At 40.1% G+C, this 120,253-nt stretch overlaps 4 protein-coding genes across 4 annotated transcripts; 2 read left to right on the forward strand and 2 right to left on the reverse strand.

The window, feature by feature from the left end:
• Window positions 1–54,933: 54,933 nt before the first annotated feature.
• On the reverse strand, window positions 54,934–81,909 carry LOC139445736 (universal stress protein in QAH/OAS sulfhydrylase 3'region-like). The gene is made up of 4 exons (XM_071226941.1): window positions 81,579–81,909; window positions 70,688–70,768; window positions 57,792–57,901; window positions 54,934–56,223 (listed from the first exon to the last, which is right to left on the reverse strand). The coding sequence occupies exons 1-4, from the start codon at window positions 81,733–81,735 to the stop codon at window positions 55,993–55,995; spliced, it is 579 nt and encodes a 192-aa protein (XP_071083042.1). The 5' UTR covers window positions 81,736–81,909; the 3' UTR covers window positions 54,934–55,992.
• An 11,276-nt stretch (window positions 81,910–93,185) lies between these two features.
• LOC139445737 (universal stress protein Slr1101-like) lies at window positions 93,186–97,756 on the reverse strand. The gene is made up of 4 exons (XM_071226942.1): window positions 97,648–97,756; window positions 96,617–96,697; window positions 95,163–95,269; window positions 93,186–94,116 (listed from the first exon to the last, which is right to left on the reverse strand). Exons 1-4 carry the CDS (start codon window positions 97,715–97,717, stop codon window positions 93,919–93,921), a joined length of 456 nt encoding a protein of 151 aa, XP_071083043.1. The 5' UTR covers window positions 97,718–97,756; the 3' UTR covers window positions 93,186–93,918.
• A 4,627-nt stretch (window positions 97,757–102,383) lies between these two features.
• LOC139445977 (toll-like receptor 4) lies at window positions 102,384–104,871 on the forward strand. The gene has a single exon (XM_071227229.1). It carries the CDS (start codon window positions 102,384–102,386, stop codon window positions 104,865–104,867), a length of 2,484 nt encoding a protein of 827 aa, XP_071083330.1. The 3' UTR covers window positions 104,868–104,871.
• Window positions 104,872–113,902: 9,031 nt separating this feature from the next.
• LOC139445779 (toll-like receptor 4) lies at window positions 113,903–117,685 on the forward strand. The gene is made up of 2 exons (XM_071226994.1): window positions 113,903–113,935; window positions 115,112–117,685. The coding sequence occupies exon 2, from the start codon at window positions 115,198–115,200 to the stop codon at window positions 117,679–117,681; it is 2,484 nt and encodes an 827-aa protein (XP_071083095.1). The 5' UTR covers window positions 113,903–113,935; window positions 115,112–115,197; the 3' UTR covers window positions 117,682–117,685.
• Window positions 117,686–120,253: the final 2,568 nt, after the last annotated feature.

Genomic DNA, 120,253 nt, shown 5'->3' on the forward strand with positions numbered 1-120,253 from the left:
AAACACACACACTAACACTAACACACAGACTAACACACACACACACACACACACTAACACTAACACTAACACTAACACACACTAACACTAACACACACACTAACACACACACACACTGTTCCGAATATCAAAGACATGTCAACAATCAAAACGGCGTTATGGTATCGATATTCTGTGAAACAACTACACTTGTTGAGCGTTAATCAACTTGAAACTGGCCACGCCGCGAGACGGCTGGGAAATTGCACCTAACGGTAAACGTGAAGTGTTTTTCTTTTGTAAGTAATGACATTTATTTGGCGCCAATCGACCATCAGTACAATGTGTCTTATATAACCGCTATATTTCTGGGGAGTGGCAGATTGTCTTGGCACTAAATTGGATCCACAGGAGTGCGGGACAGTTCACGGGTACCAGATGGATCCGCGAATCGAAAATCAAATGACGTTATGCCCCAGTGATTCATTGGCGACGCGTGTTATGACAAGAAGCATATGCATTTCCACTTGAGGCGTGATTTAACTTACACAATTACACGATACACAGTTGTATTGGCATTTGTATGGAAATTTTGGGGCTGTCCCCAATGAGCCATAACGAGTTGTTGATGATGTGTAGTGTAACTCTTACTAGATGTTTATTACGAAATGAATTAAAATATAATCTAACTCTTCAAGAGAAAACAGAAGTGAATTTTATTGTGTTGATCACTATCGCGCCATATTCACAATCTATTACAACGGCATATTAGTGAAATCATGCTTCCTGCACTGTAGCGAATAACAGTAAGAGTAATGGCGAAACCGCATTATCGGTGGTTCGAGGAGGGAGCTAACTCCGTTTGTGTAATCGAAAGTTCGAGGTGGGCCCACATTCGAAACTAAACGCACATGTTGTTGAGAACCTGCATTACAGGCTGCTATTTTGTCTATTTAAAATAAGTATTATGACTTATGATTGGATTAGAATGTACAAATGCGATGACAATACAGCAGAACTCATGATCACTTCCACGAACATCGCCAAACTAGGTTGTGGAGTCATTAGTATTCATGGAACAAGTTCTCGGAAGGGTTTGAGGCTTGTATCATGTCTGAGATCAATTCAAGTGTAGACATATTTTCAGGCTTATATCGCCACCAAAACTTATGATTAGATTGATGTTTTATACTGGAAATAGTAGAATGAGTGGTATTGCCTCTGTAAATTTAATTTGAAGTAGATCTAATTTTCTTGCTTTGTAACTATTTTTTCAAAACTAGTGTGGTCAGCTATGATGACGTTATTCAAACTTCAAAGACTTTGTGTGCCTTTCGTGGAATTAACGTCACACTAAATAATTTATAAAGATATTTCCCATCAATATTACAAAATGAGTGAGTGAGTGAGTGAGTATGGTTTTACGTGGCTTTTGGCAATATTCCAGCAAAATCACGGCTGGGGACACCAGAAATGGGCTTCACACATTGTACCCATGTCGGGAATCGAACCCGGGTTTTCGGCGTGACGAGCGAACGCTTTAACCACTAGGCTACCACATATTCATGCAAAGTAATGACAAATGTGAGCCCACTAGCCTAAATGATTAAGTCATCCCAATGAAGCCCAGCGATTTACAAATGTGGGCCCACCTGTTTCGATCACTATAAGATGGGAACAATGTGAGCCCACATTTTAGAAAATGGTTATAAGTAAGCCAAGCTAATGAAACTTAGCGATTTATAAATGAGGTCCCTCTTGTTTCAATCACAATGACGGAAGAACGTCTACCCACTTGTTTCGATCACCATATATGACGGGAACAATTTTGGTCCCACGTGTGAGAAATGATTATCAATCTTTAAGAAGAATTTCGAGATTAATATTGTGGTCCCTCCTGTTGCAATCAATATGATGGAAGAACGTCTGGCCACATTTAGAAATTGATTATCAGAACTAACGAAACAATCTTATAAAGCTAGGCGATATACAAATGTGGGCCCACTTGTTTCGATCACCAGAGATGACGGGAAAATGTCAGCCCACATTTTAGAAAATGGTTATCAGCACTAAAACAATCTTAGATTATGTATGGATTGAAACATAAATATATAATGCATTCAAACATTTAATTACGTTTTACCTTAGGGATAGGCTGTGCATTTAATAGCTGGACCAACAACGTACAGCGTGGGTGGCGTCATTTCTCGCAAATACGAAAAAACGGAGATAGCTCCCGTTTGAAATTAGAGTGTCCTCCCTTTCCCAATATGAACCACTAATAACGCAGTTTTGCCAAAGTAATAGTATCTAACTGTTAAACCTATAACAATAATGGACAATTATTTTGTAAGTAATTTAAAGGAAAACGTGCGCATTAACATATTTCCCTCAATTTCAAACGTGCAGTGACATTAAATTTTAGTAATATCCTTAACGATTTGACGTTTACGATTGTTGGCGTCATCGCTTCATGACGGCCATAGGTATAAAAATGTTTTTAGAACACCCCCAAAGGAATTGCCAAATCATTAGACAATCACATCAGGCATCATTAAGGGTAGTATGAGATAGTAATGTGCATGTTAACCTTCCAAAGCCTTACAGGTTTTGTGGGTTGTATAATCCCCAGGGAGCTGAGAATGAAATTCGAGTGTACGCTGATCCGTTAACCGTGGTGATAATAATTTGTAGCGCCGCTGAGCTGCTATTCAGGCGCTTTATAAATTACATTATATTCATACTGGAACGTTATGTGTCATTCGCGTGGCAAGAAATGACAAGCAACGACTTCACAGGTATCTTCAAAAACGAAAAAGTGCATATTTACAGTGATGATACCAGGTGTTTAATAAAAAAAGGACTTCCTACTGAAGTCCAGGAAAAACCTTGAAAGAGAGACTGAATGTTGATCAACGCCGAAGTCAGCAGTAGTCCAGCTACATCACAGCTGCCTGGAAAGGCCCGAGTGTGTGTCAGGCAAACCAATGATTGACAGCATGAACAACCATCAAGGCCGTCTGGCAAAGGTCACACTATCTGCGAGTGATCACGATCACACATTGAAACTTGTATTATTAAGGGGATGATGACAGGGAACTCAGCCAAGACAAAGATCGTGGCCACCCGATCCTAATTAAGTCAGCTCTAGACAAGCATCTGTACTGGGGATCTATTCGGACCCTAATTCCGAGACGGCTTCTGTCATGTAAGTCGATGTTTCCCTTGTTGCCTCGTGCGACAAGTTTTAAGTTGACGCATGATTGTAGTTGATGACATGTACTTCATTTGTCTTGTCTTTTTTCTTTCTTTTTTTTTTAACGCCGTCCTCATCAGAATTCCAGCTATATGATCGAGCCATGACTACCAAACCCTATGATTGATATTGTGAGCACACGATGACCCACTATCAATCAAGTCACCGAGCCTGTCCACCCGATCTATTGCGGCCAGCATAGGTTGCTGGGGACTTATCCTAAACCCGGAATCCCCACAGGGAGAAGTTGTATGAAGAAGAACAGATCAAATATGCTCCTTTCAGTATGTCATATTTCGTTTACCTTCCCCAGAACGCTTTTCCATTTTGTGTTGTTTTTATTTTATCTGATTGCCAAACCATATGGAAGTCTATCTCATACATATTGACATTTAGAATAGCCTGGAATTATTCAACCAACAATATTCACACAACGTAAGACTGAATTTCTAACAGTTACTGTAGTCCCCTCATGTACATATGTATCTGCTGTGCAAAATGACTTAAATTTTCACTAAGGCAATTTGTAAAATGAATATTGAACCGCCCTCGCAAAATATTATAATTGTGACATCATAGTTGAGTCGATTTTAATTTAATTTGTTCATCATATAATGTAAACAATTCTATATTTGAGGTTTTCGGTGAAGAAAAGGTCCCCATTACCTCAGGAATATCCAACGACTAAAACTGATTGGATGCATTTTACTGGCTGACTGCGTGTCAAAACGTCCCGATGGCGTGATGGTTTCTCATGGTTTCAATCACTGGTTTGTTTGATTCAGATAAGACTATCAACAGACCATACTCACTCCCTCGCCCGATCTACCCCCAACTTTGCTTTGTAGTGAGTGAGTGTGTTAAGTGCCACTTTCAACAAGAGTCCAGTCACATCAACTTGATTTCGGAGGAAGGCCTGAAGTGATGCAGGTCTTACGACTTTAGTGAAACCACGAGAACGGGCATGATGGCGATAAACACAGGAACATAATCAGGAATAATCTGGGATTCGAACCAACAACCATAGGTTTCCAAGGGACACATCACTTCACAGCAAATTGTTCAGAAATATATTCAGACGGATGTTAAACAAATGCTTTTGTACACTTCCGAAACAGCCCCTGAGATACTCTGGATCAAATACTTCGATGAAAGTGAAATCCATCTGTTGATCTGAGTTGGCTTCACATCTCAATTCCTCAACTACGTGCCAATACCACAACTTAAATTCAGTTCATCGACATAGTTTCTATAGATCTTGATTGTTATCGTTCACCCCAAACACAACGTTATCTAAGCAGATTCTGGATCAATATCTGATGGTCTATGATACAGAAGGTAAATGTCCTCCAAAGAAGGTTCTGTTGAGTAGCTATAGTGATCCCGGTGGGGCATGTGTCCTGACGCTGGAGATCAATGTGTGAAAAGGGAGGGAGAAGGAGGAGGGCCAGCGTAGGGGCTTTCAGATGGACCCTGTTGGAAAACACTCTCTTGAAGATAAACATGGCCTCGTGTTAGTTGATAAAGCTTGCACAGACAGGATAAATGATTTTTAGGATTGGACTCCAAGTGATTACATGGATGTTGTTCCAGAGCAATGAGTGACCCCTCGGCCATTTCCCATCTTTGTATTGTACCACTCCTAGATAACATGAACGATATCCGCCATTAACATACCGCCACTTCTTGGTACTCTTTAACGCTATGTCGCCTCATTTGGAGACGATTCAGTAGGAATGGTGATGAGGATTGTCAGTGAACAAAAACGTCTGTTTATTGACAAATCAGTTGTTTTCAAACACAGTTGTTAGTTTTATGGATGTCTGGTTCTTGCTTGTTTGGTCAATTTGTCATTTTAGCAGTCTAATACAGATATCGATGACATTTCGTCTGGATGTCATTTCACATAGAATTTATAACAAAACGCTGACATATTTAGGAAATATTTCTCTTTTATTCTAAGGGAATAGATTTTACCTCTGTAGTTTGTAACATGGAAACAATATTAAAGTTTCCTTTTCCACTTAGTACACTACAAACAGATAAAGGATCCGAACGTATGGTGCTTAAGCACGAGTCGACTTTAAGATTTCGATTCGCCAGGAGAAAGAAACACTGTTCATGAACATATTGAAACCATAACCAATACTCTGGTAACAATCAAGAATATGATTCTGTATCTAAGGAATGTATAACAGTAGAAGCTGTGATGATCAATGCTGTAACAAGATTGAAAATTCGTTTATTACTGATGCACCCAACCTTAACGATGCCGCATTGTTTACACTTAATGCAAGACTGAGAGCATGCATACTCTCTCGATTTCAAGTATCTGATCTGAGCCCTGCCAAACGTCGCGTTCAAGATTATTGTCCATACCTAGTGAGATTAAACTGTAAAATCGATGGAATGTGGTGTTGTTTGCTTGAAGAAAAAGTTCTTAGATCCCTGAACCCTTTACTGTGTATGATCATGAATACTGTACTGTGCATATTTCAAAATCATACATAAAAGATATCAGTAAAAATGTATTTCGTCTCAAGTAATGATAAATCTTTCGTCTGCTGCTTTGCATGGTTTAGTTGAATTGTAATTGTCTAATTTCAACAGAAGGCGTCCACCTGTAATACTGAGCTGTTTTTCAAGTGTCATGTGACTATGATATAACCAGTAATTGAGAGATATTAGAATAATCTGGGAACATTGTTGGCCAAGACCAGAGATTGTGTAAACGTTATAATGATCCAGACGCACAAGATATGTATTACAAGATATTTTGACATTGTCAGTGCTATTGATTCTCAGTTTGGGATATATTTTTAGACAGGTATAAGATTATAAGACCATAAGATTATTATTATTATTATTATTATTATTATTATTATCGTCCTGTTTGATGTGGTGAACGGATCATGGGACCTTATTAAAACTGTCCTCATCACCAAAAGCGTAACTGACAATGAACAAATGGACATTCGGGGTCTTGTCTCAGTATACAAACATAACAATAATCGTAAACGTACTATTGACGGTCTCGTCTGCAGGACAATGGTAACCAAAGCTTTTATTATTGAAAGGAGAGTGTTGCAAACGTCATCGCAACTCAGAAGAAATTTACCTGAGGCTTCAATAACTCCACGTCCTTGACCTTTGTTTCTGAGACTGTGCCGGGGGCTCTGATAGGATTTGGCGTCTCACAATGGCACTGATATTTCAATACGCACGGGTAGCCAATATTAGAGAAGTATATGAATGCGGTTTGTAAAGGTCTTTGATGGTCGGCAAATGACAAAATAACAGCCGTCCGAAAGCATTTGATTTTTATAAAAGCAGTACCGATAAAAAGTACACTGATTGTACTCTACCAACGATATTTGTCTAATTCAATCCTTGTACTCCTTTTACTGGTCAATATAAGAGACCGACCGCTTTATATCTGGGGTGGAGGGAGGGGCTACATTGTCTAAGAACATATTCTGGAAAAAAATCATTCAGCTTCAGACTGTTGAAACAATAAAAAAATGCCTGGCACAAAAAATACATTAAGAGGTGTTTTATTTTTATTTATTTTTAATATTTAGATTCACAGTTTGAATTAACAGAATATCTGGCTTTGTAGCTGCATCTGGACACATATCTAATCCCAATACAAACCCCATACATCCCTCTTGTCATGATCATACAGTCTTGTGGAGAACTATTTGTCACAGATCAGCCAGTTTCATGGGCCTCTTTTATTTCTTGTTCAGGTGGGTAAATCATAGGAAGGGAGTTGGCTATTCGATGGTTGTTGAACGATAACTAATTATCGATATACCTGGAGCTTAAGTAAACGTCTTGGCCCCACTTAATATGGGACTTATAAACGGAAAGTAAATATTACTATTTAGGTTGTAAACCAGGGTTACCGATCAATTTCATGACAATTCTTTCAACGGACACCCTTGCAGTCAATTCTCACGTTGTCTCTCCGAATTCAAGTAAGGATGGTGGACATAGAATACTTTCATTTCTATGATCAAGGATGAACAGGATGAAGCATAAACTGACTTGTGAGAAAATCAATTTCAGTTCATATTACGAGGCAGAGGATGTTGATTATCAATACTTTTAAATTAAGGTAAAGACGCGTACAATCTCACAGAAAATCTCAACCTGTGCGTTGGATTGCTTCAAATCCATGAAGCATTGATTTCATGCATTTTATATGCTTTGTTGGCCGCATGGAGAAGCTCATTTTATGTTTAATCATCGACCTAATTAACGGTGGACGGTTACATGTAATTAAACACCTTAAACCTATAGTGCCTTACTTTCTGCAGCTGCAGTCAACACACTGACTATTTTGAGGATAACTTATGACCTATTAGGAATGACGGATTATATGCTTTGAGTGAATAAATTATCTTCAGAGTTTGATGACTTTCCAAGACGATATTTGTATTGTGGTGTATCGCAATGCACCGAATGTTCGGTAAATCGTTATCTCCTTACTCCTTTTATTGTAAAATAATATACTCAACAACGAAAGTTCCTGTTGCACCAATATTTTAGTGTATTTTTCAAACAAGTAAAGTTCGGGTTTCAATATTGTAGTAGATGTATGAAATCAAGTCACAAAAACGCAACTGCTACAGAAAAGCATGCATTCCATGCAAAAGTTGACTTTTATGCAAGCTCTATGCATTTCACTACCCAAGAATGGGAATAAAAACATGTTCGTTAACGGGATTCCATATGCATTGTTTAGCATCGTGCTGATGCAAACAAAATTCAGCTTTACGAAATGCCACGCCTGTCCGAAATTGAGCGTCTGCGAGCCATTGGTATGTTTGAAGCAGGATCGAGTCAACATGATGTTGCAAGACAATTTAACGTCCACAGAAACATCATTTGGTGCTTATGGCAACTTTGGCAATAGACGAATGCAGTCAGAGACCATCCTCGGAGTGGCCAGACGAACCTTTTTAACAGGAAACCACCCACAAGCACGTCTACAGTGGTGCGGACAGCGTCTACCTGGACGGCCATGCACTGGGGACAAGTTCTATTCACTGACGAGTCTCGTTTTCACCTCAGCTACAGCGATGGACGGATTCGAGTGTACCGACGTCGAGGTGAACGTTACGTCAATCATTGAGTCATGGAAGAAGATCGGTTCGGAGGCGGCAGCGTTATGGTATGGGGTTGGAGTACAGCAAGACAGAGGACCCGTTTGATAGTGGTAGAGGGAAATCTCGATGGAAAGCGCTACCGCAACGAGATCATCGGCCCTGTTGTTCTACCGTTTTTTTCAGGACTCTTTTCAACAAAACAACGTGAATGTCATCCCCTGACCGGCTCGCCTCCCTGATCTCTCACCAATTGAAAACATTTTGGATGAGATGGATCTGCGCCTTCGACGTCAACCCTGTGTTTCACAGACACTCCAAAAACATCGAAACATGCTCCAGCAGATATGGACAGATATCCCACAGGACTTTGTGCGACGCCTGGCCTATTTCATGAGACGAAGATGTGTTGCTTGCATCGCAACCAGAGGTGGACACAAACGCTATTGATTTGGTTTTTTTAATGAAATCACGCATTTTCCAAAGTCAGTATGGCAAATTAAACCATTTGAACACTTACAGGAGTCGTTTATCTGTTGCAAACCGAAATTGTTTCAGATTTGGTAAAAAACATAATTTTGCATTAAATCTTATTCAATGTCACAGGAACTTTTCTTGTCCAGTGTATATTATAATAATAATGTATTTTCAAGACTCGATTTACAGGTTGATGTCTTATGGCAGGACTACTGCTGTGCTGCGTTAAGCAACAAATGAACATTTGCTTGTTATGTGCTTACCCTTTTCGAGAACACCTGGTGTCATCACTGATTTGCAGTGATCCATTCGTGCAGTTTGCCTTTTGCACCAAATGGAATCTGTTTTGACAGATAATCAAAACTGAGTATTCTCTGACTTTGACTTTTATGTTTAATACCTTTTCATTTGACTCATGATAGGACGAGCCCATACATTTGGATCATTTGTTACAGCTGCAGATCATATCCAATACTTATCATTGAATCTTTGTTGACGTCACAGCTAGCGTGTGGTGACAAACTGTTCTGTTTAAATGCATTGTACTACTTTTTGTTATTTTGAACAGAAGTAAGAAGTAATTCAGCACTAAATACACGTAGCCGTGATTCAGTTATACATTACACGTGAAAGAATAAGGAAATGACATCATGTATACTGATTCCCTTTGTGTGATATTCTAACCATTTCCTAAAATCATAATAAAACTTTACAAAATGACAGAGTCCATTGTACGTTTCAGACTAAATCATAAGCATGTATTTATGATGATGCCAGTCTGTCGCGAATAGGTGAACGTATTCTGCCCACCGGCGGCAACCATCACACATTGAAGGAGTCAATTGTTCACATTACACGGGAACATATGATACAAGTCAAAATACGGAAATGCATTGGACATCATATTTGTCACCGATACATCAAATTTGTCCTGTACATGTCTGTCTGCCATAAAACCTCTTGAAAGCGTTGCGCAAGTCTTGAATGTTGTCACCCTGATCAAGCAACTTTTCAGTAAGGGCTATACCTTGGAGCAGATGAGCAAAACCTTTAAAATTGTAATAATCTTATGACAACTATAAACTACTCATTCAATGCTTTCATGTTTTGGACTTTTAACGAGAAGGCTACTTTCCGATGTTTTCTAGAAACTTTGTTTTACATGGCCAAGTGTTATTCCAGAATGTAAATTTAAGGGGGAGACAAAGAGCCGAGCTGAGATCCACTAAATTTGGTTCAACAGATTCTAAGTAATTCTAAAGTTAAGCAGCTATCACGATTCCTAGACTAAAGTTATTACCGTGCACACATAGATCCAGCTTTCTAACGATTTATGGTTCGATCTTGAAAATAAAACTTTATATATCACGAGAAACATTTACATTTCAAACGAAGATAGGTGACTAATGGTCATAAATGGTTTAATCGGATTCGATCCTCTTCGTTGAAACAAGCAGGTCACTTTTCACCATCTTTGGTCCAGTGCTTTTGTTGTAAACACCGATGGCCGACTCCCTCCCAGGAAAAAAACAGGCCGTTCAGTATTTCAGCTAAGGTGCTTTAATAAAATATAAAATGAGGGGAACATAAAATAAACAGTATTTTGCAGAACACGCACACTTTACTTTACTGTCGCAGTTGTTTAATTTAGTTGAATTTACGTTTTGCCTGTGACGTAGGATAAAATCAAGCGCGATTAGTTTTTGTTTATATAGAAAGATAATCAAAGTATTTTTTGCAGCGATGATTGTCACTCCAAGTCATTCGACAATCTCACAAACCAATAAATCCCATCTTTTTAATCACTGAGAAGACATTAACTATCTACGGACTGTTTTAACACTGGCGTCATTTGATCTTTCCGTGGCATAATATGTGTAATGTGTCTGGCAACACACCCGCTGAATAATAACCTTAACCCAAGTTTCGTAAAGACGTGGTGAGGTGAAATGATGTTTAACGTACCATCTTTCAATGTCTCTGTATATGACGCAGCCAGTGGATCTCGAAAACAACCTAGCATATGACAATGTATTTCTCTTTGAGCCACCTCAAAGTATTACCAATAAGCAAAGTAGATGTGTTTTCACATTGGATATTACACAAGGAATACGGATCAATATTACTACTATTTAGAGACATCCTTACTGAACTCGTTGTCTTCAAGAAATGTGTACTATTGTTTTGCCAATGACATCGGATGGTGGAAATAGAATATCTACTGTCAAATTCATCAAATCCTTCAAAACATGAGGGATGACATTGTGAGGCAGAGAATAGTGATAATCAATGTTTTTGATTAAAGTAAAGTTTGTCTTACATCTCACGTTTAAACGGAGCCAATTGGATGGTTTCGTTCCGCAGCTAAAGAATTGATTTCATAACATAGAAAACATGTAGATTCTATGTATGTAGAAATATAGCTATGAAATATTTGTTATCAACATAACTATGGAATATATGTTATCAAAATAACAAGCCAGTTTAGCTTCAATAGCATGTGTACACAAACAGCGAATGTCTTTGATTGGCAATTTAAACTTGGAGGGCATTTCCAAATTTGATATTCGATGTCATATTCCGAATATCAGAAACGCTCATGAAAAAACTTCTCTGGGAAATCCGGGCAAGAATGTAGGTCCCCAACACCTTTGCTTCTTTGAGGGTATTTTGGTGGTGAATATAACTCTCTGTTCATGCAGCTGAGATTTGATAAAATATTAAACATAATTACAGAAACAGATTGCACGCAGTATCAGCAGCATAGATTAACTCGTGTCATATCCCTGCTTAAACATGTGTTTATTAGGAGAGTGAACAGGTTATTTTGGTCCGTTTGTTTGTTTGTTGTTTAATGCCACACTCACCAATATTCCAGCTATGTGACGGCGGTTTGTAAATAATCGAGTCTGGTCAGACAGTGCTTGATATCATGAGCATCGATCTACGCAAACAGGATACGATGACATGCATTAACCAAGTCAGCGAATCTGACCATTTTCGATCCCCTTAGTCGCCTCTTACGACAAGCATGGGTTGCTGAAGACACATTTTAACCCGGATGTTCACAGGGCTATGTCGGTATGCAATCGCGTTAATTTAGGCATTGAATGTGCGGATTAAAAGTCACGCAACCTTTCCAATAAAGTCTGCTCACCTGACACTATATTCCAAATCTCGGGATGACATTTACTAAAGTAAAACCTCAAAAGCAACAGTTCTAAAAAACTTTGAAGTGTCAAAGCCTCCTCATGTATCATCAGATCAAACAACTCTTGTCCATGAAACTCGTTTTAAGATCTGCCATGAAAAAAAGAATTTAACATGTGGACATCTGGCGTTGTTGTGGAAGGAATGGTGCTTGACATGACACGAAAACTGACAATTAGAAATTAAAGCCATCATTTATATCACGCAATCTTTGAAAGTGGCTTCGTTTCATCGTGATGCTTGAAAATCAGAAGGGAACATGAAACTGACCACCCAATAGACGTTTCAATTACATGTTATAAATCAAAGTGATATTTCAAATTCCACTCCCGCATGTCATGTCATGAGTTCAAAGGATCAGTTTATATAAAGAATATTTTTTCAAGGCGTTAAAGTCATGCGAAACTGACAAACAAGTAACATCAGTAAAATCAAATGACGCCATGCCCCAGTGATTCATTGGCGACGCGTGTTATGACAAGAAGCATTTCCGCTTGAGGCGTGATTAAACTTACATGATTACACGATGATGAGCTATAACGAGCTGTTGAGGATGTGTAGTGTAACTCTTACTAGATGTTTATTACGAAAAGAATTATAATTGACGAAACCACATTATCAGTATCTAACTGTTCAAGAGAAAAAAATTAGTGAATTTTATTGTGTTCATCACTATCGCGCCATATTCACAATCTATTATAACGGCATATGAGTGAAATCACGCTTCCTGCACTGTAGCGAATAATAGTAAAAGTAATGGCGAAACCGCATTATCGGTGGTTCGAGGAGGGAGCTAACTCCGTTTGTGTAATCGAAAGTTCGAGGTGGGCCCACTTTCTAAACTAAACGCACTTGTTGTTGAGAACCTGCATTACAGGCTGCTATTTTGTCTATTTAAAATAAGTATTATGACTTATAATTGGATTAGAATGTACAAATGCAATGACAATATACAGCAGAACTCACTTCTACGAACATCGCCAAACTAGGTTGTGGGGTCATTATTATTCCTTTTATGGAACAATTTCTCCGAAAGGTTTGAGGCTTGTATCATGTCCGAGATCAATTCAAGTGTAGACATATTTTCAGGCTTATATCGCCACCAAACATATGTGTAGATTGATGTTTTATACTGGAAAAAGTAGAATGAGTGGTATTGCCTCTGTAAATTTAATTTGAAGTAAATCTAAGTTTCTTGCTTTGAAACAATTTTTGTAAAACTAGTGTGGTCAGCTATGATGACGTTATTCAAACTTCAAAGACTTTGTGTGCCCTCGTGGAATTAACGTAACACTAAATAATTTATAAAGATATTTCCCATTAATATTACAAAATGAGTGAGTGGGTGAGTATGGTTTTACGTTGCTTTTGGCAATATTCCAGCAATATCACGCCGGGGACACCAGAAATGGGTTTCACACATTGTACCCATGTCGGGAATCGAACCCGGGTCTTTGGCGTGATGAGCGAACGCTTTAACCACTTGGCTACCCAACCGCCCCTTTTTACAAAATGAGAATAATATGCAATGTCACATACCCACGCAAAGTAATGACAATTGTGAGCCAACCAGCCTTTCGATCACTATAAGACGGGAACAATGTGGGCCAACATTTTAGAAAATGGTTATAAGTAAGCCAAGCTAATAAAGCTTTGCGTTTTATAAATGTGGTCCCTCGTGTTACAATCAAAATAACAGAAGAACGTCTACCCACTAGGCGATATACAAATGTGGGCCGACTTGTTTCGATCACCATATATGACGGGAACAATGTGGGCCCACACGTGAGAAAATGATTATCAATATTTAGGTAGAATTTCGCGATAAATAAATGTGGTCCCTCCTGTTGCAATCAATATGACGGAAGAACGTCTGCCCACATATAGGAATTGATTGTCAGAACTAACGAAATAACCTAACGAAGCTAGGTGATATGCAAATGTGGGCCCACTTGTTTCGATCACCAGAGATGACGGGGAAAATGTGGAGATAGCTCAAGTTTGAAATTAAAGCGATCTCCCTTTCCCAATATGAACCACTGATATTGCAGTTTCGCCAAAGTAATAGTATCTAACTGTTAAACCTATAACAATAATGGACAATTATTTTGAAAATAATTTAAAGGAAAACGTGCGCATTAACATATTTCCCTCAATTTCAAACGCACAGTGACATTAAATTTTAGTAATATCCTTAACGATTTGACGTTTACGATTGTTGGCGTCATCGCTTCATGACGGCCATAGGTATAAAAATATTCTTAGAACACCCCCATAGGAATTTCCCAGTGATTAGACAATCGCATCAGGCATCATTAAGGGTAGTATGAGATGGTAATGTGCATGTTAACCTTCCAGCGCCTCATAGGTTTTGTGGGTTGTATAATCCCCAGGGAGCTGAGAATGAAATTCGAGTGTACGCTGATCCGTTAACCGTGGTGATAATAATTTGTAGCGCCGCTGAACTGCTATTCAGGCGCTTTATAAATTACATAATATTCATACTGGAACGTTATGTGTCATTCGCGTGACAAGAAACAAACTATTGACAAGCGACGAATTCACAGGTATCTTCAAAAAGGAAACAGTGTATACTTACAGTGATGATACCAGGTATTTGATAAAAGAAATGACTTCCTTCTGAAGTCCAGGAAAAAACTGTGAAAGAGAGCATGAATGTTGTTGCCACATGAGAGTTTACAGTTGACACATGCAAGGGAGACTGAATGTTGATCAACGTCGAAGTCAGCAGTAGTTGAGCTACAACACAGCAGCCTGGAAATACCCGAGTGTGTGTCAGGCAAAACAGTGATTGACAGCATGAACAACCAACAACGTCGTCGGTCACACTATCTGCAAGTGATCACGATCGCACATTGAAACCGGTATTATTAACACGAACTCAGACAAGACTTTTCCATTTTGTGGTGTGTCTTTTTTATTTTATCTGTGACGCTGTATGCAAAAAAACGATTATTTATTCCTCTGATCGCCAAACCATATGGAAGTCTATCTCATGCACATTGACATTTAGAATAGCCTAGAACTATTCAACCGACAATATTCACACATTACTGTAATATTCAATTTCTAACAGTTACTGTAGTCGCCTCATGTATATATGTATCTCCTGCAGAATTCTGTGCAAAATGACTCAAATTTTCACTAAGGCAATTTGTAAAAATATATATATATTTGTCCATCATTTTCGTGACATCATAGTTGAGTTGATTTAGTTTAATTTGTTCATCGTATAATGTAATAATTTCTTTATTTGGGGTTTTCAGTGAAGAAAAGGTCCCCATTATCTTAAACTAAACGACTAAAACTGATTGGTTGCATTGTACTGGCTGACTGCGTGTCAAAACGTCCGATGGCGTGATTGTATCTCATGGTTTCAATCACTGGTTTGTTTAATTCAGATAAGACTATCAATAGGCCATACTCACTCCCTTTTATTACTCCATCTTCGCCTAACTTTGCTTTATAGTGAGTGAGTGTGTTTAGTGACACTTTCAACAAGAGTCCAGTCACATCACGGCGTTTCAACTTGATTTCGGAGGAAGGCCTAAAGTGATGCAGGTCTTACGATTGGGTGAAACCGCGAGCACGGGCATGATGGCGATAAACACAGGAACATAATCAGGACTAATCTGGGATTCGAACCAACAGCCATAGGTTTCAAAGAGACACAACAATGCAATAATATGAAGAAATATATTCAGACGGAATGTTAAACATATGCTTTTGTACACTTCCAAGACAACCTCTTAGATTCGCTGGATCAAATACTTCGATGATAGAGCAGTTCATCTGTTGGTCTGAGTTTGCTTCACATCTCAATTCCTCAACTACGTGCCAATACCACAACTTAAATTCAGTTCATCGACATATTTTCTATAGGTCTTGATTGTTATTATTCACCCCAAACACAATGTTATCTAAGCAGATTCTGGATCAATATCTGATGGTCTATGATGCGGAAGGTAAATGTCCTCCAAAGAAGGTTCTGTTGAGTGGGCCGCCTCCGTGGTCTTGTGGTAGAGCGTCCGCCCGGAGAGTGGAAGGTCCGGGGTTCGATAAAAGATGGTACTTGTTGTTACCCTGTCTGGCGCTCGGCATTAAGGGGCTAAAACAAGGACTGGTCGGCTCGGAGTCAGTATACTCTGTCTGAGTGGGGTATTCATGTTACACTGCGGCATGGTATCTCAGTGAGCTAGCACTATAAATCGGCATCAGTCCGGACTAGTACAAGCAACCACACACACACACACACACACACACACACACACACACACACACACACACACACACACACACACACACACACACACACACGTGCATGTACGTCGCTATATAAGTGCAATACGCGACGTTAAACCCAATTTCACCACACCTCATCTCTGTTGAGTGGCTAGAGTGATCTCGATGGGGCATGTGTCCTGACGCTGGGGATCAATGCGTGAAGGAGGAGGGAGAAGGAGTAGGGCCAGAGTAGGGGCTTTCAGATGGATCCTGTTGGAAAACACTCGCTTGACGATAAACATGGCCCAGTGTTAGTTGATAAAGCTTGCACAGACAGGATAAATGATTTTTAGGATTGGGCTCCAAGTGATTACATGGATGTTGTTCCAGGGCAATGATTGACCCCTCAGCCATTTCCCATCTTTGTATTGTACCACTCCTAGATAACATGAACGATGTCCGCCATGAACATACCGCCACTTCTTGGTACTCTTTAACGCTATGTCGCCTCATTTGGAGACGACTCAGCAGGAATAGTGATGAGGATTGTCAGTGATGGAAACGTCTGTTTATTGACAAATCATTTATTTTCAAACACAGTTGTTTGTTTTATGGATGTCTGGTTCATGCTTGTTTGGTCAATTTGTCATTTAAGCAGTCTAATACAGATATCGATGTCATTTAGTCTAGATGTTGTCATTTTACATAGGATTTATAACCAAACGCTGACATATTTTGGAAATGTTTCTCTTTTTCTTAGGGAATAGATTTTACGAGTGGACTCATTAATCAGTGTTGAAATGGAAACTTTGAGATTTCTATTCGCCAACATATTCTAACAGGTACTAAACTCTGGTAAACAATTAAGAATATGATATGATATCTAAGTAACGTTTTACAGTAGAAGCTGTGATGATCAATGCCGCGAAAAAAAATTAAATTCCGTATATTACTTATAATCCCAACCTTTATCTCACAGTCGATTTCAAGTATCTGATCTGAGCCCTGCCAAACTTCGCGTTCAAGATCATTGATAATTGATGGTGTGTGGTGTTGTTTGCTTGAAAGAAAGTTCTGAGATCCCTGAACTCTTTAGTGTGCATGATCATGAATACTATACTGTGCATATTTCAAAATCATACATCAAAGATATCAGTAAAAATGTATTTGTTCCTTGGTTATGAAACCTTATAAACCTTTTGTCTGCTGCTTTGCATGGTTTAGTTGAATTTTTCAATTGTATTTACTTGTCAAATTTCAACAGAAGGCGTTCACCTGTAATAATGAGCTGTTTTTCAAGTGTCATGTGACTATGATATAACCAGTAATTGGGAGATATTAGAATATTCTGGGAACATTGTGGGTCAAGATCAGAGATTGTGCAAACGTTATAAAGATCCAGACGCACTAGCATGTATTACAAGATATTTTGACATTGTCAGTGCTATTGATTCTCAGTTTGGGATATATTTTTCGATAAGAATAAGGACCATAAGATTATAATATTATTATTATTATCGTCCTGTTTGATGTGGTGAACGGATCATAGGATCTTATTAAAACTGTCCTCATCACCAAAAGCGTAACTGACAATGAACAAATGGACATTTTTTGTCCTGTCTCAGTATACAAACATAACAATAATCATAAACGAACTATTGACGGTCTCGTCTGCAGGACAATGGTAACCAAAGCTTTTATTATTGAAAGCAGAGTGTTGCAAATGCCATCGCAACTCAGAAGAAGTTTACCTGAGGCTTCAATAACTCCACGTCCTTGACCTGTGTTTCTGAGACTGTGCCGAGGGCTCTGATAGGATTTGGCGTCTCACAATGGCACTGATATTTCAATACGAGCGGGTAGCCAATATTAGAGAAGTATATGAATGCGGTTTGTAAAGGTCTTTGATGGTCGGCAAATGACCAAATAACAGTCGTCCGAAAGCATTTGATTTCTATAAAAGCAGTACCCATAAACAGTACACTGATTGTACTCTACCAAAGATATTTGTCTAATTCAATCCTTGTACTCCTTGTGCTGGTCAGTATTAGAGACCGACTGCTTTATATCTGGGGTGGAGGGAGGGGCTACATTGTCTCAGAACATATTCTGCTTCAGACTGTTGAAACAATAAAATAAAATGTCTGGCACAAAAAATACATTGCAAGGTGTTTCATTTTTATTTTTTTCAATGTTTAGATTCACAGTTTGAATTCACATAATATCTGGCTTTGCAGCTGCATCTGGACACATATCTAACCCCAATACAAGCCCCATACATCCCTCTTATCATGATCATACAGTCTTGTGGAGAACTATTTGTCACAGATCAGCCAGTTTCTTGGGTCTCTTTTATTTCTTGTTCAGGTGGGTAAATCATAGGAAGGGAATTGGCTATTTGATGGTTGTTGAACGATAACTAATTATCGATATACCTGGGGCTTAAGTAAACGTCTTGGCCCCACTTAATATGGGACTTAATAACGGAAAGTGAATATGAGTATTTAGGTTTTAAACCAGGGTTACCGATCAATTTCATGACAATTCTTTCAACGGACACCCTTGCAGTCAATTCTCACGTTGTCTCTCCGAATTCAATTTAGGATGGTGGACATAGAATAGTTTCATTTCTATGATCAGGGATGAACAGGATGAAGCATAAACTGACTTGTGAGAAAATCAATCTCAGTTCATATAACGAGGCAGAGGATGTTGATTATCAATACTTTTAAATTAAGGTAAAGACGAGTACAATCTCACAGAAATTTTAACCAGTGCGTTGGATTGCTTCAAATCCATGAAGCATTGATTTCATGCATTTTATATGCTATGTTGGCCGCATGGAGAAGCTCATTTTATGTTTAATCATCGACCTAATTAACTGACACATGACGGTTACTTGTAATTAAACACCTTAAACCTATAGTGCCTTACTTTCTGCAGCTGCAGTCAACACACTGACTATTTTGAGGATAACTTACGACCTATTAGGAATGACGGATTATATGCCCTGAGTGAATAAATTATCTTCCGAGTTTGATGACTTTCCAAGACGTTATTTGTATTGTGGTGTATCGCAATGCACCTAATGTTCGGTGAATCGTTATCTCCCTACTCCCTTTATTGTAAAATAATATACTCAACAACAAAAGTTCCTGTTGCACCAATATTTAAGTGTATTTTTCAAACAAGTAAAGTTTGGTTTTCAATATTGTAGTACATGTATGGAATCAAGTAACAAAAACGCAACTGCTACAGAAAAGCATGCATTCCATGCAAAAGTTGACTTTAATGCAAGCCCCATGCATTTCACTATCCAAGAATGGGTATAAAAACATGTGCGTTTACGGGATTCCATATGCATTGTTTAGCATCGTGCTGACAAAAACTCCGAAAAACAACAAAATTACGCAATTATTCAACATTACGAAATGCCACGCCTGTCCGAAATTGAGCGTCTGCGAGCCATTGGTATGCTTGAAGCAGGATCGAGTCAACGTGATATTGCAAGACAATTTAACGTTCACACCATTTGGTGTTGATGGCGACGTTGGCAACAGACGAATGCAGTCAGAGACCATCCTCGGAATGGCAGGCCACGCGTAACCTATAATCGACAAGACAACTGGATTCGAACAACACACCTACGAAATCGATTCCAGCCAGCAACAGTGACTGCAAGAAGCAACCCTGGCCTTCCAAACCGTACGTCGTCGCCTCAGATGTGCAGGGATTGTCGCCAGAAGACCCACCAGACGTCCAATTTTGACAGGAAACCACCGTCAAGCACGTATACAGTGGTGCAGACAGCATCTACGTTGGACGGCCATGCACTGGGGACAAGTTCTATTCACTGACGAGTCTCGTTTTCACCTCAGCCACAGCGATGGACGGATTCGAGTGTACCGACATCGAGGTGAACGTAACGTCAATCATTGTGTCATGGAAGAAGATCGGTTCGGGGGCGGCAGCGTTATGCTATGGGGTGGGATTACAGCAAGACAGAGGACCCGTTTGATAGTGGTAGAGGGAAATCTCAATAGACACCGCTGCCGAGACGAGATCATCGGCCCTGTTGTTCTACCGTTTTTGCGTCGTCATGGCACAGGCATTACCTTTCAACATGACAACGCCCGGCCTCATATTGCTCTACTTGTTCAGGATTCTCTTCAACAAAGCAACGTGAATGTCATCCCCTGGCCGGCTCGTTCCCCTGATCTTTCACCAATCGATCACATGGGGGATGAGATGGATCGGCGCCTTCGACGTCAACCACGTGTTCCACAGACACTCCAGGAACATCGAAACATGCTCCAGCAGATATGGACAGATATACCCACAGGACGTTGTGCGACGCCTGCCCCATTCCATGAGTCGAAGATGTGTTGCTTGCATCGCAACCAGTGGTGGAGACACACGCTTTTGATTTGTAAATTGACATTTTGGCATGTTCATGTTTTTTTATGAAATCACGCATTTTCTGAAGTCAATATGGCAAATTAAACCATTTGAACAATTACAGGAGTCTTTTTTCAGATTTGGTAAAAAACATAATTTTGCATTAAAACTTATTCAATGTCACAGGAACCTTTGTTGTTCAGTATATAATATAATAATAATGGATTGTCAAGAATCGATTGTTTATAGGTCGATGTCTTATGGCAGGAGTACTGCTGTGCTGCGTTAAGCAACGTGTGAACATTTGCTTGTTTTATGCAAACTGTGTAGGTGGCGGGCGCTACCGATAGAGCAGGACATGATTACCCTTTTCGAGAACACCTGGTGTCATCACTGATTCGGGTAATTTTCAAATCCACCAAATGGAATCTGTTTCGACAGATAATCGAGTATTCTCTGACTTCAACTTTTATGTTTAATACCTTTTTCATTTGACTCATGATAGGAAGACCCCATACATTTGAATTATTTGTTACAGCTGCAGATCATATCCCAGACTTATCATTGATATCTTTGTTGACATATGATCATGAATAAAGCTTGCAACAGAGGAATGCTTGAGTAACAATGTGTCAGTGTTCCAAATGAGTTATGAAATTCTATTAAAATATTTATTTTCAATAAAACATCACAGCTAGTGTGTGGTGACGAACTGTTCTGTTTAAATGCATTGTACTACTTTTTGTAATTTTGAACAGAAGTAAGAAGTAATTCAGCACTAAATACACGTAGCCGTGATTCAGTTATACATTACACAAGAAAGAATAAGGAAATGACATCATGTATACTGATTCCCTTTGTGTCATATTCTTTACACCCATGAGAGAGGGAAATTATCTGCTAGGACAGTGAAAAGAGGTGGTGACGTCAATTCCAAATCGAAGCTTTGCTGGCAAATGGGTCTAGGGTATTCGTCATGATAGAATGGATCCACTGCCGGGCAAAAGAAAGTATTTAATTGAAAATTGGATTCGAGAACAAATAACAAACGTTATCGAAAACATTTCTGGGCAGAAAACAGTCGCCGAAACACTGCAAATTAAAGGCTAAAATACAACTATGATAACCGAATCAAATACATCAAATTCTGTTTGCTTCATTTTAGCCATCATCAAACATGAGTGTGTATCTTTTTTGCCCAGTAGTGTAATAGCCTGGATAACCGAGGATGTGTGACGGTTGGTATTAACTCTTGAACAAATAAAACTACATGACAAACGAGCCACTTCAATAAAAGCGGCAAGACCCTTTCAAACCACACACGGCAAGCCTTCAGGCTCCAATAACGCCATCATGACCTAGACCTTTCACGAGTTTCCCAAGAGCCGTCAAGGTTTTGATGTCAGTCTCAGACAATGGCGCAGCCATGTCAACACCCCCAGCAGGCTGGTAATATCAAGATAATGAGAAATATCAGAATGATGGGCAGGTGAAGTCCATCACGGTTCCTTTAGCACTCCATGACAGCATGCTGACCGCATTTCTTGTTTATGAGATACGTTTGAAGTAAGCGCTGCTTTGGCTGATCGTTTCCTGTATAACGGAAGAGGTATGATAAGCCAGAGTCCATTGTACGTTTCGTACTAGATATTAAGCATGTATTTTATGATGAGGATGTCAGTCGTTCGCGAAAAGGTGAACGTATCCTGCCCACCGGCGGCAACCATCACACACTGAAGGAGTCAATTGTTTACCCGACACGGGAATATATGATACAAGTCAAAATACGGAAATGCATATTGCACATCGTATTTGTCACCGATACGTTAGATTTGTCCTCTACATAAACCATAAACCATAAATCTTTTGAAAGCGTTACGCAAGTCTTGAATGTTGTAACCCTGATCAAGCAACATTTCAGTAAGAGCTATCCCTTTGAGCCGATGAGCAAAATCTTCAACTTGCAATAACCATATGACAATTATATACTACTCATGCAATGATTTTAATGAGATGGCTACTTTCAAATGTTTTCAAGAAACTTTGTTTTTTATGAGAGTGAATTAAAATAAAACTTCCCATCGGCAATATTTCAGCCACATCGTGACGAGAATAAATATATTTATATGGAATTTTAACCTGTCAGTGAAGGATATACAGTAGAATAACTAGAGTATCACAGTTCGATTTTTTTTAAAAGTGAGAACATTTAAAAGAATACATTTTCAACAATACAATATAAAGAAATAAGCTACAGAATCACCAGCTACCAAAGTTAGGCCACCTTACTATGTTTTAGATGAATATGACCAAGTGATGGTTCAAAATGTTAAGCCGAGATTCACTCAATTTGCTTCTACAGATTCTTAGTATACCCAAAGGGCAGATGAGCAAAACCTTTGAAATTGCAATAATCACATGACAACTACACGCTGCTCATTCAATGCTTTCGTGATTTGGACTTTTAACGAGATGGCTTCTTTCAGATGTTTTCCAGAAACTTTGTTTTATATGAATATGACCAAGTCTTTTTTCCAAAATGTTTCTTTTTGGGGGAGACAAAGAAAGAGATACGCTCAGATTAGTAAAATTTAGTTCAACAGATTCCAAGTAAACCCAAAGTTAAACAGCTATCCCGATTCCTAGACTATTTTTATAGCTATTACCGTGCACACGAAAATCCAGCTTTCTGAACATTTATGGTTCATTCTTGAGAATAAAATATTACAGCTTTATATATCCAACGAAGATGGATGACTAATGGTATAATCGGATTCGATCCTTCTAGTTGAAACAAGCAGGTCACTTTTCACCATCTTTTGTCCATCGTTTTGTTGTAAAAACCATACAGAATTTAAGCTAAGCTGAACTAAAAACAGGCGCCCAAACGTCTATTAGAGAAAAAAAGGTATGTGAATTGTATTTAATTTCGGCTTTAAAATGTTATGTATCCATTTAACGGAATATTGCTTTATTAAAGTATATAATGAGGAGAACGAAAAAAGTAGTATTGTGCACGACAAGCATACTTAACCTTACTGTCGCAGTTTTGCCTGTGACGTAGGATAAAACTAAACGCGATTACTTTTTTTCATACACAAAAAAATTACCAAAATATTTTTTGCAATGATGATTGTCGATCCAAGTCATTCGACTATCTCACAAACCAATAAATCCCATCTTTTTAATCACTGAGAAGTCATGAACTATCTACGGACTGTTTTAACACTGCCGTCCTTTGATCTTTCCAAGGCATAATATGTGTAATGTGTTTGGCAACACACCCTCTGAATAATAACCTTAACCAAAGTTTCGTAAAGACGTGGTGAGGTGAAATGGGGTTTAACGTACCATCTTTCAACGTCTCTGGATATGACGCAGCCAGTGGATCTCGATAACAACCTAGCATATGACAATGTATTACTCTTTGATCCATTTCAAAGTATTATCAATAAGCAAAGTAGATGTGTTTTCACATTGGGTATTACACAAGGAATACGGATCAATACTACTACTATTTAGACACATCCTTACTTAACTCGCTGTCTTCAAGAAATGTGTACTATTGTTTTGCCAATGACATCGGATGGTGGAAATAGAATATCTACTGTCAAATTCATCAAATCCTTCAAAACATGAGGGCTGACAGTGTGAGGCAGAGAATAGTGATAATCAATGTTTTTGATTAAAGTAAAGTTTGTATTACTTCGCACATTGAAACGGAGCCAATTTGATGGTTTCGTTCCGCAGCTAAAGAATTGATTTCATAATATAGAAAAACATGTAGATTCTATGTATGTAGAAATATAGCTATGAAATATTTGTTCTCAACATAACTATGGAATATCAAAATAACAAGCCAGTTTAACTTCAATAGCATGTGTACACAAACAGCGAATTGTTTTGATTGGCAATTTATACTTTGAGGACATTTCCAAATTTGTTATTCAATGTCATATTCCAATTAGTAGAAACGCTCATGTAATTTTGGTGGTGTCTGGATTCTATTGAGAGCTCTTGCAATTTTTCTCGGAATATAACTCTCTGTACATGCAGCTGAGCTTTGATAAAAATGTTAAACATAATTACAGAAACAGACTGCAAGCAGTAGCATCACTATAGATTAACTCGTGTCATATCCCTGCTTAACCATGTGTTTATTAAGAGAGTGAACAGGTCATTTGGTCCGTTTGTTTGTTTGTTGTTTAATGCTGCACTCACCAATATTCCAGCTATGTCACGGCGATTTGTAAATAATCGAGTCTGGACCAGACAGTTGCTTGATATCATGAGCATCGATCTACGCAAACAGGATACGATGACATGCATAACCAAGTCAGCGAATCTGACCATTCGATCCCGTTAGTCGCCTCTTACGACAAGCATGGTTTGCTGAGCACACATAGGTCGATATGCTGTCGTGTTAACTTAGGCATTGAATGTGCAGATTAAAAGTCATGCAACCTTTCCAATAAAGTCTGCTCACCTGACACTATATTCCAAATCTCGGGATGACATTTACTAAAGTAAAACCTCAAAAGTAATTGTTATAAAAAAACTTTGAAGTGTCAAAGCCTCCCCATGTATCTTCAGATCAAACAACTCTTGTCCAAGAAACTCAGGTCGTTTTAAGATCTGCAGTGAAAAACATCTCGCCCTTACGTACCTCAACAGATTTTAACGTGTAGACATCTGGCGTTGTTGTGGAAGGAATGGTGCTTGAGATGAAACGAAAACTGACAATTAAAAATTAAAGCCATCATTTATGTCACGCAACCTTTGAAAGCGGCTTCATTTCATCATGATGCTGGATCATCGGAAGGGAACATGAAACTGACCACCCTATAGACGTTTGAATTACATGTGATAAATCAAAGTGGTATTTCAAAATCCACTCCCACATGTCATGTCATCAGTTCAAAGGATCAGTTTATATAAGAATATTTCTTTTAAAGGCGTTAATGCCATACGAAACTGACAAACAAGTAACAGCTCCCAGCCTGAACTGAGTTGCCTATTCTAAGTTGTGTATGTGGGTGGGTGTGGAAGGGATCGCTGGCATTAATTTGAAAAATAACTTGTGCCACACAAAAAAAGGGGAACGAAATAATTTTCATGTTTCACCAAAAATAATATATAGTTCACTGGACATGCTGGCTGTCCTAACACAAATGTGTTGTGAAAAAAGGCTCCTGCTATCAAAGTACGTGTGTGCCATTACTATTTGATAGTGTCATTACTATTTGATAGTGTTTCATAAACACATTCTTGTAATTCAGTCGGAATCGTACAATGGATCTGTTTTCAGTAAAGATTTTTATGATTTAGGAGAAACTTCAAAACAAATGTCTAAAAACAAATTCCAGACACACTAACTAACACACCGTTCAGAATATCAAATGGCGGACTCCAAAAAGGGAGACACGGTTCACGGAATTTGGCAGCTCCTGTATTTGAAGCAAATCTTTCACAACCTGAAAGACCGAAAACGGACATCAAGATCATGAAGCATTGAGCCCCTGTGAGGTGCTGTGTTGTTGTTGTTTTTCTGCAATCATAATCCTCGTGAATTCAATGGTCAAGGACATGTCAGCAATCAAAACGGCGTCAAGGTACCGATATACTGTAAAACGCCTACACTTGCTCAGCGTTAATCAACGTTAAACTACATGTTACAAGACGGATGGGAAATTGCACCATACGGTACATGTGGGTTTTTATTTTTAGTAATGACATTTATTTAGCGCCAATCGTCCATTAGTGTCATATGTGTTATATAACCGCCTTGACTCAGGCATATTTCTTTGCAGCGGCATATTGCCTTGGTACTAGATTGGACACCATGGAGTGCGGGACAGTTCATAGCTACCAAATGGATCCGCGAATCGAAAATCAAATGACGCTATCAAATCAAAAGAAGTCTTCCGCTGGAGGCGTGCTTTAACTGACACGGTTACACTATACATAGGCGTATTGGCATTTGTATGGAAATTAGGGTTAGTCCCCAAGGCGTTAAAAAAAGTTGTGTAACTTTTACTAGATGTTTGTTGCAAAAGAAAATATAATCTAATCTAACTGTTCAAATAAAAAAAGGAAGAATTGACTGTTGACGCCAATCGGGCCAAATTCACAATCTATTATAACGGCATATACTGAAATCACTCACTTCCTGAACAGTTCCGAATAAAAGTAAAAGTAATAGCATTTAACTGTTAAACCTACAACCAATGAATAAAACGTTTGTCTACACCGAAAAATAATGATACATGTTAATGTGCTAATTATTTCGCAAATAATTCAAAGAAAAACGTGCGCATTAACATATTTCCCTCAATTTCAAAGGTGCATTGACATTCCATTTTAGAAATATCGTCTAGTGTATGATTATTGGTGTCACCGCTTCAAGACGGCCATAGGTATAATAATGTCGTTAAAACACCCCCATTGGAATTGCCCAGTGATTAGACAATCACATCAGGCATCAGGGTAGTATAAGATGGTAATGTGCATGATAACCTTCCAGTGCATCTTTGGTTGTGTGGGTTGTATACTCCCTAGGGAGCTGAGAATGAAATTCAAGTGTACGCTGATCCATTAACCCTGGTTTATAGTGTGTAAATGACTGAAAATTTCACTTTCGAATTCTCATTAATTTGTCAAATTAACGGACAGATTTTTCAGTCAGTTTGTAAGATGACTAAAATATTGAGGCATTTTGTAAATTCTCTAAGTGAATCACATTTTACACATTAACTGTTACATATTTACGTAGCCGGGTTCGAGCCGGGTCGAGGAAATACGAATAAGCAGCTGTCACTCTGATGCTGAAAGACGATGCTTCACAGCTTCAAATGAGTGAAGGGGTTCACAGATGCTGGTGTCCCGATGGACACGACACTTGCACTTGTTGTCCCCGATGTACAGTTTGTGGCACGTGATACGTTATCCTTTAGTTAAGTGTCTGGCAGGCGGGCTGGTCTGCTCCAAGTATAGAATTCAGAATCAATGTAAGGTGACCGATGGAAATGTTACTTCTGGTGTTCTGAACATGAACATGATATACCTGTACCTATTTACAAAGTATCGTTAGAAAGGGTCATGCTCAACCATGGTTCCAGTGCAATGTGAGTGAGTGAGTTTAAATTTAACGTTGCATCGGCATTACTTCAGCCATTTAGCGGTGAGGTGAGGTGAAATTTGGTTTAACGTCGCGTCCAAGATTTTTGCACTTATATAGCGACGTGTGTGTGTTTGTATGGCTGCTTGTACTAGTCCGGACTGATGCCGATTTATAGTGCTAGCTCACTGAGATACCATGCCGCAGTTTAACATGAATACCCCACTCAGACACAGTATACTGACTCCGAGCCGAACAGTCCTTGTTTTAGCCCCTTAATTAACGTCTTAAGGTATGACGCGGCCGGGGATCGAACCCCGGACCTTCCGCTCTCCGGGCGGACGCTCTACCATTAGACCACGGAGGCGGTATCAGCCATATAGCGACGAGAACAAGTTGATATATACATGTATATATACAATCAGTCATGAATACAAAGTTATATTTAAAAACAAATTTGTCAAACATATGTGGGCATAACAATACTTAAAACCTGTTTAAAACATGGGCCACAAGCCACCAGTAACCAAAGCTAGTCCACCTCGAAGGGGATCATGGGGACTCACGGTGCCTCAACTTCCTGCACGATATCCAAGCGGGATTTACGTCATCACTTTAGTCACTGGTGGTTGTGCACAATACTAGCCAATATTAAAAACGCTCAGCAATGAGATGGCTTAAAACACTGGTTGATGATAGTTTTACATTAATAAGCCGCTTACTACGTGTCACACAAGGAGACAATAATTTTACGGTTCCCTCAACATCCGGGGCAGAGCCCTCAATAATCCTTGTAAATAAAAGTATTACAACAAATTTTAAAACAAACGATTTGTTATGTACATACATGTACATATTTTCAATTCATGGTACAGACCAGTCTCTTTGAAGAAGCTTAGAATGAGATACCCGCTTACACGGGAAAAAAGATCTTTCAGATTTACTGTTTGGTGATGAGAATCCCTTGCGATTGCGAAGTGAACACAGTCAAGCAAAATATGCTTCACGATTAACCTTCATCACAAGGGATACACATAGGAGGTCCGTCTAGATCTTCATTTGTTTTAAGCAGATATTCGTGGGTAGCCGACCGTGGCCAATAAGACATCGTCGCAATAAGACCTCATCATGTCTTGACTGACACCCCGAGTAGGTATGACAGATTGTTGGTTTAAGTTCGTGAAGTTTATTGACTCACACCCGGGTGTCCCGACTTTATTGCATAAGATCCAGAGGTTGGTTTGATATCACTGTACGGGATAAGGAATGGAGATAACGGTTTGTTAAGAGCTGCTTAAGCTGCAGCATCGGCGTTTGGGTTATCTGCTATGCCTGCATGATTTGGTAACCAGCAAAAGAACATATCATATTAGCCAGTAGAAAGATCAATGTAAAGTTCTAAAATGTCAAGGATTATAGGATGCTTTGAGGAGCATGAATCTGAAAAGATGATGAATTTTTTACGATGGTTTTGTTGTCAAAGTTGTTTGTCCTCAGCAGTGAAAATTGAACTATTTAACATGGATTCTTGAGGAAACAGTTTTGGATCCAATGATGGCAACCATCCTTTGTAAAAAGGGATCCCTGAGAATTATATTTTGTTTGTAAGTGGTTATATTCTTGTTGATATACCAAAAGGATTTGTTTCGGGTAAGTATATTTTTTTCAGCTGGGTAGGAGTGAGGTCTACATCAGTCTGGCTTCACCAGACCAGTTTCCAAACGGGCTTTCATACAGAGGGTTGCAAACATAATTGTATACTGGGTATGATTGACTGGAATGCATTTTAGTGATTCTTTGCAGTTTAATGCAGCGTTGTTCGAGGGAAGCTTCATCAGCTTCCACATACAAACTGTCCACAGGAGAGGTCTTAAAAGCTCCAAGACATAGCCTTAGGCCTTGGTGGTGTATAGTGTCTAATTTCACTAAGTTGCCTTTGCAGGCTCCACCATAGACATTTAAACCATAACCTAGTTTATAGCCTATTAATGATCTGTACAAGGGAAGGTTGTCTGAAGGTTCCGCACTCGGAAGCACTTTGCCTTTAGCTATTTGTAAGAATGTGAGATGATGGTCAAATATGAGGCCCAGGAATCTGGCCTCCTTTACTACCTTGTTAGGAGTATCATTTAAGCATAGCCAAACTCTTACCACGGCAAGACATATTGCAATGATTCACAAAATGTGACTCATCAACACAGGTGTTCAAAACTTTAGCGAGACTATCAATTGTTAAGCTCAATAGTGTGTTAGATAGGGTGCTGCCTTGAGGGGCGCCCCGATCTTGGTCGAAATAATCAGACATGGTAGAGCCCACTCATACTTGAAATTGTCTGTTGTTTAAAAAATGAGATATGAAGTGAGGTAATCTATACCCCAATCCAAATTAATTCAAATCTTTTAAAATATCAACTTTGCACGTTGTATCATATGCTTTCCCTTGGTCGAAAAAGATTGATACAGAATGTTGTATGTTGACAATGGAATTTTAATACATGTTTCTAAACGCACCAAATGGTCAAAGGTACTTCTTTTTTTAAAAAACCACACTGGATGTCACTAAGGAGGTTACTGGTCTCCAAGTACCACACTAATCGATTGTTGGCCATACGCTCTATGGTTTAACAAACACAGCTGGTTAATGATATGGGACTGCAATTGGATGGATCAGTATTATCCCGTAAAGGCTTTGGTATAGAAATAATAGCCTTGAGCCCCAAAGGAGGGGAATTTGCGGTTGTCCATATTTCATCAAATATATTAATTAGAGTTTCCAAACATGAATCGGGCAAGTGTTTCAGAAGCTGATAATTAAAGTTGTCGGCACCTCCTGCAGTGTCAGTGAACTTGACCCAGGGCAGTATGTAATTCATGGAGTGAAAATGTTTCATGATAGTTCTCACCATTATCCCTGTTATAATTGACCATTTCTTTTCTTGCTGTTTTTTAAACCTCTGCAATTAAGGTTTATCATTTAATGAGTTGGAATGGTTTGCAAAGGTTTTACCAAGTTTGTTGGCAATTTCAGATTTAGGTGTTAATATTTTGTTACCATTTTGAGATGGTGATCCTTTGCCATTAATCTTTTGAATCATGTGCCACGTATTGGACATGGGTGTGCAGAAATTGAGTTTTAGATACATGGTTCTTCCAGGACTGACCTTTATTTTGTTTTAAGGTTTTTCTAGTGAAGCGGTAGGGAGAGGTTGAACAGACTTGACCCATGTCCGATCAGACTGGCAGACAAAAGAGGCAGCAAGTAACCACAGGGCGGGAGACTGCAGCAGAGTAAGAAATAGTAGAAGTGGTTGCAGTAAGACCTACAAGCCTCTTCTAAGCTTTTTGGAAGGAGATATTTTGTTTAATCTTGATTTTCATGATTTGAGACTCGGGTTTCCAGAAGAGGTATGGCATCTATGTCCAAACGCTTGGCAGGTGTTGCACCGGAGTGGATTGGGGATGTACACCTCCACTCTAATGTTATTATAACCAGTTTTTGATAGATTTAGGGATAGCAACCTTGGTATTGACAAACTCTTAATTTTGAGCAAATTGACAGAATGGGGTCTCCAGGAACATTTATTTTTAAAATACCAAATGATTGTGGCATGACAGGACCAGCCGATTGATAGAAACAGCACATTCTTACACCCGCCTACACGAAGTTATGGTCGAAATGGTGTGTTGGACTGAGAGCCACTATTATCGGCTCCGACGCCCTCAACCATCAGATTCCCGTCCTTTGCCGACACAGGGGCGCAAACGGCAAACGGGTTGCCCAATTTTGTCGCCTTTTACGACAAGGAACGGGGTGTTGAGGACACATTCTACCACAGGTCCCCGCGGGGTGCCATTCATTTGTACCCGGGTACATAATGACATTACATGTTGTCAATGGGTCTCTAGCGGTACACGGGTTGATGTACTATGCAAACTAGCTGAGAGGGTACATGGGTTGATATACTATGCAAACTAGCAGAGAGGGTACATCAACTTATGTCCCAGGAGGGCCGGTGGAAAACGATTTTTTTACCGCACACCTGATGATAATACTGGTATTGCTTTTGCATGCAAGCTTTGTTCCGAACCGTACCACATGAACAGTGAGGCATTTATCAACTTCTTTCATTTTCACTTTCATCAAACCTACAGTAGACGACAGAAAAAAAGAGTTATTGCTCGACTGGTTATATTACATTCGTAACATATCGTAAATATCAGGGGAATTGCGTCCTACATTATATATAATTCGAGAAACAAAATTGCGGTTCGTGAGTTGCACATGTAATGCCAGGAGTTCAGCAATTCAAGCGGGGAACATAAGAAATGTACCTTACATTTTACCGGGTACATTGAAAATATGAGAATGGGTCTCAGCCAATCAGAATCCGACATTCGTGTGTAAGGAAAGATAAATCGATATCTACCTCGCCTATCGACATATACTTAGAACTTTGACAAATGTTACTTGGTTTCAAGCCTCGAGTCTTTGTTAGTGAAGGGCATTCGGTAACGAACGCAAACACGAATTGCAAGAACAAAACAAGATACATGCAGTGGGAGACTGTTTGTAGTTTTGATCGTTTCGAGGGGATATTTGACAATAATTTAAAGTACATTCAGAATAGGTCTTCAGCAACCAATGATTGCCGTAAAAGGCGACTATGCTTGTCGTAAAAGGCGACTAACGGGATCGGGTGGTCAGGCTCTCTGAATTGGTTGAAGCATGTCATCGATCCCAACTGGATTGATGCTCATGATATCAGTCACTGGATTGTCTGGTCTAGACACGATTATTTACAGACCGCCGTCTTATAATTGGAATATTGCTGAGTGCGGCGTTAAACAACAAACAATCAAACAAAAACTATTATTAAACTCCTTCCAACAATGAGAAATTATACTTTTATTTTATATATATTTAGTTCTATTTCTAAAATAATTTGATTCATAATTATTGCGTTGCTTTCTCGTCTGTTATTCAATGCACATGTTCAATGCAAATGTTCAAACCCCGCGGCGTTAAACAACAAACCAACCAGCCAACCAACTGATAGGGCGAGCTAAGGAAGCGGAGTACCCATAGATATATCATGTATACCTCACCTCAATGTCAAATGATGATGACTCACTAACTTACGAACGAGACATGTTACTAATTTACACACTGATCCAATGATACCTGCTCCTTTGATGTTTGCCGCAAAATACATCGTCAAGCAGCGGAGAATGGTCAAGCGTGGTCGCGGAAGAGTAAATGGGACACAGTTGTGAGTTGGTAATTGAAATTCACTGTCAAGATCCGGAAACCGGGTTTCACAAAGCCAGGATCACACATGTCCTGTATTTTGGGCCCCCGTATCCATGACACGCATCCGTATTTACGTGTACACACGTACAAAATGGCGTCCATCAAGTCATTTGTCGATAATGACATGGAGTTTCACCGTACTCTTTCCTTTTCATCAAAATGTTATGCAACCACCGTCGTCTCTAATTTTAGACCTGCTTTGTCCGATAATACCAATACTAGTGTTTCCTGCAGGTTATTTGTCAAGTTAAATCGATCACAAGGGCCCACAAACAAAGAAAAGGGCAACCCTAAAGGCAAATGACCAAAATATTAAATGTATTATACAACATTATTTGATGGACAACGCTTTTTAATGAATATGTTTGAATGGCAAAGGCACAGTTCAAATAACTCTTCTTGAAGAGAACATCGCAAAGCAAAACACTTATTTGAGAAAGCTCGAGTGTACCTGCTCGTCAGCCAGTCTCTGGCAATCACCATCAGGTGTACCACTAAACTGAGGGACAAAAGGCAAATGTATTCCGAGTTTTTTATAGGTACTTGAAACTTGAAAGAACTCTTGTCTGTGGTTGGGTAATTGAGTGTAAAAATAAATTGGTTCAATGAAGACTGGGGTAAGAAATGAATTTGCAACCACATGACCCCTACCATGTTAGAAATGGTGTAATTCTTTTGATTTTCAAAGATGAGATGTCTAAGATGCACAACAGCAGTTGTATATTATGCGTATATTTATAAATCAAGTAATATTTTTAAAATTAAAAACAATGAAGAGATTTTCTTTCAGTGCCGACTAAGCGCATGTGCTGTTCATTTTTTTATTTATTATTATTTTTTTTTATTTTTATTTTTTTTATTTTTTTTTTTTGGGGGGGGATATCGCTATCTTAAGATATTTCCAATTTAAATTGAAACATAGGATTAGCTGAGAGGTATTGTTTCTTTGTTCCCCAGTTTACATTTGTTAATAAGTTAATTATTAATTATTAACTGTGTTTCAGACGGTATGTATTTGTGAGTGACATGGGTATGATATATGATATACGTCACTTAATGATATGATGGTGAGATGAATGATATGCTATCATGATAGAATGTGTTACAAAATAATACATACATGTTTATCTTCTCCATTTAAACATTTATAGTTTAAGGGGGGAACCCTTTCCTTGTGGGACTATGTGGCTATGGTAATGTGTAAGAATTGAACATGAATGCGATACGGCCTCCCACGTGTATTGTATTATAAGTGTTTTATATCAGAAAACAATTTACAATGTCTGTGAAATAATACTACATGTGGGATCTGGAAATAAACAAATTTCATCTGAAGCCTTTGAAAAGTATTTTGTTAATCGCGAAAAGCATGAAGTAGTGAAAATTAGCGTGATAAATGAATTAAACCATATACTTTGTGACTGATTTGGGTTTAACACCGTTTTGAACAGTAGTCCAGTCATATGACGGCTTGTCAACTTAATGTAGGAGGAAAGCCCTAAGTGACGCAGGTCTCTAACGTTTACCACTTTGATGAAACTCACGAACACGTGTATGGTGCTGATAAACCCAGAAACATAATCGGGGCGAATCAGGAGTCGAACCTGCAAACGAATAGGACGACTGGGCCACATATGCCCCTATTCAAATGCTACACGGAAGTAAGGAATATATATAAAAAATCAAAGAAGGGTAGTCCTAAGCGTATTTCAAGGTGTATATTTACAACAACAAAAAAACATGATTGTTTCATCTGGGATAGCCCTGTGATTACAATATTGGCTCGGCTCGTAAAAAATATCTCCCAAGCACAGAAGGCGTCAAGTCAACATAATTTCTTGACGCCGGGTCACTTATGGACTGTTTCATCATACTTTTTACTGATTTGAATTTATATCGGGGACGGTTTGGTAAAATAGTGGCTGACTTGTTCGCACAACACACAAAAGTCCAATGTTCCATTTCCCACAATGGGTGCAATGTGTGAATCCCATTTCTGTTGTTACCCGCCGTGATATTGTTGGAATATTGCTTAAATAGCCACAATACCATATTCCTGATCACTCCAATGTCATGATTAATAGACCGATATATGCACACAGTTGTCGTTTGAGAGGCCCATCATCTTTATGTTTAGCCATTCGAAATATTTCACTGTCTGTAGTACATTTGTCGAGAAATAAATACTCTTCAAAAAAAGAAACGCACAGATCGTAAGTAGTTTATTGAACCTGACTACACATAAAATCCGGTATATAAATTGGATATATGTTTTTTAAAATGTTGGTGGCCCGATATTCGACAAACGGTGCGTAAAAACGCAGCCATTGTCGATTTGCAATGTTTTCACATATGTTAAAAATGGCATGGAGGAAAACAATAAAGCAAAATGCACGTGCAAGTTATGGTATTCGTTACTCTGGTAGTGGCTATAAAAAGGCAAGCAAAGGCCAATAATCGGTCATTCAATTGTCAACAGTTATAAGTTCAGCGGAACATCGCCATACGACGTATTCAAAGAGGGGGATCGCAGTCTTCTGTTGCACGCCACTTCAACGTCCATCACAGCACCATTTGCCACCTTTGGGGCCGATACACACAGTTCAATTCCACTGCAGACCGTCCGAGAACCGGCCGACAAAGAGTTACCAGCCCTGCACAGGATCTCTGCATTCGACTGTATAACCTACGTCATCACAACGCAACAGCTACGGAGACTGCAGGACGCATCCCTGGTTTGAGGAGGATATCGGACCAGACTGTTAGGAACCATCTTCGCGAGGCTGGAATCCGACCCAGAAAACCAGTTATCTTCTCTGTTTTGCAACAGATCCATCGACAGCGACGCTTGCGTTGGTGCCATACCTTACAGCCTTGAGAAACTGGAGACGAGTGTGGTTTAGCGATGAGACACTCCCACAACTGACCAACGCGTTACAAGCAGAGTGGCACAGAATGTGCCTAATAGATGCAACGCCGTGATTGCTGCCCGGGGCGGTCACACGAGATACTGAGTTCAGCGCAACCTTGTGGCCTTATATGACATGGCAATACACAGTTTTCAACGCCTTTGTACAACAACAACATGTGACTATCAAACTCAAAAAATTCATATTTGTATCCATGATATTAAATTAAATATATCGACTTTATTGGGTATAATACATTTACTAAAAATCTACCTGTGCGTTTCTTTTTTAAGAGTGTATAACGAATGTGATAGAGCAAGAATCTCTCACTGGACAAAAGGGTTGAACTTCTCCAGTACTAGGTCTAAGTGAAGCATCTCGTTAGCATTTTCAAAACTCCTTAAGAGGCGTGTTTTATTCTCTTCATGAAGTGTGTGCTGTTGTAGCCCCGCCTGTCTTACAAGGTCCAACGACCAAGAAAATCACTATCATCAGCACAGTGGATGGTCTTCTGTTGACCAGGACTGTTCTGTTGAACGGAAGCTCTACGGTAAGGCCTTCCTATCAGTTACAGTTGAAGCTTTTTTATGAGAACAGAGCGTGATCGAAATGGAAAAATCTACTATGCTGCATTTTTATTGATCGCTAAATAATATTGTTTGTTAACAAACAAAGAAACGTTAAAACGAAAGATGAAGTGTTTTTAGAAATAGCAAATCAACGGGTTTCTAAAAACATAGTTTTTTTAATCGATCCCTTATGAATAAATAGAAGAAATAAAGGAAAAGTAAACTGAATGATAAAATGTTTTTTTAGAATAACACATCAAAGGGCCACCTCCTTTCCTGAAGTATTGGATTTCTTTTGGATATGGAAAGGGTTTTGTCGCTTTATCCCAATTCTGAAATCTGTTAACGTATGTGGCCGTACGAAAACAATTTTCACCATATTTGGGTTGGTAGATCCGTTAAATAGGAAGATGTCGGTGGGGGGGGGGCTTAAATAAAAGTGTTTGGTCTTCATGCCGAAGGCCCAGGTTCAATTCCTCACAAAGGGGTACAGTGTATGAAGCTCACGTTTGGTGTCCTCCGCCGTGATACTGCTGGAATAATTAAGATATGCATTATTAATGGTTAATACCACCAAACACTTTCACTATGATGACAAGAGCTTAAATTTGGTGTTTTGGCCGATTTTCGTCCCCTTTGGATACATACATAGCATGAGCTATATCGAGAAAACGCTGCTCCCACAAGACTCTATCATACCAAAGTGTCTCACTGGTAGTTTAAGCTACGTGAAATGTATGAGAGCTGGTCAAAAAGTTCTACACCTGACTAACTTTCAACTATCGGCCATAACAAAGTGAATCAGTCAATGTAGTACATTGTTTGAGTAGTTCATTGCAAGTGTATTTGGTCTATTCAGCCCGTTTGTATATGTTGCAGCCAGTTGAACGTGATAGGGGCCCAAATGGACTCTGAAATGGAAAAGTACGTGTACCAAGCAGTCATCCTGTATTTGACTTCAGAGAAAAGTACGCCCCAAGAAATTCATGACCGCATGTTACAAGTGTATGGGGATAAGTGCCCTAGCTATTTCACTGTTAAATGTTTCAGGCTCGGAGAACAAGCCTTGATGATGACCCTAGGTCTGGACGTTCCTCAACTTCCAACAATGAAAATTTGAACTTATACTGTCAGATAGATGTATTACCATTGCTTATTTTGAGGAAGAAACAGGTCTTAGCCATTGATACATTGAAACTATTATTCATGAACATTAACAGATGACTAAGATATCTGCTTGTTGGATGCCAAAGTTTATAAATTCTTATCTTATGTAAAAAGAACTAAAAAACTTTAGAGCTAATTGAGGAGGATTTCGTCAAATTCAAAACGAGATTAGAAACAGTTGATGAAACATGGGTCTACCACTATGATGCCCAGTCACAACGTCAATCCATGGAATGGCACCATTCCATTTGTACGGCACCAAAGACATTCGAGTCTTCAAGATCAGTGAAGAATGTTTATGGCCACTGTATTCTCGGATGCAAAGGGTGTGATTCTTGTAGATTACTTTGAAAGTCAAAAGACGATTACCTGTGCCTGCTGTGCTGATTTGCTTAATCGCCTGAGAGATTCCAGCAAAGAAGATTTCCACCTATTTCCTTTCCTGAAAGAACACCTTCGGTGAAAGCGCTATCACGACAACGACGACTTCAAAGCTGCCGTGAATTGTTTTTTTAGGGTGGCTTCAAAAAACTTCTTCCTGACTGGAATTGAAAAGCTTCACTACCGATATGAGAAGTGTATTGAAAAGCTGGGAGATTATGTTAAAAATATAATTAAAAACACTTTCACAATTGTTGGTTTCGTTTGTTAGGCTCAAAACGTTTTACAAGCCAACGTGTACTACTGACCCTCACTGGCCTACAGACTAAAAGTTGTGTAAAATCACACCCACTAACTCACCTTTTTCCACGTTCGAGTTTCCTCCACAGAAGACAGTAGCGCCAAACTTATATTCAAACTCAGGATAATAGCGTCAATCTAATGTCCACCACAACCGCACGTGCATCGTGTTATTTGTGTGTGTGTGTGTGTGTGTGTGTGTGTGTGTGTGTGTGTGTGTGTGTGTGTGTGTGTGTTCGTGTGTGTGTTCGTGTGTGTGTGTGATTATGTTGCTTAACGCCGCACTCAGCAATATTCCAGCTATATGACGGTCGTTATTTATGACACCAGGTGCTCGAGAATTTGGAACTTCAAACCAACCTCAATTATCCAGTGACCAAATACTCTGTACCAATTCACTACTATAGCTTAGTTCTGAACCCTGTTCGAATGACACGACGCTAAAAGTAGCCGTCCGATCAAATATCACCGATGAGCGAGATTTTGTGTGTGCTAAGTTAGTGATAAGAGGAATTGAGAGAGTGACGTCACTTCCGCAACGAACGGGTCCAGGGTACTTATCATGACACAAAGAAGATATAACGTACACTGGATAATTGAGGGTGGATTCAGACGGACCCCACAATGCTGCTGATGGTTTCCGAGATAAAAAGACGCAGACTTTATTATGGATTCTGTATTGATCGGACGTGAATGTTGGATGCTTTTTTCCGCCATTGTCTCGTGGCTGACAGTGATTGGTTCACAGACAGGCAGTTATCTGTCTGCGATCAAGCTTGGGTATTGACGACGATGGTTGTAGTAAAGTAACGCACTTTGAATGACGTTTCATGAAATATGTTATATTCTGTATATTGTTTTTAAGAACTATACACTTTCTCCTTACATTGCACTTTGTACGTCTAATTCTTTGGTTTTCTCGTCATCAAAACAGCCAGCATTTACACCAGAACATTACCCCGACATGCCCTTAAATGCCAGGAGTATTGTTCCAATCGACGTTAAAACGTGCTCACTCAATCATTTCCCGATTTTGCTTCAGAGCTTCATCATAATAACTACTAAATATCATCTTTATCGTCATCATCATCATCATCATCATCATCATCATCGGATTGATTTTCAACATTTTCGTTATCATACCCACCATAATCACAATCATCATAGTAATCTTTTCATCGTCCTATATTTAGACCTGAGGGCGGTCGGGTAGCCTAGTGGTTAAAGCGTTCGCTTGTCACGCCGAAAACCCGGGTTCGATTACCGACATGGGTACAATGTGTGAAAGCAATTTCTGGTGTCCCCCGTCGTGACATTGCTGGAATATTGCTAAAAGCGGCGTGAAACTATATTCACTCACGCACTCACGCATGTGGACCTACCATCTCTTCATCAACAGGTGGACAGCAAAGCCACGACCACCTGTACAAAACTCGAACCTGGACCAGACATGCAGTCACCATCACTTGCATCTGATTACCCCTCACAACCCCTGTGGCGATTCCGTGACAGATAAGTATCGAGTACCACAGGAGCCTACGAATTGGGATTGGGTGGCCAGTTTCTGTGGCTTTGAGTAAGACGTTGCCCATGCTATCAACCACGGGTTATCGCGATATTGCTGCAATATTGTTGACCAAAACACACAAAACATTGAGAAGAATGTCAACAACAATCTCTTTCTATATTTTGAAATAGACGATCACATCAACATAATTTGTAATGGCCTGTATATCCTTTGGTGTCAAATCGATGTTTTGAGTCAGTATACTGTTTCTGAGTGGGGTATTCATGTTAAACTGTGGCATGATATCTCAGTGGGCTAGCACTATAAATCGGCATCAGACCGGACCAGTACAAGCAGCCACATACACACACGTACATGCACGTCGCTATATAGGTGTATTGATCTTGTACGCGACGTTAAACCCCATTTCACCTCACCTCACCTCAATCAGTTCACGTGTAAATAAACGGAGTCACAAATGAATGTTTACATAACGTGATGGAGAGGCTAATCGTGTATCTTTGTCGTCCAAGAGTTATTGTTTTCAGTTTGTGTTTTAGTCTGTTATGTGGAATAGTTCCATTCATTGTTTGCTGCACTCAAAACTGTCTTCACTGGCCATGTGGACCAACCCATACATAACTTCCATCAGACTCGCGTGACCCGAACAACGTGTAGATGCGTTCCATTGTCACCAAAGGCCTCAGAAGTATCAAATCTGTAATGACATCTTTCATGCTATGGACATTCACCTGTGCTTTTGAAACCTCCATCCCATCGTATGTTTACACTCAAACAATGACCCGATATGAACAACGATGGGTCGATGTCTGTAATTGTCCATTGTCGTGACTTCAGACTTCAGATAGAATTTCTGACATTACTGGGGTAATAGGTCTGTTTGTCGCAAGATCCGATTAATGAGAATCGGTTGTTTTCCATGTATGTAGAGGGGCACTGGCTGATTGTGTGTCATTTTCCCCGACGGCACTGATGGTTGCTCATGCTGTCAGCCACGGTTTGCCTGACCTAGGCTTGATTATTTTCAGACTGTCGTGGTGTAACTGGAATATTGTACATTTCAAAAAATATTAAAATATTTCCACTTTCTGAACATGGAGTCACATGGATCAGTGAAGCCCAAGATGAAAACCGGCATGTATAGCACGTTTATCCTGGCATCACTGTATTCTTTCATCGTGACATCTTGTTTTCCAGCATCATGTTAAGGTTACTATTGCCATCAGTACTGCAAAACCTTTGGTAGGGGCGAACCGACTCTGGGGGGAGGATCTAATATGACGGCTAAAAGAAACTTTTACATAGTTTTAAATCACTCTAGTTTAAAATCCATAAACGATAGATGCGTGGAGAAAAATGGATTGAAACGATCAAAATCTCAAAGAAATCAGCATTTAAAATGACGGCCATACAGCATCCGATATTGGCATCGCAGTTACCCGAAATGAGGTTGGGACGCAAAAACAAGCTATGAACGTAAGGGACAAAGGGCAATTACATCGACAATCGCTCAAGTTCAATGCCATGTCACATTAATAGCGTGTATGATCACCCCCTGCTACAACACACACGAACTCTCCGGCGCACAGAAAAAGTCAGTCGTCTGATGCCGTCACGTAGGAGGGCATGTATCGGTTCTTGTCGGTAAACTGGAGGATGTGGTCGCTGTCGAACACGACGATCTGTGACATATCAGGGATGTTTTATGGGAGACATGTCTGGAGAGCGTGCAGGCCACGGTAACACGTTGACGTTGTTGGCTGCAAGGGAGTTCTGTACGATTCGGGCTGTTTGACGTCTGGCGTTGTCATGCTGATAAAGGACACCACGTGGCACCTGTTGTAGAAATGGTGGGACAGTCGGACCAAGAATGCCATCCATGTAACGCTGAGCTGTCAAAATTCCGTTAACGATGGCCAGCGGTGTTCTCTCCTGGCCACAAATTGCTCCCCACACAAAAACACCCCTCCACCATACGGCACGAACTCCTGAACGCAACATGCCGCCGTTCGTTCTCCCCTGACATAAACCGGCTTTAATGAGAGAAGACGGCCCTCTGCCAGTCATTCCGTTGCCAACTACATACCTTCTGGGCCCATGCCAATCTCTGACGATGATGTTGCCCTGTCAATGACTGTCCTCTGTAAGATCTGTAAGCCGTAACTCCTTGAGCCCTGAGTCGCCTGTCCACTGTCTGTCGACAAACAATATGGCCTTAGACATTCGTCGCTGATGACGTCCCTGTGAGGAATTCAATCCGGATCTGCCAAGTACGCAAGTACCGGTCTTCATTGGGCGTAGTTACCCTGGGTCTGCTTGTTCTTGGCCTGCCTGGTGTCAGGCTAGTGAAAGCAACCAAAAGTTATGTGGGTATCATATCAAGAGCCTGCTCGCCTTGTTCGGGTGTCAGTCGTGGCATTTTGGGGATGTGTGTTGTCTTTTTGTTGATGAGTGATTGACATGCCGCCCATGTCATTCATATACCCTTATTGCACGAGTAGTTTCGGCTGCCCAAACAGCACTTGTTTTTCACTCTTTCGTATTACTACAATCAACACGTGCAGTTGACGTGTTTCACTTTCTATGTATAACATTGTTGTGTTTGGACGATGTATTGTGTATTGATTTAGTTTGTGTTTCTTGTGTTTTTAACTTTTGCAATATCATTTTTTAATAATTTTAATAATTATGCCCTCGCGTTGAACAATATTCCCACTACATCACGGCGTGTCAGCATAATGTGGGAATAATGCCCGACGTAATGCACGTCACGGGCATTAACCACTTCGGTGAACGCCACGAGCACGGGTATGGACTCATTTAAAAACTAAATTAACAAATTAATTGTACACAAAACTTGATGGACACAGAGCATCGGTATCAACCATCTCATTATCCTTATTAAAAAATGAACAGAAAGTGTTTGCAGTAAAACAACTGCGCCTGTAACGTTCATACGCCGAACTAGAGAGAGGTGCAAGAGTGAGCATCGACCCCTCCCCACCTCCCTCCCCCACCACCCACACATACACCGCTTTATCTCTGAAGCATACTAAAATGTCAACGCATACAAAACTTGAACTAAATTATTTTGGTGATAGGTTTTCCCCAACAATACTCATAACAACGAAACGCGAATTGTTTCGTATTTTTTTCTTTCTAGTATACTTGCATGTTTTGTTATACGTGCACCACCCAACGCCCCTTTCCAAAAAAGCCATTTCCTGCTTACCTTCTCCTTCCAACAACGTAAAGGTGCCTATCTCAATTAGCCTGATGGCAAAGCCAGATTCGTCCACCATCGTATGTTCAGTAGATTGCTAGGGAAGTAAACCATGCTAGCTCTGGTAATAGGCTGGCAAGATGTAATGAACCAGCACTGACTAAATTCCGAAATCTCTCCTCCAGCAAGACTTGTTTTGAATAAATAGAAATGGAAAACTATTTACTTGAAATAGTGATCTCCTCACCTTGTCATCTCATACAGGTTCCAAATCGATAGTCTAGCGTTGTATGGATGTACACTGAAGACCAACTCCATTCGAACGCACCTCAGCTTATTGGGCAAATAAATGTTGGTAAGTATGTCATTTCTTATGCCTTCTGCATGTACGTACCGTTGTTTCATAACTGTGGAAAAGTTGATTTTACTTAAAAAGACCCATCCGGTTTTTCGAATAACAAAAAAATATTATTGACAGTGCGTTTAATCTTGACGTCCCTCCTCCAGTTTAATTCGGTACTGGTGACCGTGGCTGTCTCTCAGGGAGCTAAAACAGCGTGTGCTCTATAGCGTAGATTTCGAAATCTCTCCTGACCAGTTGAGACGGTAATGAGACCAGGTGTTCGTGAAATGGCTGAGGGTCATTACCACTGACCAGTGCCACATTGACCGAGGGTCACTCTACAATGCTTCCACCCCCAGGGACCTCCCTAAAGGTTGTACATCCTCTGGGATCATGCTTCCGTGACTTGCCAATGTTGAGTCAAATATCAATCCTTCAACTTCCATCTTCATTATGAAAATATAAGGCAGTACAGTGCAAATGTGGATTATCCATCATTTTTGTAATAGTGTGTGAAAAGAGAATTAGGGTTTAACGCCGCTTTGAACATTGGTTCAAATATATCACGGCGACCAATGTTCAGCTTAATGCATATATAATTACATATCTTTGAACATTTGGCCACCAGTTCCCACGTATAACAGTAACTGATGTCAAAACATACAGGAATGCCATGTTCAAGTTACCAATGTGTTGAGATGCCTAAATGTTTTTTTCTACTATAACCCTGGTATGTATGTTATTATTTCAACTAAAGTTTATTGATGAGGAGGAAATCCTCAGGCTTTGCAAACTGTTTTTTTATGATCGTCATCGAATGTTTACCTGATCAATAATAGAAATACTCGTAGTAGGATGTGAAGCGTGGTAATGGGGAATACTTAAGAGTACCCATCAATGATTTTCTCACTTACTAGAAAGTGTGCATCGTGAATGTTTGTTTGATATCGATCAACAAAACTAGGAATTAAATAACGAGGTCCGAATCATTAGAAACAATCTTCTGTTCTCTTCATTTTGATTTATCGTGTCCTTGGTTACATGAAGTGAAGGGACACGTACGGGATGGGTGACACCTTTAGTGTGAATTTATAATTGTCATTAATAATTTCATTTAAACTGAAAACAGCGAGGGGTTCCGTGAAGATAGAACAGGTAGAAAAGGTCTTCACGAACCCGTGCTTGCCGTAAAAAGCGACTATTCTTGTCGTAAAAGGCGACTAACGGGATCGGTTGGTCAGGCTCGCTGACTTGGTTGATAAATGTCATCGATCCCAATTGCGTGGATCGATGTTCATAATGTAAATCACTGGATTGTCTGGTCCAGACTCGATTATTTACAGACTGCCGTAATATAGCTGGAACATTGCTGAGTGCGGTGTAAAACAACAAACCAAACCAAACAATGAGGGCGTATACTCCCCTTCAAAAGGAAACTATTTGTCGAATGATGGGCTGGAGTGGTAACAGCACATCACATCCCTGCTTTAAACAGAATATCGGACAACAAAATGTAAACAACATTTTATTTCATTTTTATAGACTTGGTTTTTTATAATTATTAGAAAGTAATACCATGCCCACGCTGTTAAAGGAACAGCCAACTTAACTGTTGAGGTAACATCCTTGTGCAACGGACAATGCATATATTTTTAAGCCGTAGTCCTTATGACATGTAGATCTTATGGCATGTACTCATTATGGCATAAATTCCTTTGTGGCATTAAATTCTTATAGCGTGTATTCCTTATGGCATGTAGACCTTATGACATGTAGCTCTTATGTCATAAAACTCTTATGACAGGTAGTCCTTATGGCATGTAGCCCTTGTGGCATGTAGTCCTTATGGCATGTAGCCCTTATGGCATGTAGTCCTAATGGCATGTAGCCCTTATGGCATGTAGTCCTAATGGCATGTGGCCCTTATGGCATGTAGATCTTATGGCATGTACTCATTATGGCATAAATTCCTTTGTGGCATTAAATTCTTATAGCGTGTATTCCTTATGGCATGTAGACCTTATGACATGTAGCTCTTATGTCATAAAACTCTTATGACAGGTAGTCCTTATGGCATGTAGCCCTTATGGCATGTAGCCCTTATGGCATGTAGTCCTTATGGCATGTAGCCCTTATGGCATGTAGTCCTAATGGCATGTAGCCCTTATGGCATGTAGTCCTAATGGCATGTGGCCCTTATGGCATGTAGTCCTAATGGCATGTAGCCCTTATGGCATGTAGTCCTAATGGCATGTAGCCCTTATGGCATGTAGTCCTAATGGCATGTGGCCCTTATGGCATGTAGTCCTAATGGCATGTAGCCCTTATGGCATGTGGCCCTTATGGCATGAAGTCCTAATGGCATGAAGCCCTTATGGCATGTAGTCCTTTTGGCATGTAGTCCTAGTATCATAAATTCCTCTATGGCATTAAATTCTTATAGCGTGTAGTCCTTATGGCATGTAAACCTTATGGCATGTAGTCCTTATGGCATGTAGTCCTCATGGAATGTGGCCCTTACGACATGTTGCCCTTATGGCTCGTAGTCCTGATGATATGTAGTCCTTACGGAATGTAGTCCTTAAGGATGTAGTCCTAATGGCATGTAGTCCTTGTGACATGTAGTCCTTATGGCATGTAGTCCTAATGACATGTAATCCTCATGGAATGTAGTCCTTGTGACATGTATTCCTGTTATGGGGTCTTTAGGGCATGTAGCGCTTGTGGTTCTCTCCTTCTGTTCCACTGGGTGCGCACGTGCGGTTTAATTTAAAAGACATACTCAACAACATAACAATAACAATCACATCAATCACCTCGCATCACCTCACCTCACCTCACCTCACCTCACCTCACCTCACCTCACCTCACCTCACCACACCACACCTCACCTCACCTCACATCACATCACATCACCTCACCCCACCTCACCTCACATTGTATAAGCGACACACATTTGAGTTTAAAGTGTCCTGCCAAGTTTATCTTCATTGAGTATGCGACATCCGAGGTTACCGACATTGTGTATGCCGCATTCAATGCTACCTATATTGTTTATACGATATCCAAGGTTACCTGTGTATACGATATCCAAGGTTACGTACATTCTACGATACTTTGTGTGGGTGTGTTCCTTCATATACAAGAAGACATTCGTCCATTTCAGTAGGTCATCAAACAAAGTATTTCTGGGTGTACAGTGTACACAGCATGTCATCATTAGGGATAACTTTAGATTGCAGTGTAAACATGCGTGTTTTTATATGAATAGTCGTAATGGGTAATTGGTCTTCCATCGACACGTGGAACTCATGTTTCACTGAACGTGCCACTATCAAGGTGAAGCAGCTGTCCGTTATGAAACTAGATAAAGCGCAAAACAAATAATTATTAGCAAACCCTACTGCTTCAAAAACTCTTAATCTCACCAAAAATATAAAACCTACCAATAAAATAATTTCAGGACAGAACATGATATTAGCTTGTGTTTGTTAAAATATCTTCAATACCTGGGGGCCCAGTGGTCTGAAGGTTGCATACAACCAAATGTTTTCCCATAGACTTCTACAGTAACGTTATATTTTTTTAATAATTAAGCATTCAACAGCTATTACCTGTACGCGTGTGTTCAGTTTGGCCTCAGAGCAGCAATAAACACAAAAAATGACCAGCTCAGCCATCTCCTCCACACCAGCCCCTGTTCCGCACCAAATGTCACCTTCTTGAAATTATATGTAGTCACATTCATCATAAGTCATCATGTTAAAAAAGACAGTACTATATATAGAAAAACATGGTCAGTTTTAATTACTGGATGGGTGTACATTTCAAAGACATAAAAATCTTACACAATATCACCCAATCACTGCCTGCAGATATCTCTCGATCTGCAATGAAGAGTGAAGACCCTAGTACGAAAACGGCACCGTCACAACTGGTTCTGATTTAGTGTAATAGAACATAAAGCGCCGCAATTTACTGTGCAGAGTTGTGTCCTTGGGCACGCCAGGAACCCTTGATCCACTCGTGACCAACTCGTGTTAATCCGGGACAAGCCGAATAGCGACTTGTGCCCCTCTAGTGGCCAATTTTGCGACTGGGCTCCGTCCAAGCGCAAACGGGCATAGCTAAAAGAACTGTTAACTTGTTGCGTAATGATTTGCGTATATTTCCCCTATGTCATATATTTCAGATGCTGTTTCAAATACATCGGGACTTGCGGTATTTATACAGTATGATTGAACATATTTAAATGTATCTAGGGTATATTTTGGGATACAAGACATATGTCAAATCAAAATTTATTCCTGAGGGATTCTTTGAAGTACTTGTAGTCATAAGCGCATTCTGACTGGTTGGTCGTATTTGCGGAAATGACATTCATCTTTAAGGAGGACGAGTCTTCTTGCTGGTTGCGGAAAGGGGCGAGTAGTGACGAATGAGACTTGATCGTTGGAATCCCGGTTCGCCCCGATTATGTTTCTATACAAAGACGGAATAATCCTCCCTTTATCTACAATATATAGTCAGGGAGACCCCTTGGTAACATATTTGAAAGTCTGTAGCGTCACATTAGGCAAGAGACCCTTCATTAGAAGGAGGAGTTATGTTTAGTTTCACCACATGCTGGTATGTCAGCATTATGTGAGAGGAAGGTCCAAAGTGACCTTGATGTAGGTCTTAGACGTTTATAAATTTGCCGAAGCTCACAACTACATCTATGTTGCTGGAAGGGATGTTATCAGGACGAATCTAGGAGTCAGTGAAAGGTAAATCCAAATGTTCAAAATTTGATACCACCTATTGATATTCTGGACAGAGTGTCCGTTGATCCCACAATGACTGAGGGAGTTAAGTTTTACGCCGCTTTCAATGCGTGTCAGGTTAAAAGGGGAGGACTGCCCAATGTGATTCATTCCTTTGCCGATTTCTACTCGGACGAAACCCAGATTATTTACAGATCTACGTCATATAGCTGGAATATTGCTGAGTGCGGCGTTAAACAACAACAAACAAACAGACGAAACCCACCATAACCGGAATAATGCAACAATGACAACCATAGGATCGTATTAATCAGAGCGAATCCACGATTATCGGATCCTTGCACGCGAAAGGGACGCAACTGCACAGCGAATTTGGCGTCTTATGTGATTTGGTCCTCCGTGCATGCCATTGAGTTCAGAATTCTATGAATAATCCCAAGGAGGGCTATATTCATTCTTTAAGTTATAAATATAACAGAGACAAAGCTAAATGGAGACAGGGCAGAGCATACCTACAGGCATACTCTAGGACATCACCTGCCGACGGCTTTCATTACCCAGAATAGCATGTGTCTCAGATCTGTCACAAGTCCGTATCTGGTGAATAGTCAGAAAATTTAGGTGACTGTCCCATTAATCAGCCATTATAATTTTATTATTATTGTTGTTGGTATTATTATTATTATTATTATTATTATTATTATTATTATTATTATTATTGTGGTGGAGTAATACACAACAATATCATAGCCATATTGATATAGTGCTTTATATAAACTCAACGGCTTCTAACAAATTTCACTATAAAAATATATATCGCACACAAACTCAGCAACGCATTCTCAATATTATCGTCGACTGTCCAATGGATTATGACAACTATGTGTCTATCATAATAAAATGGAGATTTGATACACTGGAATTCTTTCCTGAAGCAACCGTGGTAAAATACGTTAAAACAATGTGCTCATGAAAAGCCTCCAATACACATTCTTTCTTTGGGGCATTTTCCTCCTAAACATTGACAGGCACATACAATTGTATATACCCTTAGTGTGCTTGCGAATCTGTCTCACCATGGACTGTAGACCCGTGAAGATCCGGGGTAGAATAGGTCTTCAGTAACCAATGCTTGCCGTAAAAGGCGACTATGCTTGTCGTAAGAGGCGACTAACGGAATCGGGTGGTCAGGCTCGCTGACTTGGTTGATGCATGTCATCGATCCCAATTGCGTGGATCGATGCACATGATGTCAATCACTGGATTGTTTGGTCCAGACTGGATTATTTACAGACCGCCATCACATAGCTGACAAACCTAGAAACATAATCATTGCGAACCGGGATTCGAACCAACGATCCTGGTACGACTGAGAGACGCAGTAGTATAGGGCAATAGTATTTGAGATTTTACCCTTCCAAAGATACCTTTCTAAAATGGATGCAAGCTTACTGGTAAAAATAAGGATGTACCTACAGTGCATACATAACACCGAATGACCACATAGCATTGTGCCAATTTGTGTGGGTATTTTCTACCAATGATGATATATCTGCGATAAGTGGAAATCGTATGGACGTCCTCATAACAGAAAAGAAGATTAATTTAAGGGTAATTGTCTTTGATGACAAAGATACAGATTAACCATCGCTGATTGGCAACACTCGTCTGAACAACGACACCATTTGTGTTTCATCAGCCGCTGTAAACACCCTGTCTGCTGTGGTCGATAAGACAAGCCAAGATAATTAGCGCAAGGACTCGCCTCAAGTGTTAGGTATGATCTTCAATAGCCTGAAAGAACGCCTGTAGCTGAGATACTTCGATCAGTCTGTGATTGATTTCTACGAGCATCCGTAATTACGTTTTCTACAGGTGGAAATAGGAAGAGATTTCAGCGTATGGTTACGAAGTCCCTCTGAAGGTGTATCCACAAGGGTATTGATTTTTGGTTTTATTACTATCGCAGATACCTACCAATATCTATATTATGTGTTTCTGAAATGTGAGGCAACGAAGCGGCGATGCTTTCAATATCTGAAAGACAGTGTATTCAAATGTAACTTTAATTTGCAGTGGTATGAAGTGTGTAATCTCTGATATATACACATGGAAACATGTTTGGCATCACTTCTTTTTTTCGTTTCTGGGGAAAATAAAAATGTGGCATTTGTCTAAGATGTCTAAGATGCCACTTATATCTACTGAAACGTTTGTTGACTTGCTTTTGCATGTGTATGTGACGGGTGCCATCGGTGGGGCAGGCCACGCCTGGTATCATTTCTATTTGATAGTGATTCATAAACACATGCTCATGATATAGTCCGAATTGTACAATCGACTGCTTTATGCAGACATTTCTATTGGATATGAAAATGGGTTTTTTTCGCTTTATTTATATTCAGGAACACTGTATGTTCCCCCAGATTGACTGGGTCATATCAGATTTTGCTAAGAATTGCAATTGACAGGTTAATCAAATGTAATGTAATAGTTGTAAAGTATAAACTTACGTAATCGATTTCAGTTTCTGTATTTCAATAGAATCAGTGTCTTCAAAGTGTCGGCCTAAGGCTACCCAAGACGAAACAATAGTTTTCGAAATATAAAAATTGGAAAAAGATACCACCGTTTCTTTGTTTTTTTAATAAATCCGTTACTTCCGTGTATCGTAGGGAAATAACTACAGTGTCATTGACCTCATATCGATGAATGTCCAAGATACCACCGATATGCAGAAATGTTTGTACAAGAACGTTGTATATTTCCCTGCAAGGTTTGTGTGTTTGTGTTTAACGCCTCACTCAGCAATATTCCAACTATATGACAGCTGTCTGTAAATAATCAAGTCTGGATCAGACAATCCAGTGATTGACATCATGAGCATCGATCCACGCAACTGGGATACAATGACATGTATTAACCAAGTCAGCGAGTCTGACCACCCGATCTCGTTCGTCGCCTCTTACGACCAGCATCGTCGCTTTTTACGGCAAGCTTTGTTTGCTGCGTAATAGTCAGCATTTCAACATGGTTATGGAAGTTAAGATTTAAGGCATCCGCGTTGCACCGTTGTTGCAGCATTACTGTAACTTTCTTGCAGTGTTACAGCATTGTTGCAGCGTTATAGCAATGTTGCACTCTTGCGTCATTTTTGCGTCTTTATTGCAGCGTTGCAATATTGTTTCAACTGTATTGTATCATTGCAACAATGATTGATATCATCAGCATCGACCCACGCAATTAGGATTCGGATAAACCATGTCACATTCAACCAAATCAACCAATTCACACGCATTCATCACAAAAATTATTTTGTCTTTGTACCTAGTAATTCAAGACAAATACGACTTAATTCAGATATAGTTTCTTTTCTTTCGACATAATATACAAATTTGTTGAATGCATTTGTAGTCTTTGTTCTGGAGTACATCTTTTGTCACGACTCTGGAAGTACTTAGCATGAGATCCTGAAAAAAACTAAATATTTCCATTGAAACAGATCCAGAGATATATGCAGCAACTTTGATGATTTAAAAAAGCGAGTGAGTGGGTTGGGTTAAACGCCGCTTTGAACAATATGCCACTGAAGCGTGTCAGTATAATGTGGGAGGAAAACCCGATGTGGTGAAGGTCTTAGACGTTTACCACTTTTTTTAAACCCACGAGCACGGGTATGACGCGGACAAACCTAGAAACACAATCTGGCGTGCCCAATGGATGCAACTCTGCACAGCGAATTGCGGCGCCTCAGACGACTGGGCCACGCTTGTCCCCTTTTTAACATAGGAATACTTCAACATATCCAAATGTGATCAAATGGAATGTGTAAACGATATGATTAATGTGAGTGAGTGAGTGAAGAAAGGAAGGAAGGAAGGAATCAGGGTACAGTACGTCACGCGATCTGTCCAGCTTCAGAACCTCACTCCGGCTATACCTAATCCCATGAGCCCAGGCGTGACGAACTCGGGACATATTCTTTTCGGGGATGAATATTGGAAATGTTTCAAAGATGAATGTACAAATGGCATTCGCACATATGTTGAAGTGCTGTCTAAAAACATCCTGTGAAATAGCAGGGAGGTGTTATTAGGACGAACACATAATCGATGAGCATGAATGTATCTGCCCCAAGGACACACATGGAACATCATTTATGAATCTCTTTTCTTTATGACGAATTCCTCTGCTGGTATGCACATTGCTATCACTCAGACCACAGTTGTGAAGTCATCTATTTTCGAGAGGACCTGGAGCTATTTTTTCTCTCTAGTTTGAGATATTTCATGTAATCAGCTGATGAAGTGTGTTGTACGTAGTGATCTTCTTGACTCAAGAAGCAGGTAACATATTCCAGATCCCGTGTTGGATACTAACGTCGTAGCATTAGACAGTACACAGGTTCATAAACACTATGTTCCCCATTACCCCTTTGAATACATACAACCAAGCCTGCTGTTAATACATACGGCCTGCTGGTCCGTGAATACATACGACCAAGCCTGCTGTTAATACATACGGCCTGCTGGTCCGTGAATACATACGACCAAGCCTGCTGTTAATACATACGGCCTGCTGGTCCGTGAATACATACGACCAAGCCTGCTGTTAATACATACGGCCTGCTGGTCCGTGAATACATACGACCAAGCCTGCTGTTAATACATACGGCCTGCTGGTCCGTGAATACATACGACCAAGCCTGCTGTTAATACATACGGCCTGCTGGTCCGTGAATACATACGACCAAGCCTGCTGTTAATACATACGGCCTGCTGGTCCGTGAATACATACGACCAAGCCTGCTGTTAATACATACGGCCTGCTGGTCCGTGAATACATACGACCAAGCCTGCTGTTAATACATACGGCCTGCTGGTCCGTGAATACATACGACCAAGCCTGCTGTTAATACATACGGCCTGCTGGTCCGTGAATACATACGACCAAGCCTGCTGTTAATACATACGGCCTGCTGGTCCGTGAATACATACGACCAAGCCTGCTGTTAATACATGCAGCATGGTGGTCCGTGAATACATACGACCAAGCCTGCTGTTAATACATACGGCCTGCTGGTTCGTGAATACATACGACCAAGCCTGATGTTAATACATGCGGCATGGTGTTCCGTGAATACATACGGCCAAGCCTGATGTTAATACATGCGGCATGGTGTTCCGTGAATACATACGGCCTAGCCTGATGTTAATTCATGCGGCATGGTGGTCCTTGAATGCATGAGGCCTTGTAGTCCGGGAATACATACGGCCTGGTTGTCCGTGAATACATGCGGCCTGGTGGTCCGTGAATACATGCGGCATGGTGGTCCGTGAATACATGCGGCATGGTGGTCTTTGAATACATGCGGCATGGTGGTCCGGGAATACATGCGGCCTGGTGGTCTATGAATACATACGGCATGGTGGTCCTTGAATACATGAGGCCTGGTGGTCTGTGAATACATGCGGCCTGGTGGTCCGGGAATACATGCGGCATGGTGGTCTATGAATACATACGGCCTGGTGGTCCGGGAATACATGCGGCCTGGTGGACCGTGAATACATGCGGCCTAGTCGTCCGTGAATACATGCGGCCTGGTGGTCCGTGAATACATACGGCCTGGTGGTCCGTGAATACATGCGGCCTGGTGGTTCGTGAATACATGCGGCCTGGTGGTCCGTGAATACATGCGGCCTGGTGGTCCGTGAATACATGCGGCCTGGTGGTTCGTGAATACATACGGCCTGGTGGTCCGTGAATACATACGGCCTGGTGGTCCGTGAATACATGTGGCCTAGTGGTCCGTGAATACATGTGGCCTAGTGGTCCGTGAATACATGAGGCCTGTTGGTCCATGAATAAATGCGGCCTGGTGGTCCGTGAATACATACGGCCTGGTTGCCCGTGAATAAATGCGGCCTGGTCGTCCGTGAATACATACGGCCCGGTGGTCCGTGAATACATGCGGCCTGGTGGTCCGTGAATACATGCGGCCTAGTGGTCCGTGAATACATGCGGCCTGGTGGTTCTTGAATACATGTGGCCTTGTGGTCCGTGAATACATGCGGCCTGGTTACACGGGAATACATACGATATTTCGGATATAAGGAACATATTTTGCACAATCCTTGGTATTCGAAACATCCGGACCTGACTATAAATAACATTGGGTTCATGAGGAAATGATGATCATGTGGGCATTCCGGGTTAAAACTTATCCTATCCCGAACAACCTATATGCTGCCGTAGAAAGCGACTTCCTGGTTGAGGTGGTCTGACTCGGTGCCTTTGTGGATTGTGTGTCATCGTACTCCAATGGCGTGGATAGCTGTGCATGATATCACTCAATGGTTTGTCTCGTACAGACCCGATTATTTACAGTCAGCCGTCATATGTAGTCTTGTGTGCGGCGTTTAACAACAAACAAACAACACAAGAGCGGCCCTGGTGTATTTATGGACTGTACCGTCACTTATCGTCAACATCACTCCATCTTAATCCAACAACAAAGCTTTTACAAATGTGATACCTCAGAACAAGGGTCTTTCTTTAACGTGTGGTCGGTGTCTTGAGTAAGAGATGATACACATGTGTGTACTTAATCGACTTAAGTCAGCTAAAGACGATGGAACATCCGTTTTGAGGAAAACTATATTTATTTTGACGTTTTTGCACAAGGCAATGGCTCTACTTTGCTAATCAAACTAACAGGTTCAATCCAAAAGCACAACATTCCGGCATCGTTTAAGTTAATCTTTTCATTGATTTCCACCTAAAGAAAAGCGTGAATGATTATACTGGAACTATATTTTTCCCCAATGGCGTTGTTCAGAGACATTACTGCATGATAATTACACAGCAATAATTCTTCTTGAAATCACGAATGCACAATCATTGATATTGGGGAAGCAGGCTCCTTTCCGGGAGTTAAAAATGTGTTTTGAAGCACATCCTGAAGAAATATTGTCTCAAACAAAAATCCGAGCACTTTTTTCTGTCCAAGTTCGGACAGATCGGGCGTGATTACCATTTTATGAATAGGGGAACGACAGGGAACTATTGGTAGGAGAGAGATTTCAATCAGGAACACATTATGACCTGACTGATCTGCCCCTGATCACATTGAAATTAGAATCGTGTATACAGGTCAGTCGTGACCAACTCGTGTTATTCCGGAAAGGGGCGAGTGCTGACGAATGGTATACAGGTATGACCTGACTGATCTGGAGTTATCTCCCCTGGCGGTTTTGTGCGGGGATACGAACTAAGTGTTAGGTAACTACCTGTAAAGTGTCTTTATTCTGAATCAAACCTCGGTTATGGAGTGAATTACACCTCCATTTATATTTCGATAACTATCCTTGACCCATTCACCAACATAGCACCACTTAGGCTATGTTTAACGCCGCTTTGAACAGAATGTCAGTTATATCACGCCGTGTCAGCTTAAAGTATGAGGAAAACCGAAGTGATGCAGGTCTTAGATGCCAGCTTCTCCATCTTTTCCTGCATCTCTCGCTCATGAGGGTAATTCGATCAGAAGACTACTTTGGCGTCATGTAATTGGAATCAGGATCAAAACGTAAATGTAATTATGAACGAAGCTAGGACATTTATCAAATAAGGGCTGAGATATAGTACCCTAGATAACCGAGGATGTGTAAGGGTAGGGGCTGGGTATTTGGTCCTCTCCGTGTTACTGTCCGCCATGTGAGCCGTGGTGTTTGTGGTGGTCCTTGTGACGACAGACGATGACGGGGACGTGACTGTGGTGCAGGACGTAGTCGCTGATGCTGCCGACAAATGTCCTCCTCACTTTGCCGAGGCCCCGTGTGCCGGTGATGATCATGCAAGCCTTCTCTTCATCGGCCACTTTGCAAATTACCTCCCCTGGTTTCCCTCCGATGCTCCGGACTTTGCCCCTAAGCTGTAATAAAAGAGTCCTTTGTCCTCAAACAGTGACAAGAAATGTGTGTACGTATATGATCGATATATCCTTCTTGTTCGTATAAGTCTTAATATATCCTACATGTGCGCGGAGGTATAAGTCTGTCCTACATGTTCGTGTATGTCTAAGTATATCTTACATGTGGCTATGTATGTCTAAGTATATCCTACATATGGCTGTGTATGTCTAAGTATAACTTACATGTGGGTGTATGTCGAAGTATATCCTATATGTGGCTGTGCATGTATAAGTATATGCTACATATGGCTGTGTATGTCTAAGTATATCCTACATGTGGGTGTGCATGTCTAGGTTTATCCTATATATGGGTGTGCAGGTCTAAGCATATGCTACATATGGCAGTGTATGTCTAAGTATATCCCACATGTGTGTGTATGTCGAAGTATATCCTACATGTTCGTGTATGTTTAGGTATATCCTACATGTGGCTGTGCATGTCTAAGTATATGCTACATATGGCTGTGTATGTCTACGTACAACCTACATGTGGGTGTGCATGTCTAGGTTTATCCTATAGGTGGCTGTGCATATCTAAGTATATGCCATATATGGCTGTGTTTGTCTAAGTATAACCTACATGTGGGTGTGCAAGTCAAAGTGTATCCTATATGTGGCTGTGCATGTCTAAGTATATGCTACATTTTGCTGTGTATGTCTAAGTATATCCTACATGTGGGTGTGCATGTCTAGGTTTATCCTATATATGGGTGTGCATGTCTAAGCATATGCTACATATGGCTGCGTATATCCCACATATGTGTGTATGTCGAAGTATATCCTACATGTTCGTGTATGTTTAGGTATATCCTACATGTGGCTGTGCATGTCTACGTATATCCTACATGTGTGCATGTCTAAGTATATGCTACATATGGCAGTGTATGTCTACGTATATCCTACATGTGACTGTGCTTGTCTAAGTATATCTTACATGTGGCTGTGCATGTCTACGTATATCCAACATGTGTGCATGTCTTAGTATATGCTACATATGGTTCTGTATGTCTAGGTATATCCCATATGTAGGTGTGCATGTCTAAGTATATCCTACATGTTCGAGTATGTCTAGGTATATCCCACATGTGGCTGTGCATGTCTAAGTATATTCTGCATGTGTGCATGTCTAAGTATATGCCATATATGGCTGTGTTTGTCTAAGTATAACCTACATGTGGGTGTGCAAGTCAAAGTGTATCCTATATGTGGCTGTGCATGTCTAAGTATATGCTACATTTTGCTGAGTATGTCTAAGTATAACCTACATGTGGCTGTGCATGTCTAGGTGTATCCTATATATAGGTGTGCAGGTCTAAGCATATGCTACATATGGCTGTGTATGTCTAAGTATATCCTACATGGGGCTGTGCATGTCTAAGTATATCCTACATGTGGGTGTGTACGACTAAGTATAGCCTACATGTATGTATGTCTAAGAATATCCTACTTGTGCGTGAGTCTCCGCGAAATCTTTGTCCCAAGGTAGATAACATGCACACTGGCCCCGCCCTGGAGGATATTAAACTTACCCCATTGTCTTTCAACTTCTGTCCGAAAGTGTCCACCATCACCCTGGCCCGCCCTTCTTCCTCGTGGATCATCTGCGTGATGAGGCTCACGTCACTCATGACAGGAGCCTCTGGAATAGAGAGTGGCTGATCTCAGTGGGTTGGTGTGTTTGAGAAGATTTAGGGTTCTGTGGCGCTTTCAGAATTTGTTCACCCGATGTGCACTATGTTTGTTTGTTGTTTAATGCCACGCTCCGCAGTGTTTCAGCTAAATGGCGGCGGTCTGGAAATAATCGAATATGGACCAGACAATCCAGTGATTGACATCATGAGCATCGATTCACGCAATTGCGATACGATAACATGCATCAAGCAAGTCACCGAGCCTGACCACCCGATCCCATCAATCGCCTCTTACGACAAGCAGAGTCGCATGTTACGGCAAGCATGGGATGGTGAAGACCTATTCTGCCCCGGATCTTCACGGTGTGGATTCACTTTCATGAACATGAATACATGAAACAATATTGTACCCTGACGACATAAATAAAATATCAACCACTGGTTTGTCTGGTACTGACTCGATCACTTACAGGCTGTCTTGTTCTTGACGTCATACTTATACGGGCAATGCCGAAGAAAGACGCCAAGTTATCTGAATCTGATTCAATGTATATTTGCAGACATAGTCCACACTTTCTAACGATCAGCGAAAGAAGCAGATTCGGAGAACTAGGGTAGTAGGTCAGAACAGAATTATAGAACTGATCTTCATAGCCAATTAGAGGTGTGTCCACCATATAAAGTCACATTCTACCACCGCGGTATCGCATGCCAAAACACCTTCACGAACCTCTTCATTGCGTGCGTCGCCAACTCCTAGGCGTGATCATACAATTAGCGTTATAATAAGCGTACCATTACCATATTTCCAACATCGTAGGTTGCAGTCAACACTGCTAAGTAGGCCATAACGTGAACACCATTACCATTGTAAAGTCCAAAGCGGCCAGTATCTCCAGCCTCTGTGTACTGACCCACTGACCACTGATTCACCACATTGTGTTGGCATCTACCATAACGTAGTTCTCCAACTAATTCTCCAAGGTCAAATAATAATTCGTCCGGGAACGAGAACAGTAAATTATGCCAGATAGCATCATCTTGGCTGCTGACTCGGAAGAAATAGCCATCTTAGTGTGGCCATCGTTTAAGTCCCTAGTCCCAGTGGTACTGCTACTCCAAGCTGAGTGGGATGTGGAAGATAAGATCGACTGTTTACTGAACTTTGGGAGACGGGAAGTCTACTGGTGAAAGCATAAAAAGATATGGCTGCGTATTCCCATATTGGAACAGACCCGTGAAGATCCGGGGTAGAATAGGTCTTCAGCAACCCATGCTTGTCGTAAAAGGCGACCATGCTTGTCGTAAGGTGCGACTAACGGGATCGGGTGGTCAGGCTCGCTGACTTGGTTGATGAATGTCATCGATCCCAATTGCGTGGAGACAATGCTCCATGATATCAATCACTGCATTGTCTGGTCCACACTGGATTATTTACAGACCGGCGTCATATAGCTGAGTTATTACTGTGCGGTGTTAAACAACAAACCAAACCAAAACATAGGAACATTTTGTCCATTTCTGTCCCCAATGTAACAATGATCGGATACAGCCTGAACAATCGGTCACATAATCTGTCATGTTTCATGAAACATCAAAGAAATTGTGAACACACAATACCATTTAGGAAGTGGCCATATGTAACAAATGTTATACTAGTATTTGGGATAACACTGTCATAGTAAAGTACAGATTCTGGTACTTTTTGGGGTTGAGTCCCGTCCGAGAATCTGTACTTTCCTAAAAATGTGTTATCCCAAATGTAACATTTGTTACATCAAAGAAACTATTGCTCATACCGTATTGTCTGACATAATGGCCACTTCTAATGAGGTGTAGCTTCCTTCTCGTGCAAGTGTTGCGCATTGTTACCACTTTCTAACAAATTCTGTTCCGGAAGAGTACAGTGACATATGTAACTGTCAACAATGCTGCTTTAACCAAAGTGGAAAACGTCTGAGATCTAAATCACTGCCGGCCTTCCTCGAACATTAAGCCTACACGTTCTTATATACCTGGAGGGGCACGGGTAGCCCAGTCCTCTAAGGCGCCGCGATTCGCTGTGCAGAGTTGCGTCGCTTGGGCACGCCAGAAACCCGGTTCGCCCCGATTATGTTTCTAGGTTTGTCAGCACCATACCCGTGCTCGTGGGTTTCACCGAAGTGATAAACGTCTGAGACCTGCATCACTTCGGGCTTTCCTCCCACATTAAGCTGACACGCCGTGATATAACTGGAATACTGTTAAAAGTGGCGTTAAACCTAACTCACTCACTCGCTCACTCTTACATACCTGGAATACTATTCAAGGTGGCGTCAAACCGCGTGGCGTCCCATAACTACCTCTTCCTTTCTACCTATGCCCTGATGACTACAACCTAAATCCAAGGATGTGGCTCAACACTGAAGTAAGCAATGATGCTGTTATGTTTTGTTGAGTGTATGCGTGTCTACATCGTCGGGGGAGACAACACCAAATCAAGGGAGGTAACCCACAATCAGTTAGATCATACCTGTACACACGATTCTAATTTCAAGGTAATCAGGGGGAGATAACCCACAATCAGTCAGGTCATAATGTGTTCCCGATTCAAATCACTCTCCTTCCCACCGTTCTCTGCCGTCAATCTGGCACCTCTGCCACAGACCAGAGAGATGTGACGATTCATACTCAACATATTACCTACTGTATTTCATTATAGAAAACTCTTCCCATTACAACATATGTCATGAAATGGTTACCTTTCTTTTAGAAAATATCCTGAAACGTAAAAAAGCTATTTCCATTTGCGTACTATAACCTTTGTCTTGTCATCTGACATTTGCCATCAAGTTTGTTGACACTTTCTCCGCATACCAATCAGCGAAAGGTTGTTTGTTCAATTTGTTTATTGCCTTTCAATGCCAGGCAACAGAATAAACATGTAAACTGTGTGTTGTTTTTAGGAAAGCACTGTTTATTGTGTTTACGGAAATGCTCTACTCAGCGCTAAAACGTGGTTCCATTTGGTGTTTGATTGGATGAAGGTAAGGTTGGATGAAGGTAAGGTTGGATGAAGGTAAGGTCGGATGAAGGTAAGGTTGGATGAAGGTAAGGTTGGATGAAGGTAGGGTTGGATGAAGGTAAGGTCGGATGAAGGTAAGGTTGGATGAAGGTAAGGTTGGATGAAGGTAAGGATATGTATCATTCCACTGGGAATGGGATGGGGGGAGTCGCATTGATATTGAGTAGCATTTATGGCTCATTTGGGGGCATCAGGCGTATTAATTTGGAGACGCATTAATTTCAAGATTTACAGTATATATCCTTTATTTGCAATGGTTGTACGGTTCCATTTGCAGTCATCGAAACCCTACAGATAGCTACCGAAGCGGTCATTTTGATGTGTAAGGATATATTGTCATTCTCCACACAGTTTCATTTGTAGTAGCATATCTTTATATTTTTGCAAAACAATACGTAAATCGCACTGTATGTCTTCCACAAGGCCGAACTGTCCTGACACCAGACTAACAACGTTTGTTAACAAACAAATGAATAAGTGAATATGATTCCACGCCGCTTTTAGCAAATTCCAGCATGATCACGACAGGGGACATCAGAAGAGGGCTCCACACATTGTACCCATGGGAATCGAACCCGGATTTTTGGTGTGACGAGCGAACGCTTTAACAATTAGGCCACCCGACCGCCCCTGTTAAGAAACAAGAAAAATCTCCTGGCACTTGATATGCAAATTAGTCAGTGTACAGCACGTCATCACAGCGCCGGAGTGTGAACTTGAATGTTGAGGTGATGTCAGGGATATCGTTCTTGTGAACCTGATTCTTATTTCAAGGTCACTAGGGGGAGATAATTCAGAATCATGAAGAAAAGTTCAGACAGTGGTCACCTGATACTCATGTCAGACTTCTGCGAGAACGGTTTGGTCCAAACTGACAGGAGAGAGTAAACACTTAAAAACTGAATTTGACCAACACATTACAAACGTTATTAAAATGTTACTAGCTTGAAACAATTCGCTGAAACACTGCAAACATAAGGTCCGAAACAAAAATATGATACCCGTATCACACACATCAACATCGAATGACCAAAACGGACACAATTTATGGAAAAAAACAACTTCTTTAATATTTTAAAGGCGACGTTTCGGTATAGATTCTTGCTTGACAACGGTATAGGGATCTATACCGAAGCGTCGCCTTTACAATATCAAAGAAGTTGTTATCCTTAAATTGTGTCTACTTTGTCATCCGTCAACTTCTAAGTAATGCCTATCAAACAATTTATGGAATAACCACCCGTTCTTTGTTTTATTATTAGTCACTATCAAACATAGATGTAAACTTCCTTTTACCCGGTATTGTACTGTGATCAAGGACAGGCCATAACAGATCGATAATGTATGAGTTGGTATAGCAAAATTTATCTCCTCCCGAAATGACTACTTGTGTTTTTGTTGCGACACATTGTCTAAAGATAATAACTCGAGGTGTTCTGTCTAGTATCAGTTGTTTCGTTTATTTGTTAGCCGTAAAGTCTGCAATTTTAAAAACTGTTTTATAGATAATTGAGTCCGGGCCAGGCAGACCGTGACCAACTTCCCAGGATAAAATAAGCCGAGTCACAGATCCCGATCCGGTGATACCCATTTTATTTAGTTTTTACGACAAGCATGAGTCCCCACGAGACAAAAACACTTCATTGACAGATCCTTCGCAACGTTTCATTATTTCAGTTGCTTTTTATTGGTGACACGTCTAACTGCACATAGCTACTCGTGCTTTTTCCCGCGCTCTGGCCCTTTCGGAAGTTTACGCAAGTTGAAGGGTGTTTACAAACAAAACCTAAAAACGGCAAATGTCGTAAAATGACACACCAAGTGATATTTTGAGCCAACTAAACATGTTATGTTATCAGGAAGAATGTGTTGATACTATAAGGGCGAAATTAACTATTTATTATGTTTGAAAATATCGTACAAAAACAACGGAAGTTGTCAATGAGATGTCGTAATTGCATGTGAAATAGAATTACGATGCGCAGATACATGAAACTGCATAGATTCGGTCATTAAAATACCCTGAAAGGTCGAGGATATATATCCTATCCATTCTATGGATATCTCTCGGATATGTACTTTGGAGCGAATAGGTAAGTGAATGTTGTTTACAGGTGCAGTGTATGATTCAAACTATATTACGACCGCCTGTTAATAATACAGTCTGAACCAGGTATTGATATTATGAACAACTTCGTAGAGCGGTGGCGGTTAATCATCTGCCGGGTCAAGCGCGGATACTGAATCCCATCAAAATGACGGTTGTGTATTGTAACGTTTTAGTAACCATTTAATTCGTTTGAAAATATGAGGAGAAAAAGAAAGAATACCGTGTTTGTTTATTATGTAATTGAAAATAAAATAAACTGGTGCTAAATTTGATTTTGTCTATTTCATCATCATTCATTCCTGCAACAGATGGTAAAAAGTAATGTGTTGCTAGGTAAATTTGTGTAAAAATAAATTGTTTAATGAAGACTGGTTTGAGAATTGAATGTGCAACCCCATGACTCGTATCGTGTTTGAAATGTTGTAAATTTGTAATTTTATTGATTTTGAAACATGAGATGTCTAAGATACCCATCAGCAGTTGTGTATTATGCGATTTGTTTTTAATTTTAAAAAGTTTTAAATATTTTTTTTACAAAATTAAAACCAAGTGGAAGTATTCTTTGAGTGCTGAGTAAGCTCCAGTAGAGTTCATTTTTTATATGATAGTGCTAACATAACTTAAAAATCAAACATTTGATAAAAACAACGAAGAGGTATAATTTCTTTTGCCAACTGGTTTTTCTTCTCGATGTAAAGTGTTCAGTACGCTATAATGCTAGCTAGGAGTCGGCGGCTCTGAACTCGTCTGGATTCGCGTATACAGGTCACACATCGCAACAGCCCTGACTTAATTCAATGCAGTTGGTTCTTACGTCAAGCATTAAGAACAGGTGGTCTAAACCGCCCCGAACTTCCACAAAGAAGAAACGCATTCTACCCAGTGTCATCGGGAAGTGCAATGATAAAGGGCCCATGTCCCATTTGAGCATTAGGACATGATGATCTATTGTCAACATGGTCGCTGACAGGCTTAATATAGTACAGCTTAATTCCTCTTGGTAAACACTATGATCGACTAGAACATCTTCTTTGTCACAATACGGCTCGTGGAAACATTCAGGCTTCATTAATCTGAAAGTCAGTATTGAATTGATGACAAAATTAATCACATCGATTGCGCATCGCCTGCTGCAGTCCTTAGCATACACTGGCGCCTGGAACTAAATTGAGGGATCTCCCAGTGTCATTAAAAGAACCAACAAGCTACCACGAATTCATTTTTGTTAATTCCCTCAAGGCCACATAAAAAAGTTTTGTTTCTCATATATTCTTTTTTAACCGGAATCTTAATTTCATCGGGTTTTTCCCCCTGTTTTTTATTAACCACCACGTGGCCTAGTGGACAGATCGTGTGCCTGGAGAGCGGAAGGTCTGTGGTTCGATCCCCTGGCCGCGTCATTCCACAAGAAGGAATTTAGTGCCCTGCCAGGCGCATGACATTAAATTTGCACACAACCAAATGTTATCACGTATACTTCTATCGTGACGCTATGTTTTATTTTTTAAATAAACAGGCATTCAACAGCCATCACATGTGCATGTTTGCACAGCTTGGCGTTAAAGCAGCAATAAAATCGGAAAGTTTGGCAATCTTAGTCTGCTCCATTTTCGAGTACAGGAAGTTAAACACACCGACCCCAGTTCTGCGCCAAATGTCACCTGATTGAATAATCTGTGGTCACATTTAGTATAACTCATCATGTTTAAAAGGACAGCGCTAAATATTGCAAAAGATTCTAAGTTTTAATTATATTCTGGATAAATGTAGATAAAAAAAAAAAAATCTTACAGAATATTATCCATCTGGAGCTGCCCGTTCTTACTCAGGACGCTCCATCTTAACTAGGAAAGTGATACTAATTTTGTATAGTTGAGCCGAAACGGGTCCGCCAAGGGCTGGTCGGCTCGGAAAGAGTATAATGTGTCAGTTTGGTATCTATGTTAAAACTGCGTCATGATATGGTATCTCAGTCTGAACTTGTACAAGCAGCAACGCACGTACATGCACGTCGCAATATAAGGAAACAATCTTGGACTCGACGTTAAACGACATTTCACCCCAAATCATTTGGATTCCCAAACATTCAAGCCTAAACATAGCATTGTACTAACTGTCCTCAGACAGTTCCTGATGTGCATCTAAGATGTGCAGTGATTCTCTCAGGGCTGATTACATCAGAGAGAGATGAGGTGAGGTGAAATGAGGGTTAACGTCGCTTCCAAGATTGATGCATTTAAATAGCGACGCGCATGCATGTGTGTGTATGTCTGCTTGTACTGGTCGTACTAATGCCGATTTATAGTGCTAGCTCATTGAGATACCATTCCGCATTTTAACATGAATACCCCGCTCAGACACAATGTTGAGTACATGTTTTAGCCCCTTAATGCCGAGCGCCAAACAGGGAAACAACAAGTACCATTAACGTCTTTTGGTATGACGCAGACGGGGATCAAACCTGCGACCTTCCGCTCTCCGGGTAGACGCTCTCCCACTAGATCACGGAGGCGGTCGCATCTTCGCAACCGCAAGAGCAACTTCGGATATGGATAATAACTTACCAGAACCGAATTTAAGACGTAAAACAATTAAAACTTAAGGCTCGTTCGGTGACGAAAAACAAGATTATTAAAGTGGCCTGACCGTGCGCCCAACACACAGTCAACTGGGCCTTCCCCCTGTGTAAGAACGTTGTTTACCGGACACCTTAGCAGCAGGCAGTTTGGTTTTCTTGGAATGACAATGAACAGCGCTCAGTCGCAACGATCCCCCGGAAGAAGTGATGCAGTCCTTGACGGACGCTACTGCAGATGTTGCAATGCCTATACGTGGTATCTCAGAAGCTTGTCCCAGTCGAAAAGACAAGACAGACACCAGTGTTGATTAACGACTGCAAACAGTGGATAACCATTCAAATGAGGTTCCATGACTTGAATAACTTTGCCTTCATTATCGGAATGACATGTTGATCGCATTAGCTGTGACTGGGTCAGTGAGTTGGTGTGTGGGTGTGCGGGTGTGTGTGTGTGTGTGAATGGGTGTGTATGTGGGTGGATGGGTAGATGGGTGTGTATGTGGATGGGTTGGTGTGTGTACGTGCGTGGAATGTGTGGGTGGGTTTGCACGGGCGGATACACCTTTTTTGAAAAGGGGGGGGGGGGTGCACAATAAAGATCTATCTATGGTCTTTAGAGGTAATTTATACAGAAATAAAGACTTTTTTCGACCCGTTTGTGTTTGGGTTGGTAGAGGTGTGTGTGTGTGTGTGTGTGTGTGTGTGTTTGTGTGTGTGTGTGCGTGTGTGTGTTGGTGTACGAGTGGGTGGGTGGGTGTCTCAATCGATTGGGGTGTTGGATATCAACGAATTTAAATCCACATCATGCTTCTTTAACGTACAAAATGGTCTTTCGTGTCGATTAGTTTTGTTACAACTTTATTAATAAGATTCCATAAACTGACGTGTTTCTGGGTTCAAAATGGGAGGTAACAGAAACATTGATTGGTATAGAGAGAGAAAGGATACTTTAAAGTGAAGCAGGGTTCCTGCGGTTATTCATCAATGCCTGTATAGGTGCCTTGGGTCTCCTTACACAAAGTGTAATCTCAGCGCTATCATTATTCTGGTTTTCTTAGCGTGTAGACGCTGATATGATCTTAGCGCTTAGAATACTCTGTGCATAGACGACTTATAGTGCCTTGTCACATCATCGGCGTACGAGGTGTATATCAGAGTCCCAGCTGAAGGCAAACCAGTGGTTGATAGCATGAGTAAAGATCCACGCCGTCGGGTACGACATACCACCAGCCATCTCCCCGAGGCAAGGGAGTTAACTGACTATAAAACTAACTGGGCTGGAATTATGGAGTTATTTTTAGGCTGGACTAACGAGTCGATGCATAGTCCAATCAAAACCATGTAACGAAATCGACCCTGGTTCATAAACTGCCTTGTGGATTTCAGTCGATTGCAGGAAATGTAAAGCATGTGTACCGTCAGCTTAGCGTCAACAGGTATTTTCCAAAACATTTGATGTTTTAATGAAGGTTCTCAAGTGATTTGATGCACTTCGCGAAGTAAGACCCGTTTTATTACAATATCGATCATATCGTCTTGACTGGGCGCCGCCATTTTGTTTGAAGCAAATGCAAGTGATATGCGAGGTGGAATCTGATTGGAATTCCAGTCTGGTTCGGCAAGGTTGGATACTGGGCTTTATGGTAAGTATACTGCCTTGCCTCGGGAAAATGACCACCAGCCCACCTCGACATTGTAAGTTAGTGAGTGAGTGAGTGAGTGAGTGAGTTGGGTTTAACGCCGCTTTTAACAGCAGTCCAGTTTTATCACGGCGAGCTTAATGTGGGAGGAAAGTCCGAAGTGATGCAGGTCTCGTACGTTTACCACTTCGGTGAAACCTACGAGCACGGGTATGGTGCTGACAACCCTTGAAACATAATCGGGGCTTCGAGCCCACAATCGTAGGTTTCTGGCGTGCCTAAGGGACGCAACTCTGCACAGCGAATCGCGTCGCCTTAGACGACTGGGCCACCCGTGCCCCACGACATTGTAAGAGGCGTCTTTATGGGACGGGTTGTCCGGTCATCGTTATCGTACGGCGTTTATAGTTACTTGTAATTATAATCATATAATCACTGGGTTGTCTGGTCCATACTCGATTATATACAGGCCGGCGTAATATAGCTGGAAGGTTTCTGTGTGTGGCTTTATCAACAAGCGCAACCAGCCAGATCAAAAACTGTAACCCCGACCCACATTGAATTGGACTGTTATCTACTTAAGTGTTTCTTGCCTACACTGGTGGCGAGAATGCGATAAATCGATAACATGAGCCGAGAAAGCGAGAGCACAAGACGAGAAAGCGATAGCACGAGACGAGCAAGTGATAGTGTTGCGCGAGAAACTATTGGGTTCTCGTCTCGAATTATCGCATCGTCTCGTTCCATGGCTTTATCACTATTTCGAGGCCGTAAGTGAAGTGGATAAAGTGATGTCCCCTCTCGGCCACCATACTACACTGCCCCAGAATCTCAACATGGCCGATCAGAGAGAAGCATAGAGAAACTGTCAGTCCGGCATTATGTGACAGCGTTCGAAGAGAATCGTGAAGTGGTGACCAGGTGCCCTTTTTTCCTGACACTATAGCTACATTATATGCAAACGTTGCGTCCCTTAGGCACGCCAGAAACCTATGATTGTGAGTTCGAATCCCGGTTCACCCCGATTATGTTTCTTGGGTTTGTCAGCACCATACCCGTACTCGTTGGTTTCACCAAAGTGGTAAACGTCTGAGACCTGCAACACTTCGGGCTTTCCTGCCACATTAACCTGACTCGCCGCGATATAACCGGCATACTGTTCAAATCAACGCTATGCTCACTCACTTTGGCGTGACGAATGAAGGCTTTATGCACTAGGCTACCCTAATGATGTTATAAGTGATTGAATAAATGTTCGCCTACTTCGGAAGTAAAACATTGCACCGAGGGAGGTCCATCACAGCCACTTTGTGGAAGTGTGGATGGAGCAACGGATGATGTACGCCGGTGTTCCATGTGGAAGGTCATTAATCACCACGCGGCTTTTTTTCCACATAAAGAACATGTCAATTTGCCATGTCTGTTGTTTCGCGCCGCACTAAACCATAACCCATCTAAGACGGCGTTTTTTCGACAAGAAAAGTCTGGATCAGATATTCAAGTCATGTTTGTTTATTTATTTGTTTGTTTGTCGTTTAACGCCACACTCAGCAATATTCCAGCTATATGAAAATTGCGGTCTGTAAATAATCGAGTCTGGACCAGGCAATCCAGTGATTGACATCATGAGCATCGATCCACGCATTTGGGATACGACGACATCCATCAACCAAGTCACCGAGCCTGACCACCCAATCCCGTTAGTCGCCTCTTACGGCAAGCATGGGTTGCTGAAGACATTTTCTAAGTCACCCAGACTTACCACCCGATCCATTAGGTCGAATCTTACGAAGTTGCTGGGAGCCTATGTTCTCACCCCGAATCCCCACGCTTTTAATTTTCCATGTACATGTGTAGATCACACAATCAACAGTGACAGGAAATATACTCACTTCCGGTCTTAGGTGAAGCATGTGTACGCCCTTCCTTTTCACTTACAAATGTAGGTTATAATTCATGAGTGAGTGGGTGGGTTTTACACCGCTTTCTGCAATATTTTAGCAATATCACGACGGAGGACACCAGAAATGGGTTTCACACATTGTACCCAGGTGGGGAATCGGACCCGGGCCTTCGGTGTGACGAACAAACGCTTAAACCACTAGGCTACCCGACCGCGTGCCGTGGGGATTCCGGCGCAGGATACAATCGTCAGCAAACGCCGTATATGCTTGGTCGATGTGGCGACTAAGTCAATCAGGTGGTAAGGCTCAGAGACATGGTTGATTGCATGTCTTCGTACACTACGGCATCGAGTGAGTGAGTGAGTGAGTGAGTGAGTATGGTTTTACGCCGCTTATAGCAATATTCCAGCAATATCACGGCGGGGGACACCAGAAATGGGCTTCACACATCTACGGCATCGAACGTGAATCGCGTTTATTTAACAATCACCGGTTTGTTTGGTTTACATCCCATCATCATGGCGCTGGAAGATTGCTGAGTGTTGTGGTCAACAACAAATGAAGTCGCTTCTTACGCATCCTCTATAACCCAGGGCGAGCATTTCCGTCAATCTACACTAACTCCGTGATCCATTTGTCTGCCTCCGTGGTCTAGTGGTAGAGTGTCCGCCCGGAGACCGGAAGGTCCGGGGTTCGATCCCCGGCCGCGTGATACAAAAAGACGTTAAAAGATGGTACCCTGCCTGGCGCAATATTAAGCGGCTAAAACAAGGACTGGTCAGCTCGGAGTCTGTGTCTGAGTGGGGTATTCATGTTAAACTGCGGCACGGTATCTCAGTGGGCTAGCACTATAAATCGGCTACAGTCTGGACTAGTACAAGCAGCCACAGACACACACGTGCATGCACGTCGCTATTACATTAATCTTGGACGCGATGTTAAACCCCATTTCACCTTACCGTGATTCTTTCACGCGGTTCTCGCTATCTCAACTTACCCGCTCTTGATTTCCATCAGCCAATTTAATTGGCTACTCAACTTGGTTAACGTACCAATCAGAATGAGTGTTACAAACGAGTTTGAATGTTGGGTTTGAGAGAAATTCAACGATAATCGACTTGTGGAACGGGGCCCAATTCCACCCCTGAGCGCTAAGTGTTCCACACATAGTTCCACCAGGCGGGCAACATACAGTAGAGTGAGTGAGTGAGTAGGGTTTAACGCCGCTTTTAACAGTATTCCAGTTATATCGCGGCGTGTCAGCTTAGTGTGGGAGGAAAGCCCGAAGTGATGCAGGTCTCAGACGTTTACCACTTCGGTGAAACCCACGAGCACGGGTAAGGTGCTGACAAACCTAGAAACATAATCGGGGCGAACCGGGATTCGAACCCACAATCATAGGTTTCTGGCGTGCCCAAGGGACGCAACTCTGCACAGCGAATCGCGGCGCCTTAGACGACTGGGCCACCCGTGCCCCCGACATACAGTAGAGACTTACGTGCGTAGGCAATGTTGTGGTACTCGGGACAGTGGACTATCACAATGTGATCGACAGGGCGACGCATGTTGTTTAAGTACCCTGCAACATAGAACAGTTCATGGAAGAATGGTAGTGATTGCTTCAGCCTGCGGTCAGACATAATTAAGCCTTCATTGAATGTTTTATTAATGCTCTCAAACTATCTTCATTACAAAAGTATATAAAAAAAGCATGAAGATTCTACAACAATCTTTCCTTTAAAACATCTTTTCAAACTTGGTTCTAATGCTGTAGGATGTTTATCTAAACATGACAACCCTTATTGGAGAGATGTATTGTCTGCTTGGAAGATATTTTACCAAAAAATGAGTTTTTATGAAGATGATTTAGACCACATTCTGAATCAATCACTCTGGCTGAATCATTTATTTAAATCATCTTATATTATACAAAAATTGGTTTTATCAAGGTGTCCAGAGTGTCAGAGATCTTTGCGACAACAACGGTTTTCTTAGTTTTGAAAATTTCAAACAAAAATATATTAAGATCCAGGGAACTTTTCTAGACTTTCAAAAATTACTGAACAATATTCCAAAGAGTTGGAGATTTCAAATCAGAGACAAAACCCTTGATGTTAATGTAGTTCAGCTGAACAATATATGTAAACACTTTTTTAATAACGTTAAAAAATCAAGGACTTTTTATTGATGAACTAATTAGGAATGATACAGTACCGAAATCATTAGAACACTGGAATACGGTTTTACCTCAAGGTTTGGATTGGAAAGATATACTTCTATGTTATAGAAAATGCACGCACGCTTGTAAACTTTTAGATTTTCAATTTCGATTTATAAACAGAATAATTTACACTAAGAAAGTGTTATTCAAGATGAAACTTGTCGATGAAGATAATTGTACTTTCTGTAAAACTGCTTCTGAAGATATGTCTCATGTATATTTCGACTGCCAATCTGTTCAACAATTCTGGCTGAAAGTTGAAAACTTCCTAAATAACAACCTGCAAACAAATTTTATCCTTTCGAAACTTAATAACTTTTTTGGTATTTCCACTCAAAACCATGTGACAAATCATATTATTATACTAGCAAAAAGATTCATCTACATATCAAACATAAAACCACAAGATTTATCTTTCGAGCAATTTCTTTCACTACTAAAAGACACAATTTGTTTGGAAAGTTTTATCGCTAAAACAAATAATCAATTTAACCAATATGCTCAGGAATGGCAAAACTTCCATCTCATAATCTAACGAAGCAGTTGAAACATACTACCTGTTAATTATTAATCATCTATTTCTTGTAAACAAATATTTATAATCTCCCTCTCAGTTCGAGAAGACGACATATCCTACACAATCTGCCTGTCCTCACCTATGAAAACTATAACTTGTGTTATATATATACATGTTAATACCTACACTTGTAACACTATACATGAAATGGAATAATAATAAAAAAATGGTAAAAAAAATAAAAATTAAGCCTTCATTACTCTTCAGGGGTGATGGGGTAGTCTAGTGGTTAAAGCGTTCGCTCGTCACGCCGAAGACCCGGGTTCGATTCCCCACATGGGTACAATGTGTGAAGCCTGGTGTCCCCCCGCCGTGATATTGCTGGAATATTGCTAAAAGCGGCGTAAAACCATACTCACTCATTACCCTTCATAATCGGGCAGACCGCCTCCGTGATATAGTGGTAGAACGTCCGTCCGGAGAGCGACAGGTTCTGGGACTTGATCCCCGTCCGCGTCATACCAAAAGACGCTAAGACGGTATTTGTTGTTACCCTGCCTTTCGCTCGGCATAAAGGGACTAAAACAAGGACTGGTCGGCTCGGAGTCAGTATACTGCTTACTTACTTACTTACTTACTTTGGAGATTTAACGTGTGCTTTCCGACTGATGCGTATTTCGCACACGGGCCCGGCCAGGCCATTTAATGTGTTTCCGAAAGGGGCGAAAGTGGTCTGTGCAACCCAAGAGGGGGGTTTAGGGGTTGCTTATATAGAATTTGGGAATTTTGAGATTTGGAATAGGGAGCTGGGTATGGTGGATGTTTGATTGTTTACTGTGTCTGAGTGGGGTATTCATGTTAACACTGTGGCATGGTATCTCAGTGGACTAGCACTATTATCAATACACCAATAATCTTGGACGCGACGTTAAACCTCATTTTACCTCACCTCATATCGATGGCTACCAGAGAAGCAATAAGCCAGGTCACATATAATTTATATATCCTGGACATTTTGTGCTGACATTATTCGGCTTTGATATGCCTCGTTATGACATACAGTAGAACATGGATATAACGAACTACAAGGGGCCGGAGAAATCAGTTCGTTATATACGTTGTTCGTTATAAACGTTTTCGCTGGGAAATGTCCGCCGTCTTGCCTAAAACAAAACACAATACACATGCACGTTCATAAACGTTTCCTCCCGCATCTACCGGTGATTCAGTTTAAAAGTACCAAATGAGACAACTTCAAAAATAAATAATGCAATGGTCGGAAGAAATTGTATCTGAAATTATTATTTTATCAGAATAATATATTCCAATATCACCGAAATAAATGTAAAGATTATTGAATGAAATTTGTTTGTTTTACAGAATAGATCAGTCCAATTACATGGACAGGTAAGATCAACATAATGCAAGTTTAACAAGGTTGACTCGTCACCAGCAATTGTGTTGATTCGCCGCGATTGTGTTGATTCGCGCCTGATTGCATACAGCCAATTGTCAGTGACGCTTGACACTGAGTGAGATTTCTCAGTTCGTTATACACATGACTAATTACAGTAAAGTACGGTTATAACGAACTCAAAGGGACTACTAATTTTAGTTCGTTATAACCGTAGTTCGATATAAACATATATACAGCTTAATACAGCTAATTATCGGGACCAAAAAAGTAGTTCGTTATATCCGTCAGTTCGTTATAAGCGTGTTCGTTATAACCGTAGTTTACTGTAGTGGTAGATGGGCTTGTTGGTGATCAAATATCAGTTCTCTATATCCGTTAGTTAGATGAAGAGAGTTCAAGAATCCAAAAACCACCAAAAAAATCCTAATACTTACCGACTCCCTAAGTGGACTACAAGCCCTCTAAAACAAAAATACCAAAAAACCGACCTAAATTAATAAATCAAATACTTAAAAGCTCCAACGACCTAACTAAGGCAGGCAAACAAATAACCTTCTTGTGGATACCCGCCCACGTAGGAATATACGGTAATGAAAACGCCGATAAGGCCGCCAAACTATCCCTCAAAATCCAAGAAATAAGCTTAAACTTACCAATCTCAAAATCAGAAATTAAAAGCGTAAACAAGCAAAAAATCACCAAAAAATGGCATAACCTATATCTAAACTCAAATAGCCAAATCAAAAATGTACTCAGCAAACCACTAACCAAACCAAAAATTCTCCATCCATCAAAAAAAATCGACAGAGTAATCACTAAACTGCAAACAGGACACACCAACCTAAATAACCACCTAAAAAAATTAAAAAAACACACTACAGGTAACTGCCCACACTGCAAACAACTAGAAACCCTAGAACACGCACTCATCCACTGCACACATTACCTAACACATCGAACCGCAATACAAACCACCCTCCATCTAAACAAGGCTCTCACTCTAGAAGCAATACTAAATCCACAAACTAAACTAGAAAACTTCAAGGCCTTAGGCGTATTCTTAATCAAAACGGAACTAATAAAACGCATCTAAAAACACTATAATCTACCAAATCAAAATCACATAAACAAACAAACATCCACCATACCCAGCTCCCTTAGTTCTACTCCCCAACCCCATCGGCATCTACTCCAAATCTCAAAATTCCCAAATTCTATACACGCAACCCCTAAAGCCCCCTCTTGGGAAGCACACACCACTTTCGCCCCTTTCGGAAACACATTAAATGGCCTGGCCCGGCCCGTGTGCGAAATACGCATCAGTCGGAAAGCGCACGTTAAATCTCCAAAGTAAGTAAGTAAGAGAGTTCGTTATGTACGTAAACTATATATGACGATATATAGGAGATAAATCGGGATTTTTAAACAGTTCGTTGTATCCGTTTGTTCGCTCTAACCATGTTCGTTATATCCGTTTTCTGTATTATTCAACTATCCGTCACTCACTCCGAGAGAATTTGGGATAGAGGCATTTTACTAACGCTTCCTTTAATGGCAAAGCCGACAGAGATTTCATCATGTGTGGTCTTGTGGAGAGCGGAAGGTCGGGGGTTTGATCTCCGGCCGCGCCATACCAAAAGACGTTGAAAGATAGTACTTCTTGTTACCCTGTCTGGCGTTAAACCTCATTTCACCCCAACTCACCATGCAAGGATTCTTATATCTGCTTTGTATATAAACATAAAAACAGTCTCATGTCTTGTCTCACCAAATTGATGTGACTGTACTAATGTAATCAGAAACAAGCGTGTCTGCTATTTTAATGCTTCTGGCAATCATGTTGGTGACTGGGTCTACCAGTAGAGACAATGACAATCAACACCTTCTTCTAATTTTAATAAGACGGTATTTCTACAAGTGCTATCTTCTTTGATTTCATCTCGGCACTAACTGCCACTACACCTGCAGGTGCACGTTCGAAGTTTAAACGCACCTTGAGAAGTTTAAAGGTATCTTGCGGAGTTTAAAGGTATCTTGCGAAGTTTGAAGGTATCTTGGACAGTTTAAAGGTATCTTGCGAAGTTTGAAGGTATCTTGAGAAGTTTAAAGATATCCTGCGTAGTCTAAAGGTATCTTGCGAAGTTTAAAGGTATTTTGCGAAGTTTGAAGGTATCTTGCGAAGTTTGAAGGTATCCTGAGAAATTTAAAAGTAGCTTGCGACGTTTAAAGGTATCTTGAAAAGTTTGAAGGTATCTTGAGAAGTTTAAAGGGATCCTGTGACGTTTGAAGGTTTCTTGAGAAGTTTGAAGGTATCTTGAGAAGTTTAAAGATATCTTGCGAAGCAGGATGCGATATCCTTTCCTCGAACACCTGGTGCCATCACTAATTAATAGTGATTCATAAACACATGTTTTGATACGAATCGAATCGTTCAACGGTTTTGTCGCTATTATTCGGGAAGCATAAAACGTATCTTGCGAAGCTTAACCGTGTCTACCATGTTGACTATTTGGCATGTGCATATCGTTCGCTAATTCGCCCCCGACCCTATCAGTACTCCTCCATATATTCCCAACAAATGCACCTTATGCATACACGGCGAACGATGTCTAGGTGCACATCACGTTGTAGGTTAGTAAATGTATCACGTAATCTGATAGATCATATAAGGTACGGTCTGACGTTGTTATCTACCAAATGATTAGGAAGCGTACTATCACATCTCACTGTAACGGTGATTCATCTTTTAGTAAATAAAAACAGCTGGTTTCTTGATACTAATGCAAAAGTAAGGCTTATGTCGAATGCCTTACTAGTGGAAGAATATCTCAGTAACTCGAATACTTCCGGGAAGGGTTTTTGGTAATATTTGAATATTATCAATGCTTTAATGATTATGTTATTAATTCTTTATGATAGACATGTGGAGGACATCACCAAACCTGATACAACAGATGAAACCAATAATGTCCGATACAATTCCTGATTTTGACTTGTGCTCCTTGTGCCATATGCTCCTGTGTCCTGCAATTAACTTGCCTTTGCGTGTATTTGTGACAGGTGCCACCTTTTCGCGAACACCTGGTATCATCACTATTTGATAGTGATTCGAAAACACATGCTCGTGATATAGTCGGAATCGTACGATGGACTCACCTTTTAGCTTAGATTTCTTGGAAGTATCGAAACGGTTTTATCGCTTTCATTGATAAAGCGGGAAATTGTTTAGTATGAAGACGGTACAGAGAAATGGAAAACAAATCTCTTTGGGTCACAGGTTCTCTCTTGAATTCGTTTAAGTTCGAAAGATTAGCCTTCAATCATTTTGACCATACAAGTATAATTCATTCGGCAAAAGTGACATACTTGCAAACGCAAGAAACACAAAAGCTAGGAGTCGGTCATACATGTACGAACATGTCCGATACATTTTCCTGTTTACTGTTCTGTCCTAGTTGACAATACCATGGGGAAAAGGGGCCTTATCATTCCATGTCATTTAATAGACTTTGTAATGGTCGGTTAACATAAAACGTTAAGGCCAGAGGATACCCAGACTCGATTATCCGACGAAACCGATTTCATTTGGCGTAAAAGGCAAAATAGCGATGAAAATTAAATAAATAGATCATTAAACATGAGTGATGACACCAGGTGTCCGCACGAAAGACGGCCCACTGTATAATATAAGGAACATCAAATACGTAAGTTAAATCATATGATATATGTCTGAGTGTGTGAGTGACCTGAAACGCAAACGGCAGTGCTTCATATTATGAACAGAAGATATTGTGATTCAATGTTCCTATAGGTCTTTAAAATATCATATTTTACATATTTATCAACGAAAAACCTACAGGTTGATCCAAACTAACGGTATTCTTAAACTGTGCATCCTCGATTATCCAGGGTAGTATATAACATACTATTACAAAAAATACCCTGGACCCAATAACGCAGTAGTGCGCCCAGACAATGCCATTTCGGGGGGCACGGGTGACCCAGTCGTCTAAGGCGACGAGATTCACTTTGCAGAGTTGCGTCCTTGGGCACGCCAGAAACATATGATTGTGGGTTCGAATCCTGATTCGCCCCGAATATGTTTCTAGGTGTGTCAGCACCATACCCGTGCTCGTGGGTTTCACTGAAGTGGTAAACGTCTGAAACCTGCATCACTTCGGGCTTTCCTCCCACATTAAGCTGACATGCCGTGATATAACTCGAATACTGTTAAAAGCGGCGTTAAACCCAACTCACTCACTCACTCAATTTCCATTTCAAATCACTTTCACGAAACAGCTTAAGTCACCAAATACCTTGGTTTGTTCAGCTTAGATGTAAAATGACTTATTTGACTTTATTTTAATAAGGTGCTATGAATTCCTGTTTGAACCTATCTAGTCCCCGTTGACAAACCGTGGCTTTCCAATCAACAAGTGGATGTTTCAGGCAGCTCAGCGGACAGACTCATTAAGTCAAGTTCACAGACAGATAAAGGGCCGTCTCTGCTTATGTAGGTTATCTTATGTAAGTTTCTCTCAATCACATGCAGGTAGCACGTGCAACATTAATGTACAGTGGACAGACTATTCATAGTTTGAATATTTCTTGTTTAACACTGCACTCATAATTATTGACTATATTTTAGTATATGTGGGTATATTTGAGATTGTCTGAGTATATTCGAGTTTATCTACGTATGTTTAACTATATGTCAGTATATTTGAGTATATGTGTGTACATCTGAGTATTTTGAGTATATTTTAGTATATTATAGGATATATGAGTATGTTTCAGGACAGAGGAATATATTTGAGCATATATGAGTATGGTTGATTGTATTTGAGTATGCTTGAGTATATATATGTGTATGCTTCAGTTATATGAGTATGTCTGAGTATGTTTGAGTATATATATGTATGCTTCAGTTATATGAGTATGTCTGAGTATGTTTGAGTATATATGTGTATGCTTCAGTTATATTAGTATATCTGAGTATGTTTGAGTATGTATGTGTATGCTTCAGTTATATGAGTATGTCTGAGTATGTTTGAGTATATATGTGTATGCTTGAGTTAATTATATGAGTATGTTTGAATGTTTATATGTATACTTGTGATATATGAGTATTTTTGAGTTTATATGTGTATGCTTGAGTTATGTGAATATGTTTGAGTATGTTTAAGTATATCTCAATATATTTGAATATATCTGAATATGTTTGATTATGGTTGAATTCCTCAATATCTTTGAGTATAACTGAGTATACATGAGTATATTTGAGTAGGTATTAGACTATTTCGGTATATCAGAGTATGAGTATGCTTGAGTATAAATGTATATGTATGAGTGTACTTGAGGTTGTTTAAGTATTTCTGAGTATGTTTGAGTATATTTGAGTATGTATGAATTGAAGTTTGTTCGATTTTTATATGAGTATGTTTGAGTATATTTGAGTAGAATGAAGTATGTTTTAGTATTTTGTACTATCTTATGATATGTTTAAGTATGTTTGAGTATATATTACCTTTTTTGAGTATATCCGAGTATTTTTATTATATATATATATATGAGTATATAAAAGTATGTTTTAGTATATATGAGTATATCTGAGAATGTTTGTGTATATTTGAGTGTATCTGAGTATATCTGAGTATTTCGTAGCATATTTCAGTATATATAAGTATATTTGTGTTCATATGGGTATGTTTGAGCATGTATTAATATGTTTGAGTATATCTGAGTATCTTTGAGTATATTTCAGTATATATAAGTATGCTTGATTATGTTTGAGTACACATGAGTATGATTTGGTATATTTGAGAATGTTTGAGTAAATTTGAGTTTATGTATATGAAAATGTTTGAGTATATATGAATATGTTTGAGTCTTTCAATGACGCCGAGAATCCGGGTCAGGTGCCTTGAATGTTTGTCACAGAGACTTTTCGGACATTGCTTTAGACATGCAAATTTCTTTCTCAGAAAGGAGGATTATTTTTGTTCACAGTTTCTTGTTTCGGGACATTAAACATGTTCAGCCAACAATTAAATGTTTATCAAACCTGAAGCAAACCTAAACAAAGGATGCTTACGAAACAATGGCAATCAGGTTACCATATTCTAGTCAGTGTTGACATATCGCGAGTCGGACGGTGTAATACTATCATGTAATGTTCATATAACAATGTCATGTGTGACGTAAGGGTAATAGGCCGCGGGAATCACTTGACACATTGTATTTAATTGGTTTAAGCACAGTGTGAAAACTGATGAACAGGCACGTCACTACCGAACATTATCTCACGTGATTCGTTGTCTGTGTCTATCGTGGATAAAAAGCAAATGCTTATTATTATTTTTAAATGAAGAAGATTAATTTTGTAAAATAAAACCTTTGAATAAATAACTCTCGAAGTGCTCTAAGAAAGAAATATTTATGTCAGTATGTTTCTGTATATGTTTTATGTTTGAGTATACTTGAGTATCATTGAGTATATGTGAATATTTTTTAGTATATATGAGTAAATTTGAGTATGTTCGATTATGAGTATATTTAAATATATTTGAGTATGTGTGAATCTTTTCATGAGCACACAGAGCACATTTAATATTTTGAGCGAGTTAATGAGTGAGTTGGGTTTAACGCCGCTTTTGACAGTATTCCAGTTATATCGCGGCGTGTCAGCTTAATGTGGGAGGAAAACCCGAATTGATGTTTAATATTCTGAAGGGGCCTTGGAAGATTGTTAATGAATGAATGATATTTATGCTTTTCGGACACTGCTTCAAGATATGCAATTTTCTTCTTTGAAAAATGGAGCGAACAACTAAACAGCCCAGGTCCACTAGAATATTACATGACAGGTACCTAAAATAGTGTGATAGGTCCCTAAAATAGTGTTAAATATACGACCCTGAAAAGTGGTGAGATGAGGTGAAATTGGGTTTAACGTCGCGTCCAAGATTATTACACTTATAAAGCGACGTGCATGCACGTGTAAGTGTATTTGTGTTTACTTTGGTTACAACATCCAACTAGTACAGTTAAGCTATTCAAAAATGACAGGACCTCAGACCGTGGTAGGTAAACAGAAATGCACAATTATGTATAGCTAGTACACAGAGAAACTATGACAGCATAGGCCTCTGGAACAACACGCTTGTACCTATGTTGAGGCAGTAATGAATAGCTGGTCTCCCTGTGATGGTCACAGCAAGAACCAGTTAACTCGAAGTGTTTGGGACCATCAGATACATGTCGAGTTACCCGATAGAGAGGAGCAATGTGATGACAAAATACTACAGTGTCGGCAAGCTGTCTACTTGGTTTATGAATTGCTATTAAATTACATCGTCTCAAACGATGGGTCGAATTAATGTAGTTGAGTTAACGTGATGTGAAATACGGGAACGCCGCTTTTATAACGACGTACACGCACCTGAATGTCTAGCGGCTTTGCACTGATCAGCACATGCTACAGTTAAAGATGGATACCCTACTCAGACACAGTATACTGACTCCGACCCAACCAGTCCTTGTTTTAGCCCCTTAATGCCGAGCACCAGTCAGGGTAACAACAACTACAGTGACCATGGGGTCGAAACACCGACCTTCCGCTCTCCGGGCAAACGCTGTATCCACTACACCACGTTAACACGATTTGGCGTTAAGAAGCTAGTGTTTGTTTGTTTGTTTGATGTTTTAACGCCACACTAAGCAATATTCCAGCTATATTACGGTGGTCTGTAAATAATCGAGTCTGGACCAGCCAATCCAGTGATTAATATCAAAAGCATCGATCCACGCAATTGGTTGGTTGGTTGGTTTGTTTGTTGTTTAACGCCACACTCAGCAATATTCCAGCTATATGACGGCGGTCTGTAAATAATATAGTCTGGACCAGACAATCCAGTGATTAATATCATGTGCATCGATCCACGCAATTGGGATCGATGACATGCATCAACCAAGTCAGCGAGCCTGACCACCCGATCCCGTTAGTCGCTTTTACGGCAAGCATGGGTTGCTGAAGACCTCTTCTACCCTGGATCTTCACGGGTGAAGAAGTTATCACTGTAGTATTACGATCTTGCATGGTCAATGACACGTCTACAGCAGGGGTCTTTATCAGTTTGATAAGCCACACTGACGACAGCTGTATGGTGTAACCTGTCCTCCCATGACATTTTTCAATACACTATAACATTTGAAATAGTCACAATGGAACTTACATTGAAATGCATATTCTGAATACTCGCTGCCGTCCATGGCAAGAACAATTATTCGATCCTCTTCAGACATCGTTGATGTTGTTCCAAATGATGGCAACGTTACAGGTGTTGTATTTGGTGGTGTCGCTTGTCCCTTCTGCCTGGAAAGCGTTGACATATCAGTCACGTGGCTTTATAGTGCAAAACGCTGCTAGGAGCTTCGATAACGCAACGCTGCGGTGAAATTGGTTGAACAATATTCGAGGTGTGCGTCAACGACCCGCCGAGCTTTGGACAATGAATGACATGTTGTCATTTTCTTTGACGATGGACTGTTCTGAACGGTCTTGTGACCATTTTCGTTACATAGAGATTACGAACGAGTTTCTGTAAGGTACAAATTATCGTATCTAGAGAGGTCAGCAGGACAGATAAAATTTTAAACAGGTGCAGTTATATGTTTCTTCCACACCCTAAAATCGCAACATTTTCCATGCATATTTTGTCTGTTCTCATGATCGCAGTAGCGCATTAATACACAATTCGGTCAGAAGTGATGCAATCCGACTTACTGCTCACTATTCATACGTAACAATACACTAAACACACTCAGTAGTATACCAGCTATATGACGGCGGTCTGTAAATAATCGAGTCTGGACCAGACAATCCAGTGATTGATATCATGAACATCGATCCATGCCATTGCGATACGATAACATGAATCAACCAAGTCATCTAGCCTAACCACTCGATCGCGTTAGTCGCCACTTATGACAAGCACAGTCGCCTTTTAAAGCAAGAATCGGTTGTTGAAGACCTATTCTACTCCGGATCTTGCAATCGGTTGCGATGATATCACAGAACATTTATTACCGCTCTGAAACCATAAGACTGGATACAGATGTTGGTGGGGGCGGTCGGATTATTGGTTAAAGCGTTCGCTCGTCATGCCGAAGACCCGGGTTCGATTCCCGACATGGGTACAATGTTTGATGCCCATTTCTGGTGTCCCCCCGCCGTGATATTGCTGGAATATTGCTAAAAACGGCGTAAAACCATATTCACTCACTGACTCACTCACAAATGTTGGTGGATCGACTGAAGCACAAGTATCTTATCAATGAGTTACAATCAAGAAATTAAATTAGTCCGTCATATTCTGACCTTTGGTCATCACCATGGAGCAGCCGATCACGGACCTGGAATTCGACCTCACGCGAATGTTTGATATTAGTTTTCTCAAATGGGTTTCTTGTCGAGGGTGTGTAAGAAACATGAATGCCTACATGTAGTCCTCACTGCCTTGAATATTTTCTTGGTGTAGATAGATTGACATAACAATTTAGTTGGTAGACAAAGTGTGTTTTATACTTGAATCAAACTTGTTTTACTATCGAATCCTATTAGCTTTTTTTTCGACACAGGACAAAATATAAATGTCTGTAAATTGTCGCAAGCTTCTCCGAGAGGTAAAGTACGTATCTTCTATCCATATACATAATATACAGCTGAACCTTGTTAACTCTAACTCGATTTACTCAACATCTATTAAATATTCTGATCTAGAGACTATGGTCTTATTTTTGTTACAAATATATTTCGTTACATGAGGGGGTGGTCGGGTAGCCTAGTGGTTAAAGCGTTCGCTCGTCACGCTGAAGACCCGGGTTCGATTCCCGACATGGGTACAATGTGAGAAGCCCATTTCTGGTGTCCCCCACCGTGATATTGCTGGAATATTGCTGGCGTAAAACCATACTCACTCATGTTACATGAGGGGAGGTGAAATGTAGTTTACCTCATAATTAGCGATGTGTGTGTGTGTGTGTGTGTGTGTGTGTGTGTGTGTGTGTGTGTGTGTGTGTGTGTGTGTGTGTGTGTGTGTGTGTGTGTGTGTGTGTGTGTGTGGTGTGTGTGTAATGAATGCCGATATTACAGTGCTAGCCAACTGACACACCTGTATTATGCCGCAATTTAACATGAATACTCTACACACTATATTGACTCCGGACCAGGTTCATAATGGTCAGAATAGGAACAGTGCCTGCCTCAGGGACAGCAAATAACGCCGCGCAGATTATTGGGTCCCCAGTGCCCCTGTTTGTCAAAATAAGTTTAGGTGATCTGTACCCCTTGCGCTAGGTGCGGTCGGGTAGTCTAGTGGTTAAAGCGTTCGCTCGTCACGCCGAAGACCCGGGTTCGATTCCAGACATGGGTCTAATGGGTGAAGCCCATTTCTGGTGGCCCCCGCCGTGAAATTGCTGGAATATTGCTAAAAGCGGCGTAAAACCAGACTCACTCACTCAGTTTGATTAGGGTAACTAAAAGACCTTTCTGAGGTTTAGTCACATATGAGTACATGGTAGAATTACCAATACGTCATGAATCTCAAGTGGAGATGTGCCTTATCTTTCGTTAACAACGAACTTCTATAAACCTAGATAGACCCATTGTCCTGATCTGACAAATAATAGAATACCACCCTAAACAACGAAGTCCACTCGACAACCCCTTACTTCACAAGGAGTGCTCAGAAATTTAGTAAATGTGCTATAATGTCACTTGATTGTCTGGTCAAGACTCGCTTCTCTACAGGCCGCCCTCGTATGGCAGGAGTTCTATGAGTCATGATAATTTGTATTCTCTGACCACTCACAGTGTATATACATAGCAACAATATGGACAGAATCTGACCACTGGTTCTTGACCCAAGTTGGTCAGAACTCTATTTTAGCCGCTTAAATCACTACAGAGGGGACGTTTCTAGTTTGAAAACCCATATCCCTAAGCAGATGTGATTTGCAGCTAGACCCGTGAAGGTCCGGGGTAGAATATCTTCAGCAACCCATGCTTGCCGTAAAAGGGGACTATGCTTGTCTTAAGTAAGAGGTGACTAGCGGGAGGGGGTGGTCAGGCTCGCTGACTTGGTTGATGCATGTCATCGTATCCCAATTGCGTGGATCGATGCTCGTGATGTCAATCACTGGATTGTCTGGTCCAGACTCGATCATTTCCAGACCGTCGTCATATAGCTGGAATATTGTTGAGTGCGGCGTTACACAACAAACCAACCAACCAACCAACCAACCAACCAACCTTCGTAGCTACTTTGTTCATGACTGTAGTGTCGCTTGATGTGCTTTAAATTAAATATGAGTTTTTTTTTAAAAATGGGGAAATATATGTGAACAATTACACATCGAGTTGACAATTGTTTTGGGTAGGCCCGTTTGCGCTAAGACGGGACCCGGTCGCAAAAATGGCCATGAGAGGGGCACGAGTCACTATTCGGCTTGTCCCGGAATAAGACGAGTTGGTCACGACTGACCTGTATACACGATTCTAATTTCAATGTGATCAGGGGCAGATCAGTCAGGTCATAATGTGTTCCTGATTGAAATCACTCTCCTGCCCATAGAGTTGGTCACGAATGTCCACACACCCACCTATCCGCACTGTTTGATAATCAATGAACATGTTGTGTTGTGACGGTACTTTGAAGCATACCTAAAATATCAAAGATCTAGTAGGTACATGGCCATTCGTGATCAACTCTTACATGACTAGTTGCAAATTGTGCAGTTGTTGTGAAAAGAACATCGTTGAAAGCAAATCGTAAAGACGAGCATATAGACATGTAGACAGTTAGTTGTGTTTTTTCTCCAGCAACACCATGACTTAACGAAATGGGCTTCACACATTGCACCAACCGGACATCCGGCGTGTCGAGTCGAAGCCTTAACCACCAGACTACCCCACCGCCCCAAGTGAGTGAGTGAGTTGGGTTAAACGCCGCTTTTAACAGTATTCCAGTCATATCGCGGCATGTCAGCTTCATGTGGGAGGAAAGCCCGAAGTGATGCAGGTCTCAGACGTTCACCACTTCGGTGAAACCCACCAGCACGGGTATGGTGCTGACAAACCTACAAACATAATTGGGGCGAACCGGGATTCGAACCCACAATCATAGGTTTCTGGCATGCCCAAGGGACGCAACTCTGCACAGCGAATCGCGGCTACTTAAAGTAGGTGGTATCCCCCTCGCGTGGGTTTACATGCAGTGTTTTTTTTAATTGCTTGAAATTGATATACAATGTACTACACAGATATAGAAAACGGGAAAGGCGTTACTTGTGTACCGACATTAACGCAGCCGCGAGCAGACAACAGGAGTGAATGGAAAAGTTTCAACAGGAACTATCAGCTTAAGTGCCAGTGTAGCCTTCACAAGCTGCAGCACTCCATATGTTCCGCTGGATATCGTTGCACAACATCAGCTTGGTATGTCACCAGAGCCCAGGGCTACACTATCAGCGCTGCGGTTATAGTTACTCGATTATTCTGACACTGACCCAAGGGCCGTAGCGCTATAGCTGTTTTGTGTAATGAGACACTCGCTCGTGTCTTTTTCGTGTCTGCAATCCCCAGGCCAGACACTTTGCTCTGTGTGATCCAGAACAGACACATTACGCCGTGAGATCCTCAGACCAGACACATTACGCTGTGAGATCCTCAGACCAGACACATTACGCTGTGAGATCCTCAGACCAGACACATTACGCTTTAAGATCCTCAGACCAGACACATTACGCTGTGAGATACACAAACCAGACACACTGCACTGTGTGATACACAAACAAGGCACGTTACACTGTGTGATACACAAACCAGACACGTTACACTGTGTGATACACAAACCAGGCACGTTACACTGTGTGATATACAGACTAGACACATTGCACTGTGTGATACACAAACCAGACACACTGCACTGTGTGATACACAAACAAGGCACGTTACACTGTGTGATACACAAACCAGACACGTTACACTGTGTGATACACAAACCAGGCACGTTACACTGTGTGATATACAGACTAGACACATTGCACTGTGTGATACACAGACCAGACACATTGCACTGTGTGATACACAAACCAGACACATTACACTGTGTGATACACAAACCAGACACATTGCACTGTGTGATACACAAACCAGACACATTGCACTGTGTGATACACAAACCAGACACATTGCACTGTGTGATACACAGACCAGACACATTACACTGTGTGATACACAAACCAGACACATTGCACTGTGTGATACACAAACCAGACACATTACACTGTGTAATACACAAACCAGACACATTGCACTGTGTGATGCACAACCCAGACACATCTCGCTGTGTGATACACAACCCAGACACATATAGCTGTGTGATATACAACCCAGACACATCTCGCTGTGTGATACACAAACCAGACACATTGCACTGTGTGATACACAGACCAGACACATTGCACTGTGTGATACACAAGCCAGACACATTGCACTGTGTGATACACAGACCAGACACATCTCGCTGTGTGATACACAAACCAGACACATTGCACTGTGTGATACACAGACCAGACACATTACACTGTGTGATACACAGACCAGACACATTGCACTGTGTGATACACAAGCCGGATACACTGCACTGTGTGATCCACAGACCAGACACGTTACACTGTGTGATACACAAACCAGACACATTGCACTGTGTGATACACAGACCAGACACACTGTAGTGTGTGATACACAAACCAGACACATTACACTGTGTGATATACAGACTAGACACATTACACTGTGTGATACACAAACCAGATATACTGTACTGTGTGATCCACAGACCAGACTCATTGTAATGTGTGATACACAAACCAGACACATTGTTCTGTGGGATACACAGACCAGACACATTGTACTGTGTGATACGCAGACCAGACACATTGCTCTCTGTGAAACACAACCCAGACACATATCGCTGTGTGATACACAACCCAGACACATATCACTGTGTGATACACAAGCCAGACACACTGCACTGTGTGATACACAACCCAGACACATATCACTGTGTGATACACAACCCAGACACATATCGCTGTGTGATACACAACCCAGACACATATCGCTATGTGATACACAAACCAGACACATATCGCTATGTGATACACAACCCAGACACATTGAACTGTGAGATACACAGACCAGAAACATTGCAATGTGAGATATACAAACCAGACACATATCGCTGTGTCATACACAACCCATACACATATCGCTATGTGATACACAACCCAGAGACATATGGCTACGTGATACACAACCCAGACACATATCGCTGTGTGATACACAAACCAGACACATATCGCTATGTGATACACAACCCAGACACATATCGCTATGTGATACACAAACCAGACACATATCGCTGTGTGATACACAAACCAGACACATATCGCTGTGTGATACACAAACCAGACACATATCGCTGTGTGATACACAACCCAGACACATATCACTGTGTGATACACAACCCAGACACATATCGCTGTGTCATACACAACCCAGACACATTGTACTGTGTCATACACAACCCAGACACATATCGCTGTGTGATACACAACCCAGACACATATCGCTGTGTGATACACAACCCAGACACATATTGCTGTGTCATACACAACCCAGACACATATCGCTGTGTCATACACAACCCAGACACATATCGCTGTGTCATACACAAACCAGACACATATCGCTGTGTGATCATAGGGTCCTCTCAAATTGCACTAAAGGGTCCAAGTTCCAGAACAATTGCATTGTGTGATACACAGACCTGAAACATTACGCTGTACGACCCAGATTCGTTGCACGGTGTGATAAACAGTCCTCACTATTTGCACTGTGTAATACACAATCCTCAGTATTTGCACTGTGTGATTCAAAATTGGACTTGACCAAAAGATAACAAACGTTATTAAAACGTTGCCAGGCTGAAAACAGTCGCCGAAACACAGAACTAATAACTATTTCTTTATCTTTTTCATGTTTATCCACCATCAAACATTGGTGTATACGTTCTTCGTTCCTGCAGTTAAGACTTGTATTTCAAGCTTATGTACTACAGAGAGTTTGAAATTTGACGATTTAGTACATCCAACTTTAGTATAGACAACCCACTCAAATGATTGGACACTAAAGAGTTCGAGTTTTAATGTGTCATTGCAGAATTGAGACAAACAGATCATGTGTTCAATGTAGAGCAAGGTTACCTGTAGATTTCATTTAACCCCGCTAATATACTCAACAACGAAAGTTCCTGTGACACCAATATCTTAGTGTATTTTTCAAACAAGTAAAGTTTGCTTTTTAATATTGTAGTACATGTATGGAATCTGGTCACAAAAAACGCAACTACTCCAGAATAGCACGAATTCCATGCAAAAGTTGACAAGTTCTATTCACTGACGAGTCTCGTTTTCACCTAAGCCACAGCGATTGACGGATTCGAATGTACCGACGTCGAGGTGAACGTTACATCAATCATTGTTTCATGGCAGAAGATCGGTTCGGGGGCGGCAGCGTTATGGTATGGGGTGGAATTACAGCAAGACCCGTTTGATAGTGGTAGTGGGAAATCTCAACTGACAGCGCTATCGCGACGAGATCATCGGCCCTGTTGTTCTACCGTTGCGTCGTCATGGCCCAGGCATTACCTTTCAACACGCCCGGCCACATATTGCTCGATTTGTTCAGGCTTCTCTTCAACAAAAAAACGCGAATGGCATCCCCTGGCCGGCTCGCTCCCCTGATCTCTCACCAATCGGGCACATGTGGGATGAGATGGATCGGCGCCTTCGACGTCAACCATGTGTTCCACAGACACTCCAGGAACTTCGAAACATGCTCCAGTAGATATGGCCAGATATCCCACAGGACGTTTTGTGATGCCTGGTCCATTGCATGCGACGAAGATGTGTCGCGCACACGCTATAGATTTGTAAATTGACATTTTGGCATGATCATGTTGTTGTTTTTTTATGAAATCACGCATTTTCTGAAGTCAGTATGGCAAATTAAACCATTTGAACACTTACTGGAGTCTTTTATCTGTTGCAAACCGAAATTGTTTCAGATTTGGTAAATAAATAACTTTGCTTTAAATCTTATTCAATGTCACAGGAAATTTTGTTGTTTAGTATACATTTGAAACCTCACGCTGTTCGTTTGAATTGACACGTAACCCGACTTGCCTTTGAATGTGTTTGTCACCTTTTCGTGAACACCTGGTATCATCACTATTTGCTAGTGATTCATAAACACATGCTTATGATATAGTCGGAATCCTACAATCGACTCTGCTTTATGCAGAAATTTCTATTGGATGTGGAAAAGGCTTTGTCGCTTTATGTACATTGAACACACCGACTGCACTAGCTGGATTGTCACAGTATAATATATATGTATAATATATGACCGACTGGATCGACAGCGTCTATCAAATTAGTGTATCAAATATGTCCACAATGTTCCTTTCACTGCATTAATCTGATATAGATATCAAACTGACAGGGTGAATCATTCACTGACCCCACTTGCAACCACTTGTACCCTCCAGAGATTGACAAGTCGGCCTAAGTACAATCCAGGACCGAGACAGAACGTCACCTATACTGTGCTCTATGTCTTTTTTCACTAGTTGCCTCGTGAATATGCAGCACCTTGTGAATGTCAATTGTTCACCGCGAGTATTCACGTGGTGAATTGAATTTGGCGCATTAAAAATGGCCTCTATAATCGTACAATGGCCTTTACATTTGGCAGAGATGTCATGATTGTGGAAAGTTTTTTTCAGGGTTTTTAGTTTTATCATAATAATATCATTGTCATTGTTATTCTATTTTTATTATCATAAACCACAGTCAGCAATCTATCATTGTCATATCATATCATATCATTATCATATCATATCATATCATATCATATCATATCATATCATATCATATCATATCATATCATATCATATCATATGTCATGTCATGTCATGTCATGCCATGTCATATCATATCATAGCTCATTATTATTAATAATATTATTATGTTTGTTATTTTTCTTTATTAAGCTCAGTCTTCGTTCCACCAGCTACATCACAGCTGCATGAAAAATAATGAAACCTCAGCCAGAACCAGAGACGGTGGATCCAGGCCATCGTTGGACGATGAAACACGATGAAGCAGGTCACCAATTTCACCCGGTCCAACAAGGAGGTCTATATAGAGATCAAATGTTCACATACAAGCGATGAGTGCATGCACTTAATGAGTGAGTATGGTTTTACGCCGCTTTTAGCAATATTGCACCAATATCACGGCGGGGGACAACTGAAATGGCCTTCACACATTGTAGCCATGTTAGGAAACGAACCCGGGTCTTCGGCGTGACGAGCGAACGCATTAACCAATAGGCCACCCCACCGCTCTGCATGCAAATAATCCTTGAAGCTATTTGCGTTTGGTTATCAAATAGAATGATCAAAAGGGTTAATTATCATCTTGTGACACCTGTGTATTTTGTAAATTCCATCTTGTATACAAATCCAATAAATACACCCTGAGAGGCGACAAAATGGATCTGGTGGTTTGATTGATTGAGTGTCATTGTGTCAAACAAATGAAAGCGACAAGCCGCTTTCCATATTCATAAGAAATATCTGCTTAAAGCAAAACACCATTTGAGTTCGACTTTCATGATGAGCATAGTGACGCGTAAATTGATTTTAATACATACACTTTGCTGTTTTGAATAGTTATTTCTTGTTTCTCTGTTTTATTCCATGTTGTGTTTTGTCGCCATGTTTCTATGTTCGATAAGAAATCTCCGTCAAAAGCAGAGTCGATTGTACGATTCCGACTATAATATCAAGAGCATGTTTTTATGAATCACTATCAAATAGATATGATACCAGGTGTTCGCGAAAAGGTCATTGGTGGCAAGTCATCTGTTCACACGGGAACATATGGTACAAGTCAAAATGGGGAATTGCCATCATCTTTGTCACTGATGGGTCAAACTATGAAATGGCATCCACATGTCTTCTATGAAATTATCCTTCGAGCTATGGGGAATCCATATGGTATAAATTCCACTTTTCTCAAATACTGTCCGTGTATATAAAGAAGGTCCTTCGTTGATTGCATCAAGGATATATGGTTAATCGTTGATCGTTGAGACAGAGTTTTGGTTGTACATTTGCTGCACCTAGCAATATTTCTCTCTTTGAACGGATTTTTAGAGAACTTTGGAATCCAGAACAAAAGTGGAATAAGCATATCTTCAGGTTATAAAATCGAGCCAAAGATTGAAAGTACTGATGCATGGTTTAGCCAGTTTTCTTCCTCAGATAACATACTTACCTTATATGTGGCATTATTTGATATGACACTTCTGTTTATGTGATGTGAAACCGTATTCACTCATTGACGGTGCCATTGTACAAAACGATCTTAGCGCTAAGGTGATCGTAACTCCCATACCTTAACATAGACTTGCGACAGTCGTAGTGCTAAAGTTGTTTTGTACAACAGCTCCGTGGAGCAGACATGTCAATACGTGATTGGTCTAAATGTGATCTTTAAAATATTTTTTGTTTAATTTTTAAAACTTAAATTCTTTATCTTTCTATCCTTCAGCTTTGTAGATAATCACGAAGTAACACATATATTTATTTTAGAAACATTTATTTAAATGTTCGTATTCCGACAAAATCATGAGGGTAGATAACATCATTATGATTAATGACAATATGCATAAGAGTAAAAATAATTAAAAATGCAATATTATGACAACATATACAAATGTACTACTCATGATGGGGGAAATATATCTCACATCATTTACATACATTTACATATTATCATTAATCAGTTTAGTCAATGGAATTATCCTGTCTCGGAATATCTTGTCTAAAGTTGAGTACTGGGATATTAACGTTCACGTAGAAAGCAATGAAACATTTGGTGAATCATGGAATAATAAGAAAACCCTTATAAAAAGTTGAGCTGTATACGGGAAAGCCCACTCACCGGATAGTCATTTGAATACATTAGCATACAACATATACATACACCATATACCTATATATCCCATCCGGGATTCGAGCCCACACTCTCAGAGTGAGGCAACTTATCGCCAGCACACAAAGCCAGCGATCTAACTCAATCAGCCACTAAGGCATCCATAAAATGAAAGTCCGACAACTAGAAGAGTAAATCACGTCCTTTGTGTACCCCTCTGACAAGTGTTAATTGACACGTTTCCCTTGTCACATATGTTATTTTTGTGATAACACTGTCGGTGGCTGTATGGGCTAGCTTTACTAAGAAAGTGTTATCCCAAATATAACATTTGTTAAATGTATCAGTTCGTTCAAATGCTCATTGAAACGGAATGTCAAACAGAACTGCATACTGTAATATGTCTGGCAGACATTCTAAAGCCCAACAAAATAGTCAGATATTTTTATGTATTTTTTTTTATGCACATTTTTCTATCTTAATAGTAAGAACAGCTTTACTATGCCGAGGCATATTTTACTATATTAATAAGAACAGCTTTACTATGCCAAAGCATATTTTACTATTTTAATAAGAACAGCTTTACTATGCCGAGGCATATTTTACTATTTTTGTAGGGACCGCTTTACTGTGCCCAAGCAAATTTTACTATTTTAGTAAGAACCGCTTTGCTATGCAGAAGCATATTTTACTATTTAAGCAAGGACCGCGTTACTATGCCGAAGCATATTTTACTATTTTAGTAAGAACAGCTTTACTATGCCGAAGCACATTTTACTATTTTAGTAAGGACCGCTTTACTATGCCGAAGCATATTTTACTATTTTAGTAAGGACCGCTTTACTATGCCGAAGCATATTTTACTATTTTAGTAAGGACCGCTTTACTATGCCGAAGCATATTTTACTATTTAAGTAAGAACCGCTTTGCTATGCAGAAGCATATTTTACTATTTTAGTAAGAACCGCTTCACTATGCCGAAGCATATTTTACTATTTCAGTAAGAACCGCTTTGCTATGCAGAAGCACGTTTTACTATTTTAGTAAGAACCGCTTTACTTTGCCGAAACACATTTTACTGTTTTAATAAGAAATGTTTCACTGTACAGAAGCACATTTTACGTATTTTAGTAAGAGCCGCTTTACCATGCAGAAATACATCTTAGTATGAAGAAAGGCATTGCTATGCCGAAGCACATTATACTATTGAGAACAGTTTTACTATGCTGAAGGTTATATTAACTGTCCTTGATCACACCTTTTGTGAATAACCGCACCACATAGAGTATAAGGACGAGCGCCCTACTACAAGATAAGTATTAACCACCATCACACTACGACATTTGATCTACCGTCAAACCCTTCATCTGTATAGATACCGCATCTCACAATTGTCATATAAACCATACTCTGACAGACACATCATCATCCCTCGTACTGTGTTTACTGCCCATGTTTGATGATGACGACGGGAACGTTGGAATGGTGAAGGACGTAGTCACTGACGCTGCCTAAAAACGTCCTCCGGATTTTGCCCAGTCCACGTGTACCTGTCACAATCAATTTGGCGTTCTCCATCTCGGCAATCTTCACGATTACCTCCCCTGGTGCCCCGCCCATACTCCGAACCTTTCCGCCAATCTGAAGCAAAACGTATCAGCAATTCATTAATTATCTGTTACATTATTCTGCCGAACAATTGCACGCTTCCGACTGTGCCATGAGCATGTGTTTATTAATAACTATCACACAGTGATGACACCAGGTGTTCGCGGGAAGGTGAGCCTATCTTGCCTCTACATATTCCACATATTCCACATGTTTACGCCAAGTGAGGTGTTGATCAAGGATCACCCCTAGAATTACAGGTTTGTACGATAACGATAAAAAAAAAACTGAATTTGCTTGGTTTGCATTTTTGGTCTTTGCGACTAAAACAAACCCTGTAAACTCAGGTAACATACTTAAAAATTGAATTAAAACTGGAGTTCAGACTCTAGTAAAATATAATAAATACATAAACAATTAATTCACAATAGAATATTTTATTGTTTCATATGTATTGTTGTAAGACAGATTAACCATACATTCAAAACAGATTAGTTGCCTTTCAGTCATATCATAACATTTGAAAATGTGAAAATTTGAAACAAAACTCTGAACCTGTCTCACTGGTCTCCTTTTATTTCTAGTTCAGGTTGGTAAATCAGCGGAAGAGAATAGAGGCTATTGGATTGTTATAAAACAAACCCAATTCACCATCACTTGAAGCTTAAGTTAAACTTCTTGGCCAAAATAATTCCGATTCAGATGCATAAAGAAACAGATCAGCAAAAAGGGGAAAATACTGATGCTCGTTGGGGATGCCTTCATTTTGCCGAAATGTCTTACACCCAAATTGTACGTGGACGTAACCAACTAGGAAGTCCGTCATTTCACATTATTCTTTCCTCAGTAAACTTCCTACGTACATATATGTGATATTAATGTTTAGAAACGAACGTCTGAGTAATCGACGTGATCTCTCTCTCTCTCTCTCTCTCTCTCTCTCTCTCTCTCTCTCTCTCTCTCTCTCTCTCTCTCTCTCTCTCTCTCACTCTGTCTCTCTCTCAGTCTCTCTCTCCCTCACTCTCTCTCTCTCTCTCTAACACACACACACGCTTCACCCCTCTCTTTAAAGCACGTACCCCCGCCTGTTTGAGCCTCTCTCCCAGCTGCTCAATGAATTCTTTGATCCTCTGTTGTTCCACCTCCAGTTGGTCTGCCACAATGGCGATGTCAGTCATCACCATGCCTGCATCACACAACACACAGTACATGTAGCACGTTGCATATACGTTATGCACACACATTGTAAAATGTATGCAGCGACTATTCCATGTAAAAGGCCAAAACATATTGTATATTTTCACGGGATTCTAGCTAGAAGAGGTAAGCTACCTATGTAGGACGTACGAGTTGACTGAATGGATAGGGTGACCAGCCCCTGTGACTTGGTTCATTGCTTGTCATAATATCAATCGCTGCTCATAATACCAATCACTGGCTTGTCGGGTCCAGACTCGAGGGTATTTACCATAATATTGAATAGAGATGTAACGCCCTGCATAAACGAGGAAGATGTATCAACAACCGCGTTACAGCCTGCATTCCGTGTGACCTTACGTTGACCTTGACCTGTGATGTAACAATGAATACTTATGAGTCCAGCGACAGAAACACCTGACACCGATCCTATACACACAGATATGTAAGGTCGACTGGTGTAGTTGTCCTCAACGAGAACTGATAACAACAGTAACTATAGAGAACTCCTGTCATCAACGTGTTGATTTGACCTTCAAAATAAGTAGTATCGTATGTTGTCTGTCATATTGTCATTTGCATTTTTAAATAGCTGGAAGACGTCGACTGATTAGATATTGCCTGATGCGACGATGCGCAAAGAGCAACAACACTTCACCGCCTCCGTGGTCTTGTTGATAGAACGTCTGTCTTGAGACATACATTAAGACATTAAAAGACGCTGTTTGTTCATACCCTGCCTGGTACTCGGTATTAAGGGGACATGATAAGGACTGGTCGGCGCGGGGTCAGTATACTGTGTTTGGGTGGGGTATTTGTGTTACCTCGGAGGTATCGCATTAAAGTGAAAGGTCTCATTTCAATGAAATTGACATACAATCCAAGTGGCAACGCCGGCATCATATCGAAAGCTTCTCACACATCAAGCGAGATACGGGGTAGAATAGTTTTTTAGCAACCCATGCTTGCAATAAAAGGCGACTATGCTTGTCGTAAGAGGCGATCGGGTGGTCAGGCTCGCTGACTCGGTTGATCCATGTCATCGTATCCAAAATGCGTGGATCGATGCTCATGATGTCAATCACTGGATTGATTATTTACAGACCGCCGTCATATAGCTGGAATATTGCTGAGTGTGGCGTTAAACAAAAAACACACTCACCCATACATCAAGCCGACATGTCAGGATATAACTGAAATACTGTTCAGAGTGGTATTAAACCCAACTCACTCCCTAATTCATTCAACCTAAGTGGCAAATCGTTCCCTTATTCGGCTCAGGATGCCTGACACGGCAGGCCAGATAAACGGGGAAACTGCATGTACGATATCTTACTTGAGTGGACAACTGCCTGGTATTCCGGACAGTGCACAAAGATGACGTGGTCTTTTGGTTTGTGGATATTGTCCATATACCCTGCAACAAAGCATAAATATTTTCTTGCATGACTAAACAGGAAATGAACGAGTTTCGCATCCTCTGAATGCATAGTGATCTTGGCGGGAAAAATATCATATTTCAGATTTCAAATTAATATTTTGGAGGTTAAATCTATATTTTGAGACAGTTGATGAAAACCTGATACAGCGTTGTTTTATGACATATATATCAATAAAACAATATGTCAGCAATATATCACAAATTCATTCACAAATACTTAATGGAACAGCGTTCATGAGTAGAAGTATCAATTCTTTTTGTCGTCTTTCCCTGACGTCGCGGGACGATGCTCATAATTTCAACCACTGGGTTGTTTGGCCATTCTCGATTATTCACCGTGAAAAAGGGGGGATGTTTTCTTAAATGTGGCGTCAAACAACAAACAATGCATTGTCATTTTCATTTTTAGTTGGTTGGTTTGTTTGTTGTTTAACGCCGCACCCAGCAATATTCCAGCTATATGACGGCGGTCTGTAAATAATCGAGTCCGGACCAGACAATCCAGTGATTAATATAAAGAGCATCGATCCACGCAATTGAGATCGATGACATGCATCAAACAAGTCAGCGAGTCTGACCACCCGATCCCGTTAGTCGCCTTTTACGACAAGCATAGTCACCCTTTACGGCAAGCATGGGTTGCTGACGACCTATTCTACCCTCATTTTTTGTATGTTGAGTACAAATTGATATCCAGTATTAAGAATTAGCTAGCTTCCTTGCTGTGTTACTGTTATACTGTAAATGTTGTTCACTTAGGATAAACATGTTGAGGGCTGATTCCAGAAATACGAGTCGTTAAGCCCATATCGATGTTTACATTTCACGACATATATCACCTATCTGTGATATTCGAGGACTCCAAATATCTACTCCTTTTCTGAGTGCAAACAACACGTCCTGTTTACAAATCAGCCTACACTTACATTGAAAAGCATAGTCCGAGTGTTCACTGCCATCCATCGCTATGGCTACAACTCTTTGGGTGGCCGCCATCTTGAACAGGTTCTAGTCAATGGATTCCTCTGTTCACGACACGCCTGTGTCAGAAGTGCGCATATCTCCAGGCCACGTGACACTATGAACGGGTTTACCTGATAACTGAAGCTTTGACAGATAGCACAAGCCAGCATACTTAATACAACGCTGGTGACGATATGTTACTCGTGTTAGGAAACAGTGTAACGCTGGTGTTCATAAGTGGACCTCCTCGCGCAGCATATGTATTTTCTCTCGGAAGTCTTTTACAGATTGATTTTTCACATTGCTTTAACAAAATAAATTAGTGAGTGAATTTAGCTGGGTTTTATGCAGTTTTGTGGCATTGTCGAATGGTTGCAAGGCGTTTTCTTTTCACTACATGGTTCAGGATCCACCGACCCTTTAAATCAGGAATGTGGGACAAAATTGTAGTTAAAAGCATTTTTTTTTACCAATGATCCCTATATTCAAAATAATAATGCTGAGATCACAAGTTTCTTCCTTGATTGACAGAGGCTCAAGCAGCCACAAAGAGGTGAGGTGAAATTGGGTTTAACGTCGCGTCCAAGATTATTGCACTTATATAGCGACGTGCATGCACGTGTGTGTGTGTGTGGCTGCTTGTACTAGTCCGGACTGATGCCGATTTATAGTGCTAGCTCACTGAGATACCACCATTTAATATGAATACCCGACTCTTATACAGTATATTGAATCCGAGCCGACCAGTCCTTGTTTTTGCCCCTTAATGCCGATCGCCAGACAGGGTAACAACAAGTACCTTCTTTTAACGTATTTTGGTATGACGGGGCCGGGGATCGAATCCCGGACCTTCCGCTCTCCGGGCGGACTAGGCCACGGAGGCGGTCGCAGCCACAATGAATACTATTCACAGACACACCGGTACTCCAAGCAATAGGTAGTTTTGTTCCATGTAAACACAAGCTTAACGTAACCTTTCATAAAAATCCTATGTTTGACTCCGATACGATAACCCTCTTTGTCATTACCCGAGGACACATAGAAGGCCGCATCAGGCGGACAATCAACCAATCAGCGTCGAGGTATCATCATGTTCGGACTTAACGAAGCATTCAGACAAGCAATTTTTATTTCATAAACAAATATAATCGGGTATATCGACATTCGAAAAAATAAAGCCGCGCCATTTTATTGTTGTGGAGATGGTATGCATCCAGTCGTTTGGGGTGGCATGGCATTCGCATCCGCAAGGAAGTATTATCAAAGCTATTTTTGTGTTCTGTGTGGATTTTCATTTGTACAAACCGACATTTCCGAATCGAGGAGGTACAAAAATGAAACTCAAACGTATTAGAGAGCTTACAGCTGATTTGCTCAAGAACCCACCTATCCTTATTTCTATTGGGCCGTCAAAGTTCGCCCAGGGCTCTTCGGACGCGACCTTCAGTGGAGGTGTCCTTAGATCCTGTGCACAGCGCACAGATCACTAAACAGGTGAAGTTAAGCAACGTCGGTGTCGGAGAGTAGATGGATGTGTGACCCCGTTCAGCAGCTTGACCCCTGAGAGTTTATAGGGCTTCGGTCCTGCCCCATACTGAAGCACATGTACCATATGTGGTGTCTCCTTAGGCAAGTAACTTTTTACGAAGTGTGCTTCTGTTTCACCTAGCACTGAGTGGGTACCCGGTAGGATGAGATGCTAACGAGGCTAACCTTCTAGCGCCTCACAGGCAGCTTGGGTTGTATACTCCCCAGGGAGCTGAGAATGCAAATCGAGTGCTCATTGATCCATTAGCTGGGGTTAAAAATGTAAGCGCCATGAGCACAGGAGCTGGTATGGAGTTTGGCGCCATACAAATGGACTCATTATTATTATTATCATTATGTAAATATAATTTGGTTCAATAGAGACTGGGGTAAGTAATGACTCAATAATCACACGACCCCCACCATGTTTAAAATGTTGTATATTTGTGCAAATATGTAAGCAAACTTATTGGCTTTGAAACATAAGGTGTCTCAGGTATCCATCAGTAATTCTGTAATTTTCGGATGTTATTTTTTTATTTAAAAGTTTAAAATCAAATCAATTTTTAAGAATATAACCATGAAGACATATTCTTTGTGTGCTGACTAAGCGCAAGTAGAGTTCATTTCTTCGATATAATAAACTTATTTAATATATTTTCAATTGAAAATCAACTGAGAGGTATGGTTCGTTTGCTCCTCATTTTAGTTATTTTTGAAAAAATTAGTTGAAGTGAGGTTAGGTGGAATGGGGCTTATCGCGGCGTTTAAGATTATTTCACATTAAATTTACGTGCATGTGCGTGCGTGTGTGTGTCCGGATTCAAGCCAGTCTTACAGTGATAGCCCAAGGTAATACCCCTTTCCAGGCATCGTTTGCCAACTCCTTTTTCAGCTCTACTTGTATGCCTTGGGGGGAGGGGGTGGGGGTTGATTTTGAATCAAGATTAGACATTTTTCCAGTTTTACGTGCAAAACCAGATACTTTTTTATTTAAACTGTGAGCCTGATTTTTTGTGACAGGCAATTTTCTTATTTTAAAAGGTCTGAAGCATAATAATTATCTTTCAAAATGATAAAAAAAATATCTGCTGAACGCAAGGACCATTGCACAATTCCGACCATATTATGATTATGTGTTTGTGAATAACTACGAAACAGGGATGATACCAAGTTCCTGTACCGCCCATCACAAACACTTGCAAAGGTAAGTCAAAATAGGTAAATCGCTTTGTACATCATTTTGGCCACTGATGCGTCTAATTTGGAAATGTCTCCCCGCTTGTCTTCCATAAAACACGAGGGCAGGGAGCACGAAGGTACAAAGGTGGAGCATGAACCGATATTAGGTGGTAACATCTTATTAATATTTAATATTTTTCAGGTCAGTTTGCAAGTATCCTTGTGTTTAGGTGTAAGGTACAGCATACTGTGAGAGAAAGAAATACAATATTATATTTCTGAACATACTCAGTGATATATATCACACTCTACAGACACATCCATACATATTACACAACAATGTTACAGTTTCTCATTTATACCAGGAAATACCAGCGCTACCTGCCTGGGAAAATTTAACTTTCTTTAAAAACACTCATGTTGTTGATGGGAGATTTGACAGCAGTCACCTGCAGTCAATCACAACGCTTGCTTGCGATATTTCTGTTTAAAACTACAAGGGTTAAATAGTTTGAGATCGGACTACGCTGTGCGAGCGACAAGGATGTTAAATTTGATTCGAATAATCAAGGAACCTCAGTTGCATGGTTTGGGCGTCATTTGTGGTAAGTACAAATTAGTCTCTCATACAAACCCTGAAACAAGAAATATTCGAAAACTCACAAGCAAGGAGGGAAATCATAAAACGACATAACGAACATTTTTCTTCAGTAAAACATTGTAGCTTGGCCGTCGGACAAAATGCATGGAAAACATTATCATCGATTTACCAGGATCATTCCCGGTCGTAGATAAGCTGATTACATGCGCAAAAGAAAGAAAAGAATCATTGTATTATACATTGAGTAATTAATACTTATAATTAGTGAAATGTAACGATTGTACCATTTTCATGCATGAATGCCAATACTGTAAGAAGATTTTTATTTTTACACAATTGTAACCCATGGGGGTTCCAGGTTAGACTAGCGCCCTAATTATAAGCAGGCACCGTGTGTCGTATTAAGCTACTCAATGGGTCGGCTGGTCAGTCTCCGTACCCCGACGGTATATATTGTTGCTCATGATACCAATTACTGAATTGTCTGGTCCAGATTCGATTATTAACAGTCCACCGTCATATTGCTGGAATATTGCTTAGTTCCACGATAAACAACAAACAGAGGAGCAAAATTGTTACCCAAGTTATTTGGGTACTCAATGCCTTGATTAAGTGTATGTTTATTTTTTAGATTTCAAGTATGTCGATCCCTGATTGAGTTCAACTGAATTCAATTGATTTTAAAAACAGATCAGAACTACTTATTTGAACAAAGTTCATTTTGTGCACCAACAAGGTTGTCTTTTAAAGTAAACGCTTGCATAAGTACATGGGGGAAAAAAGGAGCGTGCTAAATGCTTCATCTCCATTAATAAATTCCAATGGAAAACATACATATAACTGTATAAATACCATTATAAATTTCACAATCATATGGGTTAAGCAAGGCAGTATTCTATTCAATGTATTCAATTGAGATATATAATATTTCCATCTAAAAAATCTATTTTAGGCTAACAAGATATATTTCATATACTATGTATGACCTTGGCGACCCTTCACGTAAGGCGATGTAATTCACATTCATTAACTTGGTTAGGATCCGCTTCTGTTGGGACCAAATACCAGATCAGCCACAATTTTGAATCTTTGGGCTGTCAGAACCTTATCAAAGTGTTTTGAAAATAACTGCAACAAAGTGACGTTAAATCCATTCACTCACTCACTCATTCCTCAAGTACTCATTGGTAAATGGCCATTGTAGTAAGGGATATTCAGCTGTACGTTTTGATAGCTATTATGTGTTTCTGTATTCTGACAGGAACCACAGGAACAAATGAACAGGGGTTAAAACATTCAATCATAATATCTTTTCAGAAAATATAAAACATCAACGCCAGAGAATAATTAGTCTCGATTATCTACGAAAGCAAATCTACAGCGTCAACAATGGCAAGTCTACAACCGTCACGGCCCATATTCAAATGTGTAAGCTACATCCTACTGATAGCAATGGTGTGTGGTCAGGGTTGTCCCCCTTGTAATTGTACCTATAACCATCATGAAGTATATGTGAACTGCTCCAACCAGAATCTTACAAGCGTTCCCAAGGGTTTACCAACATCAACCACAACGCTATTCATCAATGGAAACAACATAAAGACAATAGGACCAAAAGCATTTTCAACAATGAGAAATCTTCAATATCTATATATTGAGAGAAACTCTCTTGTTAGCCTACATGAACTGGCCTTTCATGGTCTTGACAACCTCGTCAATCTGAGCTTAAAACACAACGATCTAAAACTAAATTCAAAAACCTACAAAACCAATCTCTTCAAGCCACTACATAAACTTCAGGTTCTTAACATACAGTTCAATCAGATGACAACATGGCCTGGAGATGACAGTGAACGTATAGCCTACCCTGATGCCTCGTTTCAATATCTGTCTCAACTTACTCACCTTTACATCGATGGTCGTCCTACAGACTTTGGACCAGGATTTGCCAAACTTTTCAAACTTTCTCTTCTCGCCTTCACGCCATACACTAACTATTGCAAACTGACTCTACAAAACTCAACCTTTATAAACGTACCCCGTTTGGAATATCTCTACATGACCTACTGCCAAATCAGAGATGCAGAACAATTAACATTTTCTCCTTTTTATCGCATCCATACAATTGACGTGTCACAAAATTGGGAATTGGGATTTCATGAATTTGGCAAAGCAACATATGGGCTCCGTGATTCCACCATACAAATCCTGAAAATGAACCATATTTCTCCATTATCTGGATCTTGTTATCAACTGCGGAGAAACGATTTTGTTCACTTAAAGAATACCTCACTGCGGGAACTTCACGTTTCTGGAAATGGACTCATTGACTTCGAAAAAGGAACCCTTTTAAATTTTCCCGAAACTCTAAAGGTGTTGGTGGCCAGATGGAATAGGTTTTACGAAGGTCAATACATGGAGGAGCTGACTCAGGCAAAGTCACTCCAATATCTGGATATCTCACACCTAAAAATGTTAGGATCTACATTTAGCTTTCATAGATATGATCCTGTAAGTCATGTGTCGAACGATGGATTTCCTTTTCCACCAAACCTTCAAGTCTTGAAATTTTCATTCTGTTGCATGGGTTTGTACTTCCCCAACACTGAAGAGGTGTTGAAAAACGATTTGAGAAGCATCTCTCTAAATGGAAACTTCATTTCTTTTGTCAGGGGTCCTGTTCGTGGTTTTGAAAAGGTCGAACATTTTGATTTCTCTGACAATATCATCGAGAGGCTCGATTCAAGTTTCTTTACTTTTAGCAATAGTGTGAAATATCTCAACCTTGCAAACAACTTTCTTGGAAATATGATAGATAAAGATGACAAGGGGGATACTTTTAGTCAACTGGTTAACTTGACAGATTTGGATATATCTCAAAACAGGATCAAATACTTACCAAAGGCTGTTTTTAGAAATCTTACAAATATACAATATCTCCGAATAAATAGCAACAGTATAAGAACAATTGATGCTCAAATCAAACACTTGTCGCATCTTAAATTATTTGATGTAAGCCATAACAGCCTCCTCAAAATGCCTGTAAACATTCTTCAAGAACTGGACACATTATCACATGTTTCTGTCCGTCTGAGAGGAAACCCACTTACCTGCATATGCTCTTCCCTCGAATCCCTTCGCTGGATGAACAGACTTGCTGATAACATCGAAGACATGGAATCAATGACGTGTCTTATGAAAAATGTGAAGATCAATTTCAGAAACCTTGATTCCATAATTACAAGTTTGGAAACAGAATGCCATTCAAGTGTTCTTACCACTGTCATGACAATGTCTATTACCTTGATAATAATGGTCGGAATAGGATTAGGAGCAGGATATCGTCATAGGTGGAAATTGAAATACCTGTACTATGTCGGGAGGAGAAAGTATCGGGAACTGGAGAATACTGACCAAGATGACCAGGAGTACCAATATGATGCCTTTGTGTCATATGCAGACACAGACAGATGCTTAGTTATAGAGGGAATGATATCGGAACTGGAAGACAAAGCTGGACTTCGATTGTGCATTCATCATCGGGACTTTCTTCCAGGGGAGGTTATTGCTTCAAACATTGTCAACGCAATACAGAACAGCCGCAAGACCTTGATTGTTTTGTCTCCAGCTTTCCTGAAGAGTCACTGGTGTGATTTTGAGTACAACATGGCGCGGATGGAGGGCGTCTCCAGGAGACAGAACATCGTGCTGGTGGTGCTGTATGAGCCTGTTGACATGAAGGATCTACCCAAGGACATGGCAGTCATGTTGTCCACCAACTGTTACTTGGAGTACAACACAGATGTCTATGGCAGTGTTGTATTCTGGAACAGTTTATGTGAATCTATTACCACTGTTAACAAAGTCGACTGAAACACAGCAGATATCACTCCTTGATTGAATATAGATTTAGCCATTTATTTATGGTGTGCCAAGGCAGTTTATATAGTGTTCAAATACACCACGATCTATACTGTGAGACCTTCTTAAATTAAACAGCTTTTTACCACAGCCGACAGTGTTGTCGATCCCTGTCTATATATTAACTTGCAGCTTCGAATTCTGTGCATGTGTTTCCTTGTAGATTTGGTTCGCCACTATGCTTTAAGTGTTCGATACTGCATCCGACTGTAATACAGGTTACTTGCAACGAGAAAATTATACAGCTAATTATACATTTTGTATTATTTTTATGAATTATGTTATGCATGTTTGTGATATGATAACTATGAGTCTTAATACTGTTTTAAATAAACTATGTGTACAACAATAATTAAACAGATATTATTCTTTCATACAATGTATGCTGAGTTTTTTGTTTGCCCTGGCGAAGGATGCAAAACAATCATTGTAGTCCACACACATTGCAGATGATATCGTTTATTGTTGTTAGAAAATAAATACAAACAAAATCTGTAATTCTTCATGGCAGCAGCTCTCATCCATTCAACACAAAAGAACCATTAACTGCAATCTACGCCTTTGTTTACGATCGAGTTATTCTGTAAACATAACACAACAGTTCAAAAACTAATCTTTAGAATCTTAAGAACTGACCTTGAGGGAACCTGGAACTTTTGTACCAAACAGAAGTATTTTTGTCTGTGTTTCAATACATACACCAATTTTCACTGAAAGAAAAAACTAATCAATTATTTTTTTGATATTCTTTTGTAAAATTCGAGGCATAACTAATTTGTTTTAATTGAAATGAACCTTGACACACCATTGTACCTTGGAGGTGCAGTTAAAGGTCAAAGGTCAAAGAGCAGCACCTGCTTCCGAGTGTGAAATCGGTTCCTCCGGAAGGTTTCGTTAAATCTCCATCATCATTAACATCATCATCATCATCATCATCATCAACACCTGCGTTGGAAGATAGCAGTGTCCTTTGTGCGTGTCTTAGTAAATTACTACAGGTTTCCTTCATTGTCATTTGGCCAATTTCTAACAGATTTTCCTTGAACACGTTTCCATTATTTATCAAGGCTGCACGTTCTTTAAGTTTAACTCATTGTTTCAATAGACCCATGTTAAATGTAAATACATCAGGAAACTGACCTTACATTAACTATCATTTTCTACTGAATATAGGACTATTTGCATAAACTTTGCGTTATTCTTTTTTTAACAATCAATTCAAAGCTGCAGGTAGACGAGTGGACAGAAAGGGTAATTCAGTTTGTTGTTCTGTGAAATGTTTAACTGCCTAATTGCTTCTCTGAAGATTGTTTTATTATATGTAGTACTACCACATTCCTAGTTATACAAGTTCCTGTGTACCGAAATCTGTCGAAACTACGCATTGGTGCTATCAGCTTTTCACTTGACTTTAAAACTCAAATACATGTTAATTCCTCTTTTGTACTGGATTCCAAAGCTCCACAAATGTCCATGGAAAGAGAGTCCAGCAAAAGTTTGTTTGTTTGTTGTTTAACGCCGAAGTCAGCAATGTTCCAGGTATATGACGGCGGTCTGTAAATAATCGAGTCTGGACCAAAATATCCAGTGATTGATATCATGAGCATCGATCTATGCAGTTGGGATACGATGACATGCATCAACCAAGTCAGCCAGTCTGACCACCCGATCCCGCGAGTCGCCTCTTACAACAAGCATAGTCGAGTCTTACGGCAAGCATGGGTTGGTGAAGACCTAAAATTCTTCCCCGGATATTCACAGATCCCAGCAAATGTACTTCCAAATCCCTGTTACAAAGATAAACTATAATCCTTTATATAATTAAGGAAGGACTATCGTTATATTCACATAACGTATTTGAGACACCGTGTGGATTCTCAAAAACCTCATTCCGAGATTTATAAGATTTATGTGAAATGTGGGGATTGGTTGTATAGGCATCCCCATGGGCAGCAATTGTGCTCCCCTTCCTGATCTGTTTCTTTATGCGTGTGAATCGGAATTTCTGCTCAGATTAGCATACTCCAAACAAGGGAATTTGGCCAAGGTGTTTAACTTAAGCTTCAGGTATTTGCTAGTACATGATCTGATAAGCAGAAGCGACAAAACCCTTTCCACATTCATAAGAAATCTCTGCTAACAGTAGAGAGGATTGTACGTTTCAACTATCCGATGAGCACATGTTTATGAATCACTTTTATAAAGTGATGATACCACGTGTTTGTGAAAAGGTGTTCATTCAGTAAAGATCAAATAGCCAATTTCCTTCCACTAATTTAGCCACCGGAACTAAACATAAAAGAGACTAGTGACACCACCTACTCTGTTTCCTATTTAGATTAATGCATCGAGATTCGGAGAGACAAAATATCCACAGGACTGTATGACAAGAGGGATGATTTCAACTTTCCAATAGTCAACTTTCCATTTATGTCGAGCAATATTCCAGTAGCTCCAGCCTTTGGTGTCTAAATTTCACATTTTGAGGTGCAATCGAGCATGCTCTTTCTTCAAAGATTTTAAAGGTTGTCATACGACTCTTGCCCAAAAGTCGTTTGGTCAGGGTACAACATTCAAGACCTCAGTAAAGCTTTCAAAATTCAAAAAGGTTTACGTTATCCATGTGAGCTACATTTTAAAATTTGATGCATCAGTGACCAAAATGATTGCATGTCTTTGTGATGGGTGTCACAGGTGGGGCAGGATGCGCTCAGATGAACGCTTGGTATCATCACTATTTGATAATGATTCATAAACACAAGCTTATAATATAGTCGGCAACCTAAAATGGACTCTCTCTCTTATGAATAGGGTTTTGTCGCTTGGATTTTGATGAAAGGACCAGGAGTTCTCCTATTGCATAAATAATTGTCAGAGTCTGTGGCTCATACATGTGTACTGTTACGGTAGTTTCGCATGACTACATCCTGGTCTAGAAACTGCGAGATAGATTTACAAAATATAAGTATAAGTATTTTAACCCTTTTGATGCTTCCTGCGACCTGTTGTGGAGGGTGTCACTAACATTCCCAAAAAATTAGCCATCATGCTTCGAATTTGAGTCAATATCAAAACACAATTTTTGTTTGTGGAAAGGATATGACATTTATATAAAACGTTGTCAGAATCACACAAAAATGAGATCTCCTTTTGTCGAAATCCATGTGAAAACAATATACACGTCTTTCTTGAATGTCCCAAATACACTAGTCCCAGAAATATCATGTTCACTAACATTATAACAGCTGGAAGTACATGTATAATGCAAAATATTCTCTATGGTAATGAATCTCTAGCTGATAGTCACAATAATCACATTTTCAATAGCATTAAAAAAAAATACTGTTGACTAATAGATTTATCATAAATATAAACTGACGTCGAAAAGAAACTTTACCACCTGAAAATATAAATTTCAGACAAAGTATAAATTTAAAAAAATCTAAAACACATAACCTAAATACAACAATAGTGTATGCAGAAAATGTTAATCGTCTGTTACATGTTTGCGAGATAGCACACGAAAAAGTGAAAAACACGTGTTCCACGGACAACTGCAAATGCAAATGCGGGTAAGGGTTTAAAACGATTGCAACGGCAAGAAATGCCACGACTCACAGTCGAACAACGTGAACGATCCTTGGGTATGGTACAGATAGGAGCCACCCACGCCAATATTGAACGAACCTTCGGTTGCTCCCGTGTTGCCTTTACCAACTTGATGCAACGTTACAGACAGACAGGGCGGACCGCTGACAGGCAGACCCAGGGTTACCACGCCCCATGATGACAGGTACTTGCGTTCCTTGCACCTCCGAAATCGCTTCCTGACAGTGACGTCATCGGCGACAAATGCCTTAGGTCACAGGGTTAGTCGACACACAGTGCTCATGGAATCAGGGTTTTTAGACCATACAGAGGACAGCTATTGACTGTGCAACATCGTCGTCTGCGATTGAGATGGGCCGGGACTGTGCGACGTTGGCAACGACGTGACTGGCAAAGGGTTGTCTTCACTGACGAAGTCAATTCTGTATGTTTAGGGCTGATGGAAGACAACGTGTTTACCGACGAATTGGTGAACGAACGGCGACGTGTTGCGTGCAGGAGGTCGTACCATATGGTGGAGGGAGTGTCATGGTGTTCGGAGGGATCTGTGGGCAGGAGAGGACACCGCGGATCATCGTTGACGGAAACTTGACAGCTCAGCGTTACATGGATAACATTCTTCGTCCAGTTGTCCTACCATTTCTCCAACAGCAGCCACGTGGTGTAATTAATCAGCATGACAAGGCTAGAGCCCATGCACCCAGAATTGTCACTAACTTCCTCACAGCCAACAACATCAACGTGCTGCCGTGGCCTGGTACCAAACATGAACATATGCCAACAAGAGTTGGTCTGAGTATGGTGACAATGTGATATACAATTGAAGAACATGTTGTTTGTGCCTATGTCACACAAAAATGACTCCATCTCTGATGTCGCTGCAATGGTTGCCTCTCAAAGCTAGAATTGATTTTAAACTACTCAATGAATCAGCCCCACTGTATCTGATGGAACTTTTGCTTGTATAATAAGCCATCTAGATCTCTCCGTGCTGAAAGTGAACACCTGCTGCAAGTTCAAGAATCCCACTTGAAAGCTTTGGGTCATAGATCATTCGAATACTGGAGGTCACGTGATCTATGGCGACCACGTAAACCGCAAGGAAAACACAGCGCCAGAAATCGCCGAAAACAATGCCTTCAACCCCTACCACCACTCCCAAAAAGGAGAAGAAGAAGCGTAAGACCTCTGGTCTCCCAGGAAGAGACCGCTCCCCTATTCAGGAGCAAAAATCCCCTGAGCCATGTAACACGGACGGAAAAAATGGCGGCCATGTTAAAGTGGGTGCGGACGGTGTGGCTAACCTTGACCTAAAAAGTATTTATGATGCATTAATCAGTTGCAAAAACGAGTTAAAGGAAGAGCTACGCGATGTACGCGATGCCATTGCCTTTATCTCGAGCGAGATTCAGGATCTGAAGCGGGTGACGGGCGAGCACAGTGAATTGTTGCGGGAAGTTGACAGAAAACAAATGGACATTGACAAACGGTTGCGTGAGACGGTAGATCGCGTGAAAGAGGCTGAACGATACTCCCGCCGTTTTAACCTTCTAAGCCATGGTATACTAGAAACTGAGCCAGCTGAGGATACTATGAGAGTCGCCGCCAAATTTCTCGCAGAAGGATAGGATTGCCTGACATGGGATCTAAAGTGAAAACAGCGCATAGGTTGGTCGGTCAATCACACAAGGCCCGTCATCTTACGATTTTATAGCCGGCTCATGAGACAGCATGTGTGGAACGAGGCGCGCACACGCCTGAAAAGCACACCCTTCTATATCACAGAGGATCTGATTAAAGAAGACAAAGAAGTTAAACGATCGGCAAGGATAGTTATGCAGAAAGCGTACAGATCAGAGAAAAAGAAGTGGTAGACTATACATAAATGGTAAACTCTGTCAAGGACTTTTATAAGTCAAATTCATACACACTCAGACATCGAGCAGGATACCGGAAACTGCATTTTTATTGCTGTGATACATGCAACATTAGAAATTAAGGGTGATATACAGCAGTTGTTCAATATTTATGCTTCGAATATTGCTAGAGATAGAGAGGTTGTTTTTTTTTTCTATAGTGAAATCGATGAATATATCAACAGTCTCACGGTAAAAACATATTATAAATATTGGTGGGGATTTTAATACTGTCATTCAACCTTCTGTTGATAAATTAGGTATTTTTCTTGCCGCATAAGTATAATGCTCCAGAATGTCATAAATAACCATAACCTTGTAGATATTTGGAGGGGATTACACTTTGACAAAAAATCTTACCCATGGAGAGGTAACAATCATACACAATCCAGGATAGAGTTTTGGCTGATTTTGGAACATCGGTCGAAAAAGGTTAAGAGCTGCAGTATATTTTCGCAGCGACCACAAAATTGTAATGTTGGAATACAGCAGCGATAAATAAATGAAACCAAATTTTTGGAAATTTAATAATTCACTTCTAGAGGATAAGCTATATGTAGATAAAATAAAAGACTTTTTGCAAAATGTCAAACCAGAAACTGTAGAACATAGTATGCAGTGGGACTGGATCAAGTTCAATATTATGACACTATTGATTATGCTAAGAATAAGCAACAACGTCAAAACCAAAGAGAAAGAGAGATTATAAAAAAATAGCAATACTAGATAATCAGTTACTAGATGTTAAAAATAACAATCTCCTACAAGAATATGAAAATTGTAAGCAAGAATTAGAGTGTATTTATGATCAAAAAGCGGCGGGTGCCTTTATAAGATCACGTGCTAAATGGGCAGAAAAGGAAGAAAGAAGCAATAAATATATTTATAATTTGGAAAGAGAGAGACAAAACAAAAAATATATTAGAGAATTAGTTAATTCAAATAGTCAAAGGATTGAAAATAAAAAAGAAATACTTACAGAATTTAAGAATTATTATTCAACATTATATTCAAACAAGACTGATGAGACATGCGAAGAAATTTTGACATATTATAATCAGAATGTTCCTCAGATTGATGATTTGGATAGAAATAGATTTATGGCAGTTATTGATGAAGATGAATTGTTTACTGCCTTGAAACAGATGAAACCAAACAAGACTCCAGGATTTGATGGTTTAACAAGTGAATTTTTCAAATGTTTTTGGCCAGAATTGAAAACATTAATTATTTAAAGCATCACTTAATTGTTCTGTTAATTAAAATAAATTAAGCATATCACAAAGAAGAGGCATTATTACATTAACTGAAAAACCCGGAAAGGGTTTAAAGCTATTAAAGAATTGGCGCCCAATTACATTACTTAATGTCGACTACAAGACTTTTGCCAAAGTTCTGGCAAACAGAATTAAGACTATCCTTAAAGGGATTATTCATGAATCTCAAACTGGTTTTATAAAAGGGCGAAGTATTCATGAAAACATAAGGTTATTACTTGACAGTATCGAGGGAGGTTATGTTCTATTTTTGGATTTTGAAAAAGCCTTTGATTCGGTCGAATTTAATTTCATAGATGCATGTAACAAATGTTATATTTGGGATAACACTGTCTTAGTAAAGTACATATTCTAGTACTTTTTTGGGTTACTCGAACCAACACTTGCCAGAGTGAGGCACCTAATCGCCAGCACACAAAGTCAGCGATCTAACCCACTCAGCCACCGAGGCTTACACAAAAATGAAAGTTCGACAACTGGTAGTCTAGATCACGTACTTTGAGCACCCCTCTGACAAATGTAAACTGGCACGGCTCCCATGGCATTGTGTATTCATTCATATGAATTACAGATGAATTTAATAATTTAGTGAATTTGTGTTATACTCATATTTCATCATGTGAATTATATGGTGGTCAGACAACAGGTTGGTTTAGAAATACACATGGGGGACCAGACAGGGATGTATCCTTATATCTTTTTTTATCTGTGCAGAGTTAATAAATACAAAGTTTCGAAAAGATCAAAACATTAATGGCCTAATATTTGGAGAAAAAGAAATAAAAGGAATATATTATGCAGATACACAACACAAAATACGATATGACGTCAGCAGCAACAATGAAATGACTGTCGGTTCTTAACTAATGGGTGGTAGTTTCTGTTAATACAACATCAAATACTACTTCGTAAATTCCGAATTGTCAGCTAAACTTAAGTGGATTCTCAACCAATGGGTGCTATTAAATTATATGCTTTAGAAATATAAAAAATGCGCATAAACCGATGCACCTGTCTCGCATAACAACAAGCGGTTTCACAGATACTACAGAAATGACGAGATATGAAGTTGGTTACCGCCTGCACACTGTAACAGGAACGTGATAATGGTGCAAGGATGTAGTCGCTGACACTGCCGAAAAACGTCCTCCGTATCTTATGGAATACTAGAATGGCCATTGTCGCATCGTTGCCCTTACCAAAAACAAGCAAACAGTGTCAAAATTAACAATAGCCCCGACATTGTGACAATGCGACAATGCGACATTTAGGCCATTTGGGCGTTGCATTGTCGTCTTATCAAAAAATTCAAATATTCAAATTCCAGTGGTCTTTTGTTAGTTCCAATGGTTCTAAAACCATGAATCCCATGTTGTGAGTGGCGACCCTGTGCGTATCATGCGTAACGGTATGTAAATCACAAAATTTCAGAACGTATCAGAATTGTGAATTATATTCATCTTCAAAACTGCATGTTTTACAGGCAGGACATGCTTACACTTTTCGTGAACACCTGATTTTCAGTGATCCATTCCCATGTCAGCTAGATGAGGGAGGAAAGTCGAAAGTATTCTGAATATCATGGTAAAAGCACATTATTACCCCGGCCATTCTCATCTCCAAGGGGAGTATATATACGACTTAAGCTGCCTGTGATGTGCTGAAAGGTTAACACCCACTTTGTCATATTAGAGGCTACCCTTTCACTGCTGGCTGAACAGTGCCATATTTCAAACAAAGTCACTTGCCCAAAGTCACACACCATTTTTGCAAATGTCCTTGTGTTTAGGTGTAAGGTACAGCAAACAAGAGAGTCAAAAATCAAACTATACTTCTGAACATACTCAGTGATATATTTCACACTCTACAGACATATGTATAAATATTACACAACAATGTCAGTGTGAACTGATGGCTGTAACAACACACTGAACGTTAACCCATCGGGGATTAACACAATTTTCTCATTCATATGAGGAATTATCAGCGCTACCTAGGAACATTTAACTTAAAACACACAAAAATATTTTGTTGGTGGGAGGTTTGACAATAGTACCCTGCAGGCAACCTCGGCTGTTGCTACATGGAAGTGATGTTTTTGCTTTAAACTACAAGGGTTAAGTAATTCGAGATAGGACTACACTGCCAGCAACAAGGATGTTTAATTTGATTCCAATAGTCAAGTGAACGCGTCTGCATCATTTGGACGTCATTTGTGGTAAGTACAAATTAGTCTCTCATACAAACGCTGAAACAAGAAATATCCAAAAACACACAAGCAAACTCTACTTTAGAAATCATAAAACGACATCCCAAACATTATTCTTCAGTAAAACATGTTTATGTGTAATTGTAGCTGAGTTATCAGACAAATTATCAGTGATTTAGCAGGATCATTCCTGTTAGTAAATAAGTTGATTATGTGCGCAATAGCAAAAGGCTTTAGCATTGTATTACCAGCTAATTAATTTATAATTATAGTTACTGTAATATTAAGGTTGTATTTTTCATTTGTGAATGCCAATACTGTAAGAAGACGAGGGGTACGAGGTTAGAATAGATCCCCAAGCAGTTTATGTCTGTTGTAAGATGAATCGGCTGGTCAGTCTCCGTACCCCGACCGTATATATTGTTGCTCATGATATCAATTACTGAAATATCTGGTCCAGTTTTGATTATTTACAGTCCACCATCATATAGCTGGAATATTGCTGAGTGCTGCGTTAAACAAAACAAACGAGCACAATTGTTACTAAACTTATTTGTATAGTAAATGGTGGTAAACAGGATACTCCATGCCTTGATTGAGTCTTTTGATGATTTCAATTATGCCGATCCATAATAGAGTTGAACCAGTTAGTTTGTGTTATAAACAGGTCAGATATATTTATTTATACTAAGTTCATTATGTGCACCAACCACGTTGTCTTTTAAAGTCTATGTTTGTTTACTCTTGCAAAAGTACCCGGGGAAATCTGTAACTGATCACGCTAAATGCTCCAGCTTTATCATGCAAAATGCTCCAACTCTATTGAGGAAGGCCAATGGAAAAAATTCATATAACTTTATTAATGACAGAATATATTTCCCAGTTATATGGTTCAAGCACAGGGGTATTGTATCTATATTCCACGTACTCAAAACTACAAACTTCTGTTCCGACATACTATATCTGTGCATTTTCTATAATCCAAGTTTATGCAAACATGATGTATTTCATTCCTTATGTTGGACCATGGGGACCCATCGATGTAATTTGATGTAATTCACCTTCCTTAACTTGGACGTAATCCGCCAGTAGATGTGTACTAGATAGGCAACGATCAGAATCTAGTACAACAAACTGACAGTGGCTACATCTGAATTAAAACATCCCATCAAAATATCTTTTCAGAACATATAAAACATCAACACTAGAGAATAAACAGTTTCGAATATCTGCCGAATCAGATTCCAAAGGGCGTCAGAGCTTCTACAACAATGGCAAATCTACAACCGTCACGGCTTATATTCAAATGGGTATGCTACATCCTACTGACAGCAATGGTTTATGTTCAGGGTTGTCCCCCTTGCAATTGTACCTACGACCATCATCAAGTATATGTGAACTGCTCCAACCAGAAACTTACAAGCGTTCCCAAGGATTTACCAACATCAACCACAATGCTATTTCTCAATGGAAACAACATAAAGACAATAGGACCAAAAGCATTTTCAACAATGAGAAATCTTCAATATCTATATATTGAGAGAAACTCTCTTGTTAGTCTACATGAACTGGCCTTTCATGGTCTTGACAACCTCGTCAATCTGAGCTTAAAACTCAACGACCTCAAACTAAATTCAAAAACCTACAAAACAAATCTCTTCAAGCCACTACATAAACTTCAGGTTCTTAACATACAGTTCAATCAGATGACAACATGGCCTGGAGATCACAGTGAACGTATAGCCTACCCTGATGCCTCGTTTCAACATCTGTCTCAACTTACTCACCTTTACATCGATGGTCGTCCAACAGACTTTGGACCAGGATTTGCCAAACTTTTCAAACTTTCTCTTCTCGCCTTCACGCCATACACTACCTATTGCAAACTGACTCTACAAAACTCAACCTTTATAAACGTACCCCGTTTGGAATATCTCTACATGACCTACTGCCAAATCAACGGAGCAGAACCATTAACATTTTCTCCTTTTTATCGCATCCATACAATTGATGTGTCACAAAATTGGGAATTGGGATTTCCTGAATTTGCTAAAGCAACATATGGGCTCCGTGATTCCACCATACAAATCCTGAAAATGAACGGTATTTCTCCATTATCTGGATCTTGTTATCAACTGCGGAGAAATGATTTTGTTCACTTAAAGAATACCTCACTGCGGGAACTTCACATTTCTGGCAATGGACTCATTGACTTCGAAAAAGGAACCGTTTTGAACTTACCTGAAACTCTAGAGATACTGGTGGCCAGATGGAATAGGTTTTACCTTGGTCCATACTTGTTGGAAATGTCTCAAGCAAAGTCACTCCGAATTCTGGATATCTCACATATGGAAATATTGGAGAGTGCAGACGTCAGACAAGATAACCCTTCCAGTAGTGTGTCAGCACCCAGTAATTTCCCTTTTCCACCAAACCTTCAAGTCTTGAAATTTTCATTCTGTTGCCTGAGATATAGAATCTTTGGCGGTGATGTGATGAAAAACGATTTGAGAAGCATTTCCCTGAATGGTAATTTGTATACTTCTGTAAGGGGACCAGTCAATGGTTTTGAAAACGTTGAACATTTTGATTTCTCTGACAATATCTTGGAGTGGCTCGATTCAAGTTTCTTTGCTATTGGCAATCGTGTGAAATATCTAAACCTCTCCAAAAACTTTCTTGGTAATATGATAGATGAAGATGACAAGGGGGATACTTTTAGTCAAGTGCTTAAATTGACAGATTTGGATATATCACAAAACAGAATCAATTACTTGCCAAAGGCTGTTTTTAGAAATCTTACAAATATACAATATCTCAGAATTAATAACAACAGTATAAGAACAATTGATGCTCAAATCAAACACTTGTCGCATCTTAAATTATTTGACGTAAGCCATAATGGCCTCCTCAAAATGCCTGTAAACATTCTTCAAGAACTGGACACATTATCACATGTTTCTGTCCGTCTGAGAGGAAACCCACTTACCTGCATGTGCTCTTCCCTCGAATCCCTTCGCTGGATGAAAAGACTTGCTGATAACATCGAAGACATGGAATCAATGACGTGTCTTATGAAAAATGGGAAGATGAACAATTTGAGAAACCTAGATTCCATAATTATCATTTTGGATAAAGAATGCCGTTCAAATGGTCTTACTACTGTCATGACAATGTCTATTCTCTTGATAATAATGGTCGGAATAGGATTAGGAGCAGGGTATCGTCATAGGTGGAAATTGAAATACCTGTACTATGTCGGGAGGAGAAAGTATCGGGAACTGGAGAATACTGACCAAGATGACCAGGAGTACCAATATGATGCCTTTGTGTCATATGCAGACAAAGACAGATGCTTGGTTATAGAGGGAATGATATCAGAACTGGAAGACAAAGCTGGACTTCGATTGTGCATTCATCATCGGGACTTTCTTCCAGGGGAGGTTATTGCTTCAAACATTGTCAACGCAATACAGAACAGCCGCAAGACCTTGATTGTTCTGTCTCCAGCTTTCCTGAAGAGTCACTGGTGTGATTTTGAGTACAACATGGCGCGGATGGAGGGCGTCTCCAGGAGACAGAACATCGTGCTGGTGGTGCTGTATGAGCCTGTTGACATGAAGGATCTACCCAAGGACATGGCAGTCATGTTGTCCACCAACTGTTACTTGGAGTACAACACAGATGTCTATGGCAGTGTTGTATTCTGGAACAGTTTATGTGAATCTATTACCACTGTTAACAAAGTCGACTGAAACACAGCAGATATCACTCATTGATTGAATATAGATTTGGCCATTTATTTATGGTGTGCCAAGGCAGTTTATATACTGTTCAAATACACCACGATCTATACTGTGACACCTTCTTAAATTAAAGAGTTTTTTTACCACAGCTGACAGTGTTGTCGATCCCTGTCTATGTATTAACTTGCAGCTTCGAATTCGGTGCATGTGTTTCCTTGTAGATTTGGTCCGCCACCATGCTTTTAGTGTTCGATACTGCACCCAACTGTAATATAGGTTACTTGCAATGAGAAAACACAGCTAATTATACTTTTTATTATTATTTTATGAATTATGTTATGCATATTTGTGATATGATAACTATGAGTTTTAATACTGTTTTAAATAAACTATGTGTACAACAATAATTAAACAGATATTATTCTTTCATACAATGTATGCTGAGTTTTTTATTTGGCCCTGGCGAAGGATGCAAAACAATCATTGTAGTCCACACACATTGCAGATGATATCGTTTATTGTTGTTAGAAAATAAATACAAACAAAATCTGTAATTTTTCATGGCAGCAGCTCTCATCCATTCAACACCATTCACTGTAATCTACGCCTTTGTTTACGATCGAGTTATTCTGTAAACATAACACAACAGTTCAAAAACTAACTTTAGAATCTTAAGAAATGACCTTAAGGAAACCAGGAACTTTTGTACTAAACAGAAGTATTTCTGTCTGTGCTTCAATACATACACCCATTTTCACTGAAAGAAAAAACTTAACAATTATATTTTTTGACATTCTTTTGTAAAATCCGAGGAATAAATAATTTGTTTTAATTGAAATGAACCTTGACACAGCCTTGTACCTTGGAGGTGTAGTTAAAGGTCAAAGGTCAAAGAGCAGCACCTGCTTCCGAGTGTGGAATCGGCTCCTCCGGAAGGTTTAATTATATCTCCATCATCCTCATCCTCATCCTCATCCTTATCATCATCATCATCATCATCATCAACACCTGCATTGGAAGATAGCAGTGTCCTTTGTGTTTGTCTTAGTAAATTACTACAGGTTTACTTCATTGTCTTTTGGCCAATTTCTGACAGATTTTCCTTGAACACGTTTCCCATTATTTATCCAAGCTGCACTTTCTTAAAGTTTAACTCATTGTTTCAATAGACCAATGTTAAATGTAAATACATCAGGAAACTGACCATACATTTTCTACTGAATATATGATTATTTGCATAAACTTTGCGGTATTTATTTTTTAACAATCAATACAAAGACGCAGGTAGACCGGTGAACAGTAAGGGTAATTCAGTTCGTTGTTCTGTGAAATGTTTAACTGCTTAATTGCTTCTCTGGAGAGTATTTTATTATATGTAGTACTACCACATTCTTAGTTATACAAGTTCCTGTGTTCCGAAATCTGTCGAAACTACGCATTTGTGCTATCAGCGTTTCACTTGACTTTAAAACCCAAATACATGTTCATTCCTCTTTTGTACTGATCGCAGAAAGAGGGTCAAGCAAATGTTTGTTTGTTGTTTAACGCCGAACTCAGCAATGTTCCAGGTATATGACGTCGGTCTGTAAATAATCGAGTCTTGACCAGATAATCCAGTGATTGATATCATGAGCATCGATCTACGCAGTTTGGATACGATGACATGCATCAACCAAGTCAGCCAGCCTGACCACCCAATCCCGTGTGTCGCCTCTTACGCACAAGCATAGTCGACTCTTACGGCACGCATGGGTTGATGAAGACCTATTTCCCCAACATTTTCACGTTTCAATAATTTTCTCGTTACTTCGATTATTTTCTCGTTATTTCAATTATTTTCTCGAAATAACGAGTTTTGTCTCATTACTTCCAATATTTTCTCGTTATTTCAAGTTTATCTCGATTATGTTTTTCTTATTAAGATTATTTTCTCATAATTTCGATTATTAACTCGTTGCTTCGAGTTTTTTCTCGAAATTACGAGTTGTTTTTCGTTGCTTTGATCATTTTCTCGTTATTTCAAATTCATTTTTAAAACTCGAAATTTCGAGTTTATTCGTTAAGCTTTCGTACGATACTGCACCCAACTGTAACACAGATTACTTGCAATGAACAAATATAGCTTATTACTCATTTTGTTTTTTTATGAATAATGTTTTAAGCACATTTGTGATATGATCACTATGAATCTTAATACTGTTCTAAATGAACTCTGTATACAACAACACAAAAGAACCATGAGCTACAATCTTTAGAATCTTAAGTACTGACCATTAGGGAGCCTGGGACATTTGTAATAAACAGAATATTTCTTGTGCTTCAATACATACACCGATTTTAACTGAAAGTGGGAACCAAACAATTTTATTTTTTCAAATTCTTTTGTAAAATCCGTGGCATAACTACTTTGTTTTAAATGAAAGGGGCTTTGACACATCCTTGAACCACGGGCGCGCAGTTAAAGGTCAAAGGTCAAATGTCAAATAGGTCAACGCCTGTTTCCGAGTATGAAATATGTTACTCCGGAAGGTTTCATAAAACATCAGTCATCATCATTATCCATACCTGCGCTGGAAAATAG

The sequence above is a fragment of the Haliotis cracherodii genome, unplaced genomic scaffold, assembly GCF_022045235.1.
Source record: "Haliotis cracherodii isolate W230 unplaced genomic scaffold, xgHalCrac1.p SCAF_6, whole genome shotgun sequence".
NCBI classification, from domain to species: Eukaryota; Metazoa; Mollusca; class Gastropoda; order Lepetellida; family Haliotidae; genus Haliotis; species Haliotis cracherodii.

What these genes read in the sequence shown, in the direction of transcription:
- LOC139445736 (XM_071226941.1), bottom strand. Translation starts at nt 81,735, where the DNA reads ATGTCAACGCTTTCCAGGCAGAAGGGACAAGCGACACCACCAAATACA. An exon ending in TTCAGAATATGCATTTCAAT is followed by an intron (nt 70,769 to 81,578) that starts GTAAGTTCCATT and finishes TCTATGTTGCAG; the next exon opens with GGTACTTAAACAACATGCGT. An exon ending in AGAAGTTGAAAGACAATGGG is followed by an intron (nt 56,224 to 57,791) that starts GTAAGTTTAATA and finishes CTTTTATTACAG; the next exon opens with CTTAGGGGCAAAGTCCGGAG.
- LOC139445737 (XM_071226942.1), bottom strand. Translation starts at nt 97,717, where the DNA reads ATGGCGGCCACCCAAAGAGTTGTAGCCATAGCGATGGATGGCAGTGAA. An exon ending in CTCGGACTATGCTTTTCAAT is followed by an intron (nt 96,698 to 97,647) that starts GTAAGTGTAGGC and finishes GCTTTGTTGCAG; the next exon opens with GGTATATGGACAATATCCAC. An exon ending in AGAGGCTCAAACAGGCGGGG is followed by an intron (nt 94,117 to 95,162) that starts GTACGTGCTTTA and finishes GTTTTGCTTCAG; the next exon opens with ATTGGCGGAAAGGTTCGGAG.
- LOC139445977 (XM_071227229.1), top strand. Translation starts at nt 102,384, where the DNA reads ATGGCAAGTCTACAACCGTCACGGCCCATATTCAAATGTGTAAGCTAC.
- LOC139445779 (XM_071226994.1), top strand. Translation starts at nt 115,198, where the DNA reads ATGGCAAATCTACAACCGTCACGGCTTATATTCAAATGGGTATGCTAC.